General features: G+C 39.8%; 10 protein-coding genes across 14 annotated transcripts; 5 read left to right on the top strand and 5 right to left on the bottom strand.

Moving 5' to 3' along the window:
- Positions 1–1991: 1991 nt before the first annotated feature.
- On the top strand, positions 1992–18355 carry LOC120422716 (glycerol-3-phosphate acyltransferase 3-like). Of its 2 annotated transcripts, none has more exons than XM_039586242.2 (7): positions 1992–2424; positions 12655–12945; positions 13012–13260; positions 13381–13617; positions 14433–14548; positions 16143–16283; positions 16346–18355. In XM_039586242.2, the coding sequence occupies exons 1-7, from the start codon at positions 2272–2274 to the stop codon at positions 16641–16643; spliced, it is 1485 nt and encodes a 494-aa protein (XP_039442176.1). In that variant the 5' UTR covers positions 1992–2271; the 3' UTR covers positions 16644–18355. The 2 variants fall into 2 exon arrangements, with proteins under 2 accessions (XP_039442176.1, XP_039442177.1); XM_039586243.2 differs by lacking the exon at positions 13381–13617 and adding an exon at positions 14048–14281 and having other exon boundaries at positions 1993–2424.
- Positions 18356–30308: 11953 nt separating this feature from the next.
- Positions 30309–43013, top strand: LOC120422748 (uncharacterized). Its single transcript, XM_039586291.2, has 4 exons — positions 30309–30470; positions 30615–30798; positions 42174–42294; positions 42366–43013. The coding sequence occupies exons 2-4, from the start codon at positions 30645–30647 to the stop codon at positions 42553–42555; spliced, it is 465 nt and encodes a 154-aa protein (XP_039442225.1). The 5' UTR covers positions 30309–30470; positions 30615–30644; the 3' UTR covers positions 42556–43013.
- Positions 43014–46627: 3614 nt separating this feature from the next.
- Positions 46628–48799, top strand: LOC120422754 (SAM50-like protein CG7639). Its single transcript, XM_039586299.2, has 7 exons — positions 46628–46874; positions 46942–47114; positions 47171–47352; positions 47412–47550; positions 47608–48148; positions 48207–48333; positions 48412–48799. Exons 1-7 carry the CDS (start codon positions 46854–46856, stop codon positions 48561–48563), a joined length of 1335 nt encoding a protein of 444 aa, XP_039442233.1. The 5' UTR covers positions 46628–46853; the 3' UTR covers positions 48564–48799.
- A 2678-nt stretch (positions 48800–51477) lies between these two features.
- LOC120422740 (OTU domain-containing protein 5-B-like) lies at positions 51478–66203 on the bottom strand. Of its 2 annotated transcripts, none has more exons than XM_039586280.2 (7): positions 65908–66203; positions 65753–65835; positions 53580–54096; positions 53359–53515; positions 52617–53286; positions 52366–52553; positions 51478–52289 (listed from the first exon to the last, which is right to left on the bottom strand). In XM_039586280.2, the coding sequence occupies exons 1-7, from the start codon at positions 66049–66051 to the stop codon at positions 52132–52134; spliced, it is 1917 nt and encodes a 638-aa protein (XP_039442214.1). In that variant the 5' UTR covers positions 66052–66203; the 3' UTR covers positions 51478–52131. The 2 variants fall into 2 exon arrangements, with proteins under 2 accessions (XP_039442214.1, XP_039442213.1); XM_039586279.2 differs by having other exon boundaries at positions 52363–52553; positions 65908–66198.
- A 3023-nt stretch (positions 66204–69226) lies between these two features.
- Positions 69227–70516, bottom strand: LOC120422743 (uncharacterized). Of its 3 annotated transcripts, XM_039586283.2 has the most exons (4): positions 70273–70516; positions 69918–70204; positions 69583–69848; positions 69227–69515 (listed from the first exon to the last, which is right to left on the bottom strand). In XM_039586283.2, exons 3-4 carry the CDS (start codon positions 69783–69785, stop codon positions 69233–69235), a joined length of 486 nt encoding a protein of 161 aa, XP_039442217.1. In that variant the 5' UTR covers positions 69786–69848; positions 69918–70204; positions 70273–70516; the 3' UTR covers positions 69227–69232. The 3 variants fall into 3 exon arrangements, with proteins under 3 accessions (XP_039442217.1, XP_039442218.1, XP_039442220.1); XM_039586284.2 differs by having other exon boundaries at positions 69918–70516; XM_039586286.2 differs by having other exon boundaries at positions 69583–70204.
- A 3032-nt stretch (positions 70517–73548) lies between these two features.
- Positions 73549–74171, bottom strand: LOC120422747 (protein kish-like). The gene is made up of 3 exons (XM_039586290.2): positions 74019–74171; positions 73843–73952; positions 73549–73784 (listed from the first exon to the last, which is right to left on the bottom strand). Exons 1-3 carry the CDS (start codon positions 74019–74021, stop codon positions 73679–73681), a joined length of 219 nt encoding a protein of 72 aa, XP_039442224.1. The 5' UTR covers positions 74022–74171; the 3' UTR covers positions 73549–73678.
- Positions 74172–74421: 250 nt separating this feature from the next.
- On the top strand, positions 74422–76221 carry LOC120422746 (U3 small nucleolar RNA-associated protein 15 homolog). The gene is made up of 2 exons (XM_039586289.2): positions 74422–74628; positions 74701–76221. Exons 1-2 carry the CDS (start codon positions 74539–74541, stop codon positions 76186–76188), a joined length of 1578 nt encoding a protein of 525 aa, XP_039442223.1. The 5' UTR covers positions 74422–74538; the 3' UTR covers positions 76189–76221.
- A 1681-nt stretch (positions 76222–77902) lies between these two features.
- On the bottom strand, positions 77903–83032 carry LOC120422729 (ras GTPase-activating protein 1-like). Its single transcript, XM_039586256.2, has 9 exons — positions 82858–83032; positions 82337–82625; positions 81966–82079; positions 80918–81903; positions 80507–80853; positions 80228–80450; positions 79476–80165; positions 79257–79410; positions 77903–79196 (listed from the first exon to the last, which is right to left on the bottom strand). The coding sequence occupies exons 2-9, from the start codon at positions 82503–82505 to the stop codon at positions 79045–79047; spliced, it is 2835 nt and encodes a 944-aa protein (XP_039442190.1). The 5' UTR covers positions 82506–82625; positions 82858–83032; the 3' UTR covers positions 77903–79044.
- A 719-nt stretch (positions 83033–83751) lies between these two features.
- LOC120422745 (iron-sulfur cluster assembly 1 homolog, mitochondrial) lies at positions 83752–86180 on the bottom strand. The gene is made up of 5 exons (XM_039586288.2): positions 85983–86180; positions 85860–85913; positions 85724–85799; positions 84053–84127; positions 83752–83987 (listed from the first exon to the last, which is right to left on the bottom strand). Exons 1-5 carry the CDS (start codon positions 86064–86066, stop codon positions 83884–83886), a joined length of 393 nt encoding a protein of 130 aa, XP_039442222.1. The 5' UTR covers positions 86067–86180; the 3' UTR covers positions 83752–83883.
- Positions 86181–86295: 115 nt separating this feature from the next.
- Positions 86296–89629, top strand: LOC120422744 (protein prenyltransferase alpha subunit repeat-containing protein 1-like). The gene is made up of 3 exons (XM_039586287.1): positions 86296–86548; positions 87898–88376; positions 88442–89629. The coding sequence occupies exons 1-3, from the start codon at positions 86451–86453 to the stop codon at positions 89152–89154; spliced, it is 1290 nt and encodes a 429-aa protein (XP_039442221.1). The 5' UTR covers positions 86296–86450; the 3' UTR covers positions 89155–89629.
- The last annotated feature ends 17585 nt before the right edge of the window (positions 89630–107214 follow it).

The following is a 107214-nucleotide window of genomic DNA, read 5'->3' as shown; positions in this document are numbered from 1 at the left end:
CATTTTATAACAGTTTTTGCAGCAAGCTCATAGCTCAATCACAGTCTGTGGTTCAATTTTGCCCGCGTGTGAACATGTCAGCGATCTGCAGTTCTCACCAACACATATAATGCTGGCGCGACCCCGAGCAACACTCCAGAGAGAACATTATGTTCGCGCTCTGCCCCTCTCAATTCATCAATCGTCCATGGCGCGGTGGTAGCGTGTCGGCTCAGCAACCTAAAAGTTGATGGTTCAATCCTCATTCTGTCAAGAATTTTTTTCTGCAATACAATGAATCAGCCGTCGGTAATGTCGAAAATTGTCGGTAACGGGCAAAAATGTCATACCCCTATAACGCAAAAAATACATGAGGACAGATTTCATGCAAATTCTGATATCGAGAAATTAAAAGTGAGAGTGTGTGCGTGCAACATGGAGTTAAACTTTTCAAAGTGCCATGGTAACCTTCACAGCAACTTCACAGAAAGTTTAACTCCATGTTGCACACACTCTCACTTTTAATTTCTCGATACTTTCATGCCGCCATGAAAGTACTTTCATGCCGTTTCTTTCAAAGGTACACGCCGCGCGGCATTTCATAATGTGCCATAAACATTGCTGCCAGCGATTTTCTGCACTTTTCGAGCAATAAAAAACATACCTGGCAGCAATGGCAAGCGATTCGAAGAAGAAGATAAACAAAAACAAAACGCGCAGTATGGGATTTGACAGAGCGCATTTGCCGAAAGTGCGGCGCGTCGTTTCGAGGCTGGTATGCCGCGTGTCTTTTTCGGGAATACGGGCAATATCACAATCATGAGACCGCCGGTTGGGTGTACGCCCGTAGAATGATCTATGGTATTGAATCGTCAACATCAGTTTGACAACTGGAATCCGAATAGACGAATCTAGAGAGCCTGGGGAGAACGGACATCTTAAAATACTGAAACTGGCACCACTGCATGCACATCAGTCAAAATTGATTGCAGCACTGTAATTGTCAAAGCACCTGCGTGACTCTTTTCAGCAGTCAACTGAACCAAAACAAATTGAGTTTAAACATAGTTTATGGTATGGTGTAAATCTAAAATGAGACGCTGCGATTGCAAAAAATAAAATAAAAATCGCACGAAGTTATTAGCGCCCGAAACAGACCATTTTTGCGCGGCATTAAAACGCAACGACATAATGGGTTTGCGAATCAGCAAAAGAAAACTTGAAAATATTCAACAAAATTTAAATTGAAAAAGATAATTTAAATTGTTTTGTTTTCAATTTGTGTTTTGCACTTTTTCGAATAAAATATAAATCACCCAAATTACAATACTTCCCATCGATTGAACGCCAACTGAAATTTCTTCTGCTCGATTGGTACCTCCGTTTGACAGTTCTCGTGCTTCGATTGGTACTTTTGTTTTGAGATGGCCGTTCTCCATAAGCTCCAGGCTCTCTAGACGAATCCAGTTTGAAATGGCCGCTAGGTGACCAATGGTTAGAAATGACAGCATCCATGTATTTGAATGATTTGAATATGGAAGCTCAGGAAAACTCAATTTTTAAGCAATAAAATGATCATTTATGTTAAAAGTATTGATTGATTAGGTGTACAAAATGTGTCTAGAATGTTATTAAAATAAAAATTGTTCGAAAAATTTGCAATGGAGATAAGTACACCATTCGATTTAGCAGGACTTTTTCATATGTTAAGTATTTTATTTTAAAAGCAAATTAACAAAAAGTATGAAAATCGAGACATTTAGTATGATAGCTGTCAAATCTCTCACCATCAAAAAGCAGCGTTGAGCTTTCGTTGGATTTGTCTATTGTTTTTTTTATGTTTCATTCCGCCCGATGGAAGTGCTCTTACGCGTGTTTATTGATTTGCAAAATCTGTACATAGATGGGAAAACATCTGCAGCAACCAAATGTTATGTACTGATACTGAAATGCATGTAAGCGTCAAGTTAAACAGTGCCAGCTGGCCCCTTTGCTAATGTCAATATGTTTGCGTCAATGTGCTCTCTGTACTCGAAGTTGACGAACGTATACGTTCTTCGCGCTGTTGAATACCTCTTCTGACGCCGCCGCCGCCGCTGCAGCGATGATTGTAAAAAGTTCACCGTAAAATCAAAAGAATCGAGGTGATGATTGTAAAGTGACTAAATTCGGTGCAGTGAAAACATTGGGGAAACGAGAAAAAAAAGTCACTGCGGAAAAGATATTATCGAAAGAGTTGTTTTTGTTGTGCGGTTGTAGGCTAGGAAGAAACAGGAAAAAGCAGTCGCCGGAATGGAGGTTCTGGCTTCGGTCAGCTCGGTTCTATCGATGTTCGCGTTAACTCCCGTCATCAGCCTTATGTTCTTCATTATATTTCTGGCCTCGATTGGGAAATCCTTGGGTGTGCGCCGGATGTACGTGAGCCTACTGGTGAAGATTTTTGAGGTAAGATATTTTCACCTTTGTCTACTGATATCTATTTTGGGATGTCTATAATGCGTCGTGCCATGAAAAAAAGGTCGCGATGGCCACCGAAAAATCAATAAAGTTTATTAAATATCCTTGAATTTGCTCTAAAAGCTTAAATAACAATTTATAGCCGAGTTTTGGAAAACGTGCACGTAAGGCAAATTGTTATCAGCTGGAAATAACACATGATCCTTGCCGCGTATTGACACTTGCGACACTAGAATGCAATTTATGTAATCGGTTTCTTATCTCAGCCTACTTTTATTAGTTTCCATAACAAAACTCAACCTTAGGAGAAAGTAAAAATTCTAAATGGACAGGTATGTCCCACTTTACAAGCAATAGTTTCTCTCCACATGTCAATGGGAATCATTCCGTGACTATAAATCTAACTACACGCGCACATACATGCACTCCCAGAGTTCAATTTACTCATACTTTTATTGAACGCGCGGGGTTGTACGCGGCTTCTAAATCTGTGCAGCTGGCTCGAAGGCCAAGAACAACCCTCATTACTCGATCGCTGTGCGGTTGATGCTCTTGAACGAGCCTGGTAGCAGCAGCAGCAGTAGAGCTATAGGTTCCTAGGTGTCTATCATCCTTCGTTCATGCACTTGAATTATATTATCAATGCTGCCCGCGTTAGTAGCTACAACTAAAGGTAAACAAGGTTAATTACCAGCGGAAGTAAACACTCAGTTTCTAAGGGAGGCAACACTGTTGAACTTTGAATAGCTAAAATTTCGTTCTAGCAGAAGCATAATAAATTGTTTAAAAAAATAAATGATCAATAAACATATCCTGCTTATACTTTAAATTGTGTCCATCGCCACCCAAAAAAACTCGGGTGCCGGCGACAGCAGTGCGTGTACTTTGACCGTCGTCGACGACGACAGGCAAAAGTTCAAGGTCAATTCTGATAAGTGGCGACCGCGGCAGCGTCCAAATCACGCCACAGGCAGCGTGTGCGAAAACATGCTGCTTTCTAACAAGAAGTAATCATCGCAACGATCATCATGTGATTTACAGTATCATAATATTTTGTTTCTCAACCTGCTGCTGCTGTTACTCAACCAGGTTTAAAGTGCAATGCCGCGCAGATATCGACGACCAGCGACTGGTCCTTATCAGGGCTGGGAGGATTGGCTGATTGCAACACTTGTATTGTTAGTGAATTGATTTCTGTGTACTTCGCAACCGACAGGTGGAACGCTACGCCAACGCTATTTTGAGTACAGAAAGAATATACGATAAGATAGCTAGTTGGTATGAGCGTAAGTCAATTAATCTGCTTGTCGTATAATAAAATGTACAGACACCTATGAAACAAGTATATACCTTTTGACAATATTTTTAAAAAGATTTTTTTATTTTTGAAAAGACACTAGTATAGGCTTATATACCGATTTTGGATTTTTCTTAAACCCCCATAAGCTTGTTCCAAGGAAAAACTTTCGCAGAACTCGAATTTTATGTTAAAAGTAAGAAAATTAAAGCATGAAAAAATGTTTTTTGTTCATGATGCGATAATTGAAGTTCAGATAATGTAGGCTTCAGATAATTGAGTCTAGGCAGTATTTGTAGGTAATCGCAATTGAACACAACCCAACACCAATCTTGAATTCAATAGAGACAAAATTACTAAGTATTGTAGAATCCTCGCTCCCGTGAACACGTCCGTTCCATGCTGCAATCCAATCTAAAATGCCGATTGACATTTACTCTCTCGCTCCTGTTCGTTCGTTCATCTGACAGCTCTCTCCGCTTACACGCTGAACTTGGTTTACTAATTTTATGTGTAAATGCTACACTTGGAATAACTCATAACTCTACATCTCTCTCCTTGTCCGAAGAAAATAAACGAGAAAAAAATACTCCCTGATAAAACTGTCACAAAATAATCTAACACTATTCCATGATCCTTACAACTAAATTCGTCTTATTTAACATTATAAATCAATAAAGATTTGTCAATGCCGACATAATCCATCATTGAAGCTATTTTCCATTCCTTTTTATGAAGCAGATTCATTTCAATACGTTCCACTACATCTCCATAGTTTCCTAAACCAGCTACGGAGCAATCTTGTAATATCAACTATTTCAATGATATATGACCTATAGACCTCAACCCGAACTAGAAATTCGCTTATTCAACAACTGGGCCTGATCGCGTTTGCTTCCAAAAACCCAAGGCAGATTAACAATCAATCAATGGTTACAATTTCCTTTTTTTACTTCAACAACCACTATCACCTACTTATGGAGCAGAATTAAAGTTATGATCGCTTGTCTCACATAACACCTTTGCCTTCAATTCATTAAATCTTATGACCACATGTACAACTGAATCTTCTGTTATATTATTCTATTAATTTATAGACAACCCTGTCTACGGTTTAACTCTTTCTAGACATCACATGTAGGCAATGCTAGAATCGATTCTTATGAATATAAGTACCTCATCTCTCTCCTCTCCTTCTACAAAAAAAACTTATATTTATATCAAAAGAATAAACTTGCATATAACTGCCACAATCATACACCTCATAAACTTTCCTCAGGGATTCAATAAGCATATCATTAGCACTCGCCTTTTATCGAATGGGGAAGTAAAACGTCGGTCCATTTGTGTAAAAGAGGTTTTGGATGATTGACTATACATAACTTTCGGATGCCTAGAAACAATCAGAAACTTGCAACAGAGACCACAAAAGACCCGGGGGTCGTTAAAGTGGATTGCTTTGCTATCATTAGCACTCCAGTATACCTGAACTTAGTATCAACTGTCTTCCACAGTTGATCGAACTTATCTCATGCACAGCTCTCTGTTGTAATATCATACAGGTGTTAAAGTCTTCTTTTCCTTTCAGAGAGAACACAAACAAATAACCTCAACAGTCAGTCTTTCCTCCAGAAGACATGCTCTTTGACCAAATCCACACCATATATCTACCGTTACAGGTTCATCGTATCTCCTCGTTGGGCCCCATCCAAACATTGCTACCACTACTGAGTCTTCTATTTGTCAGCGCAGAGTTTCACTCGGTGCAACTTCCGAAATGACAACAATATCCAAAGCCATCCTTCCCTAGATCCTTCCTCTAGTAAACACCGTCAATACACACAATGTTGCGAGTCCGCTGTCTCGATGACACCTGTAAATTTCACGACCATCCTGATCCCTTGTTCAACCTCATCTCAAGCAACATGCCACCACAACCCCGCAACACACCACAAAGTAAGTGTGTTGCATCACGCGCACAACAAGGTTCGATATTGAAGACTTAAGACCAGAACAGCTAGCAGTCCATCCAGATGAAACCACACCATACGCACACTGAGAACAAGAGGAAGCACACATCTCTGTGTCTAGAACATTGGAGAACCACGCTACGGAAGAGTGCCACCGTGTGGCCAACTTCAAGCAGGTCGTGTAGACGGACCTGAAGCAGAAGAAGAAGCACATCCGCATAGCGCTCAACGGGACGACCCTACCGATGCAGCTGGATATTGCTTCCGACACCTCGCTGTGTGCCATGAATCTGGATCAACACCACGAATAGCTTGGACGCTGCAAGACAGTTCTGCGTGCCATGAATCTAAAAGCAGCGCTCGCACACACAATATGCAAGACAACGAGGCCGTCGTCGCCTTGGATCAACGCGTCGATCTGGCCGTCTCGAATCGCTCGAATCAAACCAACGATGCACACCGCACGGAGCCCTCCGAAAGTGTTCCCGGACTCGACGACGCCATCAAGCTTGCCGACACCGCCGACACCAGTTCCTGGGCCAACGCCGCTCATCCTTGGTTGGTGGCCCTGTGGACATTCCGGAAGCTCTCAACGAAGATCATGCATCACATCTCTCTGGTCACAGATCATCCCACATACATCGCCTGGTTCAAGAAGCATCTCAAGCCGTCAAGCGTCGATCGCGGACCACACCTGGCTTGGCCACCGCGAGACAATCTTAAACGGTTACATCCAGATGCTCGTCCACCGGTGAAGCTATCCACTAGCAAGAAGATTGGCCGTCCGCCAAATCTCCTAAAGGGGAAGATGTAGTAGGCCATGCTAACTACCAGCACTCCCAGTACAGTTCGTTCCCGACTACCCAACAAGTCGGACACAATAAACAGTTTCATCAGCAACAACTGTCTTTCACTGTAGCCTAGCAACGGCTACAACATCAACATATCTTGATTTCTGTCCTACCTAGCCACCTCAAATGCATTGTCAAGAGCTGTCAAACCCCTCACGTCTTTCAGTAAGATGTCAACTTACGTATTTTCTCCCGTGGACAAATTTCGCTTCACGCTTGACATATGCGGACATCGGTCACAACATCACCGAATTCATTCTCTCATCTGTAGGAAATCTCAACCAGGGATCGAGTCGAGCTTTTCAGGCCTCTCTGCGTGCAACTGTCAAAACTGTAAACAATGTAAACAACAAATGTATTGCACCTCTTTCTTTGTATCCGTCCTTCCCCCTTCAATTGGTCTCGTTCCTGTTTCTCTGGATTTGGCGCTTCGGGCTTCAACCGGTCCCGCTCTTTTATTTATGTGGCGCTTCGGGCTTCATCCGGTCCCGCTCTTTTATTTACGTGGCGCTTCGGGCTTCAACCGGTCCCGCTCTTTTATTTACGTGGCGCTTCGGGCTTCAACCGGTCCCGCTCTTTTATTTACGTGGCGCTTCGGGCTTCAACCGGTCCCGCTCTTTTATTTACTCACAAATAGCAAAACAACAACAACAAAACCAAACTTCAAATTTATCATCAAATACAGCTTTCAGGCGGCCTCACCTCACTCACTCGTTGCGCCACTGACATGTTCACTCTTCTCACCTGAATCAAAACATATCTTAGGTCATCCGCTGACCCACCAAATAGCAAAACAAAAAAAAATCACAACAATCAAATTGTATCGTACCGGCTGCGCCAATTGTAGAATCCTCGTTCCCGTGAACACGTCCGTTCCATGCTGCAATCCAATCTAAACTGCCGATTGACATTTACTCTCTCGCTCCTGTTCGTTCGTTCATCTGACAGCTCTCTCCGCTTACACGCTGAACTTGGTTTACTAATTTTATGTGTAAATGCTACACTTGGAATAACTCATAACTCTACAAGTATGTTCTCAACTTAAACTATTCTTCATCAACAAATTGACAGCTCGATCGATTTTACTGTTTCGTGTCAATCGATTCCATTTTTTTAAACTCTTGTAACGAGCTTCTACGGCTTGCGATTCCCAAGATATGCAGATAAAAGATCGGAAATTTTATGCCTTTTCCGATGCCACATAGGTTGACTTGTGAATTGTGGACCGGTTCGGATGTCGGTGGATTTTCCGACGACGTAATTCCGGATTGGTACGAAATTCCAACGAAAAATCTATTCTATTGATACAAAGACCCCCAAAACGGTGTTATACCCACTACAGAATGTTTATTTAGCAATTCTATGGGCATATATTGACATTTAGATAAGTTTCATATAAAACAAGCCTTACCCGGCAAACTTCGTTCTGCCTTTTTTCGTTTGTTGACGTTTTTTGATGTTTCGCCTATTCAGCCTCCTGTGATCAAAATATGATTTTACGTAACCTTCACCATACAATTTTCCGATGCTCCGGAATCGGTTCCAGAGTGGCCAAACTGTCAATGAGTCAGCGTAAGAACCTTCTTTGGACTTATACGAACCCAACGCAACAAAAAGGACCTCGATCCGACGCTCCGTATTGAACTGATTCGCGTTCGAACAAAATTGTCGAAATTTTTAATGTATGTACATATATAGATTTCCAGAGTTGTATAAACTTTTATACTAAGTATTTAGTAAACTTTGTATTCAATCCAAATTATTTTTTCAGTCAAGGATGCATATTTGGAGTTGGGAGACTGGATTTATGGTGATTTGTCAGCAGATAACTTTATTTATGTTAATTTTTCGAAAGGTGTACAAACTTTTTTTGCACCCTTTTTGATTTCTGCAATAGTATTTGTTTTATAACTTTTTATAGAAATCATCTTTTCATGAGCTTTTTGTAGCAAAATGTTCGGCATGAGTTTCTGAACAAAAGTTAGTACTAGGTTTCTGTCAAACTTTAAATTGTTTACATGTTTCATCACAAAATGTGCATAGTGCCCAAGGGGAGTAAATACTTTTTTTACATACTGTACATATGAAAGTTTCTCCTATTTCAATTTAGTATTGTTATACAGTATGTAAAAAAAGTATTTACACCTCTTGGGCACTATGCACATATTGTGATGAAACGTTTCGTTCAGATACTCATGCCAAACAGTTTGATACAAAAAAGCTCATTAAAAGATGATTTCTATAAAAAGTTCTAAAACAAATACTATTGCACCTTTCGAAAAATTAACATAAACAAAGTTACGTATTGTAATTGTAATTTGTTGATTTATTGGGTACGATAACTTGCTAGTTAACACTTTTGATCAGGTCAAGGAAGACACTTTAAGAAATAGGAAAATTACAAAGGAACAAAAATAAACTTGACAAAGTACTCTAACTGTAAGGGTCACAAAATTAGTTTCGAATGGTTTTTTAAATGCACTTTGAAGGCCAACAATGTCAGCTGACCTTTTAGCTCCGCAGGGAGGTTATTCCAACACGTGGTTCCGGCGACGAGCACACTTTTTCCGCTCATCGTCGTGTGTCTCGGGATGATGAACGAGCTGGTCCGGTCTAACTGTCCTCTCACCAGATGTTGTTGGAGGTACTCCGGCAAGTTTTCATCGTACCCCTTCTTCATGAAACAGCTTGTCCGAAGTTGGCAGTTGATCGGCAAATCCTGTCCAAGTAGGGTGTGTCGCACTGCTGCGGTTGTATACAAAACGCACTGCCGACGTGAAGCACCGGTGGAGTTGCTCCTTAAGCGCCGCGGAGAGCCCGTGATAGTAGACAATGTCACAGTAGGTAAACATCGGTACTATCACAGCTAGGACCAGCTTGGGGGGGGGTTGAGAGAGGACCGCCGCAAAGCGACGGAACGTCCTCAGGATGTTATAGACTCTCTGGGTCACACTGTTGGTTTGATGCTTTCAGGTCATGTTGTTGTCCAGCTGGAGATCAAGATTGACAACTTTCTCGCACAGTGGAACAACTTCCCCGCTGAATATGACGTCCGTGTGGGTTTGAACGGAACCTGCTTTGGTGAAGACGATGGCCTGTGTTTTTTTGGGGTTTGGGTGCAGTTGATTTTGGTTGGCCCAGTTTTTTTATCGCAGCTAAGTCGGTGTACCATCGGTGACATCCCGTACAGCTGACACTTTTGCGCCGTGACGGACGCTTTACTTTCTTTGGCCAAGGAACGATGCGACCAACTTTTAGCGGCGCTCGAGAACCTGGATTCCCAATTCAGCTTGTTCTCAAGCAGGTGGTGGTCGACGCAGTTGAACGCAAGCGAAAAGTCGACAAGTACCATGACGGTCAAATAAATCCAATCTCCGAACTCCAAATAGGCATCCTTGACTGATTAAAAAATAATTTGGATTGAATATAAAGTTTACTAACTACTTAGTATAAAAGATTATATAACTCTGAAAATTCTATGTAAAACTTAATTTTGCAAACTTTTAATTCAACTTAATGTCAATTTATTACCATAGAATTGCTAAATAAACATGTTGAAGTTGGTATAACACCGTATTGGTGGTCTTTGTATCGATAGAATAGATTTTTCGTTGGAATTTCGTACCAACCCGGAATTACGTCGTCGGAAAATACGCCGGCATCCGAACCGATCCACGATTCACTAGTCAACCTAAGTGGCACCGGTAAGGGCATAAAATTTCCGATCTTTTGATACCCATACATCTAGGTGTTATACGTGAGCAAAAAGTAAGTTTGATACACGAGAACAAAAATCACGAAAGTCCATAAATTTTTGGCAGGTTGCTCAAACGAAACCATAACATATTTTATGGCGCTAAACGCGTGGTTTGATTGATTGTGATTGACCACCGTCTTGGTAGAAAAAGTTGAAAAAGCAATAAATTTGATTAGTATTTGATGAAAACAAACATGCTGAATTCCTGACATAACTAGTATAAAGTTATTTTTTCAACACTTTTGTGATAATTTGTCAACAGCATGCCAAATGTAGCTTTTCTGTGGACCCTACTATTTTTAGGACCTTTATTTTGATAATCTTTTGCTATTCCACCAGTAAAAGTAGTTAATTTTAAACAAAAACTGCATTTCAAGACTATTTTTTCCAGAGCAGCAAAACACTGCCTCCAAGTTGCCTGTTCCTTAATTGTGGGGTGTTATTGTGCCTCCCACAATTGTGGAACACCTGAATTTAACTGCAATTTTATTTTAAAAAATGTTATCAGACCATTAATAAACCATAACTAAGCTTGAGTTTCATTGGTGTTCAGTGTAAAAAGGCCGTGGCAACCTTTTGCGGAGGTCCTTTTGGGTTTTAACAGAGGTTTATCGGGGTTCTTGGGAGGCTGTTATGACTAAGTTGTTTTAATGATGGTTTTGGCTGATAGGTTTTATAGCGGTTGTGACAGCTTTGATAAACCGTAGAATGTTACTTGGGTCACCTCGTAACACCCGGAAATGAGATTAATTGTATCAGCATATTAAAAATATGATACAAACTATACTTTCCCAGTATTTCGCTGAGCGGGTAATGGATTGAAAGAATCTTAAACGTGTACTTGTTCACGTTTTTCTCATTACAAATGATTTTAATAAGGTCCCTTTTTAAGATTATAACCAGCCAAACAACCTTGATAAGCGGGGATTTGCCCGTGTTTATCTTTAATAAAAAAAACTTCAAAACAAAGCAAGACTATTTGCCGAACGGTTATCACCGTCATTAATACTTTTTGGAATTAGATAAAGAATGACGCCAATCAATTGAAATATTGATAACGATTATTTGGGGAAATCCATATTTTTATTTACGCGTTTTAACCCTGTACTGCCCAATTTTTTTTTTGAAGGTGTTTATTTTTTCTGTGTTCAGTAGGAGATTTTAAGCAACTTTTGTTCTACGAAAAACTTTACTTCTCTTGTTTTATGTTTTTCTTGTTTTATTTTTAGTATTTTAATTTGCATTTATCTTCTTTAGTTTATGTTTGTTTTTAGTAGTATTTGGCCTATTCTACCACCTCCTATCATTACATTTTGCCTATCTAATTTTTTCACGTTTTTACAGTCACTTTTCAATTTTTTGCATGTTTTCACATTTTCTGCTATAGCATGGCACCATAATCATTTAAATTGCAAAAAAATGCGTAGAGGCATAGTCTGGGACAGAACAAAAAATTACTGAATACTTCTTTTTACTGAAAATATAGGAAATGTTAGTAAAAAACACAGCCAAAGTTGACCCCTAAAAAAATGACATTTTTAAAAACATTGGCAAAGTCACATAAAACAAATTAACCTTCCAACCCTAAAATTTTCTAAAATTTTAAGAGTTCTTCCTTCCAGTGCATCAAAAATCAGTTGGAAAATTGATTTTTGGCGATTTTTTAGATCGAAGCCCGTCTAAAGGCGGGGTTATGTTGTAGAGGGTTAACTTGACGTCCTAGACGCACTTTCACGTATACATATCGACTTAGAATCAAAGTCTGAGCAAATGTCTGTGCGTGTGTAGGGATGTTGATCAAAAAATTGTCACTCGACTATCTCCGGACTGGCTGAACGGATTTTGACCATTGTGACCGCATTCGATCCGTCTTGGGGTCCCATAGTCGCTATCAGGTTAAGTACTTCAGAAGTTATGCTAACAAAACGATTTAGGCTAAAGTTCGCAAGATTGTAAAAAGGGTGGTTTTTGTAAGAAAACCTGTTTTTAGAAAAATATTTGAAAGTCCGTTCCAACCATTCCAAAAGTCCAAAACATTGAAGATCTGACAACCGTATCAAAAGTTATTAGCCCTTAAATGTTTTTAAATAATTAGTTATTTATACACTTTTTGGAGGCCGAATCACAGATATTTTCATGAAAACGTTGTCCGGATCGAGCATGCGACCCATCGTTGGATGGGTAATCAGAAGACATTTTCAACAAGCCCAAAAGATTGATGATCCTAATAACCCTATTTGAAAAAATAAGTGATAAAGCTCAATAATGATTGTGAGGAAGGCATCAACCAACTTACGGTGGATTAAGTAACGTTTTCTTTAAACTTATCGTCTGTTTCCATAGTATGGCCGTCAAAATATCGAGTCCATCCGGAAGCAACAGTTTGCCAACCTGGACACATCGGACACGGATGACGGCAGCACCCAAGCTGGCAAAGAAACCGCCGATGCTGGTTCCGAGGGCGACAAACCGGACTGCGCCAGCAAACTCAACGGTAACGCCAACAAGCATCTCTCGAACGGTGATCTCGCCAACGGAGGCAACTCGGTCATAAGTCGTGTTGAGTCGCTTATTCTGCTGCCGGACGTCGACGGCACCCGGAGCAAGAGCCGCGAATCGAATCACGAGGACGGGGTAAGTTGTTTCTGGGATTTGGTGGTTTGAAGTTTTGTACTATGATATTATTTGTGTTTGTTTTAGCAAAATGACTCTTTAGAGTTTAAATTATCAAACTGTTTGGATTACGTTAAATCCGGAATGGAAGCAATCATCGAAGATGAAGTGACAAGTAGATTCGAGGCAGAAGAGCTGAAGAATTGGAATCTGCTCACTCGCACGAACCGGCATTATGAATTTATATCGTTGAAACTAACCATTATCTGGGTGTTTGGGTTCTTCATTCGATATGTTATTCTAATGCCAAGTAGAGTATTTATCTGTTTCGTTGGGGTAAGTATTTGGAAAGAGCTCAACTTCATTGACCACACGTGACAAGATCAACAACAAAATCAAACAAAAGACATCTAAAGTGAATCCTTGCAGTACAGCTTTCAAAATTAATTTTCCTAGGTCGTCTATTGCGTGATAGGATTTGCCATTGTCGGCATAATACCCCAGCGGAAGCTGCGAGTGCGCGCGAATGATTATGTGTTCAAACGTACGTTCCGCATAATCTGCCGCTCCTTGTCCGCGGTGATTAGATTCCACAACGCCCAGTTCAAGCCAAAAAATTGTGGCTTTTGCGTCGCGAATCATACGACTCCAATTGATATTGCAATTCTTTCAACAGACCACTCCTACTCTTTGGTAAATTTTGCTAGAAATTTTATATTTTATTTATTTCAAAACTATTCTTCCTGGATAAAAATCTGTCGAATGTTGGCTTAAACATGTTCCATATTGTGGCGTCTAGCAAAAAGACTATCTCTGGAATGCTTTGATCGACCTCTCTTATTCGCATTTTTCAAGGTACAGTTTCATTTTGTAAATACCATCAAAATTTAAAACAAAGAAATATCCATTTGCGTAGAATTCACTTCTTCGGAGAACTGCTCAATTCGACCACTCTTCATTGTGAACGTTTCCCAAACTGCATAATTGGCACCACAACACACAAAATACACAAATAAAAAATAAAACACCCGCGCATAAACATTTCACAACGAAACGAATGATCACCTCATTGTAAATATGCTCAAATATCATCTTTAATCATTGCCATCCCCCCCTCATTTAGGTCATGTGGTTGACATTATGCACGGCACTGGTCGGTTGCATACCGGAAGGACCCACCAAACGATGGATGGTGAAGATGGTTTTGATACAGTGCTTCGGTGTACTCTCGAGTGCCCTGTCGTCCGTTGTCAATTATCATAACTTAGAGAATCGCCCATTAAACGGCATCTGCGTGGCGAACCACACAAGTCCCATCGATGTGTTAATGTTAATGTGTGATAACTGTTATTCGTTGGTGAGTAATTTTCTTCTCGAATCCATTCAAACATGAATCTGCACGAACTAGGGATTCCTGGTAACTTTCTAAATTAACTCTAAATTGCATCTCAAAACTCTTCTCGATAATTTAGTTTGGATTTTTAGATAATGCTTTACTTTTTTGTTAGATTGGGCAAAGACACGGCGGCTTTTTAGGAGTATTGCAGCGAGCTCTGGCACGGGCTTCGCCACACATCTGGTTCGAGCGTGCGGAAGCAAAAGACAGAATGGCAGTTGCTAAAAGGTAATACTGGTTTGCTGCAAATTGTGCAGTTGTTAACTGAGCCCCCTGTAAGTTACAGGCTGTAACGCGTAACACAAGGTCTTTTTGCAAATTTTTATGAGTGCTTATTAGAGTGTAACAAAATTGACTTTTTGGCGGGCATTCAGGGGTTTGTTCCGGTGGGCATACTGAGCCCAAATCCCAAATATGAGCTTGATTGGACGTAACAGGAGTGAGCGCTCCGCCCTTCAATTTTAAATAGGATTTGACCCGTAAAAATACTTTTTTTTCCCAAAATTTCTATTTTTGACATCACTAGCGTGTAGGCCAGATCCTTGTGCATCTTTTGGTATAAATAACATTGAAATTTGGAGCACCCTGAAGTTCGGTACAGACCTTCAAAGTTTGGCATTTTTTCGAAAAATCGGGGGTCCTGATTGCTCAAAATCAACCACTCCATTCGCGAGCACAAATAGCAGGCGACGCAATACTGCCCTGATGAATTCCTACCGTTTGTCACTTTCACACCATTCGCTCCCGAACACTCTCTTTTCTACTCTCCGTCTCTCTCTGATCGGCTCAGAATCCGAACGGCTCAGGCAGGCCGAACGTCATCGATCACTCTGAACTGAGAACATTTTTTCTCTGATGCGCTACATTATACTCATTGATTTGGGTTGCCAAAAATCAATGTTATCAATTAAATTGTGCATTTATTTTGATTTCATAACATTATAGACACCATTCAAAGAAACTTTCACCAAGAAAAAATCAAATTGATTGCAAACTGAGGGCATGAAGACAAAAAGACTGCCGCGCTGGCATTTTTTGAGAATGGCTCTTCGCTGAGCATGGTAGTGTGTGAGTGTTGTATAGCGACGGAGAAGGCAAAAATTTTCACGATGTATTTGTTCGCTGAGTGAACAGTTCGGATCACTCGCTGGCTGCTTGCGAGTATCATTCGCTCATGAATGCTAGCAGGTTAGAATAGGTGACGAATGGATAGGCGATGAGTGAGTGGTTTCTGTTCATTGAACCGAAAATCAGGACCCTTGCAGGAAACCTTCTCTATAAATGCCACTTTTCGTGAGTGATCGCTTAAAATTTCGTTAAAAATTGCAGGCACAAAAGAGCGTTGAAAGAAATGTTCACAAAAAGCTGCTCTACTGGGTAGTGTACTTGGTTTTATTTAGTAAATTTCAAGGAACACTCCAGATTATCCAGCATCATTCAAAATCAAATACGATCGCTTATTAGGTTTAAAATGAGTTTATTTCCCCTACTCTCGAAGTTAAGCTAAATGATTTTCTAAACAAAATAAAACACTTTTCTTTGCACAACTGACCGTAAAGATACAGTAAAGTATAACATTTCAAAATGTAGTTTGGAAAATGTCAAAAATGTACTAAATAGCCCATCCGATTATGGAAAAATATAAATTCTCTTGCCCGATTAAACTTTGGACGGCGTTTCTTATGTGATTTTTGGTAGCATACTCGAGATTGATGTTTGAGGATAAAACATGATCTGCCAAAACTATAAGCTCTCATATTCATGATTTAAGCTCAGCACCCAGTGGAAAATTATGGGAAAAATAATATTTTTTGTTCCGCAGACTGAAAGAGCACGTGTCGGATCCTAACAATCCACCGATTCTGATTTTCCCCGAGGGTACTTGCATCAACAACACTTCTGTAATGCAATTCAAAAAAGGAAGTTTCGAAGTTGGAGGTGTGATCTACCCAGTTGCGATAAAGTAAGTCGGCTGAACGTGAGCCTCTTCGCATGTAAGCTAACTTTTTTTCGAAACATTTCCAGATACGATGCACGGTTCGGAGACGCGTTCTGGAACAGCTCGCGATATTCGATGATGCAGTATTTATACATGATGATGACATCGTGGGCAATAGTATGTGATGTCTGGTATCTTCCTCCGATGACGCGCGGAGAGGACGAATCCGCGATCGACTTTGCCAACCGGGTGAAGGGCGTAATCGCGAAACAGGGCGGTCTGGTCGACCTGGTGTGGGACGGCCAGCTGAAGCGCATGAAGCCAAAGAAGGAATGGATGGAGAAGCAGCAGGAAGAGTTTACCAAACGACTCAAGGGAGAATGAGTCACAACAACCAAGGCGAAGTACGGAGACACAGGTTGACCCAGTCAAGCAAGAATTTCAATTTATGCCAATATGCTCGATATCATGTGCATGTGCAGCTTTCTGCTATCATTTTCGAGAGTTTACGTGAATTTTTATTATTGTAGAATAAATACTCTATCTTCAAATGCGAAATTTCAGGGACAAATATTGCAAATGACCTGTTTTACAGACATCTATCGAATTTTAATCAATCCAGCACCCGAAAAGTTATCTGTGATCTTTGAAAAGGGTTGCTATAGTAGAATAAACTCTACAATTATGTCGACGCACTAGTATGCTAATATTTACAAGCACTAGAAAACAAAATGTGACTCGTTGAAAGCATTGCACAACACCGAATTTGGGCCTAAAAATACTACTTGAAAAAACTACAATCTGAATTAAGAAAAATAAACTATGCTTATCCATAATTTCTCGGAAGTTAGGATTCCAGCTTGTTGTGCAGTGTAACATCATTTTATAGTTGTTTGATGCCTGATGGACGTTTTTTCAATTATTTCAAGACAAAATGAACCTTTTCGCGCCCCCAATTGTGGATTAACCAAATAAGAATCTGATACTATTCAGTAACTCTCTACCTACCTGGGCTATTCTAGCTTTCAATCAAACCTGAAATTTTCGATTCGATTGAGAATTTGAAAAAAAGCTCTATATATTTTTTTCTCTGCTTTAAACTATTTTCTAAATTTTCATCTTTCACGTGAAATTAACAATTAAAATAAATACAGAACCAACGTTGTCTGTTGTCGATTATGCATTAGTACAGCTGGTAAAGCCAATTGATGTTGTGGGTCCTAATTTGCACTAAATAGAATAACTAAGTGATATGCGCAGTCTAAACCTCAACATTAAGCTTTTTTGAAAATGCGGCAAAGCCCTATGTATTATATCGTTTAGTACACACCACATATTTGACTCATTGTAATATATGAAATAGAGAAATTTACTAAATAAGACTGAACAAAACTATTTTTGACTAAGATTAATGGCATGGTCGCTGTGCGAGTCGAGCAACTGATAATTCATCGAAAACAAAAAGCGGTGGAAGGCTTAGTGATAGTATTTAGCTTTTTCGGTGCATTTAGTTTACGGGCACAATACCAATGTGAATTTTTCAGTTTTGTTTTAGTTACAAAAAAATAGTCACAATACGTCAATTTATACGATGCTGCAAAACAAGAAGGAGAAAGAGAGATGGACAATCACACACCACAGCTTAGTTTGGTAACAAATCGGTTGTAAATTTATCAAATTTTAAGCGCACAAATCAAAAGACAGACAACTCAGTGTTATTGTGCAGATCGCGATTTAAAGAAGGCGTCCATATTCTCTACAAGAAAGACAGTAGTTCCTCCAGCCAAATCTTATCACGAAATTGGGTAGGTTTCCTTCAAAAAACCTTCATCATATTTGCGGGTAGATCGTTCCAGTTGTAAAAAAAGAAGTCAAATCAGTGTTTTAACAATATTCAAATCACAAATATTGTGTAGTGCACCATCGTACCTACTAGGAGTTGTTTGAGTACATGATTTCAATTTTCATTCTTCAAAAGAACGGCTGCCCAAACCAGTCCTATTACAGCAGTGTAGACTTTCCAGTGCTCCAGTAAGTAGTGACTACGATATTCGGTTCGAGCCATCGATTGAAATAAAAATAAGATTTTTGTTAAATTCCCGGTCTTTTTTTTATCTCTCTATATGCTTCTTCTTCAATCTTTCATGAAAATCCAGAAGACCCCGTGGCACGGTGGTTAGCTGCTTCGGCTGCCGATCCCTCATGTATGGGCCTAAGGGCCCGGATTCGATTCCCTCCCATCTCCTCTGGGTGTTCTGTGTTTGTCCCGTTCAGTTAGTAGATTCAGTCTGAAAAGACTGTGTGATTGTCTATTTATTTATAAAATCGCCCCATTGCGATATGTAATAAACTTAATCCCCAGTGGTTGGGCACCCTTCTCGTTTGACACTTTTTTAGTTTCGATGGGGTTGACAAAGTCAAACTAAAAAGTGACGGACAGTCACTTTCTACACGGGACTCACACTTACTATCAAACTAAATGTTTGGTAATGTGTATGAGTTCCATGAAAAGAGGGTGTCAAACTAAAAAGTGACCCCGTCCGTTTGACAACTATTGGGGTTTCAGTGTAATTCGGAGAAAAAAAAAAGAGATAATGCAAATCCACCCTCAACTATAAAATCATTCCAAACTTGTTTAATGTAATATTTTCCCAGTAAATGTTTTTTTTTGCAAGTTTTTACTGAACCATTTTTAGCGATAAACCACGCTCCATACAAAAAGTTGAAATTTTGTATGGAGAAAAAGCCACGGAGGCGGTGTGTGTACCGTTATCTAGGGCGAATCGGGACATTTAATGGTTTTAAATTTGGAAATGGATGTACACATTTTGTTGGTCTTTGTCTGTTCTTACCTAAACCAACCAGAAAATGTGTCGATGTGTCCTGATTCGTCCCAGTTGACGGTATTACTCGATTTCTTCGGCACTGGCTGAACCGATTTTGACCGTTTTGGTCTCATTCGATCCGCCTTGAGGTCCCGTAAGTCCCTATTAAAGATGAATAAAGTACTTCAAAAGTTATGCTAAAAAACGATTTTCACTAAAGTACAAAAGATTGTTAAATGGGTGGTTCCTGTAAAAAAAAAATAATCCGTGAACGGCCGTTGGATGGGTTATCGAAAAAAATGAGTGATGAACTCGCCTTGAACCAAATGTATGCATTCAAAAAGTATGGTGATACTAACGTTAGCCTAAAAAAACATTGTAGTTTGATTTTAATCCTTCTGGTCTCGGGAGAAAACCCGGAAATTGAAAATTTAAATCTGGTGGCCACCCTGTGTTAAAGAGGTAAGATGTTATTTTGACAAAATGAATTCACTGTATGAATGTGACGAAGGCACCATCCACCTGAAGGTGGATTAGTATCCATTTATTAGATTCATCTTTTTTTAAATTACCATCAGTGGTGGGGGTGACTATGAGTCAAAAAACGATACGCCTCTCATAATTTCTTAATAACAAAACAATTTAAATAACATCGAAATCTTTCAACGTAGATTTGTTCTTAGATCTTCAACAAACATTTTCCCAAAATATGGTGGATTTTGATGAACACTACCTTTAATGCCAATAGTTTGAAAATTGACTCAATCTCACCCCTTAGAGGGGGTGACGTTGGATCAAATGAAACTAAAATAATGCTCAAATACAACGATATGGTAAAAACAAGTCATCCAACAGTGTTTTTTGTTCCAAGGAATCGTTTTGACATGCTACAATATTTGAAGTAAAGATTTTCAAACATTTGGGTAGTTTTGCTCGACAAAAAAAAATATTAGGAAAATGATTTTTCGAGAGGTAATTTTTGGACAAAAACGTACCTCAACTTTAGACAGCTGCCAAAAATAACAGAATTTTTTTTATGAACGAGATTTTTCAGCGAAGTCATCTTAAGATGTCCCCTACACAACCCTTTTAACAGAATTTAGTTTCATTGAAAAGAACCTGAGAAATGGTAATATCCGTAAAAAATCATTTTGACTCAATCTCACCCCCAGACCCAATGTCACCCCCACTGACGGTATACAAATTGTGAGCGATCAGGAAATTCTCTGAAACTTTACATGTTTTATCTTACTTTAGGTTGCTGAGATATTTCATATTTTCTTGAGAATATTGAAAAAATATAAAATATGAGTTCATTTTTCAATCAACGATATTATAGAAATTTTCATTTTTTATTGATCTTTAACGGCGTTATAGAGATATTCATTTCACGTAGGGGAGAGTGGGGAGACTTGATCCCCGGGGACACTTGATCCCAAGCCTGTATCTCGTCAGCATGTGGGTAAAACAATTAGCTTTGTTCTAGAAAGTTGTGCGAAATTAACTAAAACTCATTGTAGAAAACACAGAAAAAAATTAAAAAATGTTTAGATTGAGTTACACACATTTTTCTGAAACGAGCTGCAAAAAACTTCCAAGAGATCTTTTTTTCTTTGTTTTGATATGTATAGAAAACACTCAAAAATTATTCGCAAAAATATTTTTCATACATGAATTGTTTATTAAACTTATCAACTCTAAAACCCTTACGCATTTGATGTTAAATTTATCGTCATACTATTTTTACAATCTATTGTTTAAAAAAGTGCGTTTAGGGAGACTTGATCCCTGCATTTTTACAGTCATTGGAATCAGCCTCAAGATTAAACAATTGGGCTGGGTTTTCATACATAGTTTCCTTTAGTATAATTGTACATAACTTACTTCAGTTTGAACCTTTTTTCAAAAGTTTTGTAAACAAAAATTTCCAGCTTTTGTAAACATGCTTAATTTTGGTCTAAAAATAATATTTTAAGTTTTTAAATATTTTACATACTAAACATGTTATATATTGAACACAAACGTACAGGTTTTATGTGGAATTGCTGTAACTTATAGAAAATTAAAAGTTTGGATGAATAAGAAACATTTTGCTTAAGATTTCTACAGAATGTTGAAAGGGGGATCAAGTTACCCCTAACATTTTTAAAATGCCCGTTTAAAATATTTTTTTAAAACGCGTGGCATGATTCGAAGAGTTAATCTGATGAAATACCCTTATTAGCCAAACAAAGATGAATGTTTAAGCTTTCAATTCATGCAAAAAGTTTATAGTTTTGTGAGAAATTGACAGAGTTATGTGCGATACAAAAAAAGAGGATCAAGTCTCCCCACTCTCCCCTATAGATATCGGCATTTGAAAATTAGGTGTTGTTTGGGTGATACTTAAAAACTTCATGTAAATCGGCAAAAATGTCAGAGGTTGGTATGAGCACACACTTGAACTTTTTGTAAATCTGTTTTCAGGGCATTAAAACAGTCTAAGTAGTTATGTCAATGACATAACCGGAATGGCGTAGACTACGCTAGATACATGAAATACGGAATTAGATCGTGAATGGGAGATGCACCCCTCCTACAAAACAGAACTTAGGCAGCAATGGTCTAGCTGAATAATTTTCGAATCGAATATAACCGAAATCGTGCCGATTCGATTTGAGGGATGGGAGTTATAAGCGTTTGACGGATGACGCAGTTTTCCAAGGCCTTCGGCCCGGGTTTTTTTGGAATGGCATCCCAATAGTAGTGACGTAGTCTACGTCAATATACATTTTCATCAATTAACTAAACAAATTTGAAGACTTTGCCGAGATATAGCTATTTGAAGTAGGCAGTTTCAAAAAACGGGTGCCACGATATCTCAACAAAGCAGTGTGACCTAATCGCCTCAAAATTTTTGTAAAGACTCTTTAAACCAGCATGCTCGTTAAGTCATGCACACGGGATATGTCTTGGGAGTCTGCACTCCAAATTACAGCAATTTTGGTCCATCCCATCTCAAGATATCGTGACACCCGTAAATTAACTCGGTGTTTGAAAAAAAAACGTTCACAAAGTTTGACAGTTCGCTTTGCGCATGGCAAAATTGTGAACTCTCTCTCGTGTCTTACTCAGTTTAGCCACGAAATATCTTCATGGACCTTCCAGGAGTGATTGAAAATCATCTTTTTAGTGAATTCAGTGAATTTTCTGTAATATGAAATTTTGTGATTTTCTACATGCATGTAAACCCTTAAGCAGTTTTATGTCAGGGATGGGAACTTTTCGTATTTACAGTTAACCATCTAACGCCCACTCCACTCCAGAAAACCATTGAAATTTCATTTATTTCGGTCTATTCATTTACAAGTAATGTAAAAAAAAATCTCAATTTTGCTCTTGGCGAGAAGGGGTTAACTAACTATAACAATAGAAAATGTTCAAAATATGTTGAAAACTACTTCTTGAGGATCTTTGAACACTTCTTGGCCAAGCACAGTATGATTCCGTACCATATCGTTCGTACCGTCAACTGGGGAGTTTCGTAACTACAACCTGAATAAGGGCAACCGATTTTAGAGAAATTTAAATTTCAAACATTGAACGTTATGTTTTAATTTTGTTAACCCTCTACAACTCAACCCCGGACGGATTTCGATTCAAAAATTTGCCAAAAATCAAATTTTCAACCAATTTTTGATCTTTAAAAAGCACTGGAAAAAATAACTCTTAAAATTTTATAAAATTGGAAGTTTTACTTGTTTTACGTGACTTTGGCAAAGTTTTAAAAAATTGCATTTTTTTAGGGGACAACTTTGGCTGTTTTGTTTTACTAACATTTCCTATATTTTAAGTGCAAATAAGTATGTAGTATTTTTTGCAGTGTCTCAGACTATGCACCTACGCATTTTTTTTTACAATTTGATTGGTAATAGTGCCATTTTACAGCAGAAAATTTTAAAACCAAGCAAAAAGGTGACTGTAAAAACATGAAACATTAGAAAGTCAAAATTTAATGATAGGAGGTGGTCGAATACTACCAAAATCAAACATAAACTGAACAAGATAAATGCAAATTTATATACTAAAAATAAAACAAGAAAACATAATACAAGAGAATTATTGTTTTCGTAGAACAAAAGTAGGTCAAAATGACCTCCTAAACACGGAAAAACAATTATCAAAATAAAGTATAAGAATTTTAGCTAGAATTAACGCAATTTCGTAAAATTAATAGCAATTTTATCTAAAATCCTGGTTTTAAGTTTGGCTGCTCTCCCCATCCAATTATTCGAACGATTAGACCTATGGTTTTCAAGCGAATCTTATCGTTTTAGTTTTTTTTTTTTTATTTCGACGGCTTTGTTTGATCGCGAGGTGCTCTTTGTTGCGTTGGTTTAGTATAAGTCCAATGAAGGCTCTTACGCCAAAAAGTGACAACTTTGGCCACTCTGGAACCGATTCCGGAAAATCTGCAGATTGTATGGGAAAAGTTACGTAAAATCAAATTTTGATCACAGGAGGCTGAATAAGCAAACAAGCTAAAAACGTCAAGAAACGAAAAAAGACAAGACGAAGTTTGTCGGGTTTAGCTTGTAATGTATAAAAGTCTAATAAAAACATAAAAATCATACCATTCTTAAAAATAGCTTTACAACAAAATTTTGAAAAAGAGCGAAAGAGCCGTTCAAAAGAGCGGCTCATTTTAAAGAAAGAGCGCAAATGAGCGGCTTCTAAAGAAGAGCAGTTTTGCCCACCTCTACTTCTAATGACAAAAGTTGTGCAAGAACATTGCTAAAACAACTGTCTCAATTCGCCCCAAAGGACGAACCTATCGAAGTCACCCCAGGTTTACGTTACCTGTGTTTATTATTTATTTCTTTGAAAGGATTGTAGGACAACTGTAATCGTGTATAAATAAGTATGCAGTTTCCAAAAAAGTTTGTCATTGAATTAAAAAAAAAATCTCTCCTTCTTGACCTCAATCAAAATCAAAAACATACAATTCAAAAAATATTTGCAACGACCTTAAACTACCTAATTGCGAGATATTTACTTTTCTGTTTGATCCTACTTCTAGCATAGACGATGAGTAATCCATTCACTGCATGTATGTTATACTGTAAAACGTTATAATTGGCAAACAAAACAACTTTGGCGTCACTCACTGAATCGACGATCCATGACCCAATCTGACTGAATTCGTGGGGCGTCATATTTTAAGTCTTTCAAGTTTCGCATCCGTTTACCGAAATCATAACAAAAAAAAAATCTATAAATGCTCACAAAGGGTGGTCAATTTCTGATAGGTGGAAAGTTTGCATTATGCAATCAAAACGTTAATATACGAGAAATGTACACCCTACGATTATTTAATGTTGTGAGTATTTCCACTATAAATCGATGACCCTAATATGGGCGATTGCTTCTCGAACAGACCGATTTCCACATCGGGTCACTTGACATTTAAGGTACCAGCAGAACAACTTGCGCAAACTCCTCAGACGCAGAAGTTGGTGGTTGCATTCGAACGGTCGTCGAAGCTCTTCCAAAATTTATTGAATTGTATCACGTTTCCTCCCTAAATCGGTTGAACGAGTTTTGCAGTCTACGATTAAATGCAGTAAAGCAGCTAAAAAACTTGAAAAGTTTGTTCCTTCTCGAACCGGCTCAACTGCCTGATTTATATTTTTTTTGTTTTTTTTTTGCGGGCGATCTACAAAATGTTGGTCTCTTCCCTTCACAATGGAAGTTTTCGCGGTAAGTGTTAATTCAACGGCAGGTAGCAAACAAGTTTCACTCTTCCTCTCATTTTAAGTACAAAAACAATAGCACTTTTTGAGTTGAATTAAAATGTTTTGTTCCGCCTTATTGCATGCTCAACGTAGTTTCTTTCTCACAACAAGCGCATGCTGTTTTCTGCAAGCTTTATACCTTCAGTTCAGGGTTCATCATGCAACAAACCAAGTTTGGCCCAAGATTTGCACTATTGTATGGAAATGCACCTTGCATTTGGATGCCTCACAATGGCCCCTATACACAAAAGGGAAAGAAAGAAAACGAAATGGTAAGATTTAAACATAACGCGCCGGAAGAACATTTTCGCATACTTGCAGCTACTTTACTGAAGCAAGTTATGTCTAACCAAATTTGGATAAGCAGAGAAACAGATTCGAATCGACGAAAAAACGAAGTTGACTTTATAGCTGTCGGCCACCATAATTGCTGGTACCAACAACTAGTGTCTTCCTTTTAACTACAAGGACTTCGCCGCCCTGAGCCCCTATTTGTTTGAGTAAGGCACGGAGCGACGATGCCGGATACCCATATTTACACTTAGTATTTTAGAGCACCCGCTACGGGATTCGAACCAGCACCCTCTTAATATTCCACTATGAAGATATGCAAAAACTCTGTTTTCTTTTTATTACATTTTTTTAAATCACAGCTTATAGTCACACCTAAACCATTTGCTGACCCGATTTTGGCCGGGTTAGTTTCACTCGATTTATTTTCGGATCCTACAGTTCCCTATTGAAAATCAAAGGCAAGTAATTTTGTTCAAAAGTTTTGCATAAAAAAGTCAAAGTAGTTATGTCACAGACATAACCGGAATGGCGTAGACTACGTTAAGTTTTGAGATGTGGACATAGAGTTTTCCATATTTTAATTTTGAAGAATTAGCTAGATACTTGAAATACATTAACGGAATAAGATCGTAAATGGGAGATGGGCCTCCCGACAAAACAGAACTTACACACTCCAGTCAACTCAACTGCCATGTAACCATACTTTGAATGTGTTGGTAAATCTTTGACTAGAAAGCCTTATTTAAACAATGGAAACATCGAATGGAGGAGAAAAAAACGAAAAACGATTTTTTCGCGAACCGAATGAAAGTTTGGTAGCATAATGTGGTGGAGAGAGGGGTTCAGAAAGCTGTGCAATTCGTCATCCCCGAAGACCAACACTAGTTGCTGAAAGGCATTTCACCGACTCATCACGGGTGGGACGAGGGACGGGGAGTGGGCAACTCCGAAGAGTTGGGAAATCCTCAGCCCCTACCATGAAAGATCCAAACGATCCGGCCATTGGGGGCGAGAGCAGCCTCAGAAAGCTGTGCATTCCGTCGCCCCCGAAGACCAAAATTTGTTCCTGAAATTTAAATTGAAATCAGCTCGCTGCCTCGTCCCGGGTGGAACGAGGGATGAGGGCAACTCTTTCAACAGTTTGGAATTGGACACGACGTAATTCTTTCAGAAGCGCTCGCCGCGAATGCGACGAGCTACAGTGAGTCAAATATTTGTCCGTACCCCCCCCCGTACGGAAAATGTTTGTGATATAAAAGTACATAAAATTCGACTAAAGTGCCATGTTTTGTACATCAATCGACGCGGCAGAATGTCCTCTTCAAGGCACTGTCATTGGATTTGCAAAAAACTTTTTCTTAAAAAATACAAAAATAGTTTACTGAAAAAAGTAAAATAAAGAGGTCAAATAATTGTCCGTACCCCTAATAAAAGTACAAAATCTGATCGATTTAAGTGAATTCATTTATGAAATGTTGTTTCTGTGTCAAATACTAGTACCTCTAGCCAGTTTGTGACAACTTTGAACTTCTGATAACTTTGTTAAGTTAGTTTATATTAAAAATTGGATTAAATTTAGTTTTTTTATGTAAAACTTATCAAAATATTAGTTTATAAACAACTATTTTTATAAAATTGCTATTTTATGTTGTAAGAGTCTCTATTTAACAAGTTTTAACAATATTTGTTCGAAATATACATGGTTTTCATCTTTTTTATTGACATTTTTCGACCAAAAATACTGTTTCGGAACAATACCGTTAAACAATCCGGATTGTCCCGGAACCGGTTTAACCCCTCGGAGGGAAATTTTGTGGTGGTCAGATAGAGGACAAAAAAACCCACCTCTTGCAATTTAAAGCATCCAATTTCGTCCACTACAGCCCGATTACGAGTCCCTAGTCTGAAATTTGAAATTTTCAAATTCCCCAAGCAAAACATTCTGTCCCAGGACGGTACAAAAATTCTCAGTACGGAAAGTGAAAATTTCAAATTTCAGACTAGGGACTCGTAATCGGGCTGTAGTGGAAATTGGATGCTTTAAATTGCAAGAGGTGGGTTTTTTTGTCCTCTATCTGACCACCACAAAATTTCCCTCCGAGGGGTTAAACCGGTTCCGGGACAATCCGGATTGTTTAACGGTATTGTTCCGAAACAGTATTTTTGGTCGAAAAATGTCAATAAAAAAGATGAAAACAATGTATATTTCGAACAAATATTGTTAAAACTTGTTAAATAGAGACTCTTACAACATAAAATAGCAATTTTATAAAAATAGTTGTTTATAAACTAATATTTTGATAAGTTTTACATAAAAAAAACTAAATTTAATCCAATTTTTAATATAAACTAACTTAACAAAGTTATCAGAAGTTCAAAGTTGTCACAAACTGGCTAGAGGTACTAGTATTTGACACAGAAACAACATTTCATAAATGAATTCACTTAAATCGATCAGATTTTGTACTTTTATTAGGGGTACGGACAATTATTTGACCTCTTTATTTTACTTTTTTCAGTAAACTATTTTTGTATTTTTTAAGAAAAAGTTTTTTGCAAATCCAATGACAGTGTCTTAAAGAGGACATTCTGCCGCGTCGATTGATGTATAAAACATGGCACTTTAGTCGAATTTTATGTACTTTTATATCACAAACATTTTCCGTACGGGGGGGTACGGACAAATATTTGACTCACTGTAGTTGGATGTCTTGATTGTTTCACAACCACGGTTTGACCCAAGAGAGGCTTTTCAGCGGAAGGCAGCAGGCGCGCGCCTCATCTCGTTGATGCCTCGTCCCGGGTGGGACGAGGGACGGGGAGTGAGGCAACTCCAAACCACGGCAACCACGAAAGATCCAAACGGTCCGGCCATCGAGAGGCAACTGGCTGACGGTGACGACGAGAAGGCGATGCGCGCTTCTTTTCCAGTTCTGGTCCCTCTCTCCTGCTGCTGCTGCTCTGGGCTGAGCTTTCCTGCTGCTGCCGGTCCGACGTCTGAGACGTGAATGATAGAATGGGATCTGGCGCGCGTTCTTATATAGCATTTCGGGCCGCTACTTCCCCTCCTTTTTCGCGACCGACACTCGGTCGCGTTGCTCGGATGATTTTCCCCTCAAAATAGGTACTTGACATTCCCGTCCGTGAGTGGGAAGCGCTCATTTTGCTTGCAAAATCTCTGCATTTTGAAAACTTTTTAAAACATTCAATTGTTTCAATAGTTAAACTATTTTGCCAACAATGAAAGTTTTAAAGCAAATTGCTGAATAATTTTCGAATCGAATGGAACATAAATCGTGTCGATTCTATTAGAGGGAAGGAAGATATAAGCGTTTGACGGATGACGCAGTAATCCAGGGCCTTCGGCCCGGGTTTTTTGAAATGGCACCCCAGTACCTTCGACAAAGACGTAAGTCTACGTCAATAAGTCTACGTCAAAAATGATTGTGAAAGAAATCCAAATTACTTTCACATAGTTGCTACATTTTTACAAAGTTAGTCAAACGACCTATCCAATGAGAAATCAGTGGGGAAACTTTCGAAAGCGCTGTCTTTGCCCATTGTAACGAAATTTTCCAGATTAATTATCAAGAACCCACATAAATGATACATAACAATAAATTGATTCGAAATTGATACACTCAACCCCCGGTGGTTGGTCACTTTTTCGTTTGACACTTTTTTGGTCAAAGTCAAACTAAAAAGTGACGAACTGTCACTTTTTCAACGGCGCTCACGCACACTATCAAAACAAACGTTTCGAAGTATATGGGAACTCCGTGTAAAAGGGGTGTCAAATTAAATAGTGACCCCGTTCGTTTGACAACAGTTGGTGTCAAACCATCGGGGTTTGAGTGTAGTTAAATAATGAACATTTTTCATATATTGATTGTATGTTGAGCTCGAATCCCACGTTTGAGCCCAATTGGTTGGGAATAGGATTGGGGTTGAGGGCCTCGTGGCGCGGTGGTTAGCGGCTTCGGCTGCCGATCCTTAAGTTGCTATGAGGCGCGGGTTCAATTCCCGCCTTATCCTCCTGGCCTTCTATTGAATGGAGAAGTAAAAAAACTTGCAACAGAACCCACAAAAGACCCGGGGCTTTGCTCTGGGTTGGGGTTGGGAGTTTTGAACAATCGAGTATAAAAAATATTGTTTTTCAAAAAAAATCATTTTTAATCAAAAAAACATAATAAGTTTAAAGTTAGTATTCCAAGCATTTGATGAAAACTCAGCTCTGAAGAGTTTTAAAAACTTCGCACCTCAAACCTCCTACATTCATTTTTTTATGAAAACTTTTAAACGCGCACTTTTCTGCAATTCCTCTTCAGGCATACAACCGTTCATCTAAGCTTTTTTCACTTGAATAAATTTCAACATCGGATGGAAATATAAGGCAGTTAAGACTCAATGCAGTTTTTTTGTTAATTAACAAAATATAACATCTGTTTTTAACATACTTTTCCTTGTACAAAAATCGCTCCTTATTTCAAATTGCAAAAAAAAACATTCAAAGGCTTCGCTCATTACCTAACGCAGGATTTATCCACCAAACTTTCCATTAAGCGGAATAAATATCCGGATGCAAAAGTTCATAGTTCATGCTCTATTGATTTTATTTTCCAAAAAAAACGCTGAAACAACTAATCGAGACAAAATGTGACTGTTTAAAACGTGGTGACGGCATTTCAGGGCCGTTACGCTTTGAGTGGTATGGGAAATTGTTAACCAATAACTTTGGAGCTTATTTTAAGAGATTTATTTTTTTAAGCTGGAGTTTGGGCTTGTCACAGGATCTTACGAAGCAGATTTAAGCCGTCCGGTGCGGAAGTGGTCCCCTTGAAGTCTCGGCTCAGTTCTTCGCGAATCTTCTGAATCAGCAGCTCGAACGTGTCGCCTTTCGATCGATGATGGCACGATCCCTTCCAGCAGCAGCCGAGACGATTGGTCTGCGCCGCGGCTCTGCCCCAAAGAGAAAAAGTAGAAGTAGTAGAAGGTGCCAAGCCCCGTGGATGGTAGTACATACTAATAATACTAATCGTTTCCAGAGAGCAGCAAACCAGACACGACACGACGGAGAGGAGAACGCAGTAAAGTGGCGACTTGTGCTTCGGCTTTTTTTTCCTTCGACCCCTATAAATACGACTGGATGCTTTATCCCCGACCTCACAAGTGAACCAACTTTTACTGTGTCAACGTCTCCGGCGTCGTGTGGTCCGTTTTTGGGCGCAATTTGCGGAAAAAGAAGAGAATCGATTTGCGCCACAGTTTGGCTAACGCGTGCAATTGTTTCTTGTTTGTGCTGTTGATCACCTTTGGTTGTAAGTTTCTTGGTGAATGAAAAATTTAAAAAAAAAACACAGAATTCCGTTGATTAACGTTTATTAGAAAATTGCCCCTCTCAAGTGTGAGCGGTGTGTGGCTTAAGTCGGCTATTGTAGTGATTATTGTGTGATTGTTTCCAGAACTCTCCACTCCCACCAATAAAAGAAACCATGAAGCCATTCACTTTCGGTGTGTTTGTCGTCGCTGCTGCCCTCTGCGTGGCCAACGTGTTTGCTGCGGACGAGCCTGCGAGCACCAAGGACAGCAAGGATGAGGAGGGTGTCAAGATCTACAAGCGCCTGATTCCGGCCGACGTACTCCGAGGTGGGTCCCATACAAAGACACATACGTACCGTATGATGCTTTTACATAATCCGACACAATAATCCGCGCAATAATGGAGATTTATGGCGATTGAGTGAGTGACGGGGTGTCCACAACGCAACTCCGCCACCATTCATTGAAAGAGCTGCTGTATTTTTTTTCTGTTTCCATGTGAAGAAGCAGCAGGAATTTTTCGCAACAAATAATAGATGATTGCTAGTTAGTAGCAGCAACAGCAGCAGCACACCCATTCGCAACAAGTTAGTACAGAGTCAGTGGTTCCCACAAATGAGATCCCTGCGATCCCTCTCCTCAATTGGTGGGTGGTGTGCTATCTTCTGTTAGCAATTACATTTGCTTGATATATTATTTAAAGTTTGCATCGCAAAAATCAGGGAAAAACATTTTATTGAACGATTTGGTTTTGTGATCCAAAACAGACTTTATGATTTTAAGTTTTATTTTTTTTTTCTCAAATATAGCTTTTTTTGAGTTTTTGTTACTTTTGCATGTTACTTTTTAAAAGTAAATCAAGCAATGTGCATTTGAGGACAAGAATAATTTAAGAAAGCTGAACCAACATACAAAGTTCCATTTTTCAACATTTACACGAAGTAACACAACTTGAAATTTACAAGTTGACGTCAGTAAATAATTCAGTTTCGTCAAGGTATGATAGATCTGGGCTCCATGAACATGCTCCAATCGTCAAAATTGAATTTTAGTGAATTTTCTGCCATTAAATAAAATTGTAAATTTCGGATATAAAAAGTATGAAATCATCTTAAGCAATCATGTGCACCCACGTTTATCTGTGAGGGTAGCAAAAATAAGGGGTGAATCTTGTCTGTTCTAACCAAAACCAGTCAGTCTATCAAAATATTGCACAAAATCATAGCTTATCAGCTGTTTCAACTCGCCCCAGTTGACGGTATTATAAAAGCACTCCGATTAATAGGCACAGATCGGCAATGCTCCTGCAAGGATTTATAGAGTTCGCCAATTATCAAAAAAAAAACTGAAAAACGTGACAGTTAAAAAAATATTTCAAATCGTAATTTCGATTACTTATGGTTTAGTTTTCTCTACAATGTTTAATAATATTTGTTAAATTTGTCGTGAAAATTTTTGTCCTAAATTCAAAAAAAAATCTCTTTAAAACTTATATTTTCGTAAAAATCTTGCAAGAATTCGTACGCACCTCCCAAGAAAATGGGTCAACAGCTTTACGAACAGCAGAACAATGGATAGGGGCGATTTATTTGGCTTTTCTTCACCCTCTCTGGTTAGCTTTCGCTACAGCTGCTGTCCATTGAAAAAATTTCTTCACGTATTTCTTACCAAGTGCGTATACTACTTAGGGACCATCCGTAAACCACGTAGACACTTTTTTAAAATCTTAAAATTTCATTTAGCTTTTTAACATTCTAGGCTAAATATGATAATATGTAGGGGAACTATACCCAGTACTTTGATCATGAATTAAAGCATTCATACTTTGTTTTTGACTGTTCCAAACTAATAAATAGCTCAAATAAAAGTGAGCAAACAACTCCCCATTGTTGATACATCTGAAAATGATAATTTTATAGCGGAAAACAGCAAAAGTGATGAGAATTGGTCGAACGGCTTAGAGTGATTAAAATGGGTATATTTCCCCTACATCATTGTTCAAAAATTCGTTTGATGTGATATTTTTGTAGAAATATGGTCAAATATTTAATATTTGTTTGTGGAATTTAGACATAAAAAAATCAAATTATTCGCTCTACAGCATTGCCTTGGCGTTCTCGATTGCGAGATTCCTACTCGAAACTAGGTGTCCGAAGGCTTGATTGTTGAGGCAATTGCAAACCTCTTTTTACACCTTAGCTTCCATCCACCCCGGGATTCGAACTGACGACCTTTGGATTGTTAGTCCAACTGCCTACCAGCGACTCCACCGAGGCAGGACCCAGGGAGACGACTCCTACACCTGGACTGAGCTAACGACCTAACCTTTTTTTTAGGTTAGTCCGGGGCCAACGTTTACTTCCCGTCCGACGGAAGGCGTGATCAGACAAATCTCGTCTCGAAATTTGCCACCGGGACCTTCTGGGATTGAACCCAGGCCGACTGGGTGAGAGGCAATCACGCTTACCCCTACACCACGGTCCCGGCTGGAATTTAGACATATCTGGAGTTTTTTTTGAAAAGGTCCAATAAACCAAATTTCCAGTTTTTGCTTTTTGGGTGTTTTTGAAACCGCCTTGAGTCAGGGGTATTAAAAAACACCCAAAAAGCAAAAACTGAAAATTTGGTTTATTGGTCCTTTTTAAAAAAAACTCCAGATATGCAGGGCAAATAGTATTGACGGACCAAGAAGCAAACTAATTTCAAAAATTCAACGACAAACAAACAAACAGTTTGGTAACCACTGGTAAAGGGCAGAGGAAAAGCACCTATAGCGTACTTTAAAAGTGTGCTATTTTTTCCGTTGTTCTATCAACCTCTTGGTGCTCGTCTTCTTCCGTTGCTGCTGCTGCCATTTCGTCTCGTAAGAAGACGCCAATTTACGAGTTGCAATTACTTAATTCAGTGTGTTTCCCTCCATTTCATGCAATCAGTCATGCACGTCAAAGTTGGTCACCGCGCGCAGCAAAAGCACAGGCAAGGGATGTTTTAGCGCGTTGTACTAAGAAGAAACGCTGCTACTAGTATAGCCTTTGCAGACCAGACCAGACTATGTGCGCATGAGTTAGTGGGTTTTATGAGCTATGTGTGTGTGTAGAGAGGGACAAACCTACCACCGATCGCGCTACTCTGAATTATCAAATCCGTCGTGACACGAGGGGGGACAACACGAGCCAACCAACAGCAAAAAAAGCAGTTTCCAATCACAGGTGCACCTTGTCTTAGATCTTGGAGCCGCGATTTCCATAGCGAATGTGTGTGGCTTTGCAAACCGGTTGCATGCTTTTCTAGATCTTTCCATTAATTAAGGTTGAGAAACACAAAGTGCTCCATATAAATCGAGCATGGGTTTCAATTTGATACGACTAGTCGCTCGCACCCATTAATTCCCTTTTTTTGATCGATGCCGTTGAGAATAGATTAGGACGATGATGCAGCACGAAACGTGTCCTTGTTCTAGTAACAAAACGCTGATTCAAACGTATTTCCCGTCTTGGGGTACCGTTAAGTCCAAAAACTCGTTTTGACAAAGGTGCTAATTTGTATTTCACACAACACTCTCAGCTACGTAGATAAACAACTTACAAGATGACATCAGTAAGGTTTCAGATAAATTTTCACTGCGTGTTTTTTTTTATTTGGACGTCACTTGATGCTTGGCGGTAAACATTTCCCAAGAAATGTTTATTAGTTTTTTTTTTTTTTTGGCTTCTGATTACATTGGTTTCCTATTTCCTGCCCGGTTAGTCATAAAGTCATACAGGACAACAGAAAAAGACATATAATAGTGAAAACGAGAGAGCCGTCTTGACATTGAACAAAGAAAAACAAACCTTCCACTTTAAGGACCCACAGGTCTTGTGTGGTCTCTATTGCAAGGTTTCTGCTCGAACCTAGAAGTCTGAAGGCTTGATTGGGGAGAGCATCTAAACTTCTATTTTCTTTTTCTGGGTTCGATTCCCATCCCAACTTGCAGCTATTTATTTAATTTTTAAGAACAGATCTCGAGTCTGAATTTTTCGAAGAGTTAATAATTCAGACGAAAACCATTTCCAGATATTTGGTGTGACTTTTTTTATGTAAGGATTGAGATTAGTTTTTTTCCCAAGGTGGATTGAGTTAGTTTTTTTTTTCTAATCAGGTGGATCTTCACACAGAATATTTTTTGAACTCTTAATTATATCACATATAAGTTTGAGGTTAGGATAAAGAAGTTACAATTTATTATAATTAATTTGAAAAAGATTTGAAACTTGAAAGACTTAGCATCAAACCCAAATGCCCTATTGAAAAAAAGAAAAAAAAATCTGCTCTTAGTACAACATTAATAATCCGTAAATGCAGCAAATTTTATAGTTAGAAAATATTTTCAATGAGCTATCCATATTTCTTCCTTGAGTCATGAAATAACACTACTTGACATGTTTGAAGTTGACGTCAATAAACGCTTCAGAATTTGTCAAGGTATGATAGATTTGGGCTCCCCGAACACGCTCCAATCGATAGAAATGAATTTTAAGTGAATTTTCTTGGAATTTCCTGCGAAATAATAAAGCTGTAAATTTTGGGACAAAGGATATGTTTCCTTGCTAAGAAGCCAGGCACCTCCCAGGTGTCTTTCTGGAAAAGAGAAACTCAATGGACGCTTGGTTCCTTAGATAGATTTCAATGCATTTGCACCTGAAATAATCAACTTTCGCAGGAAATTCACTAATATTGTATTCGATTGGAGCATGTTCAGTAGCCTGTCCCATTTTGAGGTCATGTCGAGGAATTTCAGGTGCTCACTTCTTAAATGATAGATTATGATGTTAGGAACAATGTTTTCTTAGACAAGAAAAAATAATAAAATACTTTCTCGCACCCCCTAGTCGATTTACTGAAAAAAGTCACTTTTTTGAACAAATTTTCTAAAATCGCTTGGAATCAATACAAAAACTGTTTCGATCAGGTGTGTATTATCTTCAAACGATAGGTTTTTGTCCATAGATTAAGATGCACTATCAATATTGGACCAAAATTTAAGTTTTTGGACTCTCCCAGGCGGATTTGTGTCGAAAAAATCGCATTTTTTCGAAACTTTTTTCAGAAATGTTCATTTAATTTAGGGTAGCCTATTTTTCCCAGTAAAACCAATACATGCAGCTTGTAGGAAATTTCATGGCGAACATTTTTCCCTCTGAGAAAATGCAATTTCGACACTCCAGAGCCGAGATATTTGAGTTTTAGTGAGGAAAAAAGTGCCAATTTTCAAAATTTCTCAGAATTCAGAAGCAAGGCCTACTAATTACACGATGTAGCAAGCATATGTCTCAAAGGTCAAGGTATGCTTTTTTATAGTAATTTTGGCGGCTGAATCCAAATCTGAAATCAAATTTCGTGTAAACAGTGATGTTTTGGAGCTACACCCTTTTGGAATGTTATTTGCGTGTTTAAGAGGCAGTTTTTGTAAATATTACTCGGTTTGTTCTAGAGGTCGTATCGAGGTGCTCCGATTTGGATGAAACTTTCAGCGTTTGTTTGTCTATACATGAGATGAACTCATGCGAAATATGAGCCCTCGACGACAAAGGGAAGTGGGGTAAAACGGGCATTGAAGTTTGAGATCCAAAAACATAAAAAATCTTAAAATTGCTCGCATTTTAGTAAAACTTCATCATTTCAAAACACTCTTAGATGCATTCGAAAGGTCTTTAGAAGCACTTCAAAATGAGCCATAGACATCCAGGATTAGTTTAACTTTTTCTCATAGCTTTTGCAAATTACTGTTAAAAATGGATTTTTTTAAAACCTCAATATCTTTTTGCAACAGCCTCCAACACCCATACTCTTTTAGTTCAAAAGTTAGGGAATTTCATGGACTATAATCCTACGGTAATAACTTTTTGGCCAATCGCAGTTTTTCTCATAGTTTTTCGATTTTTCTATAACAAACATTTTACAACGTTAGTTATTGTCCCTACAGCATCCATAGCGGCACTTTTTAGTCTCAATTTTGTCATATTCGAAATCCTTGGAAACTTCAAACTTCAATGCCCGTTTTACCCCACTTCCCTCATCTCATCTCATCTCATCCAAATCGGAGCACCTCGATACGACCTCTAGAACAAACCGACTAATATTTACAAAAACTGCCTCTTAAACACGCAAATAACATTCCAAAAGGGTGTAGCTCCAAAACATCACTGTTTACACGAAATTTGATTTCAGATTTGGATTCAGCCGCCAAAATTACTATAAAAAAGCATACCTTGACCTTTGAGACATATGCTTGCTACATCGTGTAATTAGTAGGCCTTGCTTCTGAATTCTGAGAAATTTTGAAAATTGGCACTTTTTTCCTCACTAAAACTCAAATATCTCGGCTCTGGAGTGTCGAAATTGCATTTTCTCAGAGGGAAAAATGTTCGCCATGAAATTTCCTACAAGCTGCATGTATTGGTTTTACTGGGAAAAATAGGCTACCCTAAATTAAATGAACATTTCTGAAAAAAGTTTCGAAAAAATGCGATTTTTTCGACACAAATCCGCCTGGGAGAGTCCAAAAACTTAAATTTTGGTCCAATATTGATAGTGCATCTTAATCTATGGACAAAAACCTATCGTTTGAAGATAATACACACCTGATCGAAACAGTTTTTGTATTGATTCCAAGCGATTTTAGAAAATTTGTTCAAAAAAGTGACTTTTTTCAGTAAATCGACTAGGGGGTGCGAGAAAGTATTTTATTATTTTTTCTTGTCTAAGAAAACATTGTTCCTAACATCATAATCTATCATTTAAGAAGTGAGCACCTGAAATTCCTCGACATGACCTCAAAATGGGACAGGCTAATGTTCAGTGAGCCCAAATCTATCATACCTTGACAAATTCTGAAGTGTTTGCTGTCAAAAACTTCATAAATGACGAGTTTTGCAATCATATTTATTCAGTCTTTTTTTATTATTTTCAAATATCTTGAACTCGTATCTGTTTCGAAAGTTTTATACTTGCAAAAAAAGTATCTTCATTTACGGAAAAAATGATTTACGGAAAATTAAATGTCCAAACTTATCTACATAAACCATCTGAAAAAAATGCCCTAAAGTGACCCATCCCAACTCATTTCAAGCTGTGTAGTCCAGCAGCCAACCGGGACGAATGCAGCCCGCCACGCGGAACACTTTGCCATTCTCGGAACCGTGATTTAAAATAACCATAACCATGCTTCCTAAGTCAACCCAACTTCAATAATTAATTTGTTCCCCCGCAGCAGCATAACGACACCGGAAGGGGTTGGCATCAGCTTTTTTTTTCGCTCTTTTGTGAACTGTTGCGGACAGATTCATCAAACATGGTGTGCAATAAGTGCAAGCGTGTCCCATAACAACGCATAAAAAGAGATTTTTATTTTATTTATTTTTATTTTTATTTACTAAATTTGACAACAAACCAAATAAATAATCCTCGAAAAAAATACTACGTCATCTGTGGATGGCACCAACGTCACATGTTAAACACTTTTAAACGTACAATTTATACATTGCAAATGGGACAACATTTCAATATCGACGGACTAACAAGCGGATGAAAAGCTTTTTTCCTCACTCTCTTTGCTGTATTTTCTATGCGCAAATATTTTTCAACTCGCTGGCCGGACCCCGTTGATGTCATAGCGATTCATCATGCATATCGGGACCGTTTGATGAACTTGACCGTCGTATCGTATCGGCTAATGGTATACTTTTATCTGCAGAGCACGTTTCTGCATAAAACTGAACCAGCTAAACGGTGGGCGAAATTCAAGTTCAATGCTTTGGAGAGTATTTTTGAACGAACTTTGAATCAGTTAGGAAAGAATTATCAAACGAGATTTTAAGTTAAAAGTAATTTATAAAAAAAAAACTATCATGCGTCTCCATTAAATTGTCTGAAAGTTTTATGGAGACGCATGGTTTATCAGCCGTTTACGACTTCTGTGTACATTTGTTTACATTATTTAACTATTTATTGATTAAAGTAATTTACTATTAAAATCTTCATTCAAATTGTTATACAAAGCGCATCACGAACGATTACGTATTAAAATCAATTTTATTTGAATGTCTTAGAAAGAGATTCATTGCCTGGGCACGAGATCAGAATAACTTAATATCCAATTTAAACCACAAATGACTCAGCAAAGAGTTAACATTATGGGTTAGTAGAGGATGCCTGATGCAATCTTGCAAATTCATGCTTTAAAATCTGGTAAATCCCAAAAACGTGATTTTCGTGCCAACGCAAACTGTCGCCAAATAAAGCCCCCCAGATCGGTCCATCGCCAGACACTGCGTGGGGAAATCCGCCCCTATAGTTACCGGTTTCCAACCATTGCAGTGCGCTCCGCTGACCATTCGGAGGAGAACGGCACGACAACCATCATCAGCTACCGCCCCGGCATCATCGCTCAAGGTTACTTTGGAACGGTTTAGTTAATCTGTGGGCTCCAATCGGTGCTGAATTAATTACCATTGGTAATAAAAGCAATTGTTTTGCTTTCAAATCAAGTTCACTCAAAGTCATGCTCGTCATATCGGGATTGGAAGGGGGGTTTAAAACCGGAAAAGTACCGCCTAATGAGTAGCACCAAGTGAGTCACCAGCCGGCTTAGCTTCTTCGTCGTGAGCAAAGTTTTCCTGACTATTCTATGGCTGACCTTTTACGAAGTTACGTTCACAAGCTGCAACAGTTGTAAAACACTTCAGGCAGGGGAATCCGCACAAGTAATCATAAACAGATGAAAGGGAAAACTTAACGCTTCAATTCAAATCAAAGTGATGGTAAAAGGCGGTAAATTATCGCGTCACGATTCTCGGCATTTGCAGTTGAATGTGCAGAATTGCGCACAGCTCGCCGCAGAACAATGCACTGTTCTGAGATGCATAGGCAAACTTAAATACTGAGCAAACAAACTTAGCTAGTCTATAGACATTGCAAAAGAGTAAGAGTCAAATTAACTTAATTAGTTAGACACATTAGCATGTTGTGAGAGAATTCACTGCCCAGCAGATATTACAGTATCGCTTGGTCTCAAGCTTCTGTATTGCTCAACAATGTGTGCATGATTGGTGGTGTCCATATAGCTGACACGAAGGTTACTTATGGAATCTGGAATTATGTATGACCATCAATCCAACCGTGAAATTGTTGTCTTGTGGATGACAAATTGCAACAATTGTATGATAAAAAAGTGGCAGCCTTTCGGATAAAGAACTTTTTAACAAACCGGCCTTTAGGCTTGGAAGTCTTTCACGGTCGTGGCATGTTTTTGACAACGCAGGTTGATTGTAGTAACGCTTCATGGATTTTATATTTACTGGTCGGTGTCGTAATTCTACGTTCCAGTTGATCACAGGCGCTTAATTGGTTCGTGGAGATAATAAAGTAAATCCAATTATAATTTTCAAACTAACACAAACATAAATAATAACACTCTGAACGAAAGCTTTTTTTTAAATAGTTTTCGATTATATTTGATTCACATTGTGATTTAATTCGGTAGTATGATACGATTTCGCCTTACCACTCGTATTTGCATCGAAAATTTCAAAAATATATAAAAGTTTAATCTTTTGAAGATATAGTCCAGACTCGATTATCCGAAGCCTTGATTATCCGTAATTTCGATTATCCGATGGTTTGTATGGAACTTTGGATAATCGAATCATGAACAAAAAATATCGTATTTGTTTATTTTGTTACAGTTAACACAAAATTCGAGTTCTGCGCCTTATTTTAGTCCAATTTGAACAGTTGATTGCCTATTACACTAAAAATATGCATAGTTTCAGTATTTCGGCATCGCCATTTTGGTCGCCACCTAGGATTTAAAAATTCTAAATCACTTTAGAGTAGTTTAGGGTAGAGAGCCTATATGGAGAGGCGAAATGTCACTCTCAGGGTTCCAATCGAACTGTCAAATCGGGGTTCCAATCGAGCAACAAGATCATGCAAGAACAAGGTTGGATTCAATTTAAAATAATTTTGGCAAAAATCGAGACTTATAACAATCAAAAGTATTGTAACACTGTTGTTGATAACAATCTGGTAGTTTTTGTTATGCACAAAGCTTGTTCGGTACAAAAAAAGTGCCAGCACCAAATAAAAACTATAATTTTTTCAACCTTAAATTTGAATGACTTTGGGCGTTCATTTCATTTCCCTATGTAGGTCCCTAGTTCAGGGGTCATACTTGAGCTCGGCAATCAAAAATAAAACAACAAAGAATTTTTTTTTCGTGATTCGATTATCCGAAGTGAAATTTTGCCAAGGCCTTCAGATAATCGAGTCTGGACTGTGGATAGAAATGTAAAAAAATCTGTTTCATTTTTAATAGAAATGTTAAAATAAACCTTACATAATGTATTTTTGTCGGGACCGGTAGTGTAGTGATTGCCTCTCACCCCAGTTGGACTGGGTTCGATCCCAGACGGTCCGGTGGCATTTTTCGAGATCAGATCTGAAAGATCTTTTTGTTTTTCGAAAACTTTACGAGCTAGTATTTGTTCTCCAGGGGTAAAAACTTTGCCTAAGAGTGTAAACAGATTCGCCCACTTTTAATAATGTTACAGTTAAAGAATGTTTAGCTAAAAGTTTCCCGGATCGTACTGAACATTTGCTGGTCGATTTTGCATGCAAAAATAGGCCGATGGCCAAAATTTTAGAACGATCCGTGAAACTTTTTTTCAAAAAGGATCACTCTAATGGCTGCAGCTTAGCATGTAAGCTCGAAAAAACCGCAACTAATCAAGCTCGTGTTTGGGATTCACTTAGGGGATTAAGTCCTTAATTTAACGTTCACAGCCCAAAAATTAATCTACCAGGATGCCAATGCAACCTCAGAAAGTCCCCGATGAATCACCCCTGCATGTCTCGTGCAAACGTTACGTAATATGCAAGCCCACGCGATCGGGACCATACTTTGACCTGTAAATGGCAACAATGAAAGCAACCGGCCGCAGTCCTTTCTTCATTATTTGCACATCTTGTTTTTTTTTTTTTTTTTTTGCATGGTCCACTGCGAAACCAGTTTTTCGCACCTTATTTAATCTTTGTTTCCTCTCGCTTTCATGTACCTACACCCCTTTTTTGTGCAAATATTGCATAATAGCGTGCGTTTTTTCTTCGCCCCAAGCGATCACGAGACCGATCCAACCGATACCAATATACAACAAAACGTGGGCAAACCAGCGCGATCGACATTTACCACGTTGTTGTCCTCTGGTGGATGACAAGCCGTGACTTTATGGCTCGTTCTTTCCAACACTGCGATCGGAAACCGTAATTTACAACCAACCTTTTGCTTGCATTGGCCAATCACTTGATCTATGGGTGGTACCTTGGGCAAGGAAGAGATACACCTCGCTCGTTGACCTACATCTTAAAAGTTGTACGTCCTTTGCGATAAACTGGTGATGTCTAGACGGAACATCGTGCACAGGCTGCATAAAATTATATTTAGTCAAAAAAACTCATGGTCTTTTTAAAGGACATTCAACATAAAAGGTTACTTAAACAGGAAAGGTAGTTTTTAAATCAAGCTTTACATCGTTAAGGTTTTCTAAATTTCAGTTGTACAAATAAGTTTAACAATCAACCGCCAAAATTCTCTGTTGTTTTTTTTTTAATTCATTTACGCCATTTACGCCAACTAATAATCTAACAATTTGCATTAATTTCAGATTTCCCCGGCATGTGCTTCGCTTCAACCCGTTGCGCCACCATTGAACCCGGCAAGTCGTGGGACCTCGCTCCGTTCTGCGGCCGCTCGACCTGTGTTGTATCCGAGAGCAACCCAGCCCAGTAAGTTTCCTCATTTAAGTTGTTGTATTTTTTTTTTTAATATTTCAACTTCAACTAATCGCTCATTACAGACTGCTGGAACTGGTCGAGGACTGCGGACCGCTCCCACTGGCCAACGACAAGTGCAAGCTGGATACGGACAAGACCAACAAGACCGCCCCCTTCCCGTACTGCTGCCCCAAGTTCACCTGCGAGCCAGGAGTCAAGCTGGAGTACCCGGAAATTAAGCCCTCGGATGCTTCGGAGGAAAAGAAGAACTAAATGATCTGATAAACAAAACTAAAGCTAATTTTCCCTACACACAGCATGAGAAGAACAACAAGATAGAAACCAACAAGACCTTAAAGATGCATTCCGGTGTACTTTTTGCCCTTTTTTATGTACAGATGTGAACCGTAATCTTGTAACATCGTAAGGCTAAGCTAAAATAACGGAGAAAATATGTGTATTATCGAACAAGAAACACACCATATACCTATTAGTCAAGTATGTGATATTAGAAATATGTATTTATCTGAAAAAGTACTAACTTTTGAGCTCGTCCTTCTCGACAACGTTCCGTGTTTTATGGTTGAAAATTCTCAAATTCATAATGTGTTGACCCATATTAAAAATATACTCGTTTCTATTTCATTCAGTGTAAGCAATACTTAATTTTGTTTGATCAGTTCGAATTATGCAGATTTTGAAAAAATAAAGTTCTTAGTTTTTTCAGTAAACACAAAGTTTCTACAATTGATACAACCCCTTCTGTCCACCAGTTCTTCAATGCTTCAAATGTCTTCCTCGTGAAATTTCAATTTCGATCAATTCGATCGTTTTCCGCTGTTCCGTGGTTCACACTCATTGCAGTTTACAAAGAATCAGTCATATTTGTTCAATTAAACGGTATTTTTCATCCTTGAACGTATTTACACAGACTGTCTGTGATATTTAGTAGGGTGGTTCGACATGATCGATTTTTCAGAACGGCATTTTACGGTTCCATTTGGGCTCTCAAAAAACCCACTGGGTTTTGAACCGGTCTTCCGCAAAGCGATTCAAATTTGTATAGGAAACCCCTCTTTGTATATTTAGATTTTATTTTATTTTCGCTTTTCACTAAATTTAAAAACTAACACCGTAGAAGTATAGTCCTGAAAGTCCTTTGAATTTACCAGAAGAAAGTTCAGTCCTACCTTGCTTCTGGAAAAATATACAGAGTTTTTTATAAAAAGGCATTTCAAAAAAAAAAAAAGCCGTGAAGGAGCAGTTTATGCAACAAGTTGCAAAAAGAAGGTTTTTTCAGCACGAGTCATACATTTAGCCAACGAGGTTCACCGTGTTCCATACAACATTTTTTGCAATTACAAAAAAAATGAACATGAACGAATCAATCCTGTTCCCTACATCGCTGTCGCGCTCCAAAATGAAGGCCACGATGTTACTGCCCAACGAAACATCCATCCGTAACCTGCTCAGCCTGGGGTCTTCGGACGTGACCGGTGGCGTACCGTAAGAATCAGTACAGCTTGGACGCCGAATTTGCCAACCATAAGCAGATGCGTTAAATACAAAAAAAAATCGAAAACATACTGTTTTAATATTAAAATATTGAAATAAAATCCTTCACAACTCTCGAAAATCAACACTGTAATGTTAAATGTTATTTACTCTTGGCAAAACAAGTTTCTTCTTATAGTAAAAGTAAAAATCCTTTTACCTATAAACCGATTTTGTTCCAGAAATGCATGGTGGTATCAAAAACATTCCAACTTTTAAATTAATTTTTTTTTAACTTTCTACGAATATTTACCAACGTGAACTTTCAATCCAATGAACGATGTTTTTAAATTTACAGTATTTTTTCTTTGTGTGTGTGATAAATAGTTATCGTTCATTAAATTGTAGTCTACAATTTAATGAACGATAACTATCGTAGATTTGTAAAAGAAAATTTGTAGAAGAAAAAATCAACCCTTCGACTATGTCAAGATAAGTGTAACAATTCGGGAAATATATAGTCCGCAAGCTCATCAAAATCAAACCATCCACATTAACGACCCCCGGGTCTTTTTTGTGGTCTCTATTGCAAGTCTCTGCTCGAACCTAGGAGTCCGAAGGCTTGAATGGGGAGAGCACCCAAACCTCTTTCTACTCCAAGGATCCTTTCCACTCCCAGTGTTTGATGAACTGACGACCTTCGGATTGCGAGTCCAACCGCCGCCAGCGATTCCACCGGAGTAGGCTTGGTTTGGTGTGTTGTTTGTACTTATGGCATGGAGACGACTCCTACACCTGGAATGACTTAACGGCCTAACAACCAAGGCCGGTACCGACATTTTACTTCCTCATCCGATGGAAGGTTGCAGCAGATGGGAATCGAACCCTGAATCATCCGCTTACAAAGCGGACAGCTTAACCATTCGGCCACGCACCGCAAGCTCGTGTGAGCTTTAAATTTGGCCTGGCATTTAAAAGCTTTGAACACCCCTGTTCTAGCAGGATGATGGCATAGTTCTAGTAAGAATATTTTTGCTCTGCTAGAATTCTGTAAGAATCCTGTTAGAACGCCGTGATAACGACGGGCCATCCTAGTCACGACGTTCTAGCAGGATTCTAGTAGAGTTCTTACAGAGCTGGATATTTTAAAAGCATTCTAGCTGGGATGTTCCATCGTTCTAGCATTCTGGCAGAACTAACTCTGCTAGAATATTTCATGACTGGGATGATGTGGAATATTTATTGTCACTCTGGCACTAAACCGAAACGACCGATTTTCTCTCTCGCCGCACTTTTTCTCTCCGCTTTTTTCTGTCAAGCTTAATTTGGTATTATTCGATCAGTGTGTAAGCCAAGTCTGTAGTGATTCCTCCATCTTGTTTTGATTGACGAAAATTTATGTCGGTGGTTTTTAGTAGGGACCTACATAGGGAAATGAAATGTTCTGGGAGAAATTTCAAACACTCAAAGTCATGCAAATTTAAGGTTGAAAAACTTGTAGTTTTTCTTTGGTGCTGGCACTTTTCTTGTACCGAACAAGCACAAACATAACAAAAACTATCAGATTATTATCAACAACAGTTTTACAATACTTTTGATTGTTATAAGTCTCGTTTTTTTGCCAAAATGATTTTAAATTGATTCCGACCTTGTTCTTACATGACCTTGTTGCTCGATTGGAACCCCGATTTGACAGTTCGATTGGAACCCTGAGAGTGACATTTCGCCTCTCCATATAGGCTCTCTAGTTTTTAGCTTTAATAAAAAAAAAAACAAAATGAAATATGTACTATTTTTTACTTGTATAAATGGCCCCACCATCATCTTCCAAAACCTCCGACGGCAACACGCAAGCACTGATATTATTTAGTCAGACAGAAAATGCGGCGAGAGTGGAAATCGCTCGTTTCGGTTTGGTGCCAGAGTGACAAAATGTTTTTTCATTGACGTTTAACCTCGCGTTCAACACATCTCGTTGCACTCAGAATTAGAGTTGATCAGTTAGCGGAGCGTATAGTGTTAGATAAGTCACCGCGAAAATTCAATTTATTTCCGAAACTGTTGGGATCTAGCAAGCTGTGGAGTTGGACCGAACGCAGTTAACCTTATTAAATATTGTAAATATACACGTTGTAAATATACACGTACATACGTACGCGGAATCGGTTGTTGCGTTTGAAACGGAATACGTAAACGATTCGAATTGAATTCAGTTTCAGAATTCCGATTGAGTTGACTGGGTAGATGAATAAACCATTCTGTATCTGAACTTCAGTCGCCTAGTTATTTCGCTCTTCGACAGAAACCACAATACTGACTTTTCGATCGCAAACTCAATCTAAAAAAATCTTCTTCTTTTTCTCGCGTGAATCGGCTAATACCAACGTATATCAGCCTAGCATGTTCCCTAAGTAACTTATCTATTTTACTTTACTTAGATGTTCTAAATTAAGTGATTGTAGATAGCCCATGACTTCAGCACGTTCGACAACACAACACGCAGAAAAATAAGGCATATTTGAATCAACAAAACGTTTTGTTGATTTAAAAATCAAGATTTTTGTTGAATCAATACTAAACGTCAAAGCAACTTTTTCAAAACAAAAAAAGATTTTTGTCGAATTGAGAAAATCAAGGTTTGTTCCAACGCAAAATCAGCGTTGATTATATTCAACAAAAATTTTGTTGAATCAAACCTCGTACAGGCTGATTCTACAAAATATTTTTCTGCGTGATTCAATGTCGAACCAACGGGGTTCCACTATTCCTTCGAAAACATGCATCACCCCTCGACAACACCGCGCCCGTTGTTTGGGTTCGAAATCTCCCGATCGGCAATGTTTTTGACAGTGCCGAATTTTAACTGTCAAGTCGGACGAACACAAAATTTTAATTTTTATTTCGTGAGCCTCGTTTTCTATGTTGATGGGTTAAATTTAGCTGAAAATTGTGATTTAAAAGAAGAGCAAGTTGCAAAATTTAGCTCCTGACATCATACCCATTTTATCAAGTTTTTACGAGACCGGCAACTGACCAATCCTATAGGTATACATTACATAACCCGTGTACACAGCGCAATGGGAAGCGGCAAATCAAAGGTGAGTTGGAAGAAGAACTTGGAAGTGCCAAAAACTGATTAACCGGGATCGGGTTTGGTAATTGCAGGAACCTCCGGTGTCGGGTCGCAAGGGGGATGTGGACTTTACGCGCTACAAGGCGCGGGTGGACTGCGTTAAGATCCAGGGGCTAGGCAGAACCCACGATGACTACGTGCAGCGAGCCACCCGAGATTTGTTCAAGGCGACCAATTTCCAGGATGTTATCGTTGAAACGACCAAGTGGGTGGTTGCCTTTCAGAGTTGTTAAACAGAGTAATTAATGTTGATGCTTTCAGCGTAAAAGACAACCTCATGCAGCTGGGAATTTTTAAGAATCTTAAGATACACATTGACGTTAGCAAAGGACCACAGGCCACCAAGAACGGCTACGAAGTGTCATTTGAGGGCGTTGAACTGTCCCGTCTGACTGGCAGTATCGGGACCGAGCTGGGTCAAAACGATGGAGCAGCGACTGCGGGTATTTTGGTTTGATTTTGCCACTTGTGGCGAGTCTGTAATGTTAATCTTTCCTCGTAGAACTCACATCGCCCAACATTTTTGGACGGGGAGAGCGACTTAGCTTAAACTATAGCTACAGCTACGTGCGAAGCAGTGTACTTAATCTTCGCTTAACGAAACCGTATTACCACACTGTGCTGGGAGATTACGCCCCAGAGTGAGTAGAAAGTGTAAGTGAGGGATCTTTTGAGTTCTAAACGTGTGTTATTTTCAGAACATCGATAGGCATTTTTAAGCATTCATCGCCAGCGCCAGCGTCTAAATTCCGCACCGACGAGACCGGGGTGCTGCTGGACTTTTCCTTCACGCTACCTTTTGGTCTGAGCAACAGTTTACAGTACGAGATCGGGATGAAGGAAATTTTCGCCATGGACAAGCTAACGCCGTTCTTCGTCCGGGAGAATTGTGGCCCCAAGCTGGCCGGCATCATTCGCTACATCGGAGTGTTTGAGGGCCGGGACAGCAACGTGTTCCCCACGAACGGAGTGTTTGTCAAGACCACCCAGGAACTGATGGGCAGTTCGCTGTCTCAGTTTGGCGTTATGAAAAGCGACGTGCATTGTGAGCTCAACGTGCCATTGTTTGCGGGAATTTCGCTGCAAATGTGCGGACGAGTTGGAATGATACTCAACGATAAACTCAAGGAAGGCATACCCATCAATCAGCTGTTCTTCCCGGGCGGGCCGCAATCGCTGCGTGGCTTTGAGGTGTCCGGTGCTTGTCCTTACCGCGAGGGAGTGGCCGCCGGGTGTCAGGTAGGTTTCGAATAACTGTTGAATCTAGTCCTTGAATTACAAAAAAAATTTTTTGCAGTCTTATTGGACGTCCGGTCTGCACATCTGGAGTCCACTTCCGTTCAGCAGTTACTTTGGAGGATTTGGAAACCTGTTTAGAACGCATTTATTCTACAATTTTGGAACGTGCAATACATTTACAACAGGTAATCCTCACCCCCTATTATAACCTATAGATTATAGACAAAAAAAAAACTAACTTCAAATCGCGTCACCCTTTTCAGACAAACTCCGCAGCACAGCCGGGGTGGGTCTGGCATTTAGAATTGGCCAAAAGGCGCGCATTGAGTTCAACTACTGCCAACCACTGTCATTCGAGCCGAGCGATCGTGTCAAAAAAGGTTTCCAATTTGGCATCGGGTACGAGTTCATCTAGAACAACAACAACAGCAGCAAAAAATCCACGCCGGTTTCCGGAATCAAAAGTGTTTTCGAGTCACAAACAGCAGGACCTTCTGAAAGCCTTAAACTACCAGCTACCTATCAGCAGCATGTTAAACCGATTTAAAGATGGCACAGTTTGGCTTACGATTGCAGAGCTCGGATTGAATCTTAAGCCGTTGATCCTAGAGCTGTTTGGAATAAAGGGCTTCAGTCATTTGTTATACCAACCGTTGAATGTTTGCCTGCATGATGACATTTTGGTTTTGTTCAATCATCTTTTTTATTCAATGGTATTGCGGATTACAAAATTAATCGAGTACCGTAAACTGGGGTGACTTTGATAGCCCGGGGTGACATTGATAGAAATTTGATTTGGCCACTAATTTTGATACATCCAATGTATCAGTCACATTTTTGCATATATGTTCGACAATAAACTATCCCTTAGTGCTTACATACTCAAAATTCTCAAAAATGTTTAGATATTAATTTGACGGGCATTTGAAAAACCTATCAAGTCCCCCAGTTTACGGTACGCACATTAAAATTTTGCCAACTTAAGCTAAGAGCAAATTTATCCGTTCGACGCAATTGTGGACGCAGAATTTTGCGGCTGCGGATTCCGCCAACCGGTTCCAGCACAACTCAATCACACTCACACTTCCGCGCCGAACGTTCACTCGGTTTAACACCAATTATTGTCAAACGAACGTGGTCACCTTTTAGTTTACACAGAGCTCACAATCACTATCAAACGTTTTGTTTAACGTGAAGACTTCCATCATTGTCATGATTTTTCGTTCAAAGATATAAATTTTGCGTCGTTTTCAGTACTTTGACAAAATTCCTTCAACAAGTTGTTTAGAATAGTGCCCTACACATGCTGATTCCTTTTGGGAACGATTATCCCTTTCCTTGTAAAGTTATGGAAAACGTCATTAATCAATGATTGCCAACTAGGACGTCAATGACTGTGCCACAAAATTATATAAATTTTGAAGCACAATTGATTTAGATCAAAAATTCCTTCAATGGCTTCAAGAAGGCAACAACTGGAACATGCTGATTCCTTTTGGTGCTGAAATTCGTTAAATTGAATTTAATACACATTTTTTTATAGTGATGATTAATTTTCTTCGAAAATGATCAACGGCTTCACCTTAACGTGAAGGCTTCCATCATTGTCATGATTTTTCGTTCAAAGATATAAATTTTGCGTCGTTTTCAGTACTTTGACAAAATTCCTTCAACAAGTTGTTTAGAATAGTGCCCTACACATGCTGATTCCTTTTGGGAACGATTATCCCTTTCCTTGTAAAGTTATGGAAAACGTCATTAATCAATGATTGCCAACTAGGACGTCAATGACTGTACCACAAAATTTTATAAATTTTTAAGCACAATTGAATTAGATCACAAATTCTTTAAGTGGCTTCAAGAAGGCAACACCCGGCACATGCTGATTCCTTTTGGTGCTGTAATTCGGTCAATTGGGTACTAAAGCCCTTTGTCAATTTTTATCTACAACGGTAAAAACACGTTTAAAAACCATTTCAGATCACTTTTTTTTTAATTTTAACGCAACTTTTTTTTTTGACAAGACAACATTTTTTGATGGATCAACTATGGTGCCCTTGGAAAGAAACTTCAAGTAGGTTATTTTTTACAAATTGAATTAAAAGTCCATTTTAAACTCTTTGTGGTCGTACAAAGGGTAAAAAAAGCAAAGCTATCCACTTTAACGACCCCTGGGTCTTTTGTGGGCTCTGTTGCAAGTTTCTGCTCATTTCACGGCGTCCGAAGGTTATGTGTGGTGAGTCACCCGAAACCTCTTTTACGCAATTGGACCGACGTTTTACTTCCCCATCCGATAGAAGGCCAGGAGGATAAGGCGGGAATCGAACCCGCGCCCCATAGCAACTTAGGGATCGGCAGCCGAAGCCGCTAACCACCGCGCCACGAGGCTCTAAGAACAAAGGGTCATTGTACTCAGAAAAATAAGCTTAATCGCTGTAAACAATAATATCAGCAATCTAAGCTTCATTTTAGGAACCATTTTAATTTAATACAGAATATTTAATAGTGATGATCAATTTTCTTCGCAAATGATCAACGGCTTCACCTTAATAGAGCCCGATCTCACGCACACTAGCATGCCATTTGTTTTGCTAGAGGGTACAAAATTTAACCTCAATCTTTTTCGTGTACGTACACGCAATACATGCGCACGTAGATTATTTTACTGTCTTTTGCTCGTTTGGTATCTTCGTTTGACAGTTCTCCTGCTTCGATTCAAAGATACCTAATTTAAGGTAGAGACCCTAAATAGAGAGACTGGTCTAAGCTGGCTAAATCGATCTGGCAACTTATGTTGTGAGCTTGGCAACACTGATAAGTTTTGCTGGGCGTTTTCATGATCAAAGTGCTGATAGGCCGATAATAGAAATAGGCTGAGAAAGGGTATAGTTCCCCTACTATATGTAAAACGATTGTACAAACAACACAAAGAAACCCGAATCAAGATTTGAATGTTTTCTAAAACAAAGATGGCCGATCGGGAATGATACCTTTCAGAGCATTAATTCGATTGGTACTTTTGATTCGAGTAGTCCGTTCTCTAGTAAACTCTAGGTTCTCTAATTTGGCTTTGTTTGCGAGTTTGCGGCAGCGACCACCACGTTGTTCACGTAGATGATGATGTAAACGATCGACTTTCAGGCCGTATAGGCACGGGTTACCCTTGGCCTGGCCAAATCCCTGTTTTTTATGGTACGCTGTTTTGACGTCCACGTACTTGGCCGCCATCTTTCTACAGCTAACAATCGTTAGCAGAATACTGTCATCTCTTTCACATGGCCTACCATGATCTTCGTCGTTCATCACCCGAAAAACAAAATTGCTGTTCAAATTTCTTATTTTTTTTTTTTCAAAACGACCAATGCGCCATGGGTTTCATATGTACATAGGACTTTTTGAAAAAATAGGGGAGAATTATCAATCGAAACCATCAATCAAACAACTGAAAAATAACAAACACGACTGTGTCATTAGGCTACATTTATTTTGTGATTCAAATTCAAATGTTTACCATTTACGCAAAAACTTAAGCGTCTACATTTAATATGCGTGTGTGTGTTGTGTTTTCATTTTATTTTATAATACATTTTTATTAATGGTTCAATAAATCACTTAGCCTAGCTAAAAAAAACTCCAGCAAATTTTATCATCAATTTGGAAGTGATTTCTTGGTGAATAAACTAAAAAGAATTTTAGATTCGCAAATTTGCTTAGATTTGGCAAAACAAGAAATAGAAAGAAAAAAAAGTTAAACAAACCATTTCAAAGCCCACCAAATAAGAGTGGGAAGTAATTACGAGAGATAAATCTTAGCCTTATATTAGCATATTTTTGTTGTTGTTGTTTTGCGCTGCGTTCGTTCACCAAACTATCTTTCTCTTTATTGGGTAGTGCTTGCACGTGTGTTTTGCTTCTACTTGCAATGTGTGTGTTTGTTTGCTTGTTTGTTTGTTGTTACGATTATTGCTCAAGATCAACCCACACTAAGGCGACGGTGAATCGTACTCCTCGTCCGTCGTGCCGCCGTACTTGTCGTCCTGCGATGAGGAGCCTTTGGTTCGGTCGCACCGCTTCACGAAATCCATCGCCGATTCGGCCAGCGCCTTTTGTAGCATTTCCCGCTCGCTTAGCTGGGCCCAACCTGAAAAAGGGGAACAATTTAGATGATGGCACAAATTGCTTCTTTTTAATTTTTCGCTTGAACTGTAACTCACTACCATCATCGGTGTAGGAGGACTCGAGCAGGGATTGGTAAAACTCCGAAACGGGCTCTTCCTTTGTTCGGGTTTCACTCTTGGCCGTGCCGGATGTGCTAGCTCCGCTGTCCGCTCCACCTTCGTCCTCGCGGGCCGGCGACTGTTTTGACTTTTTTGGTTGAACGTCGGCGACGGCCGGGGTTTCCACACTGCAAAGAAGACAAGCGTTAGCGGCGAGATAGCTGGGAGATGCCCTTTGCTTTGCTACTTACGGTGAGTTTAGATTCCTTTTCTTTCTTCTGTTGCTGTTGTTGAAGTAGTACGGAACGGAGCAGGACGACGTTTCCGGAAGGGGGGAGCAATCGAGTTCGAACGAAGTGTTTTTCGAACTAGACGAGCAGCTGCCGGCGTTGAACGAAGTATTGTTTGAGGGCGTTGGCGAAGCTGATTTGCGGAAATCACGCAGCAAAGACTCCGAGTACGAGGTCGCCGCATCCAGGCTCTGCTTGGGCGATTTTTCCGGACTGACCGCGGTGCTACAACAGCCACCTCCGCCGCCGGCAGCATCACTGGAGGTTATCGTGCTGGTGCTTTTGCTGTTCTTGCCCGTACTATCGCGCATATTGTCCCGACACCACTGGAGGTACGATTCTCTGGCAATTTGCTCCTCGATGGCCTCGTTTGTGGCCTCCCAGTCGGTGGTCTTCAGCTTGTCCTCAAACATTGTTTGCTCAATTTCCAACTCCTCACTCATCCGGACGGCTTCGGCAACCTGCTTAATGTCCACCTCGTCGGGTCTATAACCAGCTAGACCCAAACCGACGCCGACGGACGCTTTGTACGGATCCATGATTGCGTTGTAGTGCGAACATCGCTGGTACGACAAACGCAACGGCTCGTTTCCGTTGTTGATCTGATCCGAGTTGAAAATGTTGATCGGTTCTGAAATAGAACAAAACACACAAAAATTACTTTTGACCTCAACTAGATAAGGTTACACTCATCTTCACTCACCCAATTGATAGCAATACAATTCGACCGAGCGGTTGTACATTTCGGACATTGCCTGAATTTCAATATGATTTCCGTGAACGTGATTGGCCCGCTTTCGGGCAACGTAACTGTCAATGTCCTCGGTTACAAACTGCGCAAAGTATTCTCGATTTTGAAACTGCAACACAAAAAGATCAACAAATCAAAGCCAACTCTCAAAGTCGTCAAACCATTCAACCTACAATGTAATCCATCGTTTGCTGCCGGATAATCTCGTGCATGTCCTGATCGCCGTAGATCTGAAGCGAAATCGCCCGAAACAGACAGGCGCCGTCCTCTTCCATGTCCTTGATGATGAATCCGCGATCGGACATAATCTTGGCGAACGATTCGTCCCGCTTTTTCCACTCGTCCGGCGTCAACTGGGCGTCCTTTTGGCCGACGTGCTCGTCACCGCTGTTGTACCCGGACAGCGAAGCCTCATCGACAGCGACCGGAACGCTGCTCTTGCACGGATTGCTGCAGCTGCTGGCCGAGCTGCTGCTGCTGGGCAGGGCCGGAGCAGGCGACGTAACGGTACTCTTTGGAGAGCGACTTCCGGCGCTGGCGCTGGCCAGCGGACTCGTACATGTGGACGACGTGGGCTGCTTTTTGCCACTGGCCGACGACGGTGAGCCCAGCTGGTAGTTTGGCGAAGCGTTCTTGTCACGCTCCCGGTTCTCGCGTTTGTGGTGGTGTTCACGCTTCGGGCGAACGATGCTGTAAAACATTTTTTAAATATTAAAAAAAAGGTTTTAGGAGTTGATATGTTTTTTTAATACAGCGTTGTGTGTAGTCCAATTCAGTACCCGTTAATCGGTAACGAAATTATGGAAAAGTATAATTTGTATCAGACTTTGTATATGCCGCATGCTGATACAGCTTATCTCAGTCCCGGGTATTAGGTGGTGATAGCCCTCGTGTTGCTTCAAATGACCAATTTTAGAATGGCAGAAATCCTAGCGGCCCAATTCCGAGGTCGTAGGGCATTGTCCGGCCCCGCCTTAACATAGAAGCAAGCACCAGACGGATCCTTGATCTATCTTGAGTAGAGGGTGACGAGCGGGAATTCCCGGAAAATTGGCCATTTTTGAGCCTCTCAATTCCCGGGAATTTCTCGAGACTCCCAGTATTTTTATACCTATAACTATTGAGGCAAGAAATTAAAAACAAATCCAATCAGCGACAAAAGATGAGTTAAATTTTATACACAGGAAACAAACATAAAGCTAGGGGAAATATACCCATTTTAAGCCCAATAAGCGGTCATGTTTGAATGATGCTGGATAATCTGGAGTGTTTCAAGGAGTAGAGCAACTTTTTGTGAACATTTCTGTTCATTTTCACTTTTAATAATAGTTATGCTCTTCCTATTACAAGCATTTAAAAAAAATATTTCCAAAATGCATTCTATTCAGTCGAGTGCATTGAGCCACGCCCATCTTCCTATTTTCAGCTTAGTTCTTTTTTTCTTCCAGCGCTTTTTTGGGTATGCTTAGTGCTGTCAAAATTGATGAAATTTTAGGCGAACACTCACGAAAAGTAGCATTCATAGCGAAAGTTTCCTGGCAGCACTTGCGCACAGGCGCTCGGTTTTCTTCAGCCTTCGATTGGAATGTGTAGTCAAAATGGAAACGTCAAAAGACTTAGCGCGTTTGTTTTTTTTTTTTTGGCATTTTTCGGGATTATTTTTCAAGTTAGTGACTAAGTAATGGTCAAAAGAACATGTTGCCGGTAGTTGGAAGCAATTTTATATCTTAAGCGCTTTGAAATCGTTAGCGCAAGTGAAAAGATATTGATGGCAACTTTCGTTAAGCAGTTAACCTCTGATCTTGCGTGTGGATGTGTGTGCCACCAAAACGATGAGAAATGGTCTTACAAAATAGAAATTATGATCCAAAGTGCATTATTTTTTTTTTCTTTTTGGCCAGTAAATGGCATAAATTTTCGTGCTTACTTGAGGCGGTGCTGTTGCTGGTAAGTTTATAGCCTAAATAGTATTTTAGAGCTTTTATCGAGCATCAAACTCTTCATATGACGAAGATAGGTGTTTGATTAGAAAGGGTATATTTCCCCTATTTTTTTTAAGTATGATCCTACCACTGCTTCTTTGATTTGCAAATTTAGAAAATGTGAAATCAAAGTTGTAAGGAAATCCCAACATTTGATATTGATGACACGACCACTAAATTGGGAAGCCCAAATTTTCCGTTGAAAAACACAGCCCAGAAATTAAAAACCATGGAAGTTATATAACATTAGTAGACTTCTTTCCTTCAAGATTATTTCGAAATTTTGAGGCATGTAATTTTGAGTTTCGATTAGGCACTAAAACTAATTTTTTCTTCAAGTAAAACATTGGCATTTTTTAAAAATGTTTATTAAAGTCTAATGTCAGTTTAGTTTACCTTGTAACTGTAAATATTCCTTTACTGCCAATCAACAGTTGAAGACGAAAAACAACTTTTAAATGTTGCTTAGGATTCTTATATGTCTATAGCAAAAATCATAGCAAATCGATAATTGAACTTAATGATTCGCTTTTGCCTTCATTTGAAAGCTTTTCTTGCGATCTTTCGAATGCTGTATCGAACATCTGCAAATTTCAACTTTTATATGAAGTTTTTGAAGAATTACTTTGACCCTTGAAATCCACAAATTCGGAACACTTTTTTCTTACGAATATAAACAAACTGGATCTCTCCAGGAGTACATATTTATTACCAAATAATGACTTCACACACTGAAACCAATGAAACTCAAGCTTAGTGATGTTTTATACATGGTTTGATAACTTTTTTGTGAAAATATCAGTTGAATTCAGGTGTTCCACAATTGTGGGAGGCACAATAACATCCCACAATTATGGAACAGGCAATTTGGAGGCAGTGTTTTGCTGCTCTGGACAAAATAGTCTTGTGGGTCTCGTGGCGCAGGGGTAGTGGCTTCGGCTGCCGATCCCGATGATGCTATGAGACGCGGGTTCGATTCCCGCCTTATCCACTGAGCTTCTATCGGATGGTGAAGTAAAACGTCGGTCCCGGTTTCTCCTGTCTCGTCAGAGGCGCTGGAGCAGAAATCCCACGTTAGAGGAAGGCCATGCCCCGGGGGGCGTAGTGCCAATAGTTTCGTTTTTTTAATAGTCTTGGAATGAAGTTTTTGACATAGGACTATGTCTTTACTTACTATATTGGGGGGCCAGTTCAGAAATTCGATCCAAAGCGTCACTTTTAAGCGTTAAAAAAGGGGACATTTTGAACGCTTATATCTTTTTTCCCTGTGAATCAATCCAGATGGTTGGACCACCAATCGAAAGAGGAAGACTTCAGCTATTGTTTAACTACATAGATAGTCTGACTAAACATAGTTAAAGCACTTAAAACATGCAATCAAAATGAGTAATTTTTCAGTACAAATCGGACAGATGACCAATCAGAGCGAGCGTATGCATTCGAGACCGCGCCCCTTTTGTGCCGTTCTCCGGCTGTGCCGCTATTTAAGCAGAAAATTTCGCAAAAGCAAGTCACTTTGGAACGAGCACTCGAACTGTGCACGTCGGGCCGGCGCGGAGCAGCAGCAGCAGCGGCCAATAGAAGAAGAAGACCAGCAACCAGAAGGAAGAACCACCGGCAGCAGAAGGAGGAAATTCGAGCGAAGCGGACGGCGTGGAAGTCGCTATGATGCGGCGGTTCTCATGAAAAATGGACAATTCGACAGTGGTGGCCAAAACCAGGAGTGGCCGATGCCCTCGAAGAAGGTTCCCCCGGGGCCTGGGGGGACATTTACAGAAACATACGAGTTGTGGCAATATGGGTATCAAAATTCATGGTTTTTTATACTGAACATAATAATGGCCATTTCGACAGTAGTGGCCACAACCTGGAGTGGCCGGTGCCCTCAAAGAAGGTTCCCCCGGGGCCTGGGGGGACATTTACAGAAACATACGAGTTGTGGCAATATGGGTATCAAAATTCATGGTTTTTTATACTGAACATAATAATGGCCATTTCGACAGTAGTGGCCACAACCTGGAGTGGCCGGTGCCCTCAAAGAAGGTCCCCCCGGGGCCTGGGGGGATATTTACAGAAACATACGAGTTGTGGAAATATGGGTATCAAAATTCATGGTTTTTGATACTGAACATAATAATGGCCATTTCGACAGTAGTGGCCACAACCTGGAGTGGCCGGTGCCCTCAAAGAAGGTTCCTCCGGGGCCTGGGGGGACATTTACAGAAACATACGAGTTGTGGCAATATGGGTATCAAAATTCATGGTTTTTGATACTGAACATAATAATGGCCATTTTGACAGTAGTGGCCACAACCTGGAGTGGCCGGTGCCCTCAAAGAAGGTTCCCCCGGGGCCTGGGGGGACATTTACAGAAACATACGAGTTGTGGCAATATGGGTATCAAAATTCATGGTTTTTTATACTGAACATAATAATGGCCATTTCGACAGTAGTGGCCACAACCTGGAGTGGCCGGTGCCCTCAAAGAAGGTCCCCCCGGGGCCTGGGGGGATATTTACAGAAACATACGAGTTGTGGCAATATGGGTATCAAAATTCATGGTTTTTTATACTGAACATAATAATGGCCATTTCGACAGTAGTGGCCACAACCTGGAGTGGCCGGTGCCCTCAAAGAAGGTTCCTCCGGGGCCTGGGGGGACATTTACAGAAACATACGAGTTGTGGCAATATGGGTATCAAAATTCATGGTTTTTTATACTGAACATAATAATGGCCATTTCGACGGTAGTGGCCACAACCTGGAGTGGCCGGTGCCCTCAAAGAAGGTTCCCCCGGGGCCTGGGGGGACATTTACAGAAACATACGAGTTGTGGCAATATGGGTATCAAAATTCATGGTTTTTTATACTGAACATAATAATGGCCATTTCGACAGTAGTGGCCACAACCTGGAGTGGCCGGTGCCCTCAAAGAAGGTCCCCCCGGGGCCTGGGGGGATATTTACAGAAACATACGAGTTGTGGAAATATGGGTATCAAAATTCATGGTTTTTGATACTGAACATAATAATGGCCATTTCGACAGTAGTGGCCACAACCTGGAGTGGCCGGTGCCCTCAAAGAAGGTTCCTCCGGGGCCTGGGGGGACATTTACAGAAACATACGAGTTGTGGCAATATGGGTATCAAAATTCATGGTTTTTTATACTGAACATAATAATGGCCATTTTGACAGTAGTGGCCACAACCTGGAGTGGCCGGTGCCCTCAAAGAAGGTCCCCCCGGGGCCTGGGGGGACATTTACAGAAACATACGAGTTGTGGCAATATGGGTATCAAAATTCATGGTTTTTGATACTGAACATAATAATGGCCATTTCGACAGTAGTGGCCACAACCTGGAGTGGCCGGTGCCCTCAAAGAAGGTTCCTCCGGGGCCTGGGGGGACATTTACAGAAACATACGAGTTGTGGCAATATGGGTATCAAAATTCATGGTTTTTGATACTGAACATAATAATGGCCATTTCGACGGTAGTGGCCACAACCTGGAGTGGCCGGTGCCCTCAAAGAAGGTTCCCCCGGGGCCTGGGGGGACATTTACAGAAACATACGAGTTGTGGCAATATGGGTATCAAAATTCATGGTTTTTTATACTGAACATAATAATGGCCATTTCGACGGTAGTGGCCACAACCTGGAGTGGCCGGTGCCCTCAAAGAAGGTTCCCCCGGGGCCTGGGGGGACATTTACAGAAACATACGAGTTGTGGCAATATGGGTATCAAAATTCATGGTTTTTTATACTGAACATAATAATGGCCATTTCGACAGTAGTGGCCACAACCTGGAGTGGCCGGTGCCCTCAAAGAAGGTTCCTCCGGGGCCTGGGGGGACATTTACAGAAACATACGAGTTGTGGCAATATGGGTATCAAAATTCATGGTTTTTTATACTGAACATAATAATGGCCATTTCGACGGTAGTGGCCACAACCTGGAGTGGCTGGTGCCCTCAAAGAAGGTTCCCCCGGGGCCTGGGGGGACATTTACAGAAACATACGAGTTGTGGCAATATGGGTATCAAAATTCATGGTTTTTTATACTGAACATAATAATGGCCATTTCGACGGTAGTGGCCACAACCTGGAGTGGCTGGTGCCCTCAAAGAAGGTTCCCCCGGGGCCTGGGGGGACATTTACAGAAACATACGAGTTGTGGCAATATGGGTATCAAAATTCATGGTTTTTGATACTGAACATAATAATGGCCATTTCGACAGTAGTGGCCACAACCTGGAGTGGCCGGTGCCCTCAAAGAAGGTTCCCCCGGGGCCTGGGGGGATATTTACAGAAACATACGAGTTGTGGCAATATGGGTATCAAAATTCATGGTTTTTGATACTGAACATAATAATGGCCATTTTGACAGTAGTGGCCACAACCTGGAGTGGCCGGTGCCCTCAAAGAAGGTTCCTCCGGGGCCTGGGGGGACATTTACAGAAACATACGAGTTGTGGCAATATGGGTATCAAAATTCATGGTTTTTGATACTGAACATAATAATGGCCATTTCGACGGTAGTGGCCACAACCTGGAGTGGCCGGTGCCCTCAAAGAAGGTCCCCCCGGGGCCTGGGGGGATATTTACAGAAACATACGAGTTGTGGCAATATGGGTATCAAAATTCATGGTTTTTGATACTGAACATAATAATGGCCATTTCGACGGTAGTGGCCACAACCTGGAGTGGCCGGTGCCCTCAAAGAAGGTTCCCCCGGGGCCTGGGGGGACATTTACAGAAACATACGAGTTGTGGCAATATGGGTATCAAAATTCATGGTTTTTGATACTGAACATAATAATGGCCATTTTGACAGTAGTGGCCACAACCTGGAGTGGCCGGTGCCCTCAAAGAAGGTTCCCCCGGGGCCTGGGGGGACATTTACAGAAACATACGAGTTGTGGCAATATGGGTATCAAAATTCATGGTTTTTTATACTGAACATAATAATGGCCATTTCGACAGTAGTGGCCACAACCTGGAGTGGCCGGTGCCCTCAAAGAAGGTTCCCCCGGGGCCTGGGGGGATATTTACAGAAACATACGAGTTGTGGCAATATGGGTATCAAAATTCATGGTTTTTTATACTGAACATAATAATGGCCATTTCGACAGTAGTGGCCACAACCTGGAGTGGCCGGTGCCCTCAAAGAAGGTTCCTCCGGGGCCTGGGGGGACATTTACAGAAACATACGAGTTGTGGCAATATGGGTATCAAAATTCATGGTTTTTTATACTGAACATAATAATGGCCATTTCGACGGTAGTGGCCACAACCTGGAGTGGCCGGTGCCCTCAAAGAAGGTTCCCCCGGGGCCTGGGGGGACATTTACAGAAACATACGAGTTGTGGCAATATGGGTATCAAAATTCATGGTTTTTTATACTGAACATAATAATGGCCATTTCGACAGTAGTGGCCACAACCTGGAGTGGCCGGTGCCCTCAAAGAAGGTTCCCCCGGGGCCTGGGGGGATATTTACAGAAACATACGAGTTGTGGCAATATGGGTATCAAAATTCATGGTTTTTGATACTGAACATAATAATGGCCATTTCGACAGTAGTGGCCACAACCTGGAGTGGCCGGTGCCCTCAAAGAAGGTTCCTCCGGGGCCTGGGGGGACATTTACAGAAACATACGAGTTGTGGCAATATGGGTATCAAAATTCATGGTTTTTTATACTGAACATAATAATGGCCATTTTGACAGTAGTGGCCACAACCTGGAGTGGCCGGTGCCCTCAAAGAAGGTCCCCCGGGGCCTGGGGGGACATTTACAGAAACATACGAGTTGTGGCAATATGGGTATCAAAATTCATGGTTTTTGATACTGAACATAATAATGGCCATTTCGACAGTAGTGGCCACAACCTGGAGTGGCCGGTGCCCTCAAAGAAGGTACCCCGGGGCCTGGGGGGACATTTACAGAAACATACGAGTTGTGGCAATATGGGTATCAAAATTCATGGTTTTTGATACTGAACATAATAATGGCCATTTCGACGGTAGTGGCCACAACCTGGAGTGGCCGGTGCCCTCAAAGAAGGTTCCCCCGGGGCCTGGGGGGACATTTACAGAAACATACGAGTTGTGGCAATATGGGTATCAAAATTCATGGTTTTTTATACTGAACATAATAATGGCCATTTCGACGGTAGTGGCCACAACCTGGAGTGGCCGGTGCCCTCAAAGAAGGTTCCCGCGGGGCCTGGGGGGACATTTACAGAAACATACGAGTTGTGGCAATATGGGTATCAAAATTCATGGTTTTTGATACTGAACATAATAATGGCCATTTCGACAGTAGTGGCCACAACCTGGAGTGGCCGGTGCCCTCAAAGAAGGTTCCTCCGGGGCCTGGGGGGACATTTACAGAAACATACGAGTTGTGGCAATATGGGTATCAAAATTCATGGTTTTTGATACTGAACATAATAATGGCCATTTCGACGGTAGTGGCCACAACCTGGAGTGGCCGGTGCCCTCAAAGAAGGTTCCCCCGGGGCCTGGGGGGACATTTACAGAAACATACGAGTTGTGGCAATATGGGTATCAAAATTCATGGTTTTTTATACTGAACATAATAATGGCCATTTCGACGGTAGTGGCCACAACCTGGAGTGGCCGGTGCCCTCAAAGAAGGTTCCCCCGGGGCCTGGGGGGACATTTACAGAAACATACGAGTTGTGGCAATATGGGTATCAAAATTCATGGTTTTTGATACTGAACATAATAATGGCCATTTCGACAGTAGTGGCCACAACCTGGAGTGGCTGGTGCCCTCAAAGAAGGTTCCCCCGGGGCCTGGGGGGACATTTACAGAAACATACGAGTTGTGGCAATATGGGTATCAAAATTCATGGTTTTTGATACTGAACATAATAATGGCCATTTCGACAGTAGTGGCCACAACCTGGAGTGGCCGGTGCCCTCAAAGAAGGTTCCTCCGGGGCCTGGGGGGACATTTACAGAAACATACGAGTTGTGGCAATATGGGTATCAAAATTCATGGTTTTTGATACTGAACATAATAATGGCCATTTCGACAGTAGTGGCCACAACCTGGAGTGGCCGGTGCCCTCAAAGAAGGTTCCTCCGGGGCCTGGGGGGACATTTACAGAAACATACGAGTTGTGGCAATATGGGTATCAAAATTCATGGTTTTTGATACTGAACATAATAATGGCCATTTCGACAGTAGTGGCCACAACCTGGAGTGGCCGGTGCCCTCAAAGAAGGTTCCCCCGGGGCCTGGGGGGACATTTACAGAAACATACGAGTTGTGGCAATATGGGTATCAAAATTCATGGTTTTTGATACTGAACATAATAATGGCCATTTCGACGGTAGTGGCCACAACCTGGAGTGGCCGGTGCCCTCAAAGAAGGTTCCCCCGGGGCCTGGGGGGACATTTACAGAAACATACGAGTTGTGGCAATATGGGTATCAAAATTCATGGTTTTTGATACTGAACATAATAATGGCCATTTCGACAGTAGTGGCCACAACCTGGAGTGGCCGGTGCCCTCAAAGAAGGTTCCCCCGGGGCCTGGGGGGACATTTACAGAAACATACGAGTTGTGGCAATATGGGTATCAAAATTCATGGTTTTTTATACTGAACATAATAATGGCCATTTCGACGGTAGTGGCCACAACCTGGAGTGGCCGGTGCCCTCAAAGAAGGTTCCCCGGGGGCCCGGCGGAACATTTACAGAAACATACGAGTTGTGGCAATATGGGTATCAAAATTCATGGTTTTTTATACTGAACATAATAATGGCCATTTCGACGGTAGTGGCCACAACCTGGAGTGGCTGGTGCCCTCAAAGAAGGTTCCCCCGGGGCCTGGGGGGACATTTACAGAAACATACGAGTTGTGGCAATATGGGTATCAAAATTCATGGTTTTTGATACTGAACATAATAATGGCCATTTCGACAGTAGTGGCCACAACCTGGAGTGGCCGGTGCCCTCAAAGAAGGTTCCTCCGGGGCCTGGGGGGACATTTACAGAAACATACGAGTTGTGGCAATATGGGTATCAAAATTCATGGTTTTTTATACTGAACATAATAATGGCCATTTCGACAGTAGTGGCCACAACCTGGAGTGGCCGGTGCCCTCAAAGAAGGTTCCTCCGGGGCCTGGGGGGACATTTACAGAAACATACGAGTTGTGGCAATATGGGTATCAAAATTCATGGTTTTTTATACTGAACATAATGGCCATTTCGACAGTAGTGGCCACAACCTGGAGTGGCCGGTGCCCTTAAAGCAGGTTCCCCCGGGGCCCGGAGGACTTTTTACAGAACCATACGAGTTGTGGCATATTGGTATCAAAATTCATGGTTTTTGATACTGTACATGAAAATTGACATTCCGACAGTAGTGGCCACAACCTTGAGTGACCGGTGATCTCAAAGCAGGTTTCCCCGGGGCCCGGAGGGTCTTTAACAGAACCATACGAGTTGTGGCAATATGGATATCAAAATTCATGGTTTTTGATACTGAACATGAAAATTGACATTTCGACCGTAGTGGCCACAACCTGGAGTTGCCGGTGCCCTCATAGAAGGTTCACCTTGGGAGAACATTTATGACAATTTCGCCGACAAATCTATGAAACAAAATAAAATAATCTTATTTCAGATTTCACTAGCAATCCAAAAACACATTCAAATTGTTTGGTCCTATGTCTTTCGGTTATGTCTCTGACATACCATCTTGAACTTTTTTGTTCAAAAAAGCTACTTTTACTAGTGAAATAGCAAGATAATGTCCAAATGAAGGTTCTAAAAATAGTAGGGTCCACAGAAAAGCTACTTTTGGTATGCTATTGACAAATTATCATAAAAGTGTTCCGAATTTGTGGGTGTTCCGAATATGTGGGATGACTGTACCACTACCAACTACGACTCAGACAAATTCATTAAATTTAGGAGGGTCATTCAGTGAGAATTTAGAATCGAAAAGCAATAATTCGGTACAGTTTGAGTCCAACAAACCATTCAACTGAACTTGTACTAGCAGCTTTGAAAACTTAGTATTTCACGAAGTAGTTCACATTTCGATATTACGTTGTGTTTAAAAATTATGATTTAATGATACTAGTTAGATTCCCAAACCATCAATTCAAATGTGTGAGTTCGAATCCCACCTAATTTATTTTCGTTTTTGTTCGTACTCAAAGTTCAAATACCTGATTCCAAATTTCAAAGTTACGGACTGGGATTTAATCCCTGAACCTTCTGCTTGTGAGACAGAGTGTTTTTTTTTATCTATGACAATCTTTGTATAAAATATGGGCAGTGTTTTTTTTTCAACTATGACAAACAAACAAACTCGCACTTTTTCTTGTCTGACAGTTTGCCAAACTCTTAAACAAAGCAAAATGAAAAACAAGATCAAATGCTATTGTTTTTCGCTAGAAAACATATTTTCAGCCTTGAGCTGGACTGTTAGAACACAAATTGGAAAAAAAATATGTACAAAAGAAAAGTGGCAAATGATTCCGTTGTTGGATATATTGAAAATTTTGACATATGCCAGAAGTATAACTTATGGCTTTAATATTGCATTTCATGCATTTTTAATTTGGCTTTCTATGGGGATAATGCTTTAAACATTATTTTTTAATTTATTTATACAAGGTGTAATATTACTGAACATTTAACTACCCATAATAAAATAAATTATGATTTCTTAGTGACAAATTCAAATAAAATAATAATCAAAATATTCATTTACAAACCAGTTAAGAAATTATTTAATTTTGATAATAAAATAGTTTCTTAATTTAAATTGCAAATACGATAGTGTCATCACTGACGCAACAAATTAGGATTTCACCTGTCCTTTCAATCCCATTCCAGGTTGACGAATCACACGCACGGGAAGATGGATAATCACAACATTAAATGTTGTGCTTGTAAATGTGTTTGTGTGTGTGTGCGTGTTGGAACAAGTACAAAGTGCAACACAAAATTCTCTTCGAACCAGAAAAGAAAGAAAATCAATGCCAGCCAGCCAGCAGCAAACAACGAGCACTCCATGCTGAGTTTCTGCTGCTGCTGCTGCTGGTGCGCTTTCCGTCGTAGCGAGAGACGACGATGAATAAGATGGCGATTTTGTTACGAGCTGCTGTCCTTCCTCATTCCACTTTGTTTTTTTTTCGCCCTATCGGAAAATCCGCGACGGATTGTGCCCGATTGATTTTCAATCTGGACCCTTCCCCGACACATTGATTATTGAACATTCGGGGCACTTATACCGTCCGGATGTGAGCTCCCGGAAGCAAAAAAGTCACATGAAAACATTCGAGAAAATGCACTTTTTTTTCTGCTTACTTTTTGTGGGGGCTCCGACGGTGGCGGACACTTTCGTTGTCAAAGCTGTGCGGAGTATGAACCCGTTTCTCCCGCGGGAGGGGCTGCAAAGAGAAGGAAAAAAAGACGGTTCCCTCAGTGAGCTCACTCCACTCCAGGTCCGGAAGGTTCCTTACCTGACTTTCTGACGTCAGCTGATTTAGGACAACATTCCGATGTGTGGCACGGACCGCCGTCCCGTTGTTGGCCAAATTCTGCGATGTGCCCTCCTGGCTATCGTCGCCGGAGGTTTTCTGGTTGACGAGCGGTTTAATCGTCATGATTGCAACCAGCTGCGCCCACTTTTTCCTCGATTTTCTGCACCACTAATGGCGTTTCCACGGGAAACTTTTTCACTCTTCCACCAGATTAGACGTATACGCGTATGACACAACGATAGAGGAAAAAAAAGAGAACTGCGAGAAGGCTACTGTGATGGACGTCCAACTAAAGGAAAATATTTACGTTTTGAAACTGCGTGGTGAAGGGGTCTTTCGGAAATAACGCTTTCATATTGTTGAGAGAAAATTCTATTTTCCATAACTAAAGGCTTATAATATTATCTGGAAACCGCCTTGGGTCAGGGGTATTAAAAAAACACTTAAAAAGCAAAAACTGAAAATTGGGTTTATTGGACCTTTTCAAAAAAAAAAATCCAGATATCTATAGAGTTTTTTTTTAAAAGGTCCTAAAACTTGTCCTAAAAACTATGTTTATACGACATATTAAAAAAATCTCTAGATATTTAAGAAAACTGGTACCGAACCGAGCTGAACTAAATAATTAGGTGTAGGCTGAAAAGAATAACTTAAAAAACAACTTCAAAATATTTTTTATCATTCGGAAAAGTGAGAATCACTGAGCAATTTTTGAATGACCCCCAAAGAAAAATCAATACAAAGAGAAGTTTGAATATGTTTGTGACAAGACAGCAGCAGTCATCTACACGGTAAACAAAAATTATGATTTGAATAATAAAATTTTTGCCCTTTTCGTAGATTTTTTCAGTTGATAAACAATTTTTGGTACACGCAGAAAAATATTTGGTAGAATCAGCCTGTACGAGGGTTGATTCATCAAAATATTTTGTTGAATATAATCAACAAAATGTTTGCATTGAATCAACTCCCGAATTTTGTTGTTTTAAATCGGGAAAATTTGTTGTTTCAAACCGGATTTTTCGTTGAATGTACTCTCATTTTAGTTGATTAAAATTTGACAGACGCCCCACAGTGGGCGAAACGGAACCCAAAATCGGACTTAATTGAACGGGGCTGGTTCCTTATGAAATATAGTGTTTATTACACTCAGCCAAAATACCTTTTACCAGCCATAAGGATACCATATCGAGAAATTAAAAGTGAGAGTGTGTGCGTGCAACATGGAGTTAAACTTTTCAAATTGCCATGGTAAGCTTCACAGCAACTTCACAAAAAGTTTAACTCCATGTTGCAGATTTGACAGCTCGATAAAAATTTTCCATACATTAACCATATAGATTTCATAGAAGTACTGAATGGATAATTTTTCCATAAGCAGACCTTATGAATTTAATGTAACATTTGTGTTACGTTCATAAGAAAACCTTATAAAATTCAAATTTTGTGAAGCTAGCAGGTTTTTGTTCTTATATGGAAAACTTATGAATATTATTTTCTCTCTCTTTAAATTGTTACTGTATTCATTTGACTAAAATTTGAAGGTTTATTTCTGTTAATTTACAAAAAATAATGCAATTTGTGACAAATTAGATTCAAAGAGTCACATTGCTGGTCGGGGTCGTGTCGGTATGCAGCGACCGCTGGGTGTGGAGTGTCTCACGATGGCCGAACCGTTTCGGGACGAAGTCGCAAGCGTGAACCTGATCTCTGGGGGGGCGGGGAGTTCGTCCGAGTGGAGACTGTATGGAATCTTGAGGTATATTTCGCGCGGGTAGATCGGGTACTAGTCACAGTTAAAACGCTCGTGTTCGTGGATCTGCTTGCAATGCACTATGGGGTATTTCCATATAAGCGAGCGGCCAAAAATATTTTTTTGCTTTTTTGTGACTTTTTTGTGTTGTTTGTACTTAGTATAATGAAAACAAATGAAATTTGATATTTTTCCAAAAAAAAGTTTAATTTTCGATTTTTTCATATATTTGAGGCCACATGCATTAAAGTGGTGAATTTTAATATTCTTGCTCTGTCTATTTGATGCACGGAATGGCGGTTTATGCTATGTTAAAGTTTCTGATTTACGTTCAATCTCCCTCCCCTTTTTCTTGAGTTAAAATCCACCTCTCTTTGAAGACACCCCCTCCCCCCCCTCCCCCTCCAATTAAAATTTGATTTTTGCGGTGTTTTAAAATTTTAGACGGTTTATTTTATGGAACATTGTATGGATTCTCGTCCACGTTTTTGGTTGATCCACTTGCAAAATTCACGTTTTCCACGATAAATTCTTCTAAATCAAAATCACTATGTAACCTATTGTCGTTAGATTACTTAAAATATGAACTTCTTCTATGGGCTTTTGTATACCTCGTTTTGAAGCTACAGAACAACGTGCGTAGTTTTTCCTCTGTGGTTTTTCCCTGAGTTGATCATGTGATGGTTCTGCAATGTTGTAATTCTTACAAATATACTCGAAAGCAGTTCTCACGTTTTCAGAATAGTGCTTCGTTATATCGTACAGGGACACTACGGTATTATTATCCATTCAAAAGAACACAACAACGAACTGATACGAATATTCGACGAATCGTTTCTGTAAAATACTTAGAATAGGAATTTCTAATTTTATTAAACGTACCTAAGTACCAACAAAGTCATGAATATCAAATCAATTTCAAAACATACACAGCAGGGGTACGTCATTTCTGCATCCGCAGGTAAATAATGTGATTTTAACCAAGCGTATACGCGAAATCATTAATTTCCTTGCATGAATCAAAATGTTCAAAATGGCATAACTCAAAAAGTGCACATAAGTGCACTTTGAAATTTGGAGACAAGTTAGGACATGGTTCAAATTTTAAGCTGCAAAATTTTCAGATCGCACAAATGCACACAAAAAAAGTACTCCATTAACAAAGTTGAAAAAAACTAAATTTTGAATAAAAATCCATCTTTTTTGATTTTTATTATTTTTTTAGCCTGTAAAAGTGTGTTTTGTAAAATATTATTGAAAAGTTGAATCAATTACCTTTCTGAATATATATAATGATGCAGGAAAAAATACATAAACAGCTACACAGTACAACTATGAAAAATAATCATTTTTTTGTCAAAAAACATGTTTTTTCTTACCATTTTCGCCTTTGAAGGTCTGCAATTCAGTGAATTTTGAACCTACAACTTTCAAGCTCCGGATTTTTCTTAGTTAGAATGTTTATTTTCGAAAAAAAATACCAAAAAAATAATTAGAGTATGTCGGTTTTTCGATTTATGGCCGCCTGAAACCCCATAGTGCAATGATGGATCATTGATGTGCTTCTCGAGGGCTGTTTCGTCCACACAGACGGTTGCAGAAGCGGCACTGATACTTTCGCTCCCGCGCGATCGTACCGGAGCGTTTCTCCCAGCTCTTGCATCGTGATGCCGTGGTCGCGCTCTTGATGACGGACCGCCAGGTACAGCGAACAGTACTGCGCCAGAAAGAGGCCGCGTTGCAGACATACGACGGTGATCTCGAGTATGTTTCCTTCGTAAATGGCTCGCTGCTCGTCGATATCATACTGCTTTTCTCCAAATTGATCATGATCCTGGATCAAAAGGGTTGAAATGATTACTATTTTTTCTAAAAAATCTACTTTAAACCCTAAAACTTACATATGCACCGGGTTGGAAGTCGTTTGTCGCCTCTTCAAGGTAGTCTTCGTTAAAGTCGTCGTCGCTGTCCGCGACGGCGCGTCTTTTGCTGTCCAGCGTGCCCACCTTTTCCGACAGGAACTCCTCGTACTTCTCCAAGGTTTCCTCCTCGATTGTTTCCTCGAAGAACCCGACGTGATCACCATCTCCACTGCCGGCGACATATTTCCCGAACTTTATGGACTTGAGTTGGCCGCCTGCTTTTGGTCAAATCGTTGTTCGTTTTCCTGTTTAGAAAAAGTTAATTAATATCGAATCTAGCCAAATTAGACAAAAACCTCACAAATCAACGTTACCTTCAATCGTTCTTGGCGGCCACGCCGGATCCACTCTGTAGAACTCATGCCGAGATCTATCTCCGGGAGTTCCTAGTGGATGTCTCTGACGAGGCCGGTGACCAAGTTACAAACCGTGACTTTTCCGGAGCGTCGCAACTTCCACCGCACCAGCTTGTTGTTCAAACACATTCCGGTTGTCGTGCTCCGCTACGCTCCAGATGACGTACGATGCCAAAACTCTGCGCTCCCCGTCGTCAGCAAGTTCGAATCCAGACCTCCGGCTCCCAGGGGTTCGATAAAACAATCTGTGAAAAAATAATTGTTAGAAAACGGAATACTTCAGCAAAAAATCAATTATTTTTAATATACTCACATTTTTTCATTTGCTGGTGGACATTGTCCCTTTGCTCTTCGTCTTCGCTATTTCCATTTTGAATGTTATATGGTTTTCTTATGACTTTTTCACATAAACAAAGTCAATGATAATCATAAATTAACCTTATGAATTCTACTCTTATGCAATCATGCTTATAAGGCAATCTTATGAATTCAAAAACAGAAGATTTCTGAGGGTGTTATATGGTGTGCCATATGTATTTTAAAAGATGTTTTGGCTGAGTGTACGTAAAAAAAATTCGGGGAATCGATAGGTGATGGTTTCATCCACCGCACGAAACGGCAAAGGGTCCATTTGCCCCAGTTCCCCATGTTTTACATTTTTTTCTTGAAAATCGGTCTATATTTAGAGCGGAGGCTTTATGCGGCCATCCATAATGCACTTAACTTATGTGAAAATGTCCCAAACATTCTTCTTCCTCTCTGACTTGCTTGCGCTGCCGCTGCTGCCCATTTGATTTTTTTTTCTTGACCGGTTCCTTCCGAAGTGCGTATACCGCTTTGAGGAAAACGGATTGATGATTTGAACATGCGTGCAGTGTGCACACTAAAGTGACAAACAAATTTAAAATTTTGTAAAATCTAAAGAGATACCCCCTGGCTCGATCCTTTAGGCAATCGAGCAATTAAAAGTGCAACATGGAGTTAAACTTTCTGTCAAGCTTCTGTGAAGTTTACCATGACAGTTGCGAAAGTTTAACTTCATGTTATCGGCTCACATCTCTTTTTTAAATTTCTCGATAATAAGTAGGTAACTGTGCCAATTTTGAGCCAAATCGGGTAAGGTTTAGGCGAGGGTTTAGGGGTCGCTTTTTCTCGTTGAAGTTTGTATGGGGAAAATCGCGAAGATGTATGGTGAAAAACGTCTTTTCTGTATTTTTCTGTCAGGCTAGTGCATTTGTGTGTTAGCTTTTACATGGAATAACTTTGTCGAAGAGTGCGAAGAGAATTTGTTTTCAAAAAGCCGTAAAAGCCAATTTACCAAAAGTCATTTTTGCATCGGTACTTAACTTAGAAAATTTCACTTAGTTTGAATCAATAGAAATGAATCTGATCTTCTACAATGAAAATTCGCAATTCGCAATTTTCAGTGTAAGAACGGGCCTTGACCGATCTTATGCACTAGGTTCCCGACGAACACGCACTGCCCTTACACCTACATCTCACCCTTGCTCTGAGTCAGTACGAGCAGCACGCTAGAACACGCTTTGAGTGTTCGTGCCAGGCATGCACACCTTCTTTTCCGGTTACGCATTTTAACTCGGCCGGGGGTGGTACATTACGTAGGGTTTGATGTAAGTATAAGCGCCTAACCATTTAAAGTGTGCCTATTAACTTTCATTAAAGCAAAAACTGTTTTATTTTTAGTTTGAATTCAAAAACTTATTGTTATTTACTGTGTATTGTTTTCTCCTGAAATCTTCCCTATTGTTGAGTCTGTTTATCTGTTGCTATTTCTTTTGTCGCGGTGTTTTGTTACAATTTTTGGTCCTAAGCATGTCATAAAAGTTTACCAAAAATACAATAGTAATACTTGTGTTAATCCTTTAACCATTCCATAAATTGAGTAAGGGCTCAAACCTCACTTGTTTGAAAAAAGGGTGAAGATTGAAAACAATAGACAGTAAAAGAGAATTTATTTTATAAAAATCAAGTATCAATAGTAAGAGAATGATGAGCGTATTTTGAAAAAAAAAAAATGAGAAGCTAGATGTATTAGATGTAAAATTAGACAATAGTTAATAAATAGAGATACAAAACAAGCTTAGATTATAGTAATGATAATTTATAGGACAGATAAAGAATTATTCAAATAAATAAATTCGCAATAAAATCAAAAAAGATTAGGCGAATGATAAATAGACTTGATATTACTAGTACATTAAGGAAAAGTATATTTTTAAGAAAAAAAAACAAAACAAAGTTTGTTACAGCAGTATCAATTGATAGAAAAGAGTGGCAAAGCTTTGAGAGATAAGAGAATCAAAAGTTAGTAAAAGTAAAATCAAAAGTTGTATATTAAATAGAAGAATCAGTGAAGAATTGGGAATCAGAAGAGCAAAATAAAAATAGGAGAAGGTGGTAGCTGAGAATGAAGAGAAGAGAAACCCCGTTGTGCGATGTTTCAGGTACATCCACAGCAGTTGACTCAACATACTGCGAATCAAAACAATACCGTCTACAATCACAATTACATCTAACAGAACTACGGATGTAGTTAGTTACGCTCCTTCCAGGATGTACCTTACGTGGACGTCAACCGAAGCGCACGCAACAAGGTCAGTGCCATTGCATGCTCTTAGATATCAATCCTTGGCCTGCATCTTCTACAATGAAAAGGAATAAAATTAGAAACTTGACGTATGGTTTGGAAAATTTCAAAATCTACGGTAAGTTGACGTTTCCATATCAAAGGTAAACAAACAACTGCATAGCAACGTATATCAGCCCAGCAAATTTTCTAAGTTGATTGTGGATGACGAACGTAAGTTGCAGACTTTCCTAAGTAACTACTTTACTTAGATGTTCTAAGCTAAGTGATTGTAGATAGGCCATAAGTTGTGTACATTTTCTAAGTTTTACTTTACTTAACTATTCTAAGCTAAGTGATTGTAGATAGGCCATTAGAAATAGTACGTAACTTACTGTCGTCACGGTAAGTTGACGTTTCCATATCAAAGGTAAACAAACAACTGCATAGCAACGTATATCAGCCCAGCAAATTTTCTAAGTTGATTGTGGATGACGGCCGTAAGTTGTGTACATTTTCTAAGTTTTACTTTACTTAACTATTCTAAGCTAAGTGATTGTAGATAGGCCATTAGAAATAGTACGTAACTTACTGTCGTCATCTACAATCAACTTAGCAAACTTGCTGGGCTGTTATACGTTGCTATGCAGTAGTTTGTTTACCTTTGATATAGAAACGTCAACTTGCCGTAGGTTTTGAAATTTTCCAAACCATACGTCAAGTCACCAATTTGCTTACTTTATCATTGTGGAAGATCAGATTCCTTTGCATGGATTCAAATTCCTACGCTAAGTACAATTTTCTAAGTAAAGTGATTGTAGATAGGCCATAACTCAATCGGAATTCTGAAACGGAATTCAATTCGAATCGTTTACGTTTTCCGTTTCAAACGCAAAACCGATTCCGTGTACGTACCGGTAATTTCGTTTGAAACGAAATACGTAAACGATTCGAAATGAATTCTGTTTCAGAATTCCGACTGAGTTGACTGGGAAGGATTTCTCTGTTAATTATAATGCTTTTACGAATTTGTCTGCTTTTTTTACATGCATATGATACAGTTAAGACTTTCATACAATTTTCAATGCCAGAATAATCAATTTGAAAAATATCGTAAATGCAACTTCCTAATCTACGTGTAAAACAGTATCGAGGCTGCCATAAGGACGCAGGCCAGGCCAACCCAGGGAGACTTCCGTTCGCCAATACGCGCCAACTTCCAGAAAATGCCCAACATTCTGTGAAAAGAAAATAAAGTTGAGAAACTCAGCAGGCCAAAATGATGCTCATTCCCACCCGGTCTTTTTACGGTCGATGATGCTCGGGAAGAGTGATCGGAGGTAGGCGCAGGTGCAGATCATCAGCAGAATCACCGACAGCAAGCTTTGGAAGTTGAATATCGCACTCTGCAACACGAAATGAGAGCCGCTTTTGGTTAATGACTTAAATTAGAAGTGTGAGATCAAACTTACCATGTTTACAAACTTTAAAATATCCGAATATCACAAAAAAATTTGAAATTTGCGAAACAAATTTGTGTCCCGATCGACCATCGACGTGACGTGTTTACTTTTAGAGCTGTCAAAACTAGTATGCTAAACTACACTTTGAAAAGAGTGGAGTGCGATGGGTCAGCAAAAAGCGTTCTACTCGGATTCGTCTTGGAGCATAAGAAGATGGATCGAAATTGAAACCTTTGTTGAATGTTTTGCTTTTTCACAAGAAAATTTAGAGGAATATGTGAACCAGCTAAAAAAACAACCAAATGCAATTTTTATATTGCGTACGCCTTTTTGGAACATACGTTAATATTTTTTGGAGCGCTGGGTTAGCCCTTTTCGGTAGTTCACAGTGGGGGCTTCATTAATCGGTCCATTTGATCACTGTCAAACACAATTCAAAACAAAACACTTCTCCACGTGCGACCACAAAAATTATCCGGCGATTTAAAATTTCTTATGATTTTGGTGCTGAAATATTCAAACTGATGAAATGGCGGACTTTAAGAAGATCAACGCGCAAATATACGCCAAAACCGCCACCACATTCTCACCGGACACAATCTACTGGAAGAAGCTTGGAGTAAGTGTGCACTTTGCGGTGTATGATTTGTGGAGTGGAATTTAATATGAACAAAATAATTTCAACTTTCAGGTTCCGACGCTCGTGAAGGAATTTGGCGCAATCGATTACATCGATTTTAGTCCGGTGGAGCCGTATCTGTTTGCGGTGACGGCGTCCGTTCGCGTGCAGATCTACAACCCGGTCACGAAGCTAGTCGTGAAGAACATTACCAAGTTCCAGGAGGGTGCCCACTGCGGTTCGTTCCGAAACGATGGAAACCTGCTGGTGGCGGGCGATGACCTCGGCAAGGTGCGACTGTTCGATGTGTCCACAAAGTCAATTCTACGGTTCTTCCAGGGCCACAAAGCACCCGTTCACAGGACGTTCTTCAACGCCGATGGCCACCACGTGAGCAGCTTCTCCGATGATAAAACCGTGCGTTACTGGGACATTGCCACGGAGAAACATTTGGCCACATATTCGGAGCACTCGGATTACGTCCGGGCGGGTTGTACAAGCCCGGTTAGTCCGAATATAATCCTGTCGGGAGGATACGACCGGAAGATCAACATGTACGACACCAGAACCAACGAAAAGGTGCTTTCGCTGGACCACGGAAGTCCGGTAGAGTCGTTGATTTTCCTTCCTAGTGGCGGTATCTTTATCAGCGCAGGAGGCACCTCCGTCAACGTATACGATGCCTTGGCCGGAGGACGCAAGATTGCTCAACTGTCGCAGCACCACAAAACCGTAACCTGTTTGCAGCTGGCCAGCGAAGGGAAACGGCTGCTCTCCGGAAGCTTGGACCGACACGTGAAGATCTACGACATTGCTACGTACCAGGTTGTTCACACGATCGACAACACGAACGGAGTGCTGAGCTTGGGAGTGTCCAAAAATGACGACACCCTCGTGACGGGAATGGTCGACGGACTTATAGCCATCCACCGAAGGGACAGCGACAAGGGCAAGGACGAGGAAGAGAAGGGCAAAGCTCGCAGCAAAGGTCGCGCCCGGTTCAACAACATTTTCGAAAGCGCGGATCAGCAAATCACGGATTTTCGACACGATAAAATTGAACAGTTTGATCGCATGTTGAAAAAGTACGAATACAACCGCGCGCTGGACAGCGTGTTTGTCGCGAGTGTCATGGGAAAGACCCCGGAAAAAACGGTCGCCCTCATCAAGGAACTCATCCGGCGGAAAGGATTGCAGCGGGCACTGAAGGACCGAAAGCATTCGTTTCTGGTAAAGTTCATCGGTTTTGTCTTGCGCCACATCGGCGACTACCGGTTTACGCCCACCCTGGTTGATGCAGCCAACATCCTGCTGGACGTGTACGAGGAAGATTTTGGCCAATTTGCTGGAACTGACGTCGGTAAAATGTTCATCAATCTGTCGCGAAGACTGAAAAAGGAGGAGAAAATTTTGAACGAGTTTCTCGAGGTGCAAGGACTGCTGGAAATGATATCGGCCGCAGCCGACCTGAACCAGCCAGCACTCGGAGATGAGGAAAAGGAAAGTGACCTGCAGGTTTCGCTGTCGGCCCAGAAGCAAGGGGTCATCAGTGTTGAATGACATTGTGAGTGCGAATAAAGTTTATAAAATCGATGTTTACCTATCGTACTGTATCACAGCTCTCCTTTTCCATCAGGTTCAACTACAAGGTCTTTTATTTTATGAGATTCCCCAAAATTTCAGAAATTAAAAATTCTAGACGTGAAAGAGTTTACTCAAATCTCGTTTCAAAATTCCGGATTCTTCCTTAAAAATTTCAGACCCTTGAATAAAAAAAAAATTGACGCAAAGTTTCAATTTCAAATCATGAAACCGTCGAACAACAGTTTATTAATAAATTCGATAAAACTAATTACTTTTGAAAAAAAAAACCATAGATCTTTACCTCTTATCCATAAACAGTTTTTGTAGCATGGAAGGTTTACGAGCAGATATCTTTCGATAATTCGTCGTTCGTGTTTTGAGAGTGTTCTGTAATCTTGACTCTACTTTCGTATATGCCCATCCATTTCTCTCGTGTCCTATCTCAAGGCGCTCTAACAAATCCTTTGTCGAGTCATTTTATCAATCAGATTGCAGTATTTAGGGTATTGGAACCTTTGATCATGAAAGATCATCAACTTTTAATGCTGTTGTTGATCTTGTGAATAAAATTTAACATGATCTTGATAATCGTGACGACGTGTTGGGGCTGTTTTTGGATTTGTCCAAAGCATTCGACACGGTAGATGGACATATTTTGTTTGACAAACTTAAATTTGCAGGTATTCACGGTGTTGCTTTAGACTTGTTCAAAAAATATCTTACATATCGTTCTCAATTTGTTTGTTTTAATGAAATAAGTAGTTTAATGAATTTAATTGATGTTGGAGTCCCTCAAGGTTCTGTACTTGGTCCTTTGTTTTTTTATTATTTATCTTAATGACTTTTCTCGTTTACCTCTTAAAGGTGATCTTATATTATTTGCCGACTATTCCTCTTTATTTTATATCGGTAGACTTAACTCTGTAAATGATTTAAATTTGAAACATGACCTTTTGATAGTTTCTAAATATGAACTTACATTGAATATTAATAAAACAAACATCATCAATATCAAAAATTCCAGCCTTTCTACACCTAACCCATTAATTCAAACTAAAAGTAAAAGTAGTTATGTCACAGATATAACCGGAATGGCGTAGACTACGTAAAGTTTTGATATGTGGACATAGAGTTTTTTTCGAATCAATGTGTTATTCTAGAGATTTTTAAAGGTTCTATAACCTATTGTGTTTTATATCTAGAGTTTTTTTTGAATAGGTCTTATAAACATATGAAAGACAATAGTATATAGGACCTTTTTTTTAAAAAAAGACTCTGGATATGTTTATAGGACATTTTCAAAAAAAACTCTAGAATTGTGATTTTGATAGCTGACAAAAAAAATAAAATAGAACACATTTTTGTCCTTAGCGGCGAAGTTCAATCGGTAGCAAAATTTGCTATCCCACGGTGTGAAAATCGAAGTTTTTGTAAGGTGGCAAAATAAACGTCGGTATCTATAAAACGGGATCAAATTTGATTTACCCCCATCGGTGGAGACGCTCTAATTCCATTAAACCAGTTAACGTGATTTTTATTTTGCATGGATGGTTCTGAACTTTCAAAAATAAATTGCTTAACTTTTTTTTCTAATCGTTTTATTATAGATTATTATTTGTTACATTTTACGTCAAGTATATATAATATTTATAAAAATGCATTGAGAATTGTTTTGGGCTAAAGCTTGGCCTAATTGCTCTGGATGACAGGGTAGATAAAATATATATCAAATAGAAAAAGTTTATGACATTGAAAAAAAAACACATACAGTATATAATGTAAGACTTTATATAAACTAAAATGGCGTTGGTTCTACAAAGGTTTATTTTCTTCTTTTGTTGGCAGCTGTGCGCCCGTCTCTAAGGCGAAACAAATCGGTATTCTTAAGAGTAAAACTGAGGATTGATTTTTTTCCACGTCTTTTGGTATAAACAAACTCATGCCCTTTTTTCCCTACCATTTATGCGCTTTTCCACTAAAATTAATTCGTTTCACTTTGTCCCGTTGCGTTACTTCCTCCGCACTCTACCGGGCTATGCTAGATTTGCGTTCGTTACTGATCCAATACACTTAATCATGTGAGCTAATCCTTGTGTGTGTGTTTTTTTGGGGAGATATCGGAGTAGATAAAAATTCTGTTGATACGATACGAATATAGAGCACTGTTGAGGAAAGACGCAACGTGTTTTGGGGGGAAATAGACGGGAATCCACTAATGTTTCCTCTCAATTCTGTCGCTTTCTCTCAAATTTTAACCACGTTTTGAATTGTTAATGACTGAGTAGTGGAAATAATATCTTTTTTTTACTGAAAAGCCCTGTATTTCTAAAGAAGCGATATATATTTTGCGGATAAAAATAAAATTATCTGTTTTCTTTTTTGCTTATTTTGGAAACTAAAAACATCCAAACCTTTTAAAACACATGACATTTTTGTGCGACGCCCTTCATTGTTACGAGGCGGTGATTTGCGGTTGATTTTTCCTTCTTAATTTTTCCCTGTGGTTATCAAGTTAAACCTATAAATTTACCTCTCCTGAGTACCGTAAAATGCTAAGAACGATTGTTTTCTATGCCATCACGTGTCCATCCTTCTTTCATGCGATAGAACAAATTAAGCTTGTTTCTCCTACATTGACTGTTTTTGTTGTTGTTGTTGCTGAAAACTGTTAAACATGCGATTTCTCTGCGCCTTATTACGAACATGAATATATGCAGAATATATATATAAATTTTCCTTGTGTTGTAAATGTTGACCGTAAATTTAGCATTTTTTTTGTGTCAAGAGAGCAAAATATCAATTTCTTCATCACTGACTGTGTGACTGACTGACTTAGCTAATCATCTCGCGGTACTTTAGCTTGTGCTTCGACAGCATCTCCGTGACGGTGACGAGCTTTTTGAGCGAAGTGTTGGTCTTGCTCATCGACTGCAGCTCCGGGAGGTAGGACACGCAAATGTGCAGGATCGTGGCCAGCTCGCGTCCTGTTTGAAAGTTTGGTTGATTTATTGTTTTTTTTTTATCATGTAGAGCGTAGCACTTACCGGCATCCGAGCTAGACAGCACCGGATTGGTCTGCTCAATCATGCACCCGGGTGGCGGGTTCGGATCGGTCACTGAAGACAGCTGGTCTAGGAACACAATCATGCGTTCCTTGTTCTTCAGGATGAACGGGTTGACCACCTCCATGTACGGTTCCTGCATTGAACGAAGGAGAAACTTGAATCGGATAGCAATTGCAACGCGATATAACAAACGTTTACCTTTCCACCAAACTCGACGAGATTTGCGAGATTTTGCAAACACTTTGCGACCATAATGAGCGTGCGAGTGCCCATTTGATGCGGCGTTTCGCTGACTAGACCAAATTGACGAGGATTCAGGAGGGCGGGACACAGCAAGCGCAGAAAGATGAACCCGGAGACGACGCGGGTCCGCACTAACCGTTCGCTGGGCGATGGCCACTTGGCGACCACGGACTTTTGCAGACAGTTGCAGATGAAGCGAACCGTCCGGGGACACGCGTCTGGCGAGGTGAAGATGGACTGCGTCACCTGGTCCAGGATCATCAGCAAAAATTCCGCGTTTGAGCATGCGTCGTCGTTCACGTCCATTTTGGTTGGGTTCAGCTCTCCTGACTGCTTACTTTCGAGTATTCTTTGGATTGTGTCGGACACGGCCGACTGCAGAAAAACGGTGCACTCGGCACGCATGTAGAGATCCATCAGGGTGGTGGCCAGCGAGGCGCCACGGAAGAGCGTTGTCGTTTCGTTTTCCCGTGCCACTTCCGCCTGGCACAGGATTCTCAGCAGTTCGGTTTCACGCTTCTCGTAACGGAACACTTTCAACAGCGAGGTGGCCAGCGGGATGCGATCGTTGTGACAGATTTCGGACAACGCACGAACCGCATTCAATTCCGCCTCGACCAGCAGCTGCTGTAACGGGCTGTACTCCTGCAAATATCACCGGAAGTGTTAAACAGACTTCTTGACTCGAAACCCCAAGCTCAACTTACCTCGCACGGCATGACCAAGTCGTCCAGATATCGTATACGCAAACGGATCGATCCCCACTCGCCCATCGGGGTCATCCCGATCAGCGGGTACCACTCCTCGGTTTCCTGTCCGTTCTTAAGCCCACACAGGTCCACGATCAGCTCGGCCACCTCCGAATCCTTACCACGTTTGCCCTTGCTCAGTACGGTGATGGTAACGGTCACCACATCCGGCGGGACATCACTAAAAACGATTCCTATTAGTCGACGAACTTATCATCCCTAAAAAGCAAAACTTACTCCAGCACAAATTCCTCCTCCCAGACGGGATCGGGTGCGATCTTGACGCGCGTCTTGCCCACCTTGACCTGGTTCAGCGACACGATACAGTACGGGTTAGGCACGAGCTTGAACGGCAGCCGATGCGCCTCCAGGATGTGCAGATTCAGACAGCGCAGTTCGCGCAGCCGCGGCACCTTCGACTGGGCCTTGCTGAGCTGGGACACGCACTGTGACTTGAGCGCGTTCACCCACTCGACGTAGCTCTCCTGACTATTGGCACACAGATAGGTTATTGTCGCGAGACACGGCAGCGCACGCTCGACTATTTGGAAAACGCAGCTTCGCTCCCAGAATGACTCATGGCACTGGCGAAGGAGAAGATAGGTCTATTATCTCAAAGATACATACAACTCATAAGAGTCAACTCACCTGATACAGATACGCGCACGACAGATCGATCAAGCCCTTCGGTTTGGTTTTCTTCGGATTGTCGTAGAAGCAGAGATGAGTTTCGGAGCCCTCGACCAGCAGCGCAAAGTACAGCTGCTTCCACTTGCTCGTCTTGTCCGACTTTTTCAGCAGATAGCCGTGGTGCTTAATACCCTTCGTCTTCTTCAGAATGTTCTGGTCGCGACACTCGCGCAGCGTGGCATAAATCTTCTCCGCGGCACTCGCGACACTGTTCGGTGGATGCAGCTCCGGCTGGCTTCCGTTGACAACCGGATGCATCAGCGTGTGCCCTTCGACGATTTGCTCCTTTCGGTAGCGATTGATGACCGCGTCCAGACACTCGAACGTACGGCCACCCATCAGATAGCGGACGCCCTTTTTCTCGATGCGAAAGCGTTGAATTTGGTTGTTGATGTGGAAGAACAACGAATAATCTCCTGGAGAATTGTCACTTGGCCGCACCAGAAAGCTTCCGGGTCCAGCCTTGACCAGCATATCAACAGCCTCGTTCTTTGAGCAAGTCGGATGGAACCACGAGAACACCGTGTTGGGATCGATTGCCGGGTCCAAATCTTCCACCAACTCACGGAAGATCATTCCTTGTTCGCCGGTTCGATGGGCGGTCACCCACAGCCAGCCATCACCCATATCATTATGCACGAAGAAAATGTCCCCCTTCTGAAACGTCAACTCGTCCGTGTCCGGCATCTTTGTGTACGGCAAAATCGCCACAACTCGCTTTTTATCATTGACCGGCTCCGGCGGAGGTACCGGATAAACTAGCTTTTCCCGTTTCAACAAATCGCTACAGGACGTGTAGTAACCGACGAGATCGCTCAACGAAAAGAACTGCCGCCCACCGATGTAGAAATCTCCGCACACAGCCGTAATCCGAAAGTGATTGATGCCAGTTCTCCCGGAATAACTCAACACGTACGAACCCGGCTTGCGGTCACTCTCACGAACTGCAAAAAGATAGAGTTGTTCAATTCTACGCAGCATAACTCAACTTGACCAGCAGACGTACCCAGATAACTGCCCAAGCGGGAAGCCGATTTCAAGCGCTGCTCGGCGCTGAACCGATCCAGCCGACCGTGGTACCACTCGCTCTCCGGCGGAGCCGTTATGGCGGGACGATCCCCTAGACGGTGGCGAAACGAAACGTGCGTTAGTGTTTTAGAGTGCGGAGTTGCGTTGAATGAACACTTGAGCCGTAGACTCAAATGCGTTGGTGTTATGACTTGGGATTCAACTACTGCTGGATTGACTGGCAACGGTATAGGTTCTGACGTCGATTATGTCCGAGATGCTGGAAGCAGACACTGAGTCTTGGAAGAAACTCGTGCTCCTGAATGCTATAGATGTGTTAATTTAGTACAAAAACAAATCAAATCCTACCATTCAACGTGGTCGGCCCGTCAAACTCGTCTTGGTCCAACTCCTGGGCAATGTCCCCCAGATCGATGCCTCCGCCGTCCTCGGAACCAGTCGACGGAGAACCGAGCTTGTCCCGCTGGAATCCGCCGATGGCTCCCCCGCTGCCACTCATTCGCATCATATCTGCCATGATGGCCCTTGTTGTTTCCCCCCCGCTTCAATCCGCCCAATGTCACCCGTCTCCTCAACCCGTTGCCACCACTCCCAGCGATCCGATCCTCTTCCTGGGGGGTAGGTTCGCTGATGTTCGCTGAAAAGACGAAAACAGAAAAAACGGTTCTTTGACAACTTCCGCAAACATTTTCTTTGTTTTGCGAGGCCCTTTTCGTCCTCCACGACCGCAGTAGGCTGATTTTTTCAATGTTCGCACGCCTACTGCAGCGCAAACAACACCAAAGGCAACAAAAGCTAAAGTTTGTCAATACGATGTTTGGCCGGAAAATCGACCGAATTCGACATCCGATAACTAATGTTTCACCTACCTGTGCACACCGGTAACAGAGGATCACTTTTACACCATATTTGTCTCGATTTTAACCATTTACGAGCGATTAAAACAACATTTTTTCGACTTTTTACCAAGACACCAGATTATGGATGATTAATCGGGAATAATATTGGAGTCAGCGAAGGAAAAAAGTCTGACAAAAGCTGTCACTGCTCGGCTGATACTGGAACAGACGTACGTTCTGGCGGATCTGCCTTATCGACTCCTGGGTGCGTTCGTTTTTTAGATTTTGAAACTCACTAATGATTTTTAACTATTTTTAATATAAAAAACTAGATATGAAAATTTAAAAAAATACGTGTTTTCATAAATTTAAAGTTAATTGCAACTTTAAAGAGTTATTAAATAAAACCAGAGATTCAATCTAAATCATCTAAATATAGAGATCTCCACGGTTTCTCTCACGCACACCATAATTCTGTGTTAGTATTTGTATTTAAAGTATTGTTTTGGTTTTGAACGATTGTGATTGGCTGAATTCCAAGCAGCTGATTTTGTTTACATTTTTTTTACGCAGACATAGAAAAATCGAGTAGATCAATCGTCTGTAAAAACCAGCTGTTTACCACGTGCTCGTGGTATAACAAAGAACACAGCTGATTTTGACAGACGAATCATTCTACTCGATTTGCCTTAGTCTGCGTGTAAATTTTGTAAAAACTTACACACTCTCGCGCGTGGATATCTCTATTATTGTGCGAAACGTGGTTTCAAACGAAAGGATCATTCTGAAAGCGAACCATGCGACTAGGGATGCTAAAGACTCGTACACTGCTCAAGTGCTTACAGGGTTTAACAAAAAATCAAATTATTCGAGCAAAATTAATAATTTATAAGGGAAAATTTACAGGGGAAAAAATCAACCAAATGAAGTTTAAAGTATTTTATTTGCTAAACAACAAACATCTCGTAAGCCTAGTAGTTCATTACATTAAACATGTCGAAATTTGTGGGTTTATTTTTCTCTACAACTAAAGCAAACTAATGTACAGCCAGTGCCTTAAATACTAAAAGATTCGCCGCATCCACACGTGCCCTTGATGTTGGGATTGTTGAAAACAAACTCCGCAGAAAGTTTGTTTTCTACAAAGTCCATTTCGGTGCCTGGAAGTTGAAGAAAATATTTTGTGGAATATTCAATGGTTTTCATACGGGGTGTCGTTACTCACCTAGCAGGGAAAGTTGTGCTTTTTTGTCAATCAAAACTTTAACGCCATCTTGAACGACTTCCTCGTCCATTTTGTCTGAAATTAAAGGAGAATATAGTTTTTATTGGCAATTCGATTTCTTTTTCGATACGCATCCTTCTTCATAATTTTAATACATTTTGCAGTTTTTTGTTGTTGCAAAAAGTGAAGTAAATATCTCGATATTATTGACAGGAATTTTCAAATGACCTATTTAAATTTTGTTCAGCATTTCAGATCCTTTGACCGAGCCACGTAGCCCAGTGGTAACGCTTCCGCCTCGTTAGCGGTATATCAGGGTTCAAATCCAGGCTCGGACCAACACAACTGGTGATCTTTTGATCACAACTGGAGTCTGTACCAGGTATATTTTTTACTTCTTGAACTTATTTTTATTAGGTCCTTTTCGGTGCTGCGATTAGGTTTGGACCAGCCGGCTTTAGAAATTAAATTAAATTACTTTGAACATGTGAAGAAGGCATCAATCACCTAATGATGGATTAAGAAATGTATTTTAAATATACAATAAGAAGGTGTTTCTTACAAAAAGCTTTTGTAGCTTACGATAACTTTTGAAGTTCTCAAACTTGCTGATTTTTTTAAGTTCTTAAAATTGCTGATTTTGAATAGAGACAAATGGGAACCCAATACTGATTGAATAAGACCAAATTGGTAAAAATCCGTTCAGCCAGTCTGGAGATAGTCGAGTAACATTTTTTTTTGTAAACACACCTACACACACTCGCACAGAAACCCAGCGAGAATTTTGTCTCGAGTCAATTTGGTTCGAGATCGAGCTTAAATCGACTCGAAGCTCGAGCCAAAATTCTAACTGGGCATTTGCACAGAACTTGATTCTGAGTCGATATGTATACGTGATGGTGGGTCTAGAAGGTCAAATTGTCAATATCGGGAATTGAACTCCCAATTCTTTTCTTATAAGGCGGAAGAGTGAACACATGGCCCGGTCTTAATAGTGGAAACATGTCAATTTTAGAAATAAGTTTTTTCGAGAAATCAGAAAAATGCTTGAAAGCATCCATTCATTTCTCGGGTGAGTTTTCAAAAAGCCGTAAGAGCCACTGTGACCTCTGACACTAATTTTCGTTTTTCTCGAAAATGAAACAAAATTTCATTTATTTCAAGTATGGGGCACTTGAAGGACGTGTAGATGAACAATCTCGAGCATTTTTGATATTGGTTTTTCGTAAGTATTTCGAATACCGATGCAAAAAGGACTTTGTTTACCAATGGCTTTTACGGCTTTTTGAAAACTAATCCGAGATTGATCTTTATATTACTTTGGTGTAGTTTCTATCTCCGTTTTCTATCTTAAAGTTACCTCCTTAACCTGATAAAAAGATGTAAACTAACAGGCTCTCGTCACAAATAAACAATCAGTTACAATTACAATTACAGTTTAAATTGTAATTTTATTTGGCAACGATATCCTGTTAGTCAGACTTTTTATCAGGGCAAGGAGGTGTACAAACCGGAAATTTAAATTTAAAACGCGTTTTGGAAGCATAATTTCAATGTGAAAGTGTGTTAAAATTTAAATTTAACCCAATGTCTAATTTAGACATGTTTACAAAGAACACTTTCTAGAATAAGTCAATGTTGTTTTCGACGCTCTTATATAAGTCAACTAACCTTTGGTTGTAGCATAATCGAGGGTGTAGGACAATCCGTTGCATCCCCGCTGCCGGACACCGACCTTTAACCCAATCTATAAACAACAAGTTAATCATTAATCACCGGGGATAACGACCTTCATGCTGAAACTCACGTATTCGGATTTCCCTTGCAAAAGTTGCTTGATTCTGTTGACCGCCGCGGGAGTCTGCAACGCAAAATTTTGTTAATTTTTTCGTCCACTTTGCTTAGAAGCGATCTGGCGCTAAAATCTTACCAAAGTGAGTGCCGCCCGGGTTGGTAACAGTTTACGGTTCTTCAGCGCCCTCACGGTAGCCGTGGCCACCACTTTCGATGCCATTTCAGTGCGCAACAAGGAGATTTACGGAGGATTTGGAAATCACGATATAATTTAGTGCATTATTTTCCAAATTTCGCAATCAAACACAACACAGCTGATTCGAGCAACTGTCAAAAGGTTCACTTTCCAGTGCGTTCCCGCTCTTGACGTTTCTCCCGCGGGTCGCTCTCGTTTATCAAAATAGATCAAAATAATACGTGCGGATCGCAATTTTTTCGATGCTGGCCATTATTTGGTAGAGTTCGGTGCTGTTCGGGTCGTTCGTGCGTCGTGTCTGTCTTGGCTTGCGTTTTGAGAGTTGGTCGCAGTGCAGTAGGCGCTTTAGAACCGGGGAACCGCGCACACAGCTTGTACGGAGTGGAACCAGGACCGTTTCGGGACACGATGATGGCCTCGGAAGCTGCGGACACGGACGATAGCAACGCGTTCTGCGAAAAAATCATCAACGAGATCGATGCCGTGTTCCTCAAGGACCCCGAGCTGTGAGTACTCGAGTGGCAGAAGTCGTTCATTCTTTGTCAAGGACGGGAACGGACGACTATCTGGGGGCTGCCCGGGCTCGTAATGGGACAATCCAATTGATCACGCGCGCAAAATATAATTGAGAATAATGGTACGGTTGATCTGCACAGAGAGGAAACCGTTGTCATTGATCTGGAGGTCAATTGCAAAAAAGAATGGAACGAAACAGATTACACTTGAAGTTACTGCAATATCTTGGGATGTTTAATTAGGTCAGATCGAATACCTTCTTAAATTAATAAAAATAATGAGCCTCTTTTTGAAAGTATTTCAAATGACAAATTCAAGACCACTTGCCCTGAAACCCAAAAACTTTGTGCGCCACTTTTGACTTGTTTAAATTGAGATTAATTCCTGCCAATTGGTCAATTCAATCTGCTTCGTTAACGTTGTTGTCGTCGTCGTCGTTGTCGCCACGGGTCCCGAGGGTGTGTCGCGCCGTCGACGGCCATCGTTTTACCGCGGTTAGTGAAGAAAACATAAAAAGTTCTCCGCTATCGCGTGATGGAACCATTTGATGCTTTTCTGTATGATTTACGAAGATCTGTTGCTATCAGATATACGCAATTTTTAAATTGGTATGCAGGGGGACAGATTTTAATTGGTAACCTAGAAGCGAAGCGGAAAAGAATTCAATGAAACGAGTCTCGAGTTAAATGTTGTTCATGGTTTTAAAGCCTTTATGTGGCTTATATTTTTAGTTAAATGAAATATAAAGTTTTTTTTTTGGCAAAAGACACAGTTTAAAGATAAAGGCGTTGATAAACGTAATTCATGTTAGTAAAGTTCATCGGTAGATAATACTAAATATGCAATTATGGTTTGGTTAAGTTTTGTGTGTTAAGTTTTCGCGAAAAATGGATTTCCTCCTGATTTCTACAATAATGTGTTGAATGTTGTAGGCCTTTCTGGAATATCACACAATTTTGAACCAAACTGCATCATCAGACAGTTTAGCTATACTGCCCATGATCGCATAAATGTCCCATATACATTTTCATCACTTTTGAGTTATTGATGCTTCAAAATCGTGTGCTCTTTCAAAAGAGTCTAAAACATCCAGTTTGTACTTTGTTCTATAAATCTGGAGGAAATCAACTTTTTTTGTGAAAACTTAACACGTAGCTTTATGTATGGAACAAACATGCCTTGCGTTTTTCTCAGCTTGCTGTTTTTGCATATGGGACATTTATGCGAACATGGGCAGTATATATGTATTTATATAGTTTATGTGCTTTATGATGTTTAGAGTTTTCTTATTTATTTATTTATCCACTCAAGAAATATGGTATAATTTCATTTTTTCCAGCACGGGCTTTGAGATAATCCCGATGCCATCCAACACGAACAAATCTCCGGTTATTCACGCGGAGCACAATCTGGGCCTACAATCGTGGTGCGTAAAGTACATCTACGAATACGCCCACCGGTTGATCCTGCGCTACAAGACCGAATGTGGCCGACCAACGGGTGCAAACGGTTCGGCCAACTCCTCTTCCGGCAACAGTAACAGCAACACCACCAGCAACAACAACAACACTACGACAGGCGGCAGCTCCTCGCTTTTGGCCGTTCTCGGGGCCGGTAACAACTCCATCGTCAAGTACCTGAACTGTGCCATCCTCATCAATCCGGACGTGGCCACCTTCTGGAATCTCCGAAGACAGCTGTTTGCCCGGAACCGGCTGGACATAACGAAAGAGTTTCAATTTGCAACGGTGGTGCTGAGCAAAAAGCCAAAATCAAACGAAGCGTTCGCCTATCGCCGGTGGTTGTACCTGTTTCAAAGTGAGTTGGGGCAATGTTTTTTTGTTTAGTTCAAGAATAATTCCATTTTTAATTTTTTATTCTAGGCTACGATGCAATCGATTGGTCGTTCGAGATTGGTTTGTGCGAAAAGTGTGCGGATAAAAGTACCACAAACTATCACGCCTGGTGCCACCGCCAGTGGGCCATCATGAAGGCTCCTCATCTGTTGAAGTTTGAAATTTTTAAAACGGAAAAGTTCATCCGCAAGCACATCCATGACTACAGCTGCTACAATCATCGTCAGTTTGTGTTGGCTAAAATGTCCGAAGTTGGATATTACGACGAGGACGATGGTAGGAATTTCGAAGAACTGTTCCGTTACGCTGGCCAGTTGCTGAACGACGCCACAATAGACAACGTGGATGATCTGCTCAGCTGGCTGGCGCCGAGCATCCTGCGGGAGGGCATGAACGAAATCCGGCTGCATTCGTTTCTGTTTTGCCTTAATCTGGCAGCGTACGATTTGCGGTTCTGCGAGGAATTGCGCGCGTTGTACGGAGAATCGCACGCATTTGAGAATCACCGCCGCTTCATGGTGAAGTTCATCGTTGACCAATGCCGTGGGGCCGCGTGCTCGCTCACTGACGCTGGCAGCGGTGGAAACGGCGTCACCGGCCAGCAACCGATGAGCAAAATAACCAAACTCGACGATCAGGACAGTGTTTTTCTTCGCGCAATCAAAAACAGTGAAATGAACCGCACAGCTCCTCAGCATAAAAAATGGTGCAAACTGTTTCTAGGTTTCGATATTGAATGAAAGACATTATAATTTTAGCTTTTTTATAATTGGCAGACATCAAAACTGACTGCAGCACATTGTTTTATAACAGTTCCTAGATTTTTAAGTAGCCGAAATGAACAACAATTGTTACTCATTCTGTCGACAGTCATTGTACCGTAGCTTTGTTTCAATTTCTCCTTTGCTTACTAGTAACATGTTCTTCTCTACTCTTTTATCGTAGCACCTACTTGTGTTTTAAATTTGTGTATTTATTTTGTTATTTTTGAATCATGTTATGTTGCATCAGTTCTCGAAGCTTTTTTTATATTCATATACTTTGGAAATAGTTTACACCAGCATTGCCAGCAAATGTATAGGGATCCGAATCATTATATTAATGAGAGACACTTTGTCACCACTTCAATCAAGCCTCTTGTTGAGTAAAATGTTAGTTTGAGCTGAGAGATAGTTTAGCTGGAAGCAATAAATCTGCAAGATTTTCGTTACCTTACAACTTTTATATTCCTTTTCACCATATCCGAAATACCATAAGCGGCGTTATTTCAAGATCTTACACGGATTGTTCTAGAGGTCGTATTGAGGTGTCCTGATTTCGATGAAACTATCAGCGTTTGTTTGTCTTTACATGGGATGAAATCATGAGAAACATGAAATTGCTCGCATTATTGAAAAACACGATGAACTCTTATTCTCTATACTGCATTTGAAAGGTCTTTTTGGAGCTTCAAGCTGTTGCTCATGCAATTTGTTTCATAACAAAGATTGAGAAAGCATGAGACAAAATTTCGAAAATTACATAGATTTCAGAACCTCGACAAAAAGCAAAGTGATCCCCTGGTCTTTTGCGTCCGAAGATTAGGCGTCATCCATAAAGTATGTCACGCTAAAATCTGCCAAAATTACCCCCCCCCCCCCCCCCCCCTTCATCCCTTCCATTTCACACTTTGTCACTCAGCTCAGCTCCGACCACCCTCGAGAAGTACAGTACGTCACGTTTTGTTGAACCCCCACCCCCGTCTAGATTTTTTTAACAATTTTGCATGAATTATAAATAGACAAAAAAAGCAAAGCAATCCACTTTAACGACCCCCGGGTCTTATGTGGGCTCTGTTGCAAGTTTCTGTTCATCTCTAGGCATCCGAAGGTTATGTGTGATGAGTCACCTAAAACCTCTTTAATGCAAATGGACCGACGTTTTACTTCCTCATCCGATAGAATGCCAGGAGGATAAGGCGGGAGTAGCCGTAGTTGATTGTGATTACCCGCGAGTTTGCTTCTCCAGCATGCCAAAGGCCGGCCGTGGCCGTGGCAGTTCGAGTGCGGCCTCGAAAAACCCGCGAAGTTCGTCTACCGGCCGTGTGCAAAAAGGTAAACAAACAAACGCCGTGTTGGCCGCCATCGCGCAGGGGAGCGTGAGCGCAGATGGAATCGACAAAAAGTATCTACATCCCGGATACGTTCCGAGATCACCAGTGCGAACCCGTTCCGGTACTTCCGGTGCCACGACCAGTGGCACATCAACATCCGCCAACATCCCCATCAGGAACGAGTTCCAGATGCTGAGCGACGACGAAGAAAACAACAACACCGACGGTAGCAGCACTACCGACGACGACGACGATGACGGGCGTGCACGGAAGAAAGTGTCGACGCCAAAAAAGAACAATTCTCCAAAGGAACGTAGACCACCTCCAATTTTTGTTTTGGACACGTTGGCGGACGATGTTGACGAGTTGCTGGAAGGCCTCGGATATTGTCTGAAAATCGGTAAGTCGTCAGTGCAAGTTTACACATTTTATGAAAAGAACTTCGACCTGGTTGTGGAGAAATTGAAGCGTCAAAACTTCAAGTTATACACATTCGACCCCGTGCAGAAGACTGCCGTTAAGGTCGTTTTGCAGGGGTAACAAGACCGGCCGATCTCCGACCTCAAGAAGGACCTCTCGGGTGCTGACATAAAGCCGCGGGACATAAAAGTCCTCTCGCGGAAGAAAACAGTAACAGGTACACACACCCTGTACCTGTTGTACTTCGACCGCGGCACCGTCAAAATTCAAGACCTGCGACGAACTAAGGCGTTGGACGGGTTTTGGGTAAACTGGCGATTCTACTCAAAGAACCCGTCGGACGCAGCACAATGCCACCGTTGCCAGAAATTCGGCCACGGCTCGCGGAACTGCAACCTCCCGCCCCGCTGTGTGAAGTGCGGTGAATCACACCTCTCTGAGGCGTGTGCACTGCCGTGCAAAGCGGACTTGGGGGACAAGGCAGAGCAAACGAAGACGCGCATCAAGTACGCCAACTGCGGAGGTAACCATACCAGCAACTACCGTGGATGCAGCGCACGGAAAAACTACCTCGAGGAGCAGGAAAAGAGGAAGAAGAAAGCAGCAGCGTCCCACCCTCCTCAGCGAAGTACGAGCGAAACCGTGCCGGCAGCTGGTCATCGTACGATTCCAGCGGACAACTCAGCGTTCCCTCCTGGATGGGGGCGATCGTTCGCCAGCGTGGTCGCTGCCGGCAGTGGAAATACGGCCCAGCAAGAAGTTACCGGAGAAGATCTCTTCACCCTGCCAGAGTTCTTTGCTCTCGCAGGGGAGATGATGACGCGGTTTCGGACCTGCCGTAACAAGGCGGAGCAATTCCTGGCCCTTGGGGAGCCGATAATCAAGCACATCTATAAAGGATAAAAAACTGTGATCTAGTTTAAGCTTTTTCTATTTCTATCCCCTTTCCGTTGCAATTTTAGTAAGTTTTTTTTTATTTTTTTCTTACTCTTGGTGACACCTTTATTTACAAGCAATAACTGTTCCAAAATGGATTATGATGTAACACACAGCTGTAAGGAACTCCAAAACTCTGTTATGTACCTCAAAAGAACTTATTGTATCTCGATGATTCACCAATAAAACCGAATTGAAAATTGAAAAAAAATAATGCTATTTATACAGTATGTAAAAAAAGTATTTACACCCCTTGAGCACTATGCACATTTTGTGATGAAACATGTAAAAAAATTAAAGTTTGACAAGAACCTAGTACTACGTTTTGTTCAGAAACTCATGCCAAACATTTTGCTACAAACAGCTCATGAAAAGATGATTTCTATAAAAAGTTATATAACAAATACTATTACGAAAATAAAAAAGGTGCAAAAAAAGTTTGTACACCTTTCGAAAAATTATCATAAATAATGTTATTTGTTGACAAATCACCATAAATCCAGTCTCTCAACTCCAAATAGGCATCCTTGACTGATTAAAAAAATAATTTGGATTGAATATAAAGTTTACTAACTACTTAGTATAAAAGTTTATATAACTCTGGAAATTCTATATAAAACTTATCTAAACTTAATTTTGCAAACTTTTAATTCAACTAAATGTCAATATATTACCATAGAATTGCTAAATAAACATTTTGGAGTGGGTATAACACCGTTTTGGGGGTATTTGTATCGATAGAATAGATTTTTCGTTGGAATTTCGTACCAACCCGGAATTACGTCGTCGGAAAATCCGCCGGCATCCGAACCGGTCCACAATTCTTAAGTCAACCTATGTGGCATCGGAAAGGGCATAAAATTTCCGATCTTTTGATACCCATACATCTAGGTTTTCTATAAAACCCACGATTTTAAATACCTAGGTAAAAACGTTGTTATGGTTTTGTTTGAGCAATCTGCCAAAAATGTATGGAATTTCGTAATTTTTGTTCTCGTGGATCAAACTTACTTTTTGCCCAGGTATTTAAAGACGTGGGTTTTATAGAAAACCTAGATGTATGGGTATCAAAAGATCGGAAATTTTATGCCCTTTCCGATGCCACATAGGTTGACTTAAGAATTGTGGACCGGTTCGGATGCCGGCGGATTTTCCGACGACGTAATTCCGGGTTGGTACGAAATTCCAACGAAAAATCTATTCTATCGATACAAATACCCCCAAAACGGTGTTATACCCACTCCAAAATGTTTATTTAGCAATTCTATGGTAATATATTGACATTTAGTTGAATTAAAAGTTTGCAAAATTAAGTTTAGATAAGTTTTATATAGAATTTCCAGAGTTATATAAACTTTTATACTAAGTAGTTAGTAAACTTTATATTCAATCCAAATTATTTTTTTAATCAGTCAAGGATGCCTATTTGGAGTTGAGAGACTGGATTTATGGTGATTTGTCAACAAATAACATTATTTATGATAATTTTTCGAAAGGTGTACAAACTTTTTTTGCACCTTTTTTATTTTCGTAATAGTATTTGTTATATAACTTTTTATAGAAATCATCTTTTCATGAGCTGTTTGTAGCAAAATGTTTGGCATGAGTTTCTGAACAAAACGTAGTACTAGGTTCTTGTCAAACTTTAAATTTTTTACATGTTTCATCACAAAATGAGCATAGTGCTCAAGGGGTGTAAATACTTTTTTTACATACTGTAATTCATGCAAAATTGTTAAAAAAAAATCTAGAGGGGGGAGGGTGGTTCGACAAAACGTGACGTACTGTACTTTTAGAGGGGGGTCGGAGCTAGTGTGACATGGAAGGGATGGGGGGGGGGGGAGGGGGGTTAATTTGGCCGATTTTAGCGTGACATACTTTATGGATGACGCCTAATCTTCGGACGCAAAAGACCAGGGGATCACTTTGCTTTTTGCCGACGTTCTGAAAAGTTCAACTTCTCACATTTCAAATTTTTAATTCAAAAAAACTTTGTTTCTCTAAAGCCTCGTATCGTGTTGGATTCATGAATTAGGTTTATCAAACATTAAACTTTTTTAATGAATTTTCAGTCCCCCTTGTCACGCTTGCCCCATCCGATAGAAGGCGTGATCAGGCAAATCTCGTCTAGAAAAATGGCACCGGGTCCGTCTGGGATTGAACCCAGGCCTTACAGGGGTGAGAGGCTGCCACGCTAACCACTACACCACCGGACCCGACAGAACGTCGGCAATGGCCTTGCAAAATTTATAAGTTTCGAAAATATCTAAGTACACGGAGAGACCGGCCGGGGCAAATCTAAGAAAATCTTGGTTAATTTAACTAAAAGTATGGGTTAATTTTTTACACAGCTTTTTTTCAACAACCGATTGTTGATTTTGCTAACCCGAAATTGTTGACCACCGGTAATTAAAATTAACTGAAAAAATAGTTGGAATTGCCATTTTTGTTGGTTAAATGGCCGAAAAAAATTCTAGCAGTCGACTGCTAGAATATTTTTTTCAGAAAATTAACTAAAAATTTCTTGTTTTCAGCCTAAATATTGTGGAATATTCTGTTAAAAACTGGCTAGGACATATTTTTCAACATTTTTTTTTCGTTGTATCAACCAAAATATTTTTGCATGCAGCAAATTATTAGTGGTTTATAACAAAACATTTCTTAATTAGACATAATTTATGTAAGTGTTGATATATATTTTCTTTAATTATCTAACGATACAGGCTGGGCCGAATTTCTAGCTATATTTTAACTAATGTCTTACTTGAATACAGAAAAATATGTGTACATGTAGTCAATAACTAGCAGTTGTTAGCAATATTTTTATTGAATTTGCGGTAAATTTTGTAATAATGCCTCACAAATAAATGCTGAATGTTTTTATGTTCGCATTTATTCTGCCTTAAAAATTAACGTTTCGTACTAATTTGTTTTTTTTTTTGCATGAAGTTGTTAAATTACTGTTAAAAAGCATCAAAACAAAACTTTTTTATAACTGTTGTTATAAAACATGTAAAGTTTGATTTATGTTTTAAAAAATTACGTTGCATCAAACTTAAAAAATAATAAAAAAGCATATTACAAATATTGTTAAACATATTTAAAAAAGATGTTTAATTTAACATGAATTCCTGAAAAATAGAAATCGAGCAAAATTTTCACCAAGTTTTAAGCTTATATTTTTATTATGTTGTATAAAATTAAGTGTTGTATCCACTTACCATCACTGTGAAATCATCCGATAAGTCATCATCATCTACAATGGTCTCAGGTTTAGTTATTTTTCTTATGGTTGGACACAGAATTCACACCAAAGCGAACCTTTTGCTGCAAATAGACATATGAAATTTATTAGTAATTTAATACAAAATTCTTAATTTCGGCTATAAACTGAAAAAAGGAACGTAAATAAATGTAATTATATTGAGGAAAGAAGAAATATCAATAATGCTACTTACCATGGTTGCATTAATTTAACAATTACTTTTGGCAACAAACTTTCATTGCATTTGATTCAATTTATTCAACGTACTCCGATTCCTGAAAAAAATATTTTGAGTTTTACTTACCACAAAACTTTTAACATAATTATTATCTTCTTTTATATATTTTTTATTTTTTTTAATATTTTACTTCATCTCTATTTTTTATGTTGTCATGTGTACGCATTTCTATGTATTTTATGATTGTGGATTCTGAAAAAAAATAATGGTTCATTAAGATTTTATCCGTCGTAAGCACGAAGCTTTTTAATGATTCAGTTTTCTAATAAGAATCACATTAGATAAATTAATGTGCAAAAATAAACCTATACTTACTTGGATTAATCAACATTTTGTTAAATTTGCCCGGGCTGCTCTATCCGTGAAGAATCGGCCCGCATTTCCCTTCTATTGCCCTCTCGTTCCATCAAACATTCTTATAACGTGTTCAACTCACTCGCATTAGAGGTCCTCATGGCGAAGGTCGTCCTCTTGCTCTTCATAGTGTATCACCTGCAAAGAAATCATCAACAAACCTACTCACCAATTCTCCAGTTACACTTTGATTTGCCACTTCAACATTAGCCAAATAGTGTAATTTTCACCATTCACATCCTCTCACTTCACAATTAACAACACAAACTCAACAAATCGACCGCTCTCGTTCGAATCCTGACTTTAAATGACAGACGTAAACAAACCCAAGTTCATCTTTAAAATATTCAACCAAATGTAAATTATATTCAACCAACAAAATTTTTGATTTTCCTAAAACCAAAGCTAACAGTCGAGCACGTTCATTCGAGTTCGGGAAATCTGTTAGCTTTTTGCCTTTAGCATTTTCAACAAACAGGTTATTAAATTAATACTAAATTTTGGTTAATTTAACAGAAAATTGGCAGTGACAAGTACGTTTTTGTTAAAATTTACGAAAGTAAAATCAACAATTTTAATTGTTAAAATTTCTGGGCACGGACTCTCCGTGTATCGACAACAATTTTTTTTCAGGGAAAAAAACGTTTTTTGCAATTTCATAAAAATTAAAATATTTTGAAACGTGCTCAAAGACGCTATATATGTGTACGGCGAGATTTTGTTGTAACCATCTTATTTGTAAATCACCTTGATTCTGTTTTTTTATCGCCACTTATTTTGTACAGATTCTTGAATAAATGTCAAGTTGTCAATCAAGAACGGAAGCGAAAGCATGCGTTTTTCTCTTCCGTCGAAACCAAGAATTCGACGCTGTCGTGCAATCTTGTCGCACCCGCCATTTCGACGTTCCGAGAAAAACGCGTTTCAATGTTTGATCTTGAATAAACAAAAACTAGAGCACGCAATGTAAACAATAACAAACACGTTTTGTTTGTGTGGCCATTCTCTGCATTGTCCCGCTGTTTGGTTGAAGTTGGTTGCTGGAGTCCCGAGTTACAATTACAAATGTTGACGGTAGTCTTGTACGTGCGTCAAACGCGTTCTGACCTGAAATCCCTTTGGCCAGTTGTCGCACTTACAAGGTAGTACTATAAGATTGAAACTTCGTTCATATGAAGAGCGACAACAATGCACGGAGTTTTGTTTTGGTTTTTATTGAATATCTCAGGATTGAAATCGAATTTTGGGGATCTGTAATGGTCAAATGGTGAGGCATTGTTAGCTGCACAAAATAGCGCTCTAAACTCAAAAAAAAATTATTCGCTCTACAGCTTTGCCTTGGCGTTCTCGATTGCGAGATTCCTACTCGAAACTAGGTGTCCGAAGTTAGTCCAACTGCCTACCAGCGACTCCACCGAGGCAGGACCCAGGGAGACGACTCCTACACCTGGACTGAGCTAACGACCTAACCTTCTTTTTAGGTTAGTCCGGGGCCAACATTTACTTCCCATCCGACGGAAGGCGTGATCAGACAAATTTCGTCTCGAAAAATGCCACCGGGACCGTCTGGGATCGAACCCAGGCCGACTGGGTGAGGGGCAATCACGCTTACCCCTACACCACGGTCCCGGCTCGCTCTAAACTCAATTTGGCCCAAAATGCACGTGCGACAAGTTAACACGACGGCGACGAATTACAGTCCGCTCTATGCACTTCGGAAGGAACCGGTCAAGAAAAAAATCAAACGGGCAGTAGCGGCGGCGAAGCAAGCCAGAGAGGGTCAAGAAATGCCCCAAGAAATCGATCCCTCTCCTTTGTTCTGCTGTGCGTAAAGCTGTTTCTTGACCCCTTTCCTTCCGAACTCCGTACTAGGCTTATCAATGTAAAAACGTTACTTAATCAACCTTTAGGTGGTTGGTGCCTTCCTCGCATTCATAAAGTGAATACACTACACAGCCTCGAAAAAGTGTATAAATAACTCTTATACACACTTATACAAAATATCTGAGATCCGGCCAAAAAATGTATTAAAAACACTATAGTACTTATAACTTTTGATAGGGTTGTCAGATCTTCAATTTTGAGCTCGTTGGAAAGGTCTTTCAAATACCTTTCTAACAATGTATAGCATTCTTACAAAGACCACCCTTTTTACAATCTTCCGAATTTTAGCTAAAATCGTTTTTTTGGCATAACTTTTGAAGCACTTTTCTAAACTTCATAATATTGACTAGGGTCTTGTGGGACCCCACGACGGATCGAATTAGACCAAAACGGTCCAAATCGGTTTAGCCAGTCCGGAGATAATCGAGTGCATGTTTTGCGGTGCACAGACAGACATACACACGCACAGACATTTGTTCAGAATTTGATACTGAGTCGATAGGTATACGTGAAGGGTGGTCTACGAGGTCGAACAATGAAGTTCATTTTTCGAGTGAGTGCATTTCAGATTGTTTTCAGTTGACTAGACTTCTATTACCATTGACATTCTTAATTTTTTTGAAAAACATTTTTTTGTCCCCTGATTTTTTGAACCAATTTTGAAAGGGAAACCTAAACTGAAAATATTTGGAACGGCCTAACTTCCAAAGACTTGTCACAGGGAAACATCATTTCAATAATTGAAACTTACTAGATCAAAACGGTGAGTCAACAGACTTTTTGATTAGGCATTATATGAAGCGTGAAATTGCATAAAATTTTTCAACATTTTTCAACAAATTGCATAAACTACAATTTTTTAGACAGTTTTGCAATTCTTTGAATGAGCAAGTTAGGCGTCATCCATAAAGTATGTCACGCTCTAGGGGGGGGAGGGGGGTGGGGGTCTGAGCAAGTGTGCCATTGCATGTTATAAGTATAGGAAAAGCGTGACAAAGGGGGGAGGGGGGGGGGGGTAAATTTTGGCTGATTTTAGCGTGACGTAATTTATAGATGAAGCCATAGCAGTTGTGAGCATGAGCATGAGCATGAGCATGAGCAAATGAGCAAATGAGCATGAGCCAATGAGCTGCTACTCCGTTATTGACAGATCAGCTGAAGTTAAACAATGAATCAAAAATGATCAGTGGGAGCCAACCATTCGTTCACTGTTTAACCCCTGAAGACCCCGACTTTATTAGTCAATACCGGCGCCCTCCCAAGAAGCCTGCAGTTCAACGAAAGGGAGGAATGTTAGTCCGATAGTTGAAGTTGCAGACTCATCAAGCACATAGTTTTTCGCTATAGGGGAGAGTGGGGAGACTTGATCCCCGGGGAGACTTGATCCCAAGCCTGTATCTCGTTAGCATGTGGGTAAAACAATTAGCTTTGTTCTAGAAAGTTGTGCGAAATTGACTAAAACTCATTATAGAAAACAAAGAAAAAAATTAAAAAATGTTTAGATTGATTTACGCACATTTTTCTAAGAAGTGCTGCAAATAACTTCCAAGAGATCTTTTTTCTTTATTTTGATATGTATAGAAAACACTCAAAAATTATTCAAAAAAATATTTTTTATGCATGAATTGTTTGATAAACATATAAACTCCAAAACCCGTCGTCATACTATTTTTACAATCAATTGTTTCAAAAAGTGCGTTTAGGGAGACTTGATCCCTGCATTTTTACAGTCACTGGAATCAGCCTCAAGATTAAATAATTGGGCTGGGGTTTCGTACATAGTTTCCTTTAGTATAGTTGTACATAACTTACTGCAGTTTGAACCGTTTTTCAAAAGTTTTGTAAACAAAAATTACCAGCTTTTGTAAACATGCTCAATTTTGGTTTAAAAAAGACAATTTTAAGTTTTTAAATATTTTACATGCTAAACTTGTTATATTTTGAACACAAACGTACAGGTTTAATTTAAAATTGTGTAACTTATAGAAAATTAAAAGTTTAAATGAATAAGAAACATTTTGCTTAAGATTTCTTCAAAATGTTGAAAGGGGGATCAAATTACCCCCAACATTTTGAAAAGGCCGGTTTAAAATATTTTTTTAAAACGCTTGGCATAATTCGAAGAGTTTATCTGATGAAGTACCATTATCAGCCAAACATAGTTGAATGTTTAAGCTTTCAATTCATGCAAAAAGATCATAGTTTTGTGAGAAACTGACAGAGTTATGTGCGATACAAAAAAAGGGGATCAAGTCTCCCCACTCTCCCCTATACTTGTTGATACCGCTTGAGACCGTTGAATCCACAGCATCTCCTTCAAGCATCTCGTGATTATTTTTTTTGGGTTAGTGGGATAAGGTATTGGCTTTTCGATGCCTCCCGAGCTACGACGCTATGGGGAGGACTTTCATAACAGACCCGTCGGCGAGCCTTCCGAGCAACGATGCTATGGGAAGGTCTTTCTGGTTAACACACAAAATCACTCACACACCGTTATTTTGCTCCACTATTAACTCAACGATCCAAATTGTCAGTGCGTCTTTCGTTCATTATATAGAATTGGCTTTTTCACCGCAAAAAAAATAAAATCTTATTCGAAAAATTTAAACACAATCCACCCGACGCCGTGCCTTCCGATCAACGATGATATAGGAAGGGCTTTGAAAATCACAAAAGAAATCACTTTTCACTCCGAATATTTTTTACGACCACGCGCTCCCTTTGCCAATTATGCACTCTGTACTCGAACAGCGACACAAAAGAGACGGAAAATAACACGAAAAAACAGGACTGCACGTCCCCACAAGCACCGCACTACTGATGCCATTATTTAATTATAATGCATAGATGAAGCCATAGCAGTTGTAGATATAAAGTCAATATCTTGAGCTAGTTTGCAATAAAGTTCAAGCACCATTTAAAAACTAAGCCGTTTTTCGATAGAGTCTCGCTCAATTTACGAAAACTTCAAAAATGTTTCAAATTACTGAAAACCCATGATAGTTCAATTTGTTTTTGAGAAACAATCAAATATCAAATAAGTGTTGGAGGTTGTGATGGCTATTATATTATATTTGAAACACGTCCCTGTTTTTAAGTTCTGGAAGCAAATTGCCTGCAAATATGGCAGCACTGAGCGAAACCGAGAGAACGTGAGAGTTTTTCGCAACTGAGAGAGTTTAGGTTTTCCCGGCACATCCGATTTCCGAGTCCTTTTCTTCTCATGCTTACCGAAACGGGGCGAGGGTTTGTAATGATCACAAGCTTCATTGCTACCGTATTTATATATACAGAATTTCTAGGTACTTCAAGAGTTATAATGAATCAGCTGTAGAATTTGCATGGATAACATTTTGTGCAAATTACTCTTTAAGAGGAGCTTTTTTTTCTTGAAAGTTATTCCTGTTTAACTCCCCAGTACGGTAAAGGAATAGCAAAGGAGAAAAGCGTCTATCGGTATTTTGCTTCCATTTCAAAGGCGGTATACAACTGCGAAATTTGATGATTAAAAAAGTGGAAATATAGTAAAATTTAAAGTTCTTCCGAAACGTAATTGTACTGTGTAATTGACGTCGTCGAGCGTTGTTTGAGAAGTCGCGTAAAGTTCGCTCTGCTTGTCGATGTTTTGCGTGTTTCAAGTCTTTCCAAGTAGGGAACGGATACTGCAAAAAGGTGAAAAGGGCCGCAAAAAATAATTCTCCGGCTCGAAACCACTTCAGGATATAGCTGTAATGCTGTTGAAATCGATTTGGTGAATTTGTAGCCGAACAAAATTGCTGCCGAAAGTAAAAGGTAAGTTGTGAATTAAATGTGTTGAACAGAAAAAAACAATTCAAGACAAAAAAAAAAACATTTTAAAATCTAGCACAAATATTTTGCATAATGACGCAGGTGAATCTGTTGACACTAGGACATGGTGTGAACCAATATTATTTTTGAAGATGAAGTAGGTATTCGAAATAACCTTTACCGTTTCGAATATCACCTTATGATTCAGCCATGTCCTTTTCTTCAAATCAAGGTTGTAGGGTTTTTACTATAAAAAATCGCATGCTTTCACACGATTTCCTCTCTTTGTTCAGGCAGAGTTTTAGAAACTGTCTCTATTGGCTCCAGTGGGCGACAGTTAAAATTCTTAAAAAAGCTCACATTATCATTATCATCAACAATGCTAATACAGGGATGAATTGCATTGAGCCCAAATATCGTATATGAGCTCGACTAGGTCATAATTCAAATAGCACAAGCTCAATAAATTTTCCATAGGACTTTAAGGAATACACAATTTTTGAAAAACTGGTATGGAATTGATTTTTATTCTTAATTAAAAAAAAAAATATTTTGAAATCAGAACCATTAATTTCTGCTTTGTTTTCCCGTTGCTTAGGAAGCCTAAACAATGTTTCACACAGAGCTGAAAATGTCAAGGGTCCTGACGCGAAAATCGGCGACGCATACACGATTTTTTCAGATCCATTCACTGAACCGCAAAACCGTGACATAAACAAACCCGACTCAGTCGTGAGTGCCCTAGCTCACTGAGCAGCTGCAATGCGAGGCAGTAGTCGACCAACGCTCATTCAACGTTGCACGCACACACATCAAGAAACAAGTTTTTACACAAAAAGTTGGTATTTATGCGTGGAAATGTAATTTTGAAAAAAAGTTATGATTGTTTTTAGTGTTTTGCACAGTCTAGAACCATTCAATTGTTTAAAAAAAGTCAAAAAAGTGTTTAGAGAGGATTTTACGAGTCAGTCATACGACACGAATTGAGTGAGTGTAGCTCATTTTTTCACGTCTCTCATTCTCCAGCAGCCGACCGGCACGAGTCAGGCAGCAGTGGTTGAACGGACACAGTAGGCTTACAGTCACATGCTAGCAGTGAACTGACATTTTGGTTTGCTTCATGTGTACGCTGGGTTGGAAACATTTTGCAGGCCTGGTTTCACATATTTGGTAAACTCATCTAGAGTTTTTTTTAAAGGTTCAATCAACATGTGAAACACAATAGCTTATAGGGCCTTTTCGAAAACTCTAGATATTTTTATTTAATTTAATTGTTTTGGCATTGACTACAGCCTCCAACTAAAATTGAATCGAAAGTTGTTGTGAAAATTAATCAAATTACACAGTTTTGACAATTATTATGCAATGGATATAAGTCCGCATAATAATTGTAAAAGCGTCCAGGAATTTGAAGCATGATGCAATGTAATGTTTGAATAACCAACTAAAACTCAACAAAATTGGATAAAAAAAAAGAAAATGAGGAATCCATCATAACGCCCTAAAAATAGAAACTTAAATTTTTGTGCTGGTTTGATACAAAAATACCAAATTTCTGCACAGATTTCCTGAAAGTTCAAAAAACACGAATATCACATACATCGCCAATTAAAGTCCACCCACAACCATAGTCCGACCAGGGCTTGAACACCAACGAGACTGAAAACAAGAAACCTTCCGTGCCACACTCGGACTTGGCCGGTGGTGGTGTCACAACCACATTATAGACTGAAAGCTCACACTTTCGCCGGTTTCGAGCGGAACCAACGAAGCAAAAGAAAAGCGGAAGGGCCAAGCATAATGTGTCGATCTCATAATTTACATACAACTTTTTCGTGCCCACCACAGGAGAGAGAGAGAGAGAGAGCGAATATAATGTATATGACCACGGCATGCGCACCCCGCGGTTGCTCCCAAATCGAACGGAACCCTAATGGCGATGGGATGGGGTGGTGAAGTGTAGAACGATAATTTTTTCACTTGTTTTTACTTTTTGCCCTCTGGAAAAGGAAATTAAATCACGTGAATTAATTGATTTTTTAGTTCAATAGCTAAAAATATGGGTTTCTTTGATTTTTTCATCATTTTTGTGAGGCTATTTGGTTTCTTAATATGGTCTACATTGATTGATCTTTTCGTCAAATATTGCGAGCACAGTTTTTTTTTCAAAATTTATTTAAAAATCAATCTTATACTTTTTGTGGTTGTCTGACCAAAATTTCAATTATTCAACACTGATTTAAAAAAATAAAATCTTCTGAGGTCATAGAAGTTGTCATTGCGCTTTAAAAATAATATAAGTTATCGCTGAGTATAATAAGATCATAATTTCATAACTTAAACTTGCTTCAAAAAGGCATACTTTTCAACATTGTTTTGGTTTTTTGCGTTAATCAAACACACTAACGCTATCTTAAAGTTGGGCAACAAACGTTTGTAGGAAAAATTCTATTCAAAATGATTTTATGCAACAAGTTGTAAAACACGGTGTTTTCAGCACTTTTCGTATTTATCCAACATGGCGGATGGCTCGTGCTAAAAAAATCGAGTTTTGCAACTTGCGGCATAAACTGGTATTATGTGAGTTTTGGCTTATTTCCGCATTTCTTTTAATCCTAAAAAAATGTTCTTTCGAAATTTCAACTTACCGTAATGTGCTTACCGTAATGTGCTTACCGTAATGTGCTTACCGCATCTATACTGCCCATGTTCGCAAAAAATGTCCAATAAGCAAAAAACAGCATGTTGAAAAAATCACAAGGCAAGTTTGTCCCACACATAAAGCTACGTGTTAAGTTTTTGCGAATAAAGAAAAACTGGATGTTCTCCAGATTTATAGAAATGCTGGATATTTTTGGGTTTTCTGAAAGAGCCCTTCATTTTAAACCAAACTGCATCAGTAACTCAAAAGTGATGAAAATACATTTATAAGAATAGGGGCAGTACCTACAGATGAAAAAATCACAAAAAAGGCTACAAAATCACTCGAAAAACGAAATTCTTAATTTGACCTCCTAGACCCACCTTCATGTCTGGAGTTTTTTTCTTGAAAAGGTCCAATAAACCAAATTTTCAGTTTTTGCTTTTTGGGTGTTTTTGAAACCGCCTTGAGTCAGGGGTATTAAAAAACACCCAAAAAGCAAAAACTGAAAATTTTGGTTTATTGGACCTTTTCAAAAAAAAAACTCCAGATGTGTACATATCGAATCAGAATCAAATTCTGAGCAAATGTATGTGTGTGTGATGGGATGTTGATAAAAAAATTGCACTGGATATCTCGGCACTGGCTAAACCGATTTGGACCGTTTTGGTCTCATTCGATCGATTAGGGGTCCCATAAGTCGCTATTGAAAATTATAAAGTTTAGTAAAGTACTTCAAGAGTTATGCTTAAAAACGATTTTAGCAAAAGTCCGGAAGTTTGTTAAATGGGTGGTTTTTGTAAGAAACCCCGACATGTTATACATTTTTAGAAAGGTATTCGCAAGACCTCTCCAACGAGTTCAATAGATTGCAGATTTGACAACCCTAAGTTATAAGCACTTAAGTGTTATTTATGTACGGATCTAGGGTATTTTAACCATTAGTGGACCCCCTAGTAGAGCAAAAGCACATTTTTTCACAAATTTTCAATATTTTAAGCACTTTTTCATAACCATTTGTACAAAACAATGAAATCTGAAGCCTTTTGAACAATTTTGACTATTTGTTTCATCAGTTTATTTGTTTTTGAGCAGAAAAATAGCCATTTGAAAAAAAGTTTTTTTGCCTGTTATGGACCCCCTTTTCCTATAGTGGACCCGGGTCCATAATCCGATTGTGGACCCGGGTCCACTATAGGCAAACTGTTATTTTTATACCAAATTTAACCGATATTTGATGTTTTGATGCATGGTGTAGGTCTAATGATAGATATAATGAATAAACGATGGATTTTGCTCACTTTTCATCATGAACAAATAGGTTTTGTTAACAAATTTGGCTTCAAACAACAAAAAAACCTAACAGACATTTAAACACATTTATTTCCGAAAAAGATCAGAGAAAACGTTTCTAAAACCACTGTAAATATAAAAATAATTAAAAGAAGTAATTTTGATGCATTTTTTCCAGTATTAATTAAATAAATGGTTGACCGAAACTAAACAATATATTTGTTTACAGTTGCTGATGAAACCACACATGTTTATTTAAAAAAATGTTTTGTTATTGATTGATTATTATAAAATATCATTTAAATCTGCAATTATGATGCTTCAGTTAAGTACAATTAACTATAGTTTTGATTAATTATAAATTCTTTCGGCTTCAGCATTTTTGGTACTTTTAACATGAAATCAGCTATATTTATACTCATAATTGAAAAAAATATGCGTTTAGGTTGACAACAACAAGCATTTATTGTATGTTTAAGAGAAACTTTTGCTTAAATACACAGTTTTCTTCATTTTTGAAGGTTAAATTAACAGGGGTCCACTTTTGGAAAAGTTTGGATTTTCGTTGTCCTATATTGGATAGGAAATGAGCAGTTCTTCGCTTTATTTTAGTAAAGTCCCTTAAACTTACATTATTTCGACTTGCTGAAGTTAAATAATCAGTCAAAAAATTATTGGATAGTTAATTCAATCATAAAATATAAATGCAGTTTTGTTGTGAAAATGCTAGTGGCCATGGCTGATTTCAGATGTCGAACTAAAAACACTTATTTTGGCTGAAAGGAGACGTCAATGTCAGTCAACATTGTTTTAAATGATGCTGAACATGCCAAATAAAAGATTTGTAGACAACAACACGCTTGAAATTGTGATTTAATTGAATTTTTCATCAAAAACCCTTCAGAGGGACCACTATAGGAAAGGGGTCCACTAATGGATAACGTACCCTATCATGCGACCTGTTGGATAGGTAATTAAAATACAATTTCAACGAGTTCAAAAGATGTTTTTTTTTCTCTTTATTTATCCAGGTTGGCAGCTGTAGTAGCTGATTCAACCTGCCAGTTCAAAATATTGAAGATCTGACTACCCTATCAAAAGTTATAATCGCATAAGTGCCCTGAATTATGAAGATCTGACTACCCAATCTGATGGGTTGAATAAAGAATCAAGTTGCTAAAACACTGTATCTATTTCGGATAACGTTACCCTCAAAATGTGAGGAAGGCACCAACCACCTAAGAGTAACGTTTAACTATTAAAACTATTATTTTATTATTAAAACTATTTTTTATTCTTAACTGCTAAAGATATAATCATTTATATAAAAAAAGAAAAAAAAGATAGGGTGGCTCAAAACACAAAATGGCTCCATTTGACAGTCAAAATAATATTATATACTTTTGTATGAAATTTACAAGACTGGAAGTAGCAAATTAGAAGGGAAATGTGAGGAAGGGCATGACTACCTAAAAAGTGAATTGAATATCGTTTTTTAGTCAAGCTTCCACATACCTTGGAGTCTATATGATGGTTTTCGTTCAGAATTGCAACAACAGCAGCGGTGTTTTAGTTTTTTCTTTATTTATTATATTGTTATGCTCTCCTTCTTTTCTCCCATTCGATGGTGTCCTTTTTCCGTTTTTTAAGTTTACCCCGAAGTTCTGTATGGCAGCAGTGTAGTTCAGTGTGTCGAAATAAAAACATGCCGCAACATCCAGCAAGAAGAGCTGCTGCTGTTACCGGAGAGCAAGTTCTAGGTCGGTACACCGGGTTCAGTTCAATTTCTCGCCCAATTCAAGGAAGTTGTGGCCCTACGAACATGTCATAGCTTATAGTGGCAAGTGCAATTACCTGACGACGTGAGTGGCTGGTTTTTGTGAACGTC

The sequence above is a fragment of the Culex pipiens genome, chromosome 3, assembly GCF_016801865.2.
Source record: "Culex pipiens pallens isolate TS chromosome 3, TS_CPP_V2, whole genome shotgun sequence".
NCBI lineage: Eukaryota > Metazoa > Arthropoda > Insecta > Diptera > Culicidae > Culex > Culex pipiens.
This window is presented reverse-complemented; position numbering and strand designations above follow the sequence as displayed.

Bases quoted from the DNA above. Each gene is read 5' to 3' on its own strand.
- LOC120422716 (XM_039586242.2), top strand. From the start codon at position 2,272: ATGGAGGTTCTGGCTTCGGTCAGCTCGGTTCTATCGATGTTCGCGTTA. The intron at 2,425-12,654 runs GTAAGATATTTT...CTGTTTCCATAG, and splicing joins TACTGGTGAAGATTTTTGAG to TATGGCCGTCAAAATATCGA. The intron at 12,946-13,011 runs GTAAGTTGTTTC...TGTTTGTTTTAG, and splicing joins AATCGAATCACGAGGACGGG to CAAAATGACTCTTTAGAGTT.
- LOC120422748 (XM_039586291.2), top strand. From the start codon at position 30,645: ATGAAGCCATTCACTTTCGGTGTGTTTGTCGTCGCTGCTGCCCTCTGC. The intron at 30,799-42,173 runs GTGGGTCCCATA...CATTAATTTCAG, and splicing joins TCCGGCCGACGTACTCCGAG to ATTTCCCCGGCATGTGCTTC. The intron at 42,295-42,365 runs GTAAGTTTCCTC...CGCTCATTACAG, and splicing joins TCCGAGAGCAACCCAGCCCA to ACTGCTGGAACTGGTCGAGG.
- LOC120422754 (XM_039586299.2), top strand. From the start codon at position 46,854: ATGGGAAGCGGCAAATCAAAG. The intron at 47,551-47,607 runs GTGAGTAGAAAG...TGTTATTTTCAG, and splicing joins CTGGGAGATTACGCCCCAGA to AACATCGATAGGCATTTTTA. The intron at 48,334-48,411 runs GTAATCCTCACC...CACCCTTTTCAG, and splicing joins GTGCAATACATTTACAACAG to ACAAACTCCGCAGCACAGCC.
- LOC120422740 (XM_039586279.2), bottom strand. From the start codon at position 66,051: ATGACGATTAAACCGCTCGTCAACCAGAAAACCTCCGGCGACGATAGC. The intron at 53,516-53,579 runs GTAGGTTGAATG...TTTGTGTTGCAG, and splicing joins AGCAAACGATGGATTACATT to TTTCAAAATCGAGAATACTT. The intron at 53,287-53,358 runs GTGAGTGAAGAT...GTTCTATTTCAG, and splicing joins ATTGTATTGCTATCAATTGG to AACCGATCAACATTTTCAAC.
- LOC120422743 (XM_039586284.2), bottom strand. From the start codon at position 69,785: ATGTCGCCGGCAGTGGAGATGGTGATCACGTCGGGTTCTTCGAGGAAA. The intron at 69,516-69,582 runs GTAAGTTTTAGG...CTTTTGATCCAG, and splicing joins ACTTCCAACCCGGTGCATAT to GATCATGATCAATTTGGAGA.
- LOC120422747 (XM_039586290.2), bottom strand. The intron at 73,785-73,842 runs GTGGGAATGAGC...TTCTTTTCACAG, and splicing joins ATCGACCGTAAAAAGACCGG to AATGTTGGGCATTTTCTGGA.
- LOC120422746 (XM_039586289.2), top strand. From the start codon at position 74,539: ATGGCGGACTTTAAGAAGATCAACGCGCAAATATACGCCAAAACCGCC. The intron at 74,629-74,700 runs GTAAGTGTGCAC...TTCAACTTTCAG, and splicing joins TCTACTGGAAGAAGCTTGGA to GTTCCGACGCTCGTGAAGGA.
- LOC120422729 (XM_039586256.2), bottom strand. From the start codon at position 82,505: ATGGCAGATATGATGCGAATGAGTGGCAGCGGGGGAGCCATCGGCGGA. The intron at 81,904-81,965 runs GTACGTCTGCTG...ATCTTTTTGCAG, and splicing joins CCGCTTGGGCAGTTATCTGG to TTCGTGAGAGTGACCGCAAG. The intron at 79,197-79,256 runs GTAAGTGCTACG...ACTTTCAAACAG, and splicing joins GCTGTCTAGCTCGGATGCCG to GACGCGAGCTGGCCACGATC.
- LOC120422745 (XM_039586288.2), bottom strand. From the start codon at position 86,066: ATGGCATCGAAAGTGGTGGCCACGGCTACCGTGAGGGCGCTGAAGAAC. The intron at 84,128-85,723 runs GTTAGTTGACTT...CTTTAATTTCAG, and splicing joins CGATTATGCTACAACCAAAG to ACAAAATGGACGAGGAAGTC. The intron at 83,988-84,052 runs GTGAGTAACGAC...TTCAACTTCCAG, and splicing joins AGCACAACTTTCCCTGCTAG to GCACCGAAATGGACTTTGTA.
- LOC120422744 (XM_039586287.1), top strand. From the start codon at position 86,451: ATGATGGCCTCGGAAGCTGCGGACACGGACGATAGCAACGCGTTCTGC. The intron at 86,549-87,897 runs GTGAGTACTCGA...CATTTTTTCCAG, and splicing joins TTCCTCAAGGACCCCGAGCT to CACGGGCTTTGAGATAATCC. The intron at 88,377-88,441 runs GTGAGTTGGGGC...TTTTTATTCTAG, and splicing joins GTGGTTGTACCTGTTTCAAA to GCTACGATGCAATCGATTGG.